The sequence below is a fragment of the Sciurus carolinensis genome, chromosome 15 (genome assembly GCF_902686445.1).
Source record: "Sciurus carolinensis chromosome 15, mSciCar1.2, whole genome shotgun sequence".
NCBI lineage: Eukaryota > Metazoa > Chordata > Mammalia > Rodentia > Sciuridae > Sciurus > Sciurus carolinensis.
Genome location: NC_062227.1, coordinates 4,627,209 through 4,762,020, shown reverse-complemented (window position 1 = coordinate 4,762,020; position 134,812 = coordinate 4,627,209). Strand labels below are relative to the sequence as shown.

At 47.0% G+C, this 134,812-nt stretch overlaps 3 protein-coding genes across 4 annotated transcripts; all 3 read left to right on the top strand.

Annotated features, from left to right (window-relative positions):
- Positions 1-29,639: 29,639 nt before the first annotated feature.
- Positions 29,640-55,422, top strand: Fbp1 (fructose-bisphosphatase 1). The gene is made up of 7 exons (XM_047526999.1): positions 29,640-29,923; positions 41,987-42,149; positions 43,932-44,024; positions 48,265-48,405; positions 52,077-52,214; positions 53,369-53,488; positions 55,032-55,422. Exons 1-7 carry the CDS (start codon positions 29,754-29,756, stop codon positions 55,221-55,223), a joined length of 1,017 nt encoding a protein of 338 aa, XP_047382955.1. The 5' UTR covers positions 29,640-29,753; the 3' UTR covers positions 55,224-55,422.
- A 7,854-nt stretch (positions 55,423-63,276) lies between these two features.
- Positions 63,277-88,660, top strand: Fbp2 (fructose-bisphosphatase 2). The gene is made up of 7 exons (XM_047526577.1): positions 63,277-63,553; positions 67,687-67,849; positions 70,708-70,800; positions 75,085-75,225; positions 79,463-79,600; positions 86,358-86,477; positions 88,263-88,660. Exons 1-7 carry the CDS (start codon positions 63,384-63,386, stop codon positions 88,455-88,457), a joined length of 1,020 nt encoding a protein of 339 aa, XP_047382533.1. The 5' UTR covers positions 63,277-63,383; the 3' UTR covers positions 88,458-88,660.
- Positions 88,661-109,405: 20,745 nt separating this feature from the next.
- LOC124965590 (procathepsin L-like) lies at positions 109,406-113,920 on the top strand. Of its 2 annotated transcripts, none has more exons than XM_047526629.1 (8): positions 109,406-109,422; positions 110,412-110,548; positions 110,810-110,932; positions 111,024-111,170; positions 111,352-111,576; positions 112,052-112,214; positions 112,945-113,062; positions 113,547-113,920. In XM_047526629.1, exons 2-8 carry the CDS (start codon positions 110,423-110,425, stop codon positions 113,647-113,649), a joined length of 1,005 nt encoding a protein of 334 aa, XP_047382585.1. In that variant the 5' UTR covers positions 109,406-109,422; positions 110,412-110,422; the 3' UTR covers positions 113,650-113,920. The 2 variants fall into 2 exon arrangements, with proteins under 2 accessions (XP_047382585.1, XP_047382586.1); XM_047526630.1 differs by having other exon boundaries at positions 109,407-109,455.
- The last annotated feature ends 20,892 nt before the right edge of the window (positions 113,921-134,812 follow it).

Below are 134,812 nucleotides of genomic sequence, written 5' to 3'. Positions count from 1 at the left end.
CCCTCTCTCCTATCTCTCCCTCTCTCTCTCCCCTCTCTCTCCTCTCCCTCTCTCCTCTCTCTCTCTCCCTCTCTCTCTCTCCTCTCTCTCTCTCTCTCTCTCTCTCTCTCTCAGCCTCTCTCTCTCCCTCTCTGCTTTCTGGCTGTCATGAGGTGAGCAGCTTTCTTCTCCTGTACCCTTGCACCATGATGTTCTACCCTCACCTTGGGCCCAGAGTTATGGAGTCAGCTAACCGTGGACGGAACTTCTGAAACTCTGAGCCTCTGATGAACATTTCCTTCTCTAAGTTTTTGTCAGGAACTTTGGTCATAGTGATGAGAAGCTGGCCTTGTCCCCACATTGCCTCCTGCTGACACTTCCACGTGTCATTCCAGGCAACGATATTTGAGACTGGCATGCCTCCTCCCCCTCTTCCTATGCTGCCATGACCTGGGGACACTTGTTGTACGTGGCTGAGCTACAGTGGGAAGAGAATCACCCAACTGCATCAGACTTGAACAAACTCTGACTTGAGGCCTGTCGTTCCACGTCACCTGGCCAAGCCTGACTTACACATGGCCCCAAGTCGACTTGTACTTGGACCCAGGCCATTTTATCCACCCATACGTTACAGTGTCTGCTTGTACAAGTGTGATAACAATGGCTCTTCCACATTCGGAGCCACTGAATTTTATGTGATGTCCACAGAGATGTTTTGTAAAGAAATTTTGTGAATAAACTTTTCTACTCTTTCTCCAGGCATCAAGTTTGTAAACTTGGGCTTGGTTTTATGAGATTCGCGGCAGCAAAGCAAGCTACCTGTTTTTAGTATAAAGTGTGGGAGTTTGAAGGGTGGCTCTGTGGTCTTGACAACCAAATTGCACAGTGCAAAGCATTCTTTTGTGCTTATTCGAGAAAAGCTCAATTGTTGAGGGTTTTTGGTGAGTGTGTGTGTGTGTGTGTGTGTGCATGTAAATAAAGCAAAAGTTTGACAGTTTCACAGAAGACAAGACACTGAGCTCTGCACCCAACTCGACTTTTCTTTTTGTTTCTTATGTGAAATAATCACGTGTTTGACCCACACAGACCTGCATTCTGTATTCACTAGAGATTTCTATCACTGCTTATGTTTGGAGGTTTTTCTAGATTATAGTTTATGTTATTATGCTCGTATTTCTCTTCATGTCTCCATGAACCATTTTTACACAATAACCAAATTTCATAAGTTGGTAAAAATAAAATAACTGTCTTAAGTCTTCAAGAAAGCAGATCCTGAGTCGAGGGTTAAAGCACTGACATTTTATTTGGGAGGTGAAAACCCAGGGCAGTGAGGGAGAAGGGGAGAACTGTGAGGCAAGAAGAGATGCAAAGCTGTGTGGCCCCACATTGCCGCACTGTCCTGGGCAGCACTAAGAGCCACCCAGGGAATCAGCAGTGCGCAGTTGGACATCCACTCCACAAGGGGGCCCCCTTCAGAAGTGCTGTGACTCCAGGCAGGAAGCCAACACCTCCTTCCTGTCCTTCCTGTTTCCTGTGTTCCAATGGTCCATGTGCCCCCCAGAGAGCCAAGTGCTCCTCACTTCTGGGTTGTGCTGTCCAGCCTCTGATTGTTTTTTAAGTCTCCTTTCTGTCCTCTGCCAAATGAGCATAATGGTATGGCCTCCCTTATGGGTGTTTTGAGGATTAAACAGGATGATGAATTGAAAACCATATCAATTGCAGGTATTCAAGTGAATGATTGCTAAAAGAAAAGGTGATTGGCCAGCGAGTTTCTCTTTATCTATGAAATAAGGAGGGATTCATGATCTCACGTAAAGGAACCGTGGGGACATCTGAGTATGATGACGGAGTTGGAACTTTGTTTATAGTTACATGCAGTTATTTCAACCATGTTCATGACAGTTGTTAGAAAACATAGGATCCAAAAATGATTCTGCAGCAATAATAATAAGCAAAATTAAATAACATTGGATAGAAAAGACTGACTCTGCAATGGCCAAATACAATAACTTATCGTGGTCTCCTCAGGAAAATATCTATTACAACAGTCTCCCAGGAATTTAGAGAATGTCTTCCAGCTTGTTTCTACCTTGGGGGCGTGGTGGTGCCAATATGTAGACCGAGAGCAAAAGTTCACATCTCCATCTGTTGTCTCAGTGGAGAAAGTTATTCCTTTAAATCTGGGAGGTAAGAAAATCACAGATCCAAGATCTGGTTCTCAACTCCCCCTCCAAGGAGTTCGTATATTTTGAATGGCACAGTTACATGTTTCACGACAGAGTGGCAACCCCACTTGCCTTTCAGCCAAGAAATTCATGCTAAAGAAAAAACATCCCAAACCATGCTGAAAACAGATCTAACGCTAACGCAGCCAAACTAAACTCCCAAGCCAAGGCATTTAAAAATATTCTCACATTGCTTGTTACTCCTTTATGGCAACTGAATACCTTAATTCTCTTGGAATCTCTTAAGGACACAAACTTTTGCTCACAAGCATTCCTTGAGGTTCGAGATGCAGACATGGACGTTAATACACCAGCATTGTGTGAGCTTCCTCTGCTCAATGACCTCACAATTTGATTGAAACTATGTGACAGTGTTAACTCATAACTGCAGTGAAAAGCCTGTTATGTGTGTGGTGCTGGGTGAATGAGTGATAAAGATAGCCACCGTCTCCAGATACAAGAAAGAGAGAAGAGGAGGCCATGAGTGGACAAACCAGAGGAGGTGGAGACCAGAGACGGAGTTTGAAAGGGACTGAGGGTGGAACTGGGAGAAAACGGGTCTAAACCCTTAGCTTAATTTGCTTCCAGTTACTTTCTTTTAGTTGGTTTTAAAAATTGCTAATTAGGGAGATCACACAGCTGAGCCTCAGAGTACTACTCTCCCTCTAGCTTTGCCACAGACGACACTCCTGACGCAAGAGTCATCAGTTACTTTTCAGGGACTTGAAGTCTGCTTTTGTTGAAACCACTGAATCTTCACTTGGGCCTGTACACGTGTTCAATGTGACCTTCTGATTTCAGGGGACCTGAAAACACCACCCTCAGCTCATGCTAATTCCGCCATTTTCTGAACATGCCTCCTGTGAAGAGCCAAGAAGTTCAATTATGCATAGGTCAACCACTGGTTGCTTATCTCCAATTGCTTTTCCCTTCACCTAAAGTCATACTGCTTCTTTATCTCATGAATACCCCTGAACCTTATCCTTGGGGAGATAGAGTTGAGACTGGTCACCTCATGAAAAAACTTCACTTTTGCAAAATTTGTCATTTTAAAGATTGGCATACCAGGTGGTAGACAAAGATGGGCCTGGTTCTGTGACAAAGGGAGCAGATATTCTAAGCCAAGGGGAATTTATGGAAAGAGAGACAGGAGAAATGAGTTTGTCAAGGGGCAGAATCGGAAATAATCACGCCAAGTGTTTATTAGGTGCCCACTGGCCATTTGGTTGTGCTAAGCCCTTCAAAATTATTGTCTCAATCCTCACATTAACCCCACAAAACAGGCATTCTTAGTATCCCAATTTACACAAGGTGGCAGCTGACCTTCGGTAGGTTGAGTAACTTGCCCAAGGTTAGAGTGTTCATTACTGGCAGGGTAAGGACTTGAACCCAGGAAGAAGTTTCAGGCCAAACTGTGAGGTGCCCTACCTGCTAGGCAGGAAGAATGGAAAGAGAAAGGAGACTCAGTCCTCAGACCCACAGCCTGGCTGGGAAGGAAGCCAGGACCGCCACACAGTGGTGGAGAACAGGATGAACTGCCACACAGCATACTGCGCTAGGCTGGGGGTAAGAGCAAAGATGGTAGTCTCCAAGGTGTGGTCCCAGGACCAGGAGCAGCAGGGTCATCTGGAACTTTCTAGAAATGTAAATTCTTGGGTTTCACCCCAGACTGACTGAGACACTCCAGGAGTCAGGGCAGCATCCATGTTTTAACAGGCCCTCCAGGTGCCACTAAGGTTGGAAAATCATCTAGTAATGGCTATGGAAATGGGAAATGCCAGCTGGTGAGATGACCTAAGAAGAATTCATGGAAGACCTGTCAGGGGTCCACCTTGATCAGCTCAGTCCTCAGCCTTGGTGGCTGGGTGTCTATGTGGGAACAGAAGAAAGGGAGGAGTCAGGACTTCCCAGTGGTTTCAGGTCTAGGGTAATGAGGACGAGGGTGGCCCCATATTCATCTGTTAGACTTGGGTTTAGGCCTGGATCTGCCGCATCCTGACTGTATTACTTCACCTCGTTGAGCTTAGTGTCCTCATCTGTAAAATGGAGATAGAAATGACAGCAGTGCCACAGAGATCTCATGGAAGAGAAAGGAGATGGTGTGAAAATGTGTCCTCAACATGAGAAGCTGTGAAAATACAAGTTGTCGCTAGTGATGGAAACAGAGGCTACTGAGAGGCCGTGGTCGTGATTTGGTTCTACAAAGTCTAGAAGGTGTGTCTGCATGTGACATGGTGGGAGAGGGCTTTGCCGAAGGCCACTGTGGGCAGTTCCAGACACCAGAGTTTGACTCCACGGTGGGGGTTAAAACACAGATTTAGGAATCACTGGCAGAGAGACGTAGACCAGGGTTGTTTTTTGTCATAAGGAGGCTGAAAAGAGTCTGTCTTGATATAAAATGCCACGCTACATGAAGTTCAGAATTGGGGGACAATTCACGTCATCTGCGATGTGCTTCTGGCAGAGTCGAGTGAACCCCAGAGATGGAGGTGGGAGAATGGTCAGCATGTGAACCGTGAGGGCGGGCATAGAGCTAAGGCCATGGAAGGAGCAACTTCAGAAACGAAGACATGCAGTAGGTGCAGAATAGGGATTTAGCCAGCCCGCTATCAAGATTAGGAATTCAAGTTTACCAGAAGTGTAATGTATTTCTTGATGTCTCTTTTGTTTTTGTGGCTTATTTACTCATCTGACATTGAGATAATTAATATTAATGCTTACTCTGAGAAAAGAATAATTGAAATGTGACTTGCATACAATAACATTTACCCTTTAAGGTATAGTTAAGTGGGGGTGCACACCTGTAATCCCTGCTTCTTGGGAGGATGAGGCAGGAGGATTGGGAGTTTGAGGTCAACCTGGTCCACGGAGTGAGACTCCACCTCAAAACAAACTAAAACAAAATGTACCGTCAGTAGTTTTTAGTGTAGTCACAAAGTTGTGCAACCATCACCGCCGTCTAATTCTTGAACATTTTCATCTTCCCAAGGAAAAACTCCGCATCCATGAGCTGTCACTCCTTCCTTTCTGTCTTGGGCCCTGGAAACTATTCATCTACTCTCTCTTCATGCCAATTTGCTTATTCTGGACGTTTTATATAAATCGGGTTGTACATCCAGCCTTGGGTCCTCCATCACTGGTGTTTGGAATAGGACTGACTTCTGTATACTGATCCTGCATCCTGCAAACCTGCTGTGCTCATTCATTGTTGTCATGGGTGTTTTTGATCTGGGTGTTTCTGAGGATTCTCTACATACAGAATCATGTCCTTTGCAAATACAGAGAATGTTCCTTCTTCCTTACCGATCTGGATACCTGTGATTTCTTTTTCTTGGCAATTGTCCTGGTGTTTCTTTATTTTTAAATCTCAAGCTCTCTTCCTGCCAAGCCACGGAATCATGATCATCAGTGACTGTGATGGTTCTGGGCTCTGCCCTGCATGTCCTGGGCTTGTGACTTGTTTTCTAGGGTCAGGGAGGGAGGGTGTGCCTGGTCCTTGATGCCACCATCACCTCGTTCTCATCTCTCTGCAGCCACTGGTACGCGCAGGTCACTGAGTGTCCTCCCTGGTCCGGCTGCGAGGCCTCTCTGAATCCCCTGTCCTCAGGGCCGTGTTGTTATGGTCCTGAGGGGACCAGTTTTCTCTGGCTGGGAGGAGCTCTGTTGAGGCTGCCTTGTGATTGGCCCAGCGCCCTGGGCACAGAGGAACCCCCAGGCACTCCCTTGGTATGAGGATCACGTGTTTCTTCTGCTTGGACCCCCAACCAACACAAAGCTTCTGTCATTTGACCCCGAAAGTCAGGGTTTGGCCCTGGGCTGGGGCGGTTTGGATCTGGAACATCCTTCCAAGATCTGTGTGTTCAAGGACTGGCCCCCAGCCCATGGTGCCATTGGGAGGTGGTAGAGCCTTTAGGAGGTGGGGCCTCTTAGGAGGTCTTTGGTAATTAGGGGTGCACCCTTGAAGGAGACTGTAGAACCTTGGTCTCTTCCTCTCTTTTCCTGGCTATGAGGTGAACAGCTTCCTTTTTCATACACTCATGCCATGAGGTGCTGCCTCACTACAGGCCCAAGAGCAAAGGGTCAAGAAACCATGGTCTGAAACCTGCCAAACTGTGAGCCAAAATAAACCTTTCCTCAACTTAAGCTGATTATCTCAGGTACTTTGTTATAGTAATGTGAAGCTGACAGACACAGGTGCTCTTATAGGTATTGTCCAGCAGCTCATGCTTTATGTTTCTCAGACTCAATTCCTCATCTGGAGCATTGTCGTGTGATTGAAATAGTTCAGACTGGTTGTGTACTCATTCTTCTAAATCCCACTGTGGCGATTTTGTCCTCCAGGGGATTTGGCATGTCAATTGGTCATTATAGCCAGGGGTTCACGCATGCTCTTGGTTATCTAGCAGGTGGAGTCCAGGGTGCTGCTAAGCACCCTACTACGTGCAGGACAGTCTCCACAACAAAGGGTTATCTGGTCTAGCAAGCTCTTGGAGTGGAGATTGGGAAATCCTGTTATTATTATCTCATTTAAGCTTGAGATCATTGTGGGTCCTGACATTTTGAAATAATAATTAAAGCAATTCAGCCTGGTCTTCCATCATCCTGCTGCCAGCCCTGGGGCGCGGAGGTGGAGGTGTATTAGTCAGGGGAGGGCAGAGAGCAGGAGGCGGCATCAGGAACGTCATTTGAAGCCCGTGTGGCAAGGAGGATGAGTGACACAGAGACGCGATAACAAATGCACAAGCGTGACTCCACACACTCCAGGGCCCAGGGCAGGCAAAGCACTTCACCAGGGCCATTGGGAGCCGGATAGAAACACTACAGAGCAAAGCAGGAACATGATGCTCAAGTGTCAAGGTAACAAGTACCTGGGGCAGGAGGAGGGGGAGAGGGTGCTCAGGAACTGAGACAGTCTATTTGTCAAACTGAATATTTCCCGTTAGTTGGTTCATTTTGGTTTTGTGAACTTCTATATATGTTTCACAATCAACATGTTTTTTAAAAAATGAGACATTCATCAACCCTAAACAGTCTCCGCCTCTCAGGACAGAAAAAGCACACAAACAAGAAACTGGTAAGTTCAAGAGTCTGGGTCTGATAGGAAGGCACCAGTGTCACCCTGGAGGCTTTGACACGTGTGCTGGGTGACACTGGGCTGCACGGGGCATGGAGCAGGGGGCACCCAGGGGCCCTTCTGACCTGCCTTTGCAACTTCTCTGTAAATCTGAAACGAGCTCAAAATAAAATGTCTATTGCAAATAAGTCTCATCCTAACACAGCTGCAAGCGCTTTCCCCTAACCTTCCACCTCCTCCTCGGTCTCTCCTCTCTTTCCTTTTATGACATGAGTAATAATGATGGCATGAGCAACAGCTGGCACTTGCAAAGCCAGCCTGGCCCCAAGACCTGTGCTCCTCACGTGTTATTCTGCAGGATTTAAAGGCACAGAAGGCAGCCACTCGGGGCAGCCCGTTTCCGCTGGGGCGTGTCCCCTTACCCGGTGTTTGTTCTGTACACATTAACTCCTTACACACCAATTTGTAGCCTGATTTCTTTTTTCACCTCTCAATTTCATGCCATAAGTATTCCTTGTGCCACTAAAAATCTAAACAAGGCATCGAAAGGCTCCAGGATATTCCACGCGTGAGATGGCCTGCTTGAATTCCCTGTGTCTAGAAGGTCGGGCCCTTAGGAGACTGGCAATTTATTTGTCATTATATATAAAACTCCCACAGCCAGTTCTACTAATGAGCAGGGTGCCATTTCAGTACAGAAACAAGCCAGCTTTTAAAATTCTCCCTGCCATCATGTCACATGCCCCACATCTCTTCCCGCTCTGGTGACAAGGGAAGCACGTGTGAACAGGACTCCCTGCAGCCCCTGAAGGGAGGGGCATCTGGGTAGAGCTGGCCATGGAGGCCGTGATGGTTACGATTATGGCCGAGGAGGCAAGTCACGGGCCCCCCTTGGTGAGGCTCCTGCAGAATCCCGCTCTTTCTCTGAGCAGTGTTGTGCACAGATGTTTCTCTCCCTGGTTTACTCATGAGGAAACAAGCCCACATCCAGAGAGCTTGTTTCAGAAGGAGTGGGTGAGGAAGTCGGGCTGGGACGGAGGGGAGAAGCCCCAGGTAGCCGTCCTGTTGGAGTCTGTCTCTCTGAGCCTCACATTGTACTTGCCAAGATTGGTCCTTACTATTTACTGGAAGCAAAACGAAACAAAGGAAGTAATCCTCTGATTCCCTTGTGGTAGGGAACCCTCAACCTAGAACATTCCAGCACAGCCATTGTGCCTAATCCACTTCACCAGGTGAAGCTGGGGCAGGACTGGGGTGTGTGTGCAGTCCAGACCTTGCTACTCCGACATGACCCAAGAGGCAGCATCAGCAGCACATGAGAGTCAGCCACACAGAATCTCAAGCCCACTGACCCTGGGCCTGCTTTTCGACAAGATCCCGAGGGGCCTGTGTGCACAATACAGCTCGAGAGCACCGCTCAAAGACTTCTTAGGAAGGAAGACTTCCCGGGTGGGCAGGAGCCCCATGTGCAGCCACAAGAGAGGCTTTCCAGCTCATTCACACCACAAAAGTGACTCAATGAGTACTGGTGGAAGTAGAGTCCGCCTGTGGCTCTTTTAGGAATTCTCTGTTACTGGGGATGAACCCAGGGGTGCTTTATCACTGAGCCACATCCCCAGACCTTTTATTTTGAGATAGGGTCTTGCTGAGTTGCCCAGGCTGGTCTTGACTTGCCATCCTCCTGCGTCAGCCTCCCAAGTCTTTGGGATTACAGGTGCACACCACTCGCTCCTGCTTCCTTAGAAGTTTCAATGGGGGACCAGAGGACATCAGGTCTTCCAGCCTTCCGACAACTCCTCAGAGAGGATATAGCCCATGCCCTTGCTTCACAGGAGAAAATGAAGAGCGTTGCCCACAACCATGCAGCTCCAAGCAAGTGGCCACCTCAAGCATCGGGTGCAGCTCTTCAGATTTAAACTCAGTGCTTCCTCACCGCACGTGGGGCCACGACAGACCGTACTCAACCTGCATTTCCAGCTCCTTCTGGTGTGCTCTTGTACCTCCTTCGGCTCCCTCGCCTCCTTCACAAGCAGAAATCTCCTTTTCCAGACTCTCCTATGCCAGTTAGGATTCTGGATGCTACTTGGGTTCCAGGCCGTTCCAGGTTAAGTGAGCAACCTTGGCTATGGAGATGGACTATGGAGGCCAAGAGTCACGGAAGCTTCTGGCATAGACCCGGGACATGAGGTGTGGTTCTGAGCATGTTGCTGAGGCAGCTGAGGTTTTCTGAGTCCTGATTTGCAGGATGATGCTCCTGAAGGAGCTGTTCCGGGCCAGCTTCTTGACCTCCCACCTCTGTGACGATGGCCAGACAGCAGCTCTCGGCGCATCTGCTCCTCTTATCCGTCCTTTGATTTTGTAATCCTGTAATTCACAGGATTAAATCCCCTTCTGCTTAAAATATCTAGGGTGCTTCTATTTTCTGTTGTTAAGCCCTGACTGGGTACATCTCACCCTCCTAAACCATCTCCCCAGACGGCTCTCCGTGAATGAGAATGTGCATTACCTGAAACACAGATGCTTTTCACAACGTGCTCTTATTTTGGTATTTATAGTTCGTCCTTATCCAAGCTTCCTGAACTGCAGATATTAGATTGGAAACACCACCATACCTCCAAACTCAAGGCCAGGACAAGGGGGAGGGGCAGCAAAGTCCCTGGCGTGCTTGGACGTTGGAGCCTAGACCTTGGCCACCGAGCGTGGAACAACTGGGGACTGTGTTTAATTTTAAATGTTGCCCAAGTATCCCAGTTGGCTACCGACGTCATGAAGGGGTCAAGGTCCCCGATCGTTTAGGACTTGCACCATGGTGTTTCGCAAGAACGACGGCGCGGACTGCTGTCTCCCAAGTGCAGACTCAGGCCCCCAGGCCGGTGGGGCTCCGCAGGCCCCGCTTTGCGCCTGAACCTTGCGCTCCCGATGCAGCGTGGTGCGTTTAGCGCAGCAGAAACGCGCAGACTCAGCCGGTGCTGGGCTCCTCCGGCCCGACCTTTCTCCTGCGATTGCTAAGCTTGCTCTTAATAAATGTTTAACTTCTTGATTAATTTCAGTGAGTGCTGAGGGTAATTTTTCACAGCTCAGATAATACGTTCTGAATGCTTGCCGAGCTGGCGGCTCCTCCAAACTGTAAACACTTGAGATTGCTTTTTGTCTCCCTAATAGGCTCCTTGATTATGTGGGAATGAAATTTAGGCTTAATTCTTTCTGCCATCTGCATAATCGTCGGCATTTAAAGATGCTCGTTTCTCTCTCATTGCCACTGGGAAAAGAATAAGGTTTGCACAGCTTTCACTAATTTAGTATTTTTCCGATTTCTTATTTCTCATTTCTCAAAGAGTGGCACCTAATGAACTCTTTGTTGTTGATGTTTTTCACTGGACTGCCTTTTCTTGGGCAAATCACCTGCTTTTCATTTTCTTCCCTCCATTCTGTTTATCCCAGGGAGGGAACTTTATTCCATTTGCTTTTTAGAAAGCTCTGTGGTTCTTTGGAAGGAGAAAATGTTATCTGCTGCTACAGAATCCGAACTGTCTCCTTTGTCATTTTGCCTGGGCTTCTTGGGTCACATTTCCCATCCTCTCTTCTTCAGTATTGAACTCCCCGGCGCCAGGTAATCCTGTAATGGAACCACACTTAAAAGCTGGACGGATTCCTCAGAGTACTATTGCTCTCAAAGAGTCCCATTACCAGCCTGTGTCGATGTGCCCCCAGACGGTGAAGCTGCTGGTAGGATATTTGCAAGACGAAGAGGAGGACAGGATGCTGTGCATCTTGGAGGAGTGTCCTCCATGTTTCTGTGTCCTCCCAAAACCAGTTTCCCTGTTTTATTTTATTTTAATTTATTTTTTTTGGGGTCTCACTCCTTCTTCCCATATTGTCATTTCTTTTTTTTTTTTTTTTTTGCAGTACGGGGGATCGAACCCAGGGCCTCGTGCTTGCAAGACAAGCACTCTACCAACTGAGCTATCTCCCCAGCCCCCATATTGTCATTTCTTAATATAGCAAGTGCATTATACTTGGCCTGTGATATGATTTACTGATCACTTAAACACTGCTTTTTAAACACAAATTGGAGAATGCTGCATATACTGCAGTACATCTTGGTTTTTGCAAGTATATCTTTAACTTCAAGATTCTTTCAATCTGTTATTTTATTTTCGCAAAACAATATGAACAGACAGACCATTACTATTTTCACTTAGCAATATAGAGTGACAGTGTTTCCTTGCTTGTAAATGATCTCCTTTGATGTGGTTTATATGAGGCCTGGTTTCTCACTGGGGGTCTGTCTTCTGTTTAGGTAACTCCCCTCAGCACCCGACCGAGTGATGTGAGTTACTAAATTCTTTAGCAACGTTTGTGGATGGGTCTTGAATTGAACTTTGTGGAAGAAAGCAAATGGTGGACCTGAACAGGCAGAGTTGGAATTTAGGCAGATGGTAGATTCTGAACATCCAAAGTCATCCAAGGTTTTCCAGATTACTTGGGTTTTATTTGTTTGTTGCTGTTAAATCTCTTTAGAAAAAAACAGAGTTAAGCTGGGCGTGAGGGCACACCTGTAATCCCAGCAACTTGGGAGGCTGAAGCAGGAGGATTGCAAGTTGGAGGCCAGCCTTGGCAACTTAGAGAGGCCCAAATCAACTTAGCAAGACTCTGCTTCAAAATAAAAATAAAAAAGGTCTGGAAATATGGCTCAATGTTAAAGCACCCCTGGGTTCAATCCTCAGTAACAACAACCACCAAAGAAAAAAAAGAAAAAGAAAAAGAAAAAGAAAAACAAGAATTATTTTCACCCCTTTCATCAGAGGAGTGATGAGTATAGCCAGAACCAGTCTCCGAGGCCTGTGCTGGCATATAATTTGGGTTTTATCTCTCTGAGATGACAGGGAGGGACCTATTTGGAAGTCTGGTGGTTAGACTAGGTGACCTCTTGAGGCCTTCAGCAATCCTGTGTTTTTTTTTTTTTAATTTAATAATTCCACAGTAAGATGCTAGAATGACCATCTCATACCTGCTGGAGAGGAAGATGGTGGAGATATGATGTGGAGATCACCCTGGTCTTACAATTTGACTTTCTTTCATAAGGGTTTCAAGTATTCCTTCAGTATCATGGTATTTTAATATCTCTGAGATTATAATTTTTGAAGTGCAATAAAATGGTACAACTCCCCGTATAACGACCTGGTACTAGCTTTCTTGCCGAGGGAATGAAATCTGAACCCCTTATTCCGGCCACAGGCTCCATAGGGCAGTGCTGGCCGTGGGAGACGGGCCCCTGCCACCCCACTGTCTGGGTTCTGTCAGTGGCTGCTCTCATGCTGTGATGGCAGCTTCTCATATTGTGACAGAGACAGTCTGCATACAAAGACAAGAGTATTTACTCTCTGACCTGAACAGGAAAAGCAGACCCGGCTTTGCACTGCAGGACCTCGGCCTTCCTGCCTCTCGCCTCTGGTGCCAACATCCGGCTGCCGTGGCTTCAAGACCCTGTTGTCCCCTCAGCTCTCGGGGAGCCAAGAGCAGTGGCTCCTCTCCTTCCTCAGCCCACGTAGGCCAGCGGTGACCCCTGGCCAGCCCTGAGGTGAGGCTGTGTTCCTGAGGCCCTCCTGTGGATCGGCCTCCTCTGGGGGCTCTTGGGGCCTCACAGGCACAGCAGCCTCACTCTACCCCGTCTGCACTCTTCAGCTCAGGTGAGATTCACGTACCCACCTGTTCTGCACATCCACGGAGCACGGGGGCGTCACACAGGGCCGTGCTCCCCGCTCTTGCGGAGACCACCTGCAGCAGCTGCTCGGCACGCCTGGGCCAGCTGCAGCCCGAGGCTGGGCTCTCAGCACCAGAACCCATGAGCTGCGGCTGGACCAGGTGGGCAGGGTCACGGGCCTCTGGGGCAGGAGGGGCTGCTGACCGTGTCATTCCTCCCGGAAGGAAGTGCAAATATGATATACCTAGAACAACACTTGGACATAATGTTTGAAAATCTGCCTCGCTAGGAAGAGAACTGAGGAACCCAGGGCCCTGAGCAGAGAAAGAAGGAAGAACGGGGATTCTTAGGAAGGGAGCTTTACAATTAAGTCACCCCAGGGCCCGGACTGCACGGCCCACAAGAATTCTCCATAACAGAAGCTTCTAGACTTTGGTATATGACCAGATATTCTGCCCAGTGGCTTAAAAACACACTACAGACTTCCTGTATTCTGATTCAATAGTTTGGAGAGAGGGTGTGTTGGCAAACTATGTTTTCAGAATATACTTCTCTGGTAGCTTTGATGCTTACCAGGATTTGAAAAAAAAAAAAAAAAAAAAACCTATAGAAATTTTCCATACGAGGAGAAATAAAGCAACAGAAAACCAAGCCTCTTAATGGTTTGAAAATGTCTTCTCAGTTGCTTATCATCTGCCCTGGCAGTAGGAAGTAAATACAGCAGGTGAGAAATTAGAACACATTTAAATGCTTAATAATGATCATAATAGTGATAGTTGCAATGGGACCACTAAACTAGTAAAAAGGCACTCAGGTGCTACGAAAGGGGTGAAGCCATGTAGGGGAAGGAAGGAGTCCTCTCATTAGGAATTTTCCAAAAGAGGTAGGACTTGGCTTCTCGCCAACAAGGGTAGATTTATCTTTCCACTTGAGACTAGCAGAAAACAAAAATAAAAACAAAAACAAGGTGGCTGAATACAAGATCAATATAAAAGCCAGTATTTCTCTGTGTTCTAGTAATGAATGAGCATGGGTTGGAATGAAATAGCACAAGAGATACGGGATGCTGGGGAGCAGACTTGACAGGAGATGAGCAAGACGGGTAGGCTCTTAAAATACGAAACATGGCTGAGAGAAATGAGGTGGGCAGGGTCACGGGCTTCCTGGGCAGGAAGTGCAGGCTCGTATTTACTCCTGGGTCAAATGTCAATCAACATTCTTGCCAGATAGTGCAGGTATTGATGAACTGACTCTAACGTTCACAAAGCAGTGCAAGAAACTGGACTAGTCCAAACACCTTCTGAAAAGAACTAATTTGGAGGACTAACATTACTTGATTTCATGACTTATTTTAAAGTCACAATAATCAAGATAGAACAGCTTTGGAAAATAGCTGGGCAGTTTCTGAAAGTTACCCTTCTCCAGACAATATGAGCAGTTACTCCACTCGGAAGTATTATCCCCAAAGAAATGAAAGCATACACCCAAAAGACTTGCACTGTTTGTAGCAGCTTTATTTGAAATAATGTCATCCAAATTTCTCAACAGCTAAATAGATAAGGAGATTGTGGTATAGCCCTATGGTAAAGGCTACTTTGCAACAAAAGGGATTAATTATTGATAAGTCACAACGACATGGATGAATCTCAAAACAATTAGGTTGTGTGAAAGAAAAAATAAAAAATACACGTTGTATGATTTGAATTTACATGAAATTCTAGAAAATGTGAACGACTCTGTCGTGATGGAAAGCGGTCCAGTGGCTGCCCTGGTGTTATGAGAGAGGGACGGTGTGGAAGGCCAGACAGGAAAGGGCGTGAGGAAATCTGGGGGGCGGAGATGCACGCGCTTCTGGTTGGGTGGTAGCTCCACCTATAGACAGGTCGAAACTTAATCAGATTGTCTCTTTTGAATGTAAGCAGTTTACTGTCTATTAATTATACTTTGATAAAACTGTTTCTTAAAAACGGAAGCCCTTGTTTGGATCCTCACGCCACCGTCCTGTGACTCTCCCACAGCCCCTGGGAGAAGGCGCCTAGGGCAGAATCTGGTGAGGAAGCAGCCCTGGGTGGCTCCATGGGCCACACACATCTCTCCCAGGAGTCCCATCACCTCCGGTGTCTGCTGAGGCAAGCCAGGGCTCCGAAGGATGGCTCTAGCTGTGTGTGGGTCATAATTAAAGCTGCAAATAACCCCACTCCACATTTAATCTAATTAGCCTCTAAGTGGGACCTCAGTCTGCGTCAGAGGCAGTCTCCCAAGTGAAGGGAACTTAAGCTGCTAAGTAATTGCAAACTGGGGGTGAGTGGGTGTCACTAGAATAATTGTTACTGTTCTTTGATTAGTTGCCCAACTGGACTCTTCTCTCATTACCACCAGAACCATTGGGACTCTAATGTAGTGTCTCTCGCAGCACATAAATATGGTGTTGTACAAGACAGATGGGCTTTGGAGGGTCCTCAAGCCAACATGGCCTGAGAGGGCTGTTGATCGTCTTGGCTCTCTGGCGTTTGGAGACTATGAAAGCATGTTCTGTAGGCAAATAAATAGTGAGTACTGCTTATTCAAGTCAGCTTGGTAACCCTCTATTTTGAGACTCAGTTTCAGTTAGCCTCAGGATGGAGGTTGTGAGCTTTGAAGTCATCCCTGCCGAACCCATCTCTAATCTTCGGCAATTCTGACCTTGAGATGAGTCCGCTGTACTTGGGCAGAGCCCTGAAGCCTGAACCTGGAGACCAAACAGCTGCATTTGAGCTGGTTTCTCATCAGTTGCGGGTGCACTGCTGGACTTCTCTGAACCACGGAGATTTGCGGGGGAAACTGTGGGCTTGCGAGACGAATCCCTCTGCTGCCAGAGCAGTTCTGTTCTGGCCCCAAGTCCTCCTCCCGGGCAGTAGTTGTTTTCCAGAATCGCTACAAGGACTGGACATAGTCACCTGTGTGCAAACCCTTCATAAGTCACATGTCATTTGTGATGCTGTTTCTTTCCCATCTGAGAAATGAGGGACTTCAGTCAGGGGATTTGCTTAGTCCCTGTGTTTCCTGTTACTGCCACAACAAAGGACTCCATGCTGGCTGGTTTAAAGGAACAGGGATTCACCTGCTCATAGACTGGAGGCCACATGGGAAGTCAGGCCTGCTCTTCCTCTGATGCTCTTGGGGCTCCTGAGTGTCCTGGGCTTGAGGCCACACAGTGACGGCTAACCTTGGTCGTCAGCTTGCCTGGATTGGGAGATGCCTGGGTCACAGGTAAAGCACGCTCTGGGTGTGTCTGTTGACCTGCGCTGAGTGTGGGCAGCACCACCCGATAGGCCAGGGCCTGGATGGAACCGGGAGCGGGGAGGGGGGCGAGGCATGCACAGGTGCACCTGTACCTTGACTCTTCGTGAGTGGGTTCATTTTTCATTTTCTTTTTGCGGTGCTGGGGATTGAACCCAGGGCCTTGTGCTTGCGAGGCAAGCACTCTACCAACTGAGCTCTATCCCCAGCCCGAGTGGGTTCATTTTTTAAAAAATTTCTTTTGCTGCTGCCGATGCCAGTGGACATCAGACTCCAGACTCCTCCGTCTTTGAACTCCCACCAGCGACCCTCCAGGGAGCTTCCAGGCCTTCCTCCTGGGTTTGGGGCTGTGTCATTGTCCTTCCTGTTCTGAGGCTCCAGCTTCTTGGACTGAGCAGCTGCTGGTTTCCCATCTGCCTGGTCTGCGCTGTTGTGCAGACCAATGTAATAAATCCCCTTTTATGATCAAATACACATTCTATCGTCTCTGTTCCTTGAAGAGTGCTGACGCCGGTCAACCGGTCTCTGCAGCCTGTCTTCCTACCGCCTCTTGCTGTGTGTGTCTCAAGTCTCCTTCCTCCTTTCTTTTAAAAGGATGCTTGTCATTGGACTTAGGGCTCACCCCATTAATCCAGGAAGGCCTCATCCACATCCTTAACTTAATGACATCTGCAAAGACCCTCTGCCCCAGGAAGCCCACACTCGCGGGTTCTGGGTGGCAGATCGTGCGTGCATGATTCAGCTGCCTACCAGCCTCCCTAGTTCCACTCTTCTAACATTTTCTGTTTAGTTCTGAATGTTACTGTTTGATGCAAACTTCACCTAGTTGGAATTATACATTGAGCGGTGTAAAAGCACTGACTAAATTTGACATTCTCATCGTGTCTGAGAATATGTTTCGTCTGCTTTTCCACCTCAAAAATACATCAAATATTTTGCTACAGTGAAAGACAGGGTCATATTTGGGATAAAATCTTATTGGTGACAAATTTTTGCAAACTACACAAAGAAAGAAAAATTTCAAGCAGCCTAAAAGTCACTAAAACAAAAGAATGTCTGTCTGGTGAGGAGTGGGATTTAGTTATTAAGAAAGCTGGGGGCTAGGGGAGTGACTATCACTACTGAGCCAATTGCTAGAATCAATGTCCCCGGTGAGTGACTTTTGGATTTCTCCTTTAGCGGCTAAGCTGCTGTCAAGGATAGAAAGAGGGATATGCTCACAATAGACTATACTAGCTCATTATGCTCCCGGGGAACCTTTCCATTGAGATCATCGTGGTGCTTTGCAGACAGGTATGGAAACCACACCAGTGTTGGGATGGCTCCATGTTCCCTCATCCCCATTTCAGAGATTGAGTCACTGAGGATATCTTAGGACATGGGGTCCTCAGGGAAAGCGTGCCCCTAGCTGAATGCTTTAGGGTCGTCAGAGACATAGCTGCCAGATCTAGTTCAGGGTGAAACGGACATTAGGTGAGATGGTCCATCTCAGATGATCTGTTTTACAGCTCAGAATTAGGCCCAAAAGCAGGATCGTGAGTGCCTGGATTTCACACCAGACTGTGGCCTAACAAGGCCAAGACAGACTCTTGTCTCTCTCTAGTGCTGGATCCTCATAGCCATGGGTGATGGGGAATCACCGTGGTGTATTCCTCTCTGTCCTTCCTGAGTTCTCTGGGCCACTACCTGCTGTTCTTGCTCCAGCAAGACAGTCTCAGGACAGGAACTCTCTGATTTATGTTCCAAGAAGGTGGAATGTGGACAGCTAGCCTGAACCCCTGGAGGGTTACAGAGGAGCAGCCTGGACCTTGCAGAGGACTCTGGTTCTCAGGACTGATCTCTGGGGACTCACGATGGGTGTCTTTAATGTGCACCTCCAGCTCCTTCTTCCATCCTTCTCCCTGCTCAAGGTCTTGGGAGGCCAGCCTGTGGGATAGCATCAAGTGTTCCCTTGCTCCCAGATGCCCATTGGGTTGGCCAATGCAAAGCCTCAGAGATATGGAGAAAAGTGAGGCTGGGCAGTGTCTCCTGGTTCCCTCAGGATCACAGGGGCTAGACACCTACTCTACTGCTCCTGACCTTAGTCCCTCCACCATGTCCTCCTTGTGGACACATTCTGGCAAACTTCTTCAGGCCTACAAATAGTGATGAGGCTCTGCCTAGCCCTACCAGCCCCGGGTGAGGTCGTCTTCCTTGAACCTACAGCTTTATCAAGGGTTCCTTTTCGCTATCTTCCTGGAGTCATTCCACCTTGAGTATGTCCTCTGTTTCCCACAGGCTCTCTGATCCATGTACTTCCTTCATTTATAAAAGTCAAAAATATAAAGCAAGTCTCATGGTCTCGAGTCTCTTCCGGATTAAATGGTGTAGCCCATGGAAAGCATTCAGCACAATGAGCACACCTAGCACAATGAGTTCCGTGCTCTATAAGTGATAGCTCAAGATGAATTTCAAAGTGGAACTGGTTGGACATTCAATTCAATTCAGTCCAATCAAATTCCACCATTGTGTGCAAAGGACAGAGCCAGCCATTTCCCAGGTGACAAGGTGCGTTAGCAAATTCAACACAATCCATTCCTTTGGAGACTCCTCGACCAGTAGCTTCATCTCCTTCCCTTTTCTCCACCTTCCATCATTATTTGATGAATGTTTCCCGAGGGCCCACAGTCCTCTGGGGGTCATGTTAATAATAGCTGGGGATAAAATAGTGAGGAAAATAGACACGCCCCTGCTGTCAGGGAGTGAAGTCTATTGGAGGAGAGAGACATCAATCATGTTGTTGCACCATAGAGTATGTTCTACAGACTGATGAAGGGCTCTGAAGGAAGAACACTTGTTTCTGTAATTTATAAAACTTGGCCTCTGCATCAGGGTCAGGAAATGCTTTGCTGAGGATATAGGGCTCGATGAAAGGATGGGTTGGGCAGAGAGCAGGTTAGAGAGGTCACGTGCAAAGGCCTGTGGAGGGAGCACCAGCTGGTGGAGTAGAGGAAGGAACAAGGGGCTGGGTGGTGGAAATATGTGACATGACGTTGGAGGGGCCGGTGGGGGCTGAATGGGGCTGAATGGCACAGGCTTCGTAGCCAGGGTTAACAGCTGGGTCTTTAAAGTAAACCAAGTCACCAGGTGGGTTAAACATGGAAGGGTAGTTCATGGCAATTTTAAGTTTTTTTTTTTTGCGGTGCTGGGGATTGAACCCAGGGCCTTGTGCTTGCGAGGCAGGCACTCTACCAACTGAGCTATCTCCTCAGCCCGATTTTAAGGTTTTGAAAGTGTCTTTGGGCTGCAATGGAGAATGGGCTAGAAGCCTTAGGATAGATGTGAGAACACCAGTTGGAAGGCCTTTGACAAATTCTGAGCCCCAAATGACAGCTTGGGTAGGAACGGTGGCAGAGGAGATGGGGGAACTGGAACAGTCCGAAAGACATTGACCCATCTCGTTCTGTCTTCCCAGATGGGAAGCACATGTAAAAACTTAAATAGAGTCTATGATACATAATGATAACACTAGTATAATTATAATATATTAATATTAACTAATGTAATAATGTATATAAGTTGTCGATTATAATTCCCAAACTATTTTAATGCACCTATATCCATTTCATTGAAATACTGGCAGAATTGAAAACTTAGGACTTAATGGGTTAATTAATGAAATGAAAAATGAAACCAGGCATGGTAGCATCTGCTTATAAGCCCAGCCACTCAGGGGACTGAGACAGGTGGATTGTAAATTTGAGGCCAGTCTCAGCAACTTAGCAAGACCCTATCTGAAAATTTAAAAAAAAAAAAAAAAAAGTCTGGGGATGTGGTTCAGTGGTAAAGTGTCCTTGGGGTCAATCCCTACTACAAAAACCAAAACAACAACAAGTAACCAAAACGACAACAACAATAAGGAAGTTGGGGTTTGTTGGACATACAGGATGCGAGGGGGGAGCAAAGAGCCCAGGGTTTTGACTGTTTGATAATAGCATCGCCCTAGAAATGAAATGCTGAAAGAAGACGGGTTTGGTGTGCAGGGTGTGGGGAGCACAATGAATTCAGTTTCGAGTTTGATGCACCTTTTGAGACTCTAGGTGGAAAAATCAAGAAGTACTTGGACTCACGGGTCTGGAACCACAAGGACAGGTCTGGGCTGGAGATTGGACTGGAACAGCCATAGGAAAGCAGATGGTAATTAAAGCCACAGGCTGGCCCTGGGAGACAGCCGACAGAGAGGGTCAATGAAGACTTCCGGAAGGGTAAAAAGCCAAGTAGAGGGTGGGGGACAAAGAGAATGTTGCAAGAAAAAGGGAGAAGTTGACCATGTGTCATGTTCCCGAGAAGTCAAGAGGAGAACTGAAAAATGTCTTTGGATTTAGCAATATGAAAGTCCTTGGTTACCCTGGCGAAAGCAATGCCAATGGGCACCTGGGGTCAAAGCCAACTTGGAGGGCCATGAGTACATGCAATGATTTATGGTCAACGAGCACCCCTTCCCCATTTTCTCAACTGATTTGACTCCGAAATGGAAAAAAGGAGTAAAGAGTCAAGGGAAGGGCTTTTATTGGTTTTTTTCTTTTAGGATGTGAAGGATTAAACATCTATAACTGTTCCTGAAACAGATCCAGCTGAAAGGTAGCTGACTTTCCAAGAAGGAGGCAGGTACACAGTGGGGTAGTTTGCTGAGAAAGCAAGCAGATGGTCTCAGCACGCAGAGGCGGCGACGGGACGAGGAGGAGGGAGACGGTGGGGCAGGGGTCCTTAGACTTCTAGCCAGGCAGCAGCAGGGGAAGAGCTCCTACCTGTGGCTTTTATTTCACCAGTGAAGTAGGAGGAGGGGCTTGGCAGTTTGGGAAGGACGAGTAGGTGAGTGGACTGGAAAAATGCCCAACAAGTTGTGGCTTCCAGAATTTGTGGTGTGTCCTGGGTGTCCAGTTGCTGTCACTCTGGGAAGCAAAGGCCCTGTGGCTCCTGTGCAGGCAGGGAGAGAGAAGAGCATTCGTTTATCCAGCTGGTGCTGGAAAGGCAGAGGGCAGGGGGTGGAGGGTGTTGTCAAGACAACCACTGAAAGACACCTTATGGGACCTATGCTGACAAGGGAAGGTAGGGCCAGAGAGGGACCAGGGATTAGGAAAAAGGGGAAGGATGACCACCAAACCTGAATTGATCCTCCCCTGAAGTCTCCCCACTGACCTTGGGAAGTGACCGCGCGTCCCTGCTGGCTCCTGAGGTATCTACATGAGAGTGTCATCCCTTACCTGATCGGAAGTTGCTTATATTTATGACACTTGATATATATTTATTGAACTTGCTGTGCACTGCCAAAGATTAGAAACAACATCATCAGAACTGTACATCAATAAATACAACAACGGTGATAATAATAATAATACTGAGTGCATTTACTTGCCAGGCAAGGGAACTTGACAGTGAAAAAACCCAAGGACATGTTTTTTGGGAGGAAAAAAACTCAAGTTATTTTTCTTTGGTTGTAGTCATTTGTTTTTCTTGTTTTAAAGAATTAGAAGAAAAAAGTTTCATGCGATGATGCTAATTAAGGATGGCAACATGCAGGTTGGGTAGGAGAGAATGAGCCTGTAAGGCTGGTTTTTAAAGATCTCATTGTTCTCAGATCACAAAGCCTACAGCAAGATCCAGCGTGGGTCTGGTATTCAGTTTTGGCGTTTCCTTGGCAAGTGCTGCTGAGTGGAAAGGCTTTCCTTTCACAATGCAGTGCTGTTCTAGGCACGGGGGACCCAAGGACTGCTCCTTGCTTCCATGAGTTTACACCCACTGAATGCAGAGAGCAAAAAGTCATGGGCAATGTGGGCAGCCAGAGCCACAGCACCGTGGCTGGCCCAGCTGGGGAACTGGGCTCCCAAGACCTGCCAGGAATCACCCAGGCCCACAGGGCGAGCACCAGGGTGTTTCAGGTAGAGAACCCAACAAGACTGGACTCTGAGATCCTGGAAGCCAGACAGGCTAAGACGAGGACTCCAGAGTCAGCATGTCTGAGTGTCTATGTCCTGTCCTTGCTTCCTGGAGAAAGTGACTGATTTCTCCAAACCACAGGTTCCTCATTTGTCAAGGGGGATTGAATGCTGACTGCCCTTAATCACAAGGGTCTGCAGCAAATGAGACGTGTTTCAAAGCATGTTAGCACCATGCTAGGCGTGGAAGAAGCACTCAGCAGTACGAGCTATCGCGTTCCCTCTGCCCGCAGAGAGAGACACGACAAACGTCTGAAGCTTTGGAAGTTTATTGTGCACAGTCTTCCTTTCTTTCCCTCTTTTCTATCCCCTTCTCTCTTTTCTTTCTCTCGCTCTCTTTCCCTCTGCTTAACTCTCGCCTGCTCCCGTCGCTCCGCTTCTCCCGCTCGGCTCACGCCTGCTTCGGCCTCTCCGCTTCTCCCACTCGGCTCTCGCCCTCGCCCTCGCTCGCACTCTTCTTCCTCGCTTCTACTCCCCCTCCCAGGAAGTTACCAAGCCTATATACACTTCAACCAATCAAGGGAGAGTACACGAGGTAAACGGCGAACAGCTGTAGGTATAGAATAGGCACACGAGAAAGGCATGCACTAATCACATTGTTAACTAGCTAATACTGTATAGCCAACCGCTTTTGGCTCAGCGCCAGGCGCCATCTTGACCGTGCCCAAGGCTAGGAGTCCCGGGTACCCCGACAACGAGCTATTATTATTACCCCAAATAGTAAGACAAGGAAGGAACTTTTTCCCCCTTCTTGTTTTATAGATGAGGAAACTTGACCAAAAAAGATTGATTGATTGATTGATTGATTGATTGTTCTTTTTAGATTTACATGACAGTATATTGGCATTTTATATTTTCCTGGAGTATGACTTATTCTAATTAGGATCTCATTCTTGTGGTTGTACATGATGTGGGACTTCACTGGTGATGTATTCACATATGAACATAGGAAACTAAAGAAATGTAAGTGACATCTCCCTGGCTATCTGGTTTTCAGCAAAGCTGGTCCTGGAATCCGGGTGTTCCCTTTCTCAGTCTCCTCTGATGACAGAGAGCAATGCACTTAGTGCCTAGAAGCAGGTTTTGGAGTCAGAGAGTCCTGAGTTCACCCCGACTCTGCCTCTTCCTACCATATGACATTGTGCACAAGAGGAAACCTGGTTAAGCTTTGGTTTCCTCTGCTGTGAATGCAGCTGAGACCCTCCTCAGTAGGCTGTTACAGAGATGACATTGAATGAAAGCCAATGAGGATAGGCAGGTGCAAGAAACCCTGCACAGGGAAGCTTTATGCTGCCCTTTCCTTAAATTTCCTGTCATTTTCTAAGACAGAATCTCAAAATGAAGCATCACACAGAAGCAAGGCCACAGGAAAACACTCAGACCTTTAGCAAAATGGTCAGGATTTCCCTGCATGGCCTTTGGTTCATGGCAACTGTTATGTTTAGATGTGAGGTGTTTCCCAAATGCTCATGCGTGAGAAGATGCAAGAAAATTTAGAGGTGAAGTGACTGGGTTATGAGAGCCTTAACCTAATCAGTGCATTGAATGGATTAACAGGTGAGATGTGGCTGGAGCACGTGGGTTGCTGGGGTGTGCTGTTGGAGCTTATATTCTGTCCTGGTTGAGGGAACTCTTCTTCTGCTCCCTGGTGGCCATGTTCTGAGTTGCTTCCCTCTACCACGCCCTTCCGCCATGATGTTCTGCCTCACCTTGGGCCCAGAGCAATGGAATTGGCTATCTATGAACTGAGACCTTTGAAACCATAAGCCCCAAATAAACCTTTCCTCCCCTAAAATTGTTCTTGTCAAACCAGGTCTTTTGGTCATGGCAGTGAAAAAGTTCACTAACATAGAAATAGAGAGCTCCATTCACCAAGAACACAAAAAGCTGACTAAAACAGCCGTAGAACTTGGAGAATTCGTCCAACTCAACAGGTACAAATTTATAGTCACAGAATGAGCTGTGGCAGAAGGCAGAGAAAAGTGCAGGGGATGTGAATCTGGAACGCTGGGCAGGGCAGTGGATGCACAGGTCAGAGAAGTGGGAGTTCAGCCTGAGACGTGGGGAGGGCCCACGTTCCCAGCAGCTGAGCTGATGGAACAGGTTCTAGAAGTGCCTGTGGCCATGCAAGGCACCCTAAGGGAGAGGGTCTGACAGTGAGGACACACAGAGGAAAGGGAAGCCAAGAGACGCAGAGACAGGCCCCAGCCTCCCTCCACAGTCCTGTCTTCCTCCTGATGTCAGTGGATGCTGTGAGATGCCACCCAGTTCCTCACAGAGGACAAAGAATTTCTCCCCCAGCTTTGGGGACTGCTGCTGGTAGGCAGTCCTGTTGCCAGCCCTCTCTGGGGTTGCCTCTATGAAGAGTGCCACCTCTCCCATGTCATGCCCAGGAGTTGGTGACAGGTTAACCTGGAGGTGTGGCATCCCGGCTTTCTTATCCCCACTCAGGACAGCTCTGTAATGTCACTGTAGCCTCAGAGCTCCCCACAAGACTGTCTGAGGTCTTCATTGCAAAGACTCAATGCCCCTCTTTGTCCCATCTTGCTGCTGCAATAATCAGGGGTAAGAAAATATTTGCAGAGGCAAGAAAATAAAAGCTAATTTCTTAGGAGAATGACCACTGGGCAACGGGTGGAGCAGAAGGGTAAAGAAGAGGAATCAGAGCAACAGCGTGGTGTTGGAGGTCAGTGGGTCCAGAGCAGCGGGTAAGAGCTTCAAACTCACGCCATGTGAGGGACAACTGAGGGAACTGAAAAGTGGGGTGAAGAAGTCGAGATTCACGCAGGTGCTGTGGTGGAAGGCCTGAACTTCAGTGCCTCGGAGGTCGAGACAGGAGGATTGTGAGTTTGAGGCCAGCCTCAGCAACTTAGCCAGGCCCTAAGCAACTTAGGTCTCAACCCTGTCTCAAAATAAAAATAAAAAGGGCTGGGGGGGCTGGGGATGTGGCTCAGTGGTGAAGTGCCCCTGGGTTCAATCCCCAGTCCAAAAAAAAAAAAAAAAAAGAAAGAAAGAAAAGTACAGATTTACAAGGAATGTTCCAGCAGCATTCGCCTATTTGAAAGGCAATTGAGCAAAGTTTGGGGGAAACTCGTCCTGCTGGGTCACCTGGCTTCTGCTCCTGACCGTCTACAATCCAATCCATCCTCATGCCATTTAGATCAAGCCATGTCACCCTCCAGTTCTGAATCCTCCCGCAGCTTCTCACAGCACTGGGGATGGAACAGAAGCATCTCGCTGTACCTGCCAGGGCTCCTGTCTGTGAGCCTTTCCTGGTTTTACTTCCTGGGGCTGTTCCCCGGCCCCGCCTTCTGGCCGCACCGCCTCCTTGCTGCTCCTTGAATACAGCGGCCCGTTGGTGGCCCCCGCACCTGCTGCCCTTTGCTCAGATTCTGCTGCCAGCTCTTCATTTGCTCCATTGCTCTGCGTTGTTCAGTGCTGGAACAAAGGTCATTTCTATCTCATCACCCTGTTTTATGATCTTCACAGCACCTTGGCTCCCCAAAATGATTTTGTAACTTTGTTGATTAGATGATCGTGTTTCCTATCTTCCCCACAAAGAGTACAAGCCTTTAATAGATGGACTTGTGTTGTCCTGTTACTACGGTAACCCCAGCATGTTCTCCAGGTGTGGCTTAGGGCAGGTGCCCGATACCTATGCGCCACCCAGTGAAAGAAGGATTGCAGAGGGGCCCAAGAAGTAGGTCTGGAACTCATGGAAAGTGGAGAGCAAGGTTTCAAAGCTACAGTAGGTGAGCCCTGCAGTCCCTGGAGGTGCACCTTAGGGGCATGACCGCAGGGCACCTGCAGTTCAATGGGAATGTGTGGTTTGAATTCGGACAAGGCAGCATTTGAATCTTGGTTCTGCCACTTCCTGGCTGACCACAGGCCTTGGACAAGTTGTTTGACCTTGAAAAGCCCAGTTTCCTCATCTGTAAGTACAGGTGCGATTTGAAGCCACTCTATAGAGGTGCTGGGCTGATTAAATGTTGCCTTTGAAGCTCTAAGTGTGGGGCACTTAGCCAGTGCTAAGTGGTGTTACTTGTATGGTGTGACTGTTTAGTTCCTGTTTCTCAGGAGATTACAGGTCCTATTTCTATCACCTGCTTGAGGCCCCTGAGGCCACAGGAGCTGGGGACTTACTTGAGGAGAGAGAGGCCTTGCTGCCAAAGTGCCACTCTCATGAGCAACCCTTGGTTTCTATTTCCCCTGAGACAAACCTACTGCTCTCCCAGGGGGCAAAGTAAGCAGCAGTATTCAGGGTTCCCAGGTGGGGGTGGGGTGGTGAGCTGCCTTCCAGACTCTTCCTTCTTAACTCCTTGTCTCTGACTTAAACCAGAGCTGAGCCAGGGTGTGGGAGCCAGATGAGGAGGCGGGGGGGATGCTGTTTCCTCACTGGATTGAGAGTGGTTACAAACTTGTTGACATTCCCCGCACCCTCCAATCTACAGCTCTGAGAGAAGTCGGGTGCTCCGTAAGAGGCGGGGAGCTGGGGAGCCGTCACTGCAGTGGCAAGACGCAGCGCACAAGGGGGCAGGTGGAGGCTCCTTCCCCTGGCTCCGCCAACACCCAGTCCATGGGTTTATGCGTCTGGACCCAGAGAAGAGCTAGGCCCCGTCACCAACATGGCGGAGGGGGCCTAAGGGCACATCAGGCAAATACCAGCTGGGTTGCCAGGCCCCCCGCGTCCCTTAAGCCCCTTTGGATGGCTTTCTCCCTTCCGTTCAGGTGACAGCAAGTTCACACCCTCCATACAACGAAGCAAATGTCACCTTGGGGGCTGTCCTCAAAGAGCTTCATCACCTGTGTAACCCTATGAAGTGGCCACAGCCATGACCTCGATTTAGAGAGGGGCAAACGTTTGCTGGGCGAGGCTCAGCGCTGGTGAGCAGGTGCCAAGGCCTGAGGTGGGAGGGCGGGCGGCAGCCCAGCCTGTTGGAGCCGAAGCAGCGTGGGAGGGGAGGGAGAAGAGGGCTCCGAGGTAAGGACCTGCTAGTGCCATCTCGTGGGTCCTCGTGGCACTCCCGCCAGAGAGAACGATTGCTCCACATGGTAGGAGAAGAAACTGGGCTTAGCTTAGGAATCGGCCCGAGTTCTCCGGCTGGGAGCTGAGAGTCAGACAGGCCTGCCCAGCTGAACCTCGAACTCTTCACCTGGTGTTGGAAGGGATGGAACTTCCTGAGGGCGCGCTGGATTCAAGGAATTTAGTGGTCCTGGCCTGGTCCTGGCTGAAAGTCTGATGGGAAAAGATGGAACTCTTAACCAGAGTAACCAGTATTCACTGCTAGGTGTCACATTTTGGGCTTTATCATTTAGGATGTGTCTCTCTTCTCCTACTTTATTTTTTCTCTCTTTTAACACACTGCCATGTTCTTCCTGGAAAGCTGCCTGAGGAGCAAAGTCAAGTTCAGACAGTGCCTGCCTCTTCTGCGGCATCCACACCCCCGTCCCCAGCACCAAGGAGACGGTCCCCATCTTCCCTGGGGACTGTCACCTTTCCACACCCAGAGCTCCCCCAACTACCAAAGCTGGGCGCCCGACTCACCATGCCAGTCCCACGATGGAACCCCATCATCCGTTGGAGACCTCATCTTGCCTGCCCATCTGCAGCCTGTGGCACGCAGTCGATCATGTGCGTGTGGACGCTGGAGGTCACACGTGTTGGCGTTCAGCTGACTCCATTCATGGCGACCTCTTCCATTCTCAGCTGGAAAGGCCATTCTTCAGCGAGGTTCAGTTTACCTATGCGTCCAACACCATCCTGTCCTCTCAAGCAGACGATCTTCTGGATGTTCCCTTGGTGTCCAGTGGGATGTCCTGCAGCCTGTCCTGTGATTAACCCCTTCTCATCACTCCTGTCTCAATGGACTCCTCTCTGGTCCTCCCCAGTGCAGTGCAGGGCAACCCTAGCCCCCCAGGTGTCTTAACCCTCAAGCCTTGGAATCACTCTAAACTCCTGTCTCATGCATCTTATCCATATGTGGAGCCTCCAAATACGTCCTGGCCCGGCAGCTCCTCTCCACCTCCATGGCTGCCACTCTGGCTGGCCACTCTCAGTGACCTGTCCTCTTTCTCCGGTCTCATCCTTAGACGGCAGCCAGAGGGTGAAAGCTGAGGGCAGGCGGCATGCCTCTCCTTAGACCCTGTGGTGGCTTCCCCCGTCAGAGTCAGGCCACCGGGCCTCCAGGCTGCACAGCCGAGCCCCGTCCCTTCCCTCCTGGGCCTTAGATCCTGGCTCGGTCCTTGCTGTCTTTCAGCTCCACCTGGCTGGACTGCCACAAGCCCTCAACATACGGCCTTCCACAGCCTCCTCTCCACCAGTTCCTCCCTCACATCCTTCAGCTCTTTGCACAAATATCATTTTCTCAGCAAAGTTTTCTTTAACTCCTCTGCTTGCTGCCCCTCCCAGTTCCCAGGAGGAGGGGGGCAACATTCTCTGTTTGTTTTTTCTATTTCATTTTTCTCTATAGCACGTATGGCTTATGTCATGAATGGATCTAGTCTTTATATTTTAATCATCTGTCTGTTAAAATGTAAGCTCGAGGAAGGCAGGGGTTTTGTGGTTTTTTGTTTTTTTTTTTTTTTTTTTTCAGATTTTATTTCCAGAGTGGAGGATGGGGGCTGGCACACAGTGGGTGCTCAATAAATGTCGTTCCATAAATCAGCACGTGAAATAGCAATGTTGTGGCCACAGATGGGTCAGGATGAGGACCATGGAGCCTTCAGGCCCCAGGAGACTTTTCCTTGGGAGGCAACTATTTCCTCTGCAAAACACACCTGTTGGAAACCAAGGCCTCCCCAGTGCCCGAGACTCAGGATCAAGACCCCGGTCGCCAGACAGACAGGTGGGGGGTAGGGGAATCCACTTCTCTCCAGGTAGGTCAGAAGAGTCAGGTGACAGGGTGGGCAGAAGACCACAAGCAGGGGACAGGCAATGACCACAGCGAGGGAACCCCAGTACTGAAAGCAGGCCAGCGTGGGCAGGAGCGTGGGTTCTGCTGACTGTTCAGACTTGAGCAAGTTGCTTGACCTCTCTGGACTAGTTTTCTCTCGGAGGGGCGGGGTTGAATCTTGCCTTCTTCCCTGGCGGGCTTGTTGGGGGACTGCAGGAGATAGTGCACGTCGCCTAGAGTAATGCCCCACGAAACAGGTGGCATCTTCAGCGGCTTGGAGGCGTGGCGGGGGACAGTGGAGAAGTCGAGGTGGGGGCGCGGTGTGGTGCGTGGGGATGGCGAGCGGGGTAGGCCGGGAGACTGTACGGAGGTGCGGGACTTCGGCGACGTTCCCGCGGGCGGAGGCGCGCGCGGAGGTGTTCCCGGGGCGGGGCGGGGCGGGGCGGGCGCCGATAGGCTCCCCAGGGACCCGCGGGCGGACCCTGTCTGGGCTGCTAACGCAGCCAGCTCTGCGGACGCTTCCCAGTCGATCGGTGCATCGCTGCGTCCTCCCGCTGCGTGCCACCGCCCTCACTGCCGGGCGCGCACCTGTCACCTGCACCTGCCGCCCAGCGAGAAGCAAGCATGGCCGACCGGGCGCCCTTCGACACGGACATCAGCACCCTGACCCGCTTCGTCATGGAGGAGGGCAGGAAGGCTCGCGGCACGGGCGAGCTGACCCAGCTGCTCAACTCGCTCTGCACCGCCGTCAAAGCCATCTCCTCCGCGGTGCGCAAGGCGGGCATCGCGCAGCTGTGAGTTGGGCTTCAGGCCTGGGGCCACGTCCTGTCTGTCTGTCCGCCTGGGGATCTGTCTGGCCCTCCTGCGGTTCCGCCAGTCTGACGCCCGAGCATCTCTCTCCCTCTCCAGTTGCACACAGCCCTCCCGTTTCTGTTGACCTTCGAGGTGCCCACCTGGGGCCTCTTTCCCAGGTGCACACCTGGCTGCATCCTGCATCTCCTCCTCTGGCGGGAGCAGCCTGCCTCAGCGCTCCTCTCGACCTCCCTGCGAAACTGGAGGGACTCAGGAGAGCACTAGCTCAGGCCTTCCTTCCCTTCTCTTCCTGCGCTCCTTGGCTCCTTTGGAATTGGGGTTCCAGTCCAGTGTCTCCTAGACCCAAGCAAGTCCTGGCAGGAGCAAGAGCACCCCCAGGCAGGCTGGGAGGAAGCTGTCTGTCCAGGTCCTAAGAGCAGCAGTGTCCGAGTGCACTGTGCTCCACGGGCCGACCCCTGCCTAGGGAATTGCCACCCTGTCCCATAAACAGAGAAAATTCACCCCGTGAGCTTCAAAATCTCCACCCATTTGTAATAATGATGTGTAAGGCCCTTTCTGGGTTAGTGAATAGTTTCAAAACGTGTGCAAGTGGAACCGTTTTGAATGTGTTAGGAAGTGCCTTTCAGGCTTCAGAGTGCATGGGAGTCATTGGGGATCTTGTTAAGAGGTGGCCCCTCCTTCAGTAGGTCTGGGGTGGGTCCTGGGATTCTGCACTTCCAAGCAGTCCTCCCGTGTTGAGGGGTGCTGGTCACATCGGAGTAGTGAGGAGTCAGGGGTCGTGGGGACTCAAGGGGTGCCTTATTGCAACTGTTTTTGTATGCCACGCAACAGTCTTTGATTTGTTCTGGTGTGCGCAGCATTTAAAATCTAATTTATTCTCACTTCACCTGAAGGATACCTGGGTTTTCAGATTGTCCATATGCTTTTGTAACATTTCCCACACCTCTGAACGCTCCAAAATGACACCTGATGCTCAGCTCGATGCTTGTAGCTGATCCTGCTACTTTGAATTGAATTCCTAGATCTGTTAAAGCTCCCAGCAGAGTAACCTGGCTTCCTTTTCCTGGAAAGTTCTGGTCCCACAGAATGGGTTTCTTGACTCTTAAGAAAGAAGCATATGCTCACCTTTATTTTCAGATGTCAAGCAGGAGAGAAACAGGGACAGGTATGTTAAGGAAGGTGATATGACTCTTATTATTTTACTCTTAGTCCCTCTTAATAATATGTCTCTAAGGATTCTTTGCTTTAGCAAACACACTCAGGTAACATCTTACTTCAGACTTAATTTACTGGGAGTATAGTTGTCCTCCTGGCTTTAATTTTCTTTGAGGACCAGGGAGCTTTGTAAGAAATAGCAGTTGCCATTTCTTTATCTTCCTTTAAAAACTTGTCAGTACCTCTTACAACTCTAGAGAGACTCAGGAGCACAAGATTGGCTTGTTTTGAGGTGTCCCTCCTTTTAAGCAACCTTGGATAGCAGGACCTGGGAAAAGGGGTGCTAATTATGGCTACATAAGATGTTTATTTTTGGACTAGGTAGTTGTGAACACCAGTTTTTAAAAATCATTGCTGTTGTTATAAACTACTTAGTAAGTTGCACTAATTTATGTAAAAAAATCAAACCATTTAAAAGAACACATAGGAAAAAGTGAAACCCACCCCATATCCACTTCCTGGGGAATCTACTACTGATGGTTTCCCTCCCATTTCCCAGATACTTCTTTATACTCACATAAATTTATGCAGGAGCTTGTATTTACATAATTCTATATGCAAATAGCACACATAACAGGATCACATCAACATACCTGTCCAGTGTGCTTTAACATTCGACACATACAGTGAATGTCCTTCATTGGTAGGGCACGCGGATCTACCTTCTTTTTACCTGTTGCGTGGTGATCCACTGCACAGCTGTATCAGGAGCTATGGAACTGTCCCCATCTGGGGCACTTAGGTTTTCACTACCCTTCACTCTCACAGTGTCAGCACAGGTGTCAGTGCCTGTTTGTGTGGGTCGTTGATGGGAAGGACTGGAAGCTGGACATTTAATGACATTTGTGGGAAAATAAGTTTGACAGTGCTCAGGATGACAAGTCGTCGGACCGGTAGCTATAAGATAAGATCTCCAACCAGACCTCCAAATTACATTCATTGGAGGCTTTGACATGTTGGGTGGAAGGCCAGCATGCCCTTGAAGAGCTTATTAGTGCTGAAGAGTTGCCCTAGAAGGTCATGTGAGGTGGTGGTGGGGGGACGGGGATGCACGCACCGGGACAGTTCATGGACTCACTCCGGATAACCCATCAGGGAACCATCAGGAGTGTAAGCTTGGAGCCCGATGGTCACAGGCTCTTCCTCTGCGTCAACCTAAGTTTGCCAGTGAAGTCACTTTCATTGTTCCCAGTTTTGAACTGAAGGAGACTCAGAAGCTACCTGGTCCAGTTCCCTTTGGTACAGATGAGGACCCCAAGGCCAGGGAGATGAGTTGGCTTGGCTTGTGGCCTGGGGCTCCAGAACCCCAGTGTGGGGCTCTTTTTCTCATACCACACATCTCTTCCTTCCTGTATTTATTTATTTTAGGAAACCATTAAAGATTGACTGGGGTATAGCTCAGTGTTGGAGCCCTTGCCTAGCATGCACAATCCCCAGCACCACCAAATAAAAGGCAGAAGAAAAGTTAAAAAGTTAAAGCTCACCCAATTCTAAATCTCATTCATGAATCCCACTTTTGATGTGAATTAAGAATGACATCCCAAGGAGCCACTGTCCTTTGGCAAGCATGCCCTTGGAGCCCTATCTAAACCCTTGGGCTCCTCTCCACCCGCTCTCAGGAGAGAGGGCATGCAGATCTCAGCAAGAGGTGGCCAGCCTTCTGCTCTTCATGAGACGCCCGTAAGAAGAGCTGGTGAATTCATGGCTCAAGTGACAAAGTCACTGTTGCCCCACTTCCTTGTTTTCACTCCCTGGGGGAAGGTGGTCCTCCACTGCCTTAAGTTTTATGACTTGGTGACATGATGTTGTTGGTTTCCCTTTGAACACGTTTCCCAATCACCATCTGAGGAGCTCATGGGTTCCATTCCATTTAGCAAGCTGCTAATGGACAAAGCTCTAGAAGAGACGAGAGATGGAACAACACAGAGCCTACCCTTAGGAGAACAAGCCAAGCCAAGAATTTGTTGTAGAACACAAGAAGACTTCTGAGAGATGCCGTCACAGAGAGGCCAGGATCAGGATTCAGGCAATAGGGACCGGGGAGCATCAAGGTGGGTGTTAGTGAGGGGCGGTAGGGGCAGCCACAGGCCTAATGGCTGTGGAGCAGTTCCGATGGGCGGTCAGGTGAGGAATGGTCCAGAGTAGGGAAAGTGTTTCTGGAAAAGTTGCTCATTCAGTTTGAGCAAGGCCTGGCGTATACCTGCTGGGGCATTTGTGGTGTGAAATTAGGGGCTCAATGGAGGAGCATCCAATGGCAAAGGTGACCTCTTTACATGTTTGGGTGATTATGGAAAGGCAGAGGGTAGAGATTTTTAAGTTGGGTGGTGGCATTATTAAAGATTAATCTGGGGATGATAGGGTAAGGATGGAGCTGGAAGGTGAGATGTTTGGAAAACCGGTGGGAAAGGGAGTTAAGGCAAGAGGCCACCAGACTGTAGCATTGGAGGGGGAGGGGAGAACCTGGATGAAGGTGAGGTCTGAGCACGGATTAGATGAGAAGGGCAGTGAGAGGGGGTCTCGAGGAGCTGGTCCTGGCCATTGAGAGCAGAGTCCCAGCATCAAAAAACAGCAATACAGACAACAAGACCCAACTATATGAAAACAGAAGCTCCTCCAAGGAGGAGCTGGCTTTAGAGGCTGGGGAAAGGTGAAAAGATGGTTTTGATATTTGGAAATGTCCAACTTGAGGTACTGGAGAGCTGTGCCATTGGAGATATCCAGCCCACAGCCAGACATGCCAATCTGGCAAGAAATGCCCACTAAAGATTTGGCCACTGGATTTTGGCACCATTGCTCTGAGGCAGAGAAGAGAAAGAAACCAGGACTAGAGTTAGCACAATAGGAACATGACTTAAGGGCACATTTTTCAAATTCCTGGTCTGCCACTTGATTTCTCTGAGAATACAGGCCTGGGTGTAGCATCCCTGAGCCTCGGTTTTCCCACGGACAGTTGTGTTTTCCAACTCGGGGGGCTGTGTGAGCATGAACTGATCTTATAATCAGATACCAAGGTCATAACTGCTTTCCTGAGACTATTATTTTTCGGGGGTAAACTGTTCTCTGTATTTTGTTTTTCATTTCTTAGCAGTGGCCCTATGCATATCAGCAGGGATACGGACTAGAATATCACATGGTGAAACAAATTGGCAATAGGAAACCTTCTCCTGTCATGTCTTTGTTGGGTCCACAAAAGTTACACATGCATATGGGGTCTTCTTGAGTTGATAGAAGAAATTGCTAAAGAAATTCCATTTTAATTTTGGAATTACAGGTCAGCTTATACATGTTTAAGCTTACCTTCAAGTTTGCAGAGTTTATGACATTAAACTAGTGGAGACGTTATCAGATTTATTTTCCACTTCTTGGCTGACCTTCTCTGTATGACCAGACAGTGAACTAAGACTTCATTTTTATGAAAGTATAGTCAGCCCTGTGTCATCCTATTTGTCCATTTTCAGCCTGCGTGAACACAAGTGGAGGTTGTTTTGATGACCTTGAAAGCTGCTTTGTTGGCGCCTCTTTAATGTATTTCTGAACTAACCCTTGGATGTTCCCAACTGGGTGAGTGGTTGGTCATTTACCAAGGAAGCAATCAATAATAAGCCAGTGTTACGTTGGACTTTAGTGATAAGGATTAAATAATAATCTGCCTCCCCTTTTCCTGAATGAGCTGAAGATGAGCTTGGTTCTTTTGCTCATTGTCTAAGCTGCTGCTGCTTATGCTTGTCCTGTTGACATCAGGAAGAAAAGGTCCTGAGTCAGTGTGTCAATCAAGGAAGTCCTGGAGAGCTTGTCCCGGGGTGAGGCAGGCCCTGGCTCCAGTTCACATGTTTAGTACTGTCTTCAGGGATGCCATGAAAGGCAGCTTTCCTTGGTTATCAGAAACCAACACGTGAAGCATCACAGATTTCATGGCCAAGAAATAGCTCATCCTGTTGTAGAAACTATAGGCAACAATCAATGCTAATATTTAATCCAAAAGTCCAAAGATTTCAAAATACTGGGCAAATTAGTCTATGCTTCAAGGAATTCCCTATTCTATGAATTTTAGTGATTTATAGTGGTTTTTTTTTCAAGTATTTTTGGTGAGGTTTACAGAAAAAGTAGATGAGATATTAAGGACTGCTTCTCAAATTGAATTTTGGTTCCCAAATTCCAGGAAGAGATTTTTGTGTGTGTGTGTGTGTCTAAGAGTTTGAAAGAGAAAGGTCATGGCACGGAAGTCTGACTTCTGACAGGGGACTTCCCCTCTTAACTAGTTGGGCTGCAGTGCCAACTAATTTGAATAAAATGGAAGTGTCACAAACATCTCAAATGAAATAATATCTCCAGTGAAAGCTTGTCAAATATAAACTGTGTACACTTGTTTTTTTTTTTTTTAAATCAATTACCTGTGACAACAGCTCTGTGCTGACTGTTGTCTCAGAAGTTGCCTGGAAACTGGTTCAGGGGATGTTCAGGGGGTGTTCCTTTTCACTCCCTCACCCAACACTTCCTCAGCAGAGGCCTGGGTGGGTCTCTAAAGACCCACTTTAGAGATGGGTGCTTCTCTGCACCAGGTGCATCCCAGGCATTACCCATCATGTTTACAGACCTGGCTAGAAGCCGTCAGTCGGGTAGTTTAGACACTTGGTGGAGGTCCCGTAATCAGGAAGAGGGAAAGGCAGAATTTGAACACAGGTCTTTTGGGTGCTGCGATCTTGCCAGGATCCCACCTTGCTCCTCAGCGTGGATGTGTTGATGCTGAGGGATGCGTTGATGCGTGGCAATGGAACAGCAGTATTTCCTTCACACTTGCCTAAGCTTTGACTCCTCCTCTCTAAAAGCATGAAGCAGATGCACCATATTCCCATGTTACAGGTGAAGCACCAAAGGTCAGAGGCGCAAAGTGATTTGAACCCCCACCTTCTAGAGTCCCAGCCTATATGTGGCCTTGACTACCACGCCCTGCAGCCTCCTGGTGCACTGACTGGGGGGAAGGGCCGCTTCCATTGTCTTGACGCTTGGCAAGCGCACTTCTATCAGGAGGTGTGTTCATCTGCAGTGGATCTTGGATGGTAGGTTGTGAAGGGAGGTTTTTACGATGCCATTGCATTGAGTGAAATTCATAGCCTTCGATGTCCTTGGATCCTATATTATTCTCTAAATTACTTTCATTAATTCCAAAAGTGTTTATCGAGCACTTAACATGTGTGGGCATCGTTCCAGGTTCTAAGGACACACAGTGAGCAAAACAGTCTCTTCTCCAGGCTCAAGAACTGGAAGGCCTTTCTTCTCCCGGAGGTCCCTTCGAACGTGCCATTCACGTGGGAGAGTTTCGGTCCTCTCAGAGATCACCCTCGGCATTTACCTCGTGCCCTGGGCTTCAGTTTTAGGCCTCACCAGAAAACAAACCAAGCAAGTGACAGAAGTAATCCCAGGCTGCCGGTAGTCTGCACTGCACGTCCCAGCAGAGGACCCTGAGGGGAGAATCGTCTGCAGAGTGGTCCAGTGGCCTTTTCCTCTTGGCGTTCTTGCCTGATGCAGGTTGGCCACATTCTCTACCATCACGTTTGGAGGGCGCTTCCAGGACAGGCAGCCACTTGTGCCCTTGCTCCCGGGGGCGCCCATAAAGAGGGGGTCCTCCCCAGGCCATGAGAACCATGCACCGTGGTAGACATGCCTTCCTGCTGTGGCCTCTCTTGGTCCTCTCTGACTGGGGTGGGAGGAGAGGCCCTCTCCCCTAACATGCTTGGGGGTCATGTGCTCGCACTGGTGCTGGTGTCCCATTCCTGGGAATGTCACCAGGCTCCTGGCATCGGGGAGATGCTGCTGGAGCTGGATGTCCCCGGTATTGGTCTGGGATCCTCAAGTTGTTGTCCATCTTCACCTCTCTGGTGACCACCCATATACAGGCACAGGTTTCCCTTTTCAAGGCCAAGACCTGAGAGGCAGATTACTCCCTCCCTGCCGCTTCCAGAAGTTTCCCCAATCCAACGGTTGCACCCATTAACTTACCACATGCACATCAGGAGCAAGAATAGGTCCCTCGTTAATCAGCTCTTCTTTTTCTATTTTCAAAAACCCTTTAATTACCCAAAAGATTGTGTGTAACTATGTATTCATTTTATAAACTTCAATCAAAACCTGACATAGAGAGTTTTCAAAATATATCAATCACTACATGATCAATGTTGTCCATTCCTCTCTTCTCCACTAACTGACTAGGATACATGGAAAGCAAGTATCCTGGGACTTCTGGAACATACGGTTTAAATGTCTGCCCCAGATGCTTCAAGTTTTTGAAGCTCTGAGACACATGTGTCTGAACAACTGAACTTTGCCTGATTTGTGCCCTGATTCAGGGCCCTGGGTTCCCAGCTGGCAGGCAGCCTGGTTCTTTGTGCTGTGGTGTGTAGGACATTTAATTCCGTTGCCTGCATTAGTGGCCAGTGGCCCTCAGGCCTTGGCTGCTACCCCTTTCTCTTGCTTTCTTCTCACTACATCTTGGGGGAAGCCACAAGTCTTTTTCCTCCTTCTTTCCCTCAAGTGCTGACATTTCTGCTTTGAGGTCCAAGGAAGAGAAGCTCACGATGTGGTCTTTCCCTGCTGCAATAACTCCCATCTAGGACAAGCTTCTGTGGCAGATGCCACTGTCCTGCGTGGTCAACTGCTACAGACCCCTCTTCTGGGTGGGGGCTGGAGAGGTCGCTAATCCCAGAGGGGCATGATGTGCTGAGGTCAATCTCTTCCTTCACCCTCACAGCTTCTTTCTCTTTCTCCATTGATTGTGAAGGCACGGTTGGCCCCAGGAAAGCTTGTTTGGTCAGGGCTCCCCATATCCCTGCAGCCTGGAAGAGAACCAGGTGGTGCGTGGAGGGCTTTGTCTCATCCGGGGTACATGACTGGCATGGAAGTTCCTTCCAAACCAAGACAGGGCTCAGGGCCCACAGTGGGCTCCCCTGGAGTCTGCCAAGAACTTCCATTTGGAGGACATGGCTGCTGTGTCCACTAAGCCCTGGCTCCGTGGGTCAGGCAGAGCCCTGGAGGTTCTCACGAGGTGTGAGCCTTGGCCCGAATCTGCTATTGATTCTGTAGGCCCGTTATCTGGCTCTCTCCAAGTGGTCATCAGAATGTAGAGAGGAGGCCCTTGCAAATCTACCCTTCAGGACCCTCAAGGAATGACGACCGATCAACCTGCAGAATCTGATTATTTCCAAGGGGGTTTCTGAAAACTCATGAAGAAAATAAATTCCACATGCCCTTCAGTTCGTTAGTTCCTGGAGGATATTTCTAAGGGCTTTCCCCCTCTGTTAAAGTCACAAAAGCCTCACCTGCTTCAGCTTTCCATTCATGAGGACAAGTGTGACCTTGGAGACTTTGTGCAACCCCTTTGAGGGTCCCACTGAGATGCTGGGGTGAGCATTTGCCCAGCCACAGTTGCCCTCGTGGCTGTGGCTCCCTGGCCAGAGAGCGGAGCTCAGCAAGGGAAGCAAGAAGTTCGGCTCACTGCAGCACCTCGCGTGCTGAGATGCGAGTCAAAGAATGTCCAAAAATTGTGACACAACCCAGATCTCATTCCTACCAACACGGCAGCATTATTGGCTGGCAGTCTGGCGACTCATTCTCCTGAGCCCTGCTCCTGCCTTCACGTCGCTTTCCTGTGCCCTCTTAGAGGGTTTCTTAATGTCAGGGCTCTCTGGGCAGGCCCTTCAGTCACACGTCCTAGGAAAGTCACGCAGCCAATGAAGTGACTTCTGAGCTTGAGTCGGGGCTCAGAATAACCTATCTCCAGAAGGTCTCTCCTACGAGAACAGGGGCGAGACACTTACTGGGGGCAGAGAGTTCTGAAGAAACTGGAGGAACTGGCCTGTCACATTGGCCACATTAACACTACCACCCAGGGCTGTCGTGGAAACCCTAAGAAGGACCCGAAGAAGCAGCTGGCTGTCTACCATGCTGGCTGCACCAAGAGTCATTTCCATGCATATGCGGTGAGGGTTCCTTGGGTCGCTGGTGCCTGTGGCGTTTTGCGGCTCACATGACTCCTAACATGGACAGGCTGTGCCACCCTCCGGGACCTCGGCTTCCGTGTGTGTTGGTTCCTCTGTGGCCTCTCTCGGAGGGTGGGAGCGCTCTCAGAATTCTTGGAGCAGCAGTGAGCAAACCCAGCTCGTGACCTTGGTTTGGTGAGTCACCTTCCTACATGAGCATGACATTCTGTAACTGGGGGCGACATGCAGGGCCACAGCCCTTGCTTCTCCTCTCATTTCGATTTGGCTGAATATTGAGGCTGCAAGCTGAGGAAACGAGGTGCATCAGAAACTCTCATTTTTATTTAACCCCACAAAACAAATGGTGGTAACCGGGACTGGAACACCATTGCTGGGTGACTTGTCTCTTCTGGGCGGGCAGGGCTGACCCAGGAGCATTGCAAGCCAGAGCTGGCCATGTGCGAGAAGAACCTTATAAATGCGCTTTCTCTCGCTCTCCCCCCACCCCCCATCTCCTCTTCCTGAATTTAGATGCTCCCTGAATCCAGGAGTCAGAGGAAAAAGACCTCAAGTTTTAAATAGTTACTTATATAAATGTGCATGTCATACCTACCCACTTCCATTTGGAAACATGTGAAAAACACATTGAGGTTTTCTTTGGACGAATTACTTACATGCAGTCATTACTGTGTGGCGTCTTTAGAGATTTTCATATCTTCTCGTTCTTATGAAAAATATTCAAAACACCATTCTGCTCGAAAGACTCCGGCACAGTGAGACCTTACTTGGCCGTCCAAATTAACTGCTCGCCCTGCCACCTGTCACCTTGCCTTACTTTATGATGGCGTACGCTTGTCCCTCTCCGACACGGTCTCGTTCATTCCAAGGCATTCTTGTTGGTTTCACCTCACTGGAATAGAAGCCCCACCAAGCCAGGGATGGCCTCTCTTTTGGTCAGCACAACAGGGCCTCTGTAGATACTTGTGGAATAAACACACCCTCAGTCAGGCCTCTAGGAAACTTCTAAGGAGAGGGATTACGGGATCGGAGCAGGTAGAACCTGGGACAGAGTGTGAAATAGGTCTTTCCTTCCCAAGTGCTGGAGGTGGGATGTGGTGAGTGCGTCCCCCAGGGGTTCATGTGCTGGGGGGCTGGTCCAGGGTGGTGCTGTTGAGAGGGGTGGGGACCTCTAAGAGGCGGGGCCTAGGGACAAGAGGCAAGCCAGCACCTCCCTCACCCTGGCTTCCCATCTCACCTGTGCTCTCCTCCTCCCTTGCTCTGTGTCAGGGAGCAGCCAAGGGGAGCACTCCCCGGATCTGGAGCTACGCTCTTGAGACTTCCAGCCTCCCGACTGTGATCTAGACAGACTTCTTTATAAATTCCTGAGCTTCGTGTAGCTCCGTACAGTAATGCAGAACAGACCTGTCTTGAGTGCCAAGGACCCTCTGGCCTGGCCCCGTGGAGCTGTCCCTTCCTTCATCCATTAAGCCCTTCCTTACATTATCTCATGTGATCCTCTGACAGCCCCTCGGGCAGATATCGCTCCCCTCTTTGGGCACATGCGGAAACAGAGGGAGGCTCAGAGAGGGCGAGGAGCCTGCAGAGCTCAGGGCTGGACCAGCTCTCCGCCTTCAGACCCACGTTCTTGTCCCTTGGCACCATTTGCCCTTCTGAACCAGTGGTGACTTTATGGTGGAAATCCTGGCTGGGCAGGAGTGGGAGTTGTCAGTGGTGGGGCAGCGAGGGAGATGTATTTGGGCTGGTGGCACCTGCCTACCCCTCTGGTCAACCCAGACTTGGGCTGCCCTCCCCCACCATCGTTGGCTTCACAATTACGTTCAGAAAGAAATAATGGAAAGAAGACCAAAGGTCAGAGACAGGCTACAGCAGCGAATCAGATGGATCACTTGGCCTGTTGTTCCTGATGTGAGTGACAGGTGAAGAGAGGAGGCCAGGAGGGGGTCCCCAGGGATGGGACGCTGCTTCCAGCTGGAAGGAAAAGGATGCTGAAAATGGTGGACACTGACAAGGGGGCTCGAAGAGACCCCTGGAGACAGTCAGGCCGGGCTGGGCATTTGGGTTTGGGTTTGTATGGTTTTTAGGGTGGGCTCCCTCATGCCTAGTACTCCCTCTCAGGCCACAGGGCCACCAAGGGCACCCAGGCTGGAAGCCAGAGGTAGGGACCCCCCTCTCCTCTGCCTGTGTGATCTGGAGGGACCCTCATCTGCCTTAGAGTCTGTTTGGTGCTCTATGAAATGAGGTGGTGAAATCAGTCGATGTCCATTTTCTTCAAGGATCTTTTTGTTGTGACACCAAGGAACTGACATTTCAGGTCAGGTTAGCTGACATCTCAGGTCACTCCAAGTCAGACTTCCTGCTGGCTCCATCTCTCCACTGATTCATTTAACCTGTGCATGTGGGGATAAAGATTGGATCTTGGACAAAACAAAAATATAAAAATCTCCAGCTTTCACTATTAGAATACACAGAGTAATAAATCGATATACACTCCGTATTATTAAAATTAGCATTTCATGGGGAGTATGGTCAGGAAAAAATGTTTTAAAAAGCTCCTTATGGGCAACATGATGAGGAAAAAAAGAGAAGATTGAGGAATGTAGATCTGACCACAAGGTGTGCGGGGTGGGTGACGGGGAGCTGGCTTTGAGAGAGTGATGGTCCTTTATCCCCAGGAGTCCATCTGGGGCACCCACCTGGCTGGTTTGGTTCTTCTGCACCACGTGTCTTCTTTCCTTTCTTCAAAATCCTACTAAACGCTCACTTTCAGTGCGTCTGTGGATACATCTGTGCATTCTGGTGGCTGTGGTTTATTTTTCCTGGTTTTCTTTCCTCTAGCTACGGCATTGCTGGCTCTACCAACGTGACAGGCGACCAAGTTAAGAAGCTGGATGTCCTCTCCAATGACCTGGTTATGAACATGCTAAAGTCTTCCTTTTCCACCTGTGTTCTCGTGTCTGAAGAAGACAAACACGCCATAATAGTAGAACAGGAGAAAAGGGTGGGTCTGGAAGCCCCTGCCCAGGGTTTGAATGGAGCCACTTTTCTTTTTAGCTGCATAAATGACTTCGCTTGTTTATTCAGACTGGCCTCCTTTCTGTCATCTTTCCACCAATTCCACCTACTGGCATCTCTGGAGTCTGCCCTCCCTCCCCCACGGCCACCCTGGCCCTGGGTCCCGCTGTGTCTGCCTCTCCCTGGGACTCGTCCTTGCTCCTCACTCCTTGAGGGCATGTTCACGCTCTTCAAACCTGGCTTCTGTTCACTGCCTCTTCCGCTGAATCTCCATCCGACAAATTCCCAGCCTTCTCTGCTGACCTTGCTGCCAATGCTGCCTGCTCTGAATTCTGTCACTGATCTGTGCACTGGAATCCACGGGATGCCCAGTGGCAGGACGGCTCCCCTAGGACAGGGGACAAATCATCTTCTTCGCTGTATCCCAGCGTCTACCACGATGCCCGCACGATGCCCGCCACCCCGTAGGGGGTCCGAACCAGGTGACTGTCAGAGAAGATTGTGGAGTGAAGGAGTAAACCAGCCCTTATCAAACAACAGTGATTCTGATGAAGACTGCTGAGACCCCAAGTGCGGTTGCATGGGCTCGTTACCTGGTCCTGGTCACCATGACTGGGGACGTGGAGAAGGATTAGAAAAGGAAATCAGAAGATAAAGAGGCTGCTGTCCTTCTAATGAGGGTAGAGGACACGGCATATTAACTGGCTTTACATCTTTCCTAGAACAGCACTGCATGTCCGATTCACAGTTCACGGTTTTCTCCGCTGGACTTTCATGGCCTTTGGCAGTTTGGGGACACATGGGTTGAATTCATTTTTGAACATTCTCTACCAGACCAAGCTATTCTGACTGTCATGGTAGACCATTTCCATTTTCCAGTTTCTCCTGCTAGCACAGGGTGATTTGTTAAGAACAAGAGGCCAGGAAATGATCTTAATCGAGTGCAGAACATTTAAAAGGAGGGTAATTTGAAGAAGGCAAATTCCCAGTGATGTGCTGGTAAGCTGGCTCTCAAAAAACAAACAAACAAACAAAAAACAAAAACAAACTCTGATTTGTAGTATTTACCAAAGTCAATGGTGTAAATACACTAACCATAGACTGACTTTAAGCTACATCATGACATCTTTGAAAGCAGAATCAGGTGGGCACCATTGGCTTTTGAGAGCCCATATCAGCCAGCCTCAGCATACCACAGAAAATTCCATTCTAGGAATGAATCTTTGGTGGCCCCACTACAGCAGAGGATCGTCTCCTCTGGGAGTTACAGTAGGGGTATTGTTGGGAACTTCAACCTCCTGTTGCATCTTGAGACCTGCATGGAAAGTTTCTTATAAGTCCGAATGTTGGGGGAGTCTTTGTTTCACCTGAGAACTTGTTTCTTCCCTTACAAATGAGGAGAAGTAATTACTCATCTCGCTTCTCTTTTTCTGTGGCTGCCTGGACTCTCAAAAACCAAAATTGTAATTAAATTCTATCAGTGGTGTAGGACATTATGACTTCTTTATCTGTGTTCTACCGCCTCCATGTGTACTTCCTATTCTAAATGGCATTTTCTCTGATTAATCATCTTTTGCAATCTCTTTCTGTCTCCTCTCGTATCTTCCCTCACAGTATAAATGAATGACTCACATTTCTTAAGCTGTGCTCTAGAGTCCCATTTTGACCACTTGGTGTAAACTCCCTGTCTTGTTGCCATGTTTAAAAATTGTATTTCTTTGTATTATTAATATTATTTTAAAATTGTGCTTCTTTTTTCTTTGCTCAGGGTAAATACGTGGTCTGTTTTGATCCCCTGGATGGCTCTTCCAATATTGACTGCCTTGTGTCCATTGGAACCATTTTTGGCATCTACAGAAAGGTAAAATGTGATCTATCAAGTACCTGGTTTTGGATCAAAAGAAAAGTTAAGGTGGAGAATCCCATCCTGTTTCACCAGGGGCAGCATCTAAAATGTACAGGACGAAACTCTGAGGCCTGAATTGATTTGCATGTCACCTTCTGACTTTTCAACATTAATTGCCTAATAAAATCCATGAAGCTGTTAGGAGAAAATATAGTAGTAAAATGTGAGGGGAAACAAAAAGATAGTTCACTCTTTTAGCTCTATCTTACTTTCTTTTATGTTGGAAAATTAGATTTTTTAAAAAAGTTTAGTGATGATACTATGGAATTGAGAGAGTAAGAAGTAACTGAGATTATTTATATAAACATTGTCCTTTAAGTCCTACAAATCAGGGGTCTTCAAACTATGACCCTCCCATGCAGTCTGCTGCTGAAACTGGGTGGCCTATGAGCAAAGAATAACCATTTTACATTTTTACATGGTTGATGGGAAATCCAAAGAATGTCTTTTATTGGTCCCTGAAATTCACGTGATACTCACTTTTCACCGCTCATGAGGTTTCGCTGACACAGGATCAGGCATGTTTATGTACATAGCGCCTTTGGCTGATTTTTGGCCACACTGTCAGGGGCTTGACAGCCTACAAGAGCCTGAGATATTTACTCTGTCTGTCTGTCTGTAGATCCTACTGTTGGTCCTAGAAAGCACACTGGTGCAGGACAGGGCGGGTCCCTCTGCTGAGGCCTGGAACTTCGTGATTTGGGCAGTCACTCCATCCCCAAGAGCCTCTTTCCTTCGTTGTCTTAAGAGTGTGTGTGTGTGTGTGTGTGTGTGTGTGTGTGTGAGAGAGAGAGAGAGAGAGAAAAGTGCAAAGGAGAACGAGTGTCCCTACAGCCACCCTAAGCTGTGCCATCTGCAGCGTGCTCTTGGCTTTGGCTCTCCTTGATTTTGTTTCAGGATTCTGCAGCGCTGGAACAGGACTCAGGGCCACTGCACGCTAGGCCAGCGCTCCACGCTGAGCTGAGCCCCCAGCCCAGCCTCACCTACTTAGAAATAACCGCTCACAGGTGACAGCGCCCCATCCTGTCCCTTCATCTTCATGGAGGAAGTGGCTCATCCCACTGAGCCGTATCCTGGTGCTAAAGGCTGGAGCTTAGTTGTGAGACCCAGAGTCCCCTCTGCTTCTGAAAGTGACTTCCTCTCTACCGCTGTTGCTGGGACTCAGCTCCTTGGTGAGCATGGTCAGTGGAGAGCTGGGATCAGACCTTGTCCACCTGATGCCGGGAAATAGGCTCAAAAGGGACCTGGACGGGTGTGTGGCCCAGTGTTCCAGCTGTTCTTGCCACAGCTCACCCTACTTCTGGCTGGAGACACACGCACAGGGCAGATTCCCTCGAGGCGCTGGGTCACACCATGGCTAGAACGTCCAAATGCTGAGTTGACAGCTGTCTTGTTCTGCTCGATTGGCTTTTCAGAGCATCCCACAGATTCTTTTATGTGTTTGGGAACAGCTTCCCTAACCCCCCTTTTTTTCTTCTTTGAGTTAAATACCTCTCATCTTTCCATCTGAGATGATTTTTGGCCTCCCTGTAGCCTGTACCCTCTCCTGGACACACAAATTGGCAACATATTTGAAATTATTCAGTCCCCACAACTAAAAGCAGAGCTTCCAAGGGAGGGTTAGTGGCCTCTATGAGGAAAGACCTTTGGAGACATGACAGTCCTCTCCCTCCCCTTTCTGCCCTCTCCTTCGCCACCCCAAGCCTTCAGACTTCATGGCCCCATCCCCTGTACTCTTTTTTATTTACTTTTGGTACCAGGGATTGAACCCTAAGGCGCTTAACCACTGAGCCACACCCCCAGTCCTTTTTTGTGTTTTAATTAGAGACAGAGTCTTGCTGACTTGCTTTGGGCCTTGCTAAATTGCTGAGGCTGGTTTTGAACTGAAGATCCTCCTGCCTCAGCCTCCCGAGCTGCTGGGATTCCCCTGTACTCTTCATGGGGGATATGGAATAAAACAGAAGCCAATACCTACAGCAGATGGTAACCTCGGGTAGAAACCTTCTAATTTTGCCAAGTGCTTTATGCCCATTACCTGCCTTCCCCAGGCATCTGCAAAAGGATGGATTAGACAGCCTGGGAAGAAAGACATGCATTGCTTGGGGTTTGGAGGAGGAAATTCATGCACCGGAATGGTGGTGGGCTGGAAAAGAACTCCTCCCAATCTCTGATTCCATGTGTTTCTTTTACTTCTTTTGAGACTGTGGTGTCATAGAGAAGGGGTGTCTTCCTCCAGTGGGAGAGCGTTCGGTGACAGTGTTTCAGGGAGTAGTGGTTTACATTTGCATCTTTGCTACAGGTAGGCATGGATGGTTCTGGGCCGGGTGACTCTGGAGGACTCGAATCCTGAATAGAAGGGGAGGATGGCTAGAGGCCCAGGTCTTCCCACCGTGTCCCGGATTCAAGGGAAGCAGCTAATTGTTAACATGACCTCTGACAGGTGGTCCATATTGACCAAACCATTAATTTCCCCCTTTCAAGGGGGTACATTGGCAACATTTGCCATTTAGGGAAAACAACTCAAATTTTTGATCCTGGTTGAGTCCATACTGTACTATCTGGTGAATACAAACCAAACTAAATCAAGTAACTGGACCACTTAACCAACCAACCACCCAGCCGAAAACCACGAGGAGGAGAGATGGCGGGCGGAGCGGAGAGGATGGCTTTCATTTTTCCTTGTACATGAGTAGTTGGTACAAAGTCACCTATGGCGCCTGATAAAATGCGGATTCCGGACCATCCTGGACAGGTGGGTGAGTGTGGGCTAGAGCCACAGAGTACTTGTTTTTCATAAGTATCTCAGGAGATTCTGATACAAATGGTCTATGGGCCACATTTTAAAAAACTCGAGGAAGAAATGACCTGGATTGTTTCTGCTGGGAAGCTAGCTCTTCAGCTCCTTGTCAGAGACACTCTCAGCTTCTGAAATCCCTGGCTGCTCAGGAAGTAAAGGAAATTGGAGGAAATTGGAAGAAACTGGCCATTTTAAATTTCTGTTTAAATTCAGGCAGAGAGCGTCAAACTTTGGGGTTTGAGAGCTGAAGAAGCCAATCAAGTGTTAATAAAGAACATAATTATCAATAGGAAATCACTGATTAAGAGCCACTTTTTAAGCTATTCCCCTCCTTTTTATTAGACAAACTGGGTCACATGACTCAGTGGGCTATGTTTTGAAAAAAATATAGTGTATGTCACATTCTAAGTGTAGGTATTGTTGGTTGAATTTGTATGTGTGTGTGTGTGTGTGTGTACATAAGCATGTGGGTTGCACTGGTTCCTGATGTGTTTCTTTTCTCTTAAACTGACCACGATTACTTATGGGGTCCCACGTGATGCTTGCTCCATGCACACATGGTGTGATGTTCAAATTGGGGCAAGCCTATCTTTTTCCTCATTTCTCATTTCTTTGGGTGAGAACATTCACAATCTTTTCTTCTGGCTTTTCTGGAATACCCGGTCCATTATCATGATCGGCAGTCACCCTTCCATTCGGGAGAACAGGGGAGCTTGCCTCTCCTGTCTAAGTGGTCACTGCCTAACCTGCCTGGTCCTCCTTGACCGTCCTTGCCAGCCTCTGCTAACCACCATGTACTCTCAACCTCTATGAGATCAACTTTAAAATGTGTTTCTTACTGAGGGTCATGGTCAAAAGCTGGAGAGCACCTGCCCTTCCCTGCAGTGACTCTGGGGAGATAGTGCAAATTCTGGGCATTTCTTGGACATGAGACAATGTGACCCCACTGAACATGTGCTGTGATTGGCAAGAGCTTGTGAAATTGATTTCCTCCCCAGACTCACTGCCCTGCAGCCTGGTGTTAATTTGTTTAAATAAAGATAGAGTAGGCAGGTGCAAGACATTGATGCCCATAATCAGATTAAATTAGAGGGAGCTGGCAAGAAGCATGCTGTTTTTTGGGAAGTGATAATGGAGAGATGAAGGATTATCAAATTAGGAGAGTGGGAGGAGGACCCTGATTGGAAAGAAGCATCCAGATGCAGGAAATTCAGGGTCTGGTGGGAAGGCTGCCGTGGTAATGTAATAAGGATGTGACTGATGTGGAGGAAAATCCCCCCGGGAAGGTACCTGCTTCGTTAGGAGAACACCTGGACAGTGCATCCTGCTAATGGTTGACGTGGAGGAAAGAAGCACAGAACAAAACAAACATATGGTTTGTTTTCTTTCTTGCTCTAGCAATCCACTGGCGAGCCTTCGGAGAAGGATGCTCTGCAGCCAGGCCGGAACCTGGTGGCGGCTGGCTACGCCCTCTACGGCAGTGCCACCATGTTGGTCCTGGCCACCGAGAGCGGGGTCAACTGCTTCATGCTGGACCCGGTGAGATGGCGTGAGAGGCTGGGTGCGTGAGAGGCTGTGAGTCAGTGTCCGCCATGTGTGTACGCAGAGGTGGGCCACGAGGGGCGGGGGTGGGGTGGGAAGCGGAAGGGAGATGGACACAGAGGGTTGGGGAGGTGAGAGACCATGTCTGTCCAGAGCACAAGAGGGGTCTTTGCTCCAGGGTGAATTCTTTCAAATGGCCATTCCTCCAATGACTCAAATGCCCACAGTGCCCAGGCAGGTCAGATGAATCAGTGAAATGTGCTGGGGAAGGCGGACCAGGGGCACTGGTAGGGACTGGGGTGAATGGTGAGGTCCAGCCATCGTTACTCCTTCGGAATAGAGGCCCCCTGTCTTGCCAAATTGTACAAAGTTTCAAGAAACATTGGATTAAAAAAATTGTAATGTTTCTAGATGTGTAAACACTCCAACAGCCAACTCAATCACTGTGTGGACAGGTGGGGCCTGAGAGGGTCTGCTGGCCACCCACCATGGCCATGGCTAGCGTTTCCACCTCATTCACCAAGACGGGAATTCATGAGGGGAAAGGGGAGCCCAGAGGAAACTGTGGAGTACCCCTTCTTCAAAATAGCTGTCGGGAAGGATCACAAGTTCAGGGCCAGCCTGGGCAACTTAGTGAGACCCTGTCTCAAAATAAAAAACAAAAATGGCTGGGAATATAGCGTAGCTCAGGGGTAAAGTGTTTGTCTAGCAGGTGTGAGGCCTTGGGTTTGATCCCCGTCCTGTAAAAAGAAAAAAATAAGCAGCCCCCAAATTAAGTTGGTTTTATATGGAGGTGCACAAAGTTCTCAGTTCGCCCTTACAGTTTTGATAAGACTCTGATGAACTCAAAGGAAATGAAAATAAAGAGAATGAAGATTATTCCTTAGCGTACCATATAGAGAAGAGTCACATTGCAGAGAGACCCAGGCTGCCTCTCTGAAAAATGTTCATTAACAGTTTATTAAAGAAATATTTTGTTTTAGTTGTAGGTGGACACAATACCTTTATTTTATTTATATGCGGTGCTGAGGATCGAACCCAGGGCCTTACACATGCTAGGTGAGCGCGCTACCACTGAGCCACAGCCTCAGCCCGTCAATAATGGTTTTAATTTATGGATAGTTTCTTCTACATGTCCATGAACTTGCCCATTTTTTTATTTATTCAAGTAGATGATACTTCTAACAGAACTGGTAAAATTAGGGAAAGAAATCTCTTTAAGTACTTGGTGTAACTAAGCCCACCTCTGAAACGACTCAAAAGACTACTCGCCTTGACACAGTCATGATGCACTTGGTCCAGGGCGCTGGGGACATAATTGGATTTATAAATTCCTTTTAATTTTAAAGAAGTGTCTTCATATGACATTAAGGACATGCTCTGTATGTGTTTAGAGCTGACGCTAAGCAGCAGTCTTGCTTAGTTGCTTAGGGCCTCACTAAGTTGCAAAGACTGGCTTTGAACTGACGCTCTAAACACAAGGCACGGGCTGCACACTGGGATCCTCCATAAAGGGCAGGTTGCCGACGGGCGGCGGGGTGGTGTGTGGGGGCAGGCGTGTTAACCAGGGCAGGGCCACCTTTGACCCACGCACTCCCAACGGAGCTGGACTTTCACCTCCTCAGAAGCACGGAACTTAATAAGTCAACAAGGGCAGGGTAACAGCCCCCGTTAACAAACGAGGCGACCTGGTGGAAACTGTGGGGGAACCAGAGCAGAGTTCAGTCTGAGCCGGGACCCCGCTTCTGGAGTCAGTGAGGTGTGCTCACACCTGGCCTGGCAGGCACCGCTTCCCCACGCGACCTTCTGGTGCTCTCGCTGTTACCTGTGGGTTGTGGACATGGAGGGAGATCAAACCTCTTCTTGTCTCCAGTGTGCAGACTGGGTCTCCAGGAGCAGGCGTCTGTGTATTTGATGGTCTTTTCCCGCTTCAGGCCTAAAGGTTTGCCAGAACAAGGCGGTTGCCAGGGTTGTGCACTGCTGGCTGCCCCACTGCTGCCTGAGCATCTGTGCGGGGCAAGCCTCCCAGCAGGGAGATGCTGAGGGCTTCCTCCTCTTGGTGTAGATACGCTGCCAGGAGGGGCAGACGGTGTCTGCTAAAATCACTGCCGTGGCTATCCCAGCATTCCTAGCAGGCTTTGACTTTCGAGGAGCTTTTATGTCTCTGGTCTCTCTACCTGGGAGTCTCCCCTCCTAGCACCCTGTTCCTCAGCCCTGTCTAGGACGGGGGACTGGGAGCCGGCACCTATTGCCTTCATGATTCCTTTTCCAGATGATTTTTTAAAAAAATATTTATTTACTTATTTTGTCTTATTGATTATAAAAGAATGTTCTTATCTATTTATGGTCAAAAATTTTGGAAGTAGAAAAATAAAAAAGCAAAAAAGTAAAAAGGAAGAATCCTTTGCAGGGATACCTTCGGTGACCGCCGGATCGTTCTCCCTCCCTGCCTTCTAGCTTGAACACCCGCCTCACCTTCAGGAACGATCTTTGTCTTCTTAATGGTCACCTCAGTAGAGCCCCAGAGCCCAGTCATCTTCTGCCACACAGGCATCCATAACAAAAGAGCAGCAGGAGTTATGGGCACTGTCCCTCCTAGTTCAAGTCTCCTTTGAAGGACCAAAGCCCCAGAGGCCTCTGCTCAGCGCTGGGCTGTGTGGGAGGAGGTGTCTGTAATCGAGTTTGCACATCAGTGAGCAAAGGTGCCTGAAGTGACATACGCAGGGACTCCAAACTTGGGGCTCCGCTTTGTTCTACAGAAACACACAAATGGGCCAAGATAGAATGAAATGCAGCTCGGAGACTGTGGTTCTGCAGTTGCGTGTCTTCCCTGCAACGCCTGTGCCCTCTGAGACGACACCAGTGTGTGGACAGCCATACAAGAGAATTGCTCTGGACTCACGATTCTTACTCTCTCTGAAACCTGCTGCTGTTTTGTACATTTCCGCTTGCTCTTTATCTGTATGGCTTCTTCATTTACTGAAATCATTTGCAAAGAGTCAGAAGTCCCTTTATCACCCTGTTGACTTTTGCAGTAACCTCTTGCCCTCTCTCTCTCATTTTATTTTAGTTTATTTTTTGGTACCAGGGATTGAACACGGGGACACTTAACCACTGAGCCACATCCCCAGTCCTTTTTATATTTTATTTTGAGACAGTCTTGCAAGACAGTCTTGCTTAGTTGCTCAGGGCCTCACTAAGTTGCAAAGACTGGTTTTGAACTCAAGATCCTCCTGCCTCAGCCTCCTGAGCGCTGGGATTACAAGTGTCCACCACCGCACGTGGATTTTATTTTATTTTTTGCAGTACTGGGGACTGAATCCACAGTGCTCTACTGATGAAGTACATCCTTAGCCCTTTTAATTTTACCTTTAATTTCAAGACAGGGTCTGACTCCTCTGCCCAGGCTGGCCTTGAGCTTGCAACCTTCCTGCCTCAGCCTCCCCTGTTGCTGGGACTGCATCTCCTTCCCACTTATTCTCACCGCTCTCTCTTATCTCACCTGCCCACGGTTCTTGGGGCATTTGGCAGGAATCACTGGATCCCTGGGGTGAGGTATGACCATAGGCCACGGGCCTCCCCGTTCAGCCCCTCCTGGCCATTGCACACCTTGACCTGCCGGGGGAGGCTGATCAAAGCCTCTCTGTCTTTCCTTTCTTGTTTCAAAGGCCATTGGAGAGTTCATTTTGGTGGACAGGAATGTGAAGATCAAAAAGAAAGGTAACATCTACAGCCTCAATGAAGGCTACGCCAAGGACTTCGACCCTGCCGTCACTGAGTATGTCCAGAGGAAAAAGTTCCCCCCTGTAAGTGAGGGGCAGGGTGGGACTGGCACGGGGCTGGGGCCTTCGGCACCAGGGGCAACTCTAGGGGGAGGGTTGTCCCCTGAGAGGGAAAGGACCTCTGGGATTGAGAAGGGCCCTGGACCTCATTTGGGAGCCTTGAGTCATGTGGAAAGCTACTGATTCATGATTTAGCCTCCTTTCTGCAAAAGGAGGCAGGGACGGATCTCAGTCTGGGCGGAGCTGGGATTCGGCTTTCACCGGGGTGCTGGGAACTGCGGTTCTTGCCCTGAGATGTCAAGCTTAGAGTGTTATTTCAGCCTTTGTCACTTGCTCTTTGAAGAAGATCAGGAGAATAACGATGTCAATCAGATGAATGAGTTCAGGACATAAGCACTCCTGCCTCTGGGGTCCACGGTCCCAAGGGTGCAGAATGTGCTGCTCGCACACAGACACCTGCCAGGTGGTGGGTCCCTCCAGCCCATGTCTGAGGTGGGTCTCTACCTGTTGTCCCAAGACAGAGCGTGTGCTTCCTGGCATCTCTCTAAAGAGCTAACAGTTGGTGACGAGGAAGAAAAGAGGGGCTGGCCATGCCATGGGCTGTATGTGGGCACAGCTCATCTTGTGGTACTCTTGCTTGGAAGTCACTGGTGATGGCCATTTTCTCAGGATGAGGCCCAAATGTTGTAGACGCCAAGCTGTGTAATACGCTGACACCCAGGGTCTCCAGAGCAGCCCCAGGCTCTCTCCCCTTTCACTCTGTCACTCCATCCCCTCTGGTGCCCAGCCCGCTCGCACACCCCACCAGGTGGGCCCTGCGTGGACAATTTTTGTCGAGAGCCGTGCAGATTCTTCTGCCATGAAACCTATGGCGCCGCTCTGCCCAGCTCCTTAGGCTGCCCAAATCCCCCCGACCTTCACGGGGCTGCCAAATGGCCCAGTTTTTGAGACACCTGCTCCAGCCTCTTGGTCAGAAGCAACTGCACTCACTTGGGGTGGGAGGCTTCTTCCTGTAATTTGACCTATTGGGAGTTGGATGGGAGGCCGCTTCCATGATTCCATTTTCTGCTCCTTGGACACGGGCTTTCATCGCGTTTCTTAGCGCAGCTCTGCGGCTGCTCCATGAACAACTGGGATCTAGTGTGCAGCCTTTATCCCTGCTCTTCTTCTCTTTGTAGGACAACTCAGCGCCCTATGGTGCCCGCTACGTGGGCTCCATGGTGGCTGATGTTCACCGCACGCTGGTCTATGGAGGGATCTTTCTGTACCCTGCCAACAAGAAAAGCCCCAATGGAAAGGTGAGAAAATTCCCTGAACAGTGACCAAGAAGCAGTGGATTTCATTTTTAGCTGGGGGGATTCGACTTCACGTGAAAGAAAGATTAAGACAGATTTATGTTCTCCGGTTGCGGCTGAAGATATCCGTGGCATGTTCTTTACTAGATTCAAGGTAAAGCCAGACGACATCAACTACACATAAAAACCTCTTGAGAGCCCTGCTAGTGCTACAGCAAAGAGGATTGATGGCGTTTCAGTCAGGAGGGGACTAGAAGGGCTTGGAACTTCCAGGGGGTACGTGGTTTGGCTTGGACAAAATGAGTTTCATTCATAAAGTGAAGCAAAACGGTCCAGTCTCATTACCAAGGCAGCAAATCAAATATATGTCACAAGTAGAGGTCTTTGATCATTTTTAAGGCATAAAGTAGAAATAACCAGTGAGCCTGACATTTGCTGCCTTAAAAATGATACCTTTTAAAGAAGGATTGACTCTCTGGAGAACCTAGAGCTTTTCCCAGGGCTGCACGGTGCTATGGAGACATGGGGTGGGCCAGGTCTTCTTATGCTGACCGAGGACCACCCCATTCTCTACACAAAGTGACAATGGGTTTCCTTCCCCAGTATTATGTCCTCTTTATTTTTCCAGTGGACACATTGCTTTTTTTTTGAATATGCAAGAATGAATAGCAACCATAATCTCCTTAGGACAGTGAGCAATTGATATGTCTGCATCCCTGTGTGTGGCACATGGTGGCCAGTGACACAAAGGCATTCTTCTTTACCTAAAACCCCAGGCTTCACTGCCACAGGTATACTCCAGCCGGTATGATTAACCTGCTTTCTTTCTAGCACTTTGTCTAATGCCTAAAAAATTGCTCCTTAACACAAATCTAGAAGCTCCTCCCCTTTTTCCATTTTCCAAGCTTGGAGCTGACACCTATGTGGGAATGAAGTCAGGAAACATCTGCATAGAGCTGTCTGCTCAGGAGGCAGACTGCAAGAAAATGCATATGAGAGAAAAGTTTATATTTAAAAGTAAATGCCAAGATGTGTAACACACTAAACCCCAGCCCCGGAGCCATGGGAGAATTGTAAAAGAGGCACAGAATCTCGAACAATGTCACACTGTCTGGAGGCCCCGTCTGCTCTCCAGATGTCTGCAGCCAGACACTACTGTGGATTTTTAGACATGCTTTTAGAATCGGCACAGCTCCATCCAAAACATGCACAGAATCCGTTGTTAAGTCCAGTTTCTGTGCTGTAAAGAGGAGGGGCCACCGGTGGTGCCAAAATGTCATTTTGTCCTAAATCCAGGGGGTCGGCCTCATGTTGGCATCAGGGCCTCTCTTGCTGGCTGGGTGAATGACTCTATTTAACCAAACGGGTAACCATTTTGTCCCGAATGCAGCCTGGGGTGGGGAGGGGACTTTTGCAACCTGGAAGAAAAGAGGTGGGTTACCTTGGGAACTGCGACCAACTCTACCCTGCTGGGCTATGGAACAAGTCCCCTCTCTTCTCAATACCTTCTGGTGTGAGGACGCCAGTGTCCGGTCTTGTTTTCCAGCTGAGACTGCTCTATGAATGCAACCCCATGGCTTTTGTCATGGAGAAGGCAGGGGGACTGGCCACCACCGGGAAGGAAGCGGTGTTAGACATCGTTCCCACCGACATCCACCAGAGGGCGCCGGTCATCTTGGGGTCCCCAGACGACGTGGCTGAGTTCCTGGAGATATACAAGAAGCACTCTGCCAAGTGAGGAGTCGCCTTGCCTCACGGCAAGGAATCGCCTCTCACCTCACGCACTGACCACTGTGCATTTCCAGAGGGCAGACAGAAGGCACGGTGGGCACCTTCACCCACTGAATGCGTCTCAATAATGCCACCTGTGGGCGAGATGTATTCTGAGTGGAAGGAGGAGAAATAAACTTGTTCTTCCTGTAAAAAAAAAATTTCATCGCTTTGTGTCAAATGATGATGATCGTGCGTGCACAGAACCTTAGGTCACTCCGTGAATCTTCACGCTGATGTATGCATAAACACTGTGAGTGACTGAGTGACCCATTTTACAGGGGATGATGGAGAACTAAGAGTTGAAATCCGCCCAAGGTCTCCAGTGAGTGGAGACTGATCCGTCACTCAGTCAAGGAGTGACAGAACTGGGATATGAACCCAGACTCAGGGTTCAAGGGTATTGTTTCTCCTACGTGTTGTCCCATAAAGCCAGAACCGACCTGAACAAGAAGAGGAAGTCTTATTCAGTAGCTATGTTTGGGGGTAGCTGTGTGAGGCTTGGTGTCCCCCCCCCCCCCCCCCCGTGGCTGTAACTACCTGAGTCATCAAAGAAGGTGTGGCTGCTATTCAGTGGTGATCTTCCATAAGAGTGTTTTATAAACAGTTATTAATATTAATAAAAATTAACCTATTAATAAGTTAATAGTGCCCAATAATTCCAACGGTCTAGTTACCATGAGGAAAAGGACTCATCATAAGATCCATATTTAGGGAAATACAAGTTAGGGCAAGCAAGAGTGTACCTCACTCAGCTCCCTCTACAAACAGTCCACCCCTTAGCTAAGCTTGGGTCTTTCTGGACCAGAAGTTCAAGATCACGGCCTGTTATATCACATATTAAGTAACACCAGTGGCCTTCCTTGAGCTCTAGATTTAAGTGAGTGTGTGTGTGTGTGTGTGTGTGTGTGCATGCACATATGAAAATATGTAGTTTTTCACTTGGGAACTTAAAATAGGGGTCTGTGTGAATCCTGCTTCTTGCCCTCCAAACGCTCCCATTCATTCCACGGTTCTCGGACAGGAAATTGACTTCAATCCTGAGGGTTGGATCTGGTTTTGTCCATTGCCTGGACCCAAAACCCAGCATTCCCCTGGCTCCAGCTGTGACTGACCCGCTCAGGAAAGTCTTCCGACTCACAAAGCACCTGTTGAGTTTCGACCTTGTAGCTCAGTCGGTGCCTGGTTCTCAAAGCTCTGGAGGGGATTTTAGCAGTCTGGGGGCTTCTTCCTCTGCTTGGGACTGCTGTATGGGTAGCAACTCTCCACCACCCGGGTGCCTGAGGAAACCGAGCAAAGTAACTAGAGGACCCATTTCCCTGCTTGTGGTTGTCATGTTCTGAGTGCTGGCTTTGGTGGAGGCCTGGGTTCCGTTAGGGGAATATTTTCAGTTGAGACTTATTTGCATTCTACTGTGGGTATGCCCACGTCTTTCTGTGTCCTGCCCTGAGAAAGCTGGACACGGAGCCAGCAGTGCAAATGGCGATTCTCCTCCGGTGATCCTTAGAATCTCAGCGTGGGATATGACCTGGGAGAGTCTTGGATGCTGCCCTTGGACAGAGGTTGGGAAGGATTCACACTCACTGAAAGTCACACAGAGATGTGCAGAACCCCGGGCCCCACAGTGTCACACTGCCCCTAAAATGGGAGACTTTGCACTTCTAACCAAACACACGTGCCCCCGTGAAGGAAGCACACAGCTGGCTGCTACGTCTCTTGACCTTCTCAGTGTTGGCACTGGTGGGATTCGTGGAGGGGCCCCTTCTTCCCCTTCCCGACTTCCAGGTCTGATCTTTGCTGGTGGTTCCACATCCGGCAAGTCACCTTCCCAGGTCAGACTTGGCCTGCAGCCTACATTCTGAGTATTTTAACACAAATCAGCAGAAGGGTTTCTCCACAAGAGCGTCCTTGCTGCTTGTGTCTTTTGCCAAAAGTTCAGAGAAGGTCTTTCCGGTGTGACTTGAAGTCATACATGCCCTGGGTTTGTCACGGGGGGCAGGTTAGACATGGCTTACGCCACAGGGCATTTGATGGAACACACCGGGCAGGGACGGAGGCGGAAGTGCCACTTGAGCACCATTGGCTCCCAAGTGCCAGAGTGACTGTGACCTGGTCCCACCTCAGAGGTGGGGCTCATTTCAAGATGGCTGTGGTGGCTGAAAGACGTCCCCCACAAAGACACGCCCCTGCTCAGATCTCTGGGTCCCCGAATGTGAACTCTTCTGGCAAAAGGGTCTTTGCAGATGTAATTAAATAAGTGATTTTGAGAAGAGCTCATTCTAGATTGCCTGGGTGGGTCCTAAATCCAGCAAGGGTTCTTCCAAGAGACACCTGGAGGAGGAGGCAATGTGAAGATTGAGACAGAGGTTGGAGTGAAGGGCCAAAAGCCGAGGCCACCGAGGAAACCCCCAGAAGCTGGAAGAGGCATGGAAGGACCCTAACTCCAGAGGGAAGGTGGCTTTGTCATGGCCTTAATTTCAGGCTTCTGGATTGAAGCCATCTGCTCTGTGGTAGTCCTAGAAAACACTCCTATTCATGTTCCCCAGGGGGTATAACTCGGGGTCCCTCCTGCAACAAAGCTCAGGGCATACTCCTCCTTCATGTGGCCCTGGGCACACAGTCTGTTAGGACACCATTCTGCGAATTTGAAGGATTAAGCTCAAAGTGGCCTCACTCCTTCATTGAGATGCTATTTCTGGTTTCCTTGAAGCACCGAGCTGCAGGAATTCCCTGAGACTCCACAGACAAGGTGGCGAGGGTGGAGATGGTGGTGAATTGGGACTCTGTTGGGGGTCCTGGCAAGCTGCAGGGAAGACAGCGTGGCCACAGGGATGACGGAGATCCTTTATGCTGGGGTCAGGGTGAAGTGGGTTCAGTCTTGCGTCTCTCCTTACCTGCTGTGTGAGCCAAAGAAGAACCCCCAAGAAGACTACATTTCCCAGCCTCCCTTGCATTTAGGCGTGGGCCATGTGACAGGGTTCTAGCCAGTGGCACGGGGTGGAGATGACAGACAGCTTCTGGGCTGACCGGCAGTGCACACCTGTTCAAGCCTCTCTCTCTTTCCTTCCTTGCCACCTCTGAAGCTGTGCGTTTTAAAGATGGTGGTACAACATGGCAGCAGTCTGGATGTCTGAGCCGCAGTCTATTTCAGATGGAGACGATGGAGAAACGGACCTTTCTTTCTGTCATGCTACAGGGCCATGTCCTAGGCCATACGGACTAAGTGGAGCTTGGTGATGCTTTTTAACCTCTTTGAGCCTCAGTCTCTTCCTTTGCAAATGTTAGTTGTAATAACATGTTGGATTAATCTATTGTTGTAGTTAAGGCCATTTTCACTGTAAGTAATAGCCACTCGTCAGGGCTAAATTAGAAAGGGAATTTGATGGAGAATCTCAGAGGGATCTTGTGAAACCCAGAATCCATTGCTTTCCTACCTGCAAGGACACATTTCTCTTAGTTCCAGTATCATTATCCAATTCACTGATGTCTCTGTGTCCCACCCTAAGTTCCTAGGAGAAAAAATCTGATTGGCTCAGCATGTGTCCAGTGTCTACCCCTGGTCCAATCAGCTGTGACTGGAGATTAGAATCACTTAAGATAAATGTGACCATGAATAGGGCGTCCCTTCCTCTCAGTCTGGAATCATAGACTGAGCAGGTACCCCAAAGTTGTCTATCATGTTCTAGGCAGGACTGCTGAGTTTTATGAAGGAGCGCGTGTTGGACTTACTCCAGAGGGGGCACCCAAAGCTTCTCAGCAGAGTTTTGCCAGCAAAGAATGATCTTCCAGTTAAAACTCCGCAGGCACATTTCTGAACTTCGGGAGGATCTCTGAATGCTCCCCATGAGCAAGACTGCCTTAACTGCTCAGAGGGTTTGAATGTCCTGATGCACTTAGACTTGGGCTGGCGAGCATCTTTCACCAAGCACGGCAGGTCATAAATAGCTTTGTGGTCACCCACGGATCAGTGGCACTGAAATCACTGTGAGGGAATGTGGCCCTCCCTGCACCCTTCCGGCTTTCAGCAAAGCCGCTCTGTCTCCCCTCTGTTCTGTGTGCCCGCTCTGGAAGAACTTTGGCATTTGCAGAAAGGTCAGCAGCTGCAATTTCAGGTCATGTGGGTAACTTGAACTTCTAACATTTAAATGTAGCTGCAAAGGGTATGACTGTCAGGCCTGGTGTCAGCCTGGGCTGGAGGGGGGGTGAAATAGCAGGCCTTCCTTGCTCTTTGCAGGCGGTAGTTGACTGCTTATAAATGGCACAAGTCAATGTTTCTCCCCCCGAGTCCCGATTACCCAAACTTTTCATTCCTGACACCTGCAGAGTGCCCAGTGGCCTGTGTCTCTGCAGCGATCTGTGTTGAAATGCTGGCTTGGTTTGTCTGTCTCATTGCTGATTTGTTGTGAATTGTTACATTTATAAAACATAATAAAAAGAATTACTGGAATGGCCAACAGTCCTATGAAAAGATGCTCAGTATTGCAAATCATGGGGGAAATGCCATTCTAAGCCACAATGAGACACCACTGTATACCTGTTAGAATGGCTGTTATAGGAAAAGGGAAGTAGGGAGTGCAGGTGAAAATGTGGAGGCACTGGAGCCTTGTTCATGGCTGGTGGGAATGTGCAATGGTGCGGCCCCAGCAGAAATGGAACGGCAGCTTCCCAAGAAATTAGATGACATTATGTGCTCTAGCAATTCTTCCTCCTAATATATGCCCCCAGAGAACTAAAATCGGAGACTTGAACAGATGATTGCTCATAGCAGCGTCATTCACAACAGCCCCAATGTGGAGCCATCCAGGTCCATTGACAGATGAATGGATCAACAAAATGTGATATATACATGCAATGGAATGTTCTTCAGCCTTAAACAGGAGAAAAATTCTGACACAGGTTACATTGTGGATGATTCTGGGAATACTACGCTAAGTGAAATAAGGCAGTCACAAAAGAACAGACATTGCAGGGTTGCATTTACCTGTAAGGTACCTAGAGTAGTCAAGTTCATAGACACAGGAAGTGTAACAGTGGCTGCCAGGGCCTGGGGTGGGGCGAGGTGGGGGTTCATATTTAATGGGGATGGAGTTTCAGCATGGGAAGCTGAAGAAGTTCTGCAGGTGGATGGTGGGGCTGGTTGTCCAGGGATGTGAAGGTGCAAATGCTACTGAATTGTGCACTTACAAGTTGATAATGTTGAGGCCCTGGGTTCCATCCCCAGCACTCCCTCACCCGGCCCCCCAAGATTAAAGTGGTAAAAAGAATTACTGAAAAATGACATGAAAAAGAAATATATACAAAATAATGTTAGATGGTAACTTTGCTTAAATTTAAATGATGCTCCTTGTTAAATTTAGAAAAATTGCTATAGACATTTCTAATTTTTCTACTGACTGCCTAAGCAGACCAATAGGGTTTGCAGACCATGATCTACTTTGTATTTTGACAGTAAAACAGACTTCTGAAAAAAAATGCAGAGTTCTATCTATGAATTTAACCTGAAATGCAGATTAAAGCAAATGTCTTCGTAATCAGGGCTCAGAACAATTTGGTCATGCAGGACTCTCCCTTGGCTGATGTCCTCCCTGGACCCTCCCCCTTGGCAACCTTGGCAACCATTGCTGTCCCGTTGTCCTTTTGGGAACATCACACACATGGAATCACGCATACACAGTCCTTGGAGACGGCTTCTTTCACTCAGCACAATGCCATTGAGATCCACGACAACAGTTTCTTCTCTGTATTGTGGAGCAGTATTCCATTTCGAGGACCTACCAGTTCCTTTACCCATCCCCTGTTGCGGAGCATTTGAGTGTTTATAGTTCCTGACAGTTAAAAATAGAGCTGACAGAAACATTCACACATGGGGTTTTTGGTGAATACTCATTTCCATTTTTCTAGGGTGGACGCAACGGTTCCCTCGATGGGTGTTGTTGTGCACCATCTCCTGGGAAACCCTCTTCACCAGAGGACAATGGCAGATTGTGAAGGAAACTTGAAAACCATTCAAAGGCTGCTCTCTTCATCTTTCAGTCATCTACTGGCCCAGAACTCCAAAAATCCAGCCGCTACTTTTTCTATAATCATGTCAAAATTGTCACTGGTCTCCCCACGTGAAACATAGTTCTTTGTTACTGGGGAAATGACATGTAAGGATCAGAGAAGCTTCCAGGAGCCTGGTGATGTTGAGATTGAAACCTTCTGACCCAGCAGCTCCTCCTCCAGGTCTGTATCTTACTGAAGCACTTGCAGCAAATACTCTTCTGAAATTATCCAGATGTCTGCACACGGGAACGCAGTAAGTCTCTGTGACTGACTCAGATACGTTCTGCTGTGGCAGACGCTTTGGATTGGTTGATCTAATACCAGTGCCCAACCCTTATGTCACAGGGTCCATATATGACAGGAATCTGGCTGATGCTTGGTTAAGTGGATATCTACTGGGGGTGGGTGGATGGGTTGGGGGAGATTTTCTTTCCTAATGAAAGGGCACTAATATTTCCTTTTTATTTTCCACCTTTTTGAGTCTTCAATGTGGGTGAGGTGGTCAGAGCTGTGGAGGCCACTTTGTGACCACAAGATGACAAACAGGCGGACACATGCCAGCAGACCTGGGGTGACAAAGGGGCAGAGGAGGGTCCCCAACAGGACCTCTGAAGAGCTGAAAGAAGGCTGAAGCCACTGCCCAGCAAGTGCACTGTCTGCGAGAAACAAAACCAAAGCAACACGCATGCGTACAAAGTGCTCTGTGTTTATTTTCTATTACTCGCCGCTAAAGACATTGTAGGTGAGCATCAAGGGGAAAAGACCAAACTGAAGAGCAGGTGTAAATTCTTAGCTAGTCTGTATACATATTGTTACAGGCACACTGAAAAACTGCGAGTGAAGATTGCTAATGAAGTATTGAGCACATCTGGTCTTTTTTTTTTTTTTTTTTTTTTTGGTGGGGGAGGGTACCGGGGATTGAACTCAGGAGCACTGGGCCCCTGAGTCACATTCCCAACCCTATTTTGTATTTTATTTACAGAAAGGGTCTCACTGAATTTCTCAGGGCCTCGCTAAGTTTCTGAGGCTGGCTTTGAACTCTGATCCTCTTGACTCAGCCTCCCGAGCTACTGGGATCAGAGGCCAGCACTGCCACACCCAGCTCGCCTCCTCATTTTTAATCCTCCATCTTGCAGGTGAGTGCTTTGCTGCTCCCACATTCATGAGTCAGGAAACTGGGGTTCTGAGGAGTTTAGTAACATTTCAAATTGTATAACTAGCAGAAAAGGAGCTTTGGACTCAGAGCCAAGTCTGTCCCTAGACAAAGCTCTGGCCAGCATCTGCAATGTCCAGGGTGCCTTTCAGCCACACTGAAACCCGCGGCTCCCAGCACAGTTATTTCTAGGGGGTGGGATGAGGGGCCAGGTTGGTGGTGGGGAGTTACTTTTTCTTTATACACTTCTTTAGCAAGTATAATTTTTAATAAGTATTATTTTTGTTCTCAAAACACAAATCCAGAAAAATTGGTAGAAAGAGACTGGTGCTGGCCACTATGCTAGGGATATATTTTCCCCCTCTGGATTTGGATATGGACCCTGGGCCTCCATTCAGTCCGATCATATGTGGGTTCTGGAGGCTCATTTATTTGAAAGAACCTGGCTAGCAGATCCCGAGGCTGGCATCATGTTAGTATGTGACCCATGCCCCAGATTCCATCTCTGCCAATCCGCCTCCGGTAACCGTGGGAGATTCGGGTTCCGCGGGAGACCCACCGGAGGAACCCCTTCGTGTCCTTGAATAAGAGGCTTCTAGGGGCCACTTTTTATGGGCTGGCTCCCGCTCACTCCGGTTACTACAAGGTTGCTTCTTGGGATCCTGGAAGAGGGGCTCTCGGGCAGGGAAGCGGCCTGGGTTTCCGGGCAGCCCAGTTCTATTTACGGCTTGGTCACGGCGCGTTGGCAGCTGTCGCGGTCAGGGAGGCCAGGAGGTTTCCTGGAGGGCTCGCCCAGTTATTTCTGTCACGCGGGTCGGGGCCCTTTGCCTTAAAGGGCAGGTTTCCATCAGCTTCCACTTTGCAGAGCCGCAGCCCCTCGGGATCAGGCAGGGACCGCAGGGAGGAAGGTCTGAAGCATCGCCGGCCACCATGACGGACAGGAGCCCCTTCGAAACCGACATGCTCACCCTGACCCGCTACGTTATGGAAAAGGGGCGGCAGGCCAAAGGCACCGGGGAGCTCACCCAGCTGCTGAACTCCATGCTCACGGCCATCAAGGCCATCTCCTCCGCCGTGCGCAAGGCCGGCCTGGCCCACCTGTGAGTCGGGGCGCATGCGCGGAGCGGGCGCAGGGCTGGGCCACTGGGTGCTGTCCTGCGGGTGCCGGGGCGGGAAACCCGGTCCAAAGCGTGTTTGCTTCGTGTGCCCCCAAGGAAGCTGTGTATCTAACTGCATGCTTTGATCAAGGAGCCCCTAAAATGTTTCGGAAAGGAACAAACTACTCTGAGGCGCCACAGAGAAAAATAGATCAAATGTCCCCAGTTACTACTTATAATGATACTGTGGCAGTGACTTGTTGCAAAACATTGGATTCTCCTGACTTGTATCTGCATAGAGGGATTCTCACAGGCAGCCTGAAATTTCTCTCCTCGTCCTTTGCAGATCTGAGTGTTTGTCGTGACCTTCGTCAATAGCCAGGAGCTAGAAATCATTGACAAAACAGAAAACTCCACAGTCACCCATCCTTCACCTCCCCTCACCATGGAAACGTTTTTGCAGGCGACCTTTTAAAATTTCTTCTCTGTGACTCTCTGTCTCCACCTGGTGTGCAGGAAGCTGGGGGTGCTCGGCCTGGGAGGGGCGTGAGGAGGGCCCTTCCCTTGGTTCTTACTAAGGCTTTTGCCAAGTGCAGAATGAGGCCAAGTTCATGCTAATGCTGCTGAGGGTCACCGCCAAACGTCCAATTCGAATCTTTCTTCCAGCTTCCACTTTTTTGGTAGTAATTCCAGGGGAGGGCCTCTTAGAAATTGAGGGACCCACATTTTGGGGGTGAGAGGAAAGGCCAAACGAAAAACTAACAAAGTTCAATTATTTCAATTATTTCTTCTTAACAATGTAGCACTTTTAATATGAAAAAAATGTGACTTTCTATCACAAGATGTAATCACAACAAGATCATAACAGACTTTCTTTATGTAAGGATTTGGGACCTAGTAAGGGGATCCAGGTTAAATAAACATTAGGCTCCGCTTGTTTCCCCTGTGACTCGTTATAACTGTATTATCTCATTTGACAATAATGGCCAAGCTCTGCCTTTAAAGGCCTTCCCAAATGTGAGGGAGACCCTGTCTTGCTGCTGCCAGGCGGTGGGCCCTCCTGAATGACACTAGATAGCACCTTTGTCTCCCCTTACACAGGTCCTGCTATACTCAGGGCGACGCCCTCAGTGACACCCCAGAACTATTTGTCTACACAAGCGGGGTTCCTCCTCATTGCAGGACTCTGCTGGCCTGAGGCCGCCTGGCTGAGTCCTTATTTAGGTACTTTGTGGTAGTTTAGCGTCAAGACAAAGTGGTCTTAGGAACTGGAGAATCAGGATGCTTATCTAACTTGGCTTTTCCTACCGAGTGATCACGGCAATGGTTTTCTCTTGCTGGACCTCAGTTTCCCCATTTGTAAAATGGAGAGGCTACTGATTGCCCCTAACTCGTAGGGTCATGGAAAGGGTTGGAAAGTTCATGTGCTGACGATTTCTACAGTGCCAGCCCCATAATAAATGCCCTGTAAACGCTCAGGTTGTTACTACCAGGCGGAGAGCGCAGACCTAGAGAAATCTGCCATCCAGCCTATGCAGCCAGTTGACCACTAGGTGGCAGGCACAGCTCTAGAGACAGGTCAAGATCCCATTATTTTTTGCAGCGTGGTTGTGGCTGGGGGCTTGGCTCCCTAGAATCGGATCTCAGAGGACCAAGGGCAGAAACCCTGGCCCCTGTTACAAGAGCAGCCTCACTAATGCCTGTAGGACTAGGACACGTTCCTTCCGCTGTCCCATTCTGGACCTCAAACCCCTCATTCCTTTGCTCCCCCTTTGGGATGACATTTCCAGGCAGAGCCTCCAGCCATGCTGTTCAAGTTATCAGAGGTTCTTGTTTTCCCCGTGTTCTCTCTTACTAAGGAAAGAAGGGTGCTGGAGTGCTATCCTGGAAAGTTGTCCTTGACTTTTTCATGCCCGCACGGTAGAACTTTCCATTTAGAAGTTGTCAGTGAGCTTCAGAGCTAGTTAAAATGCTAAAAGATCCTGCCCTTGGTTGGAAAGTACTTTTCCTGTGTGGTCTTGCTTGCAAAGGGACTGGCTGTGAACTCCGACTCTTTCTGGAGGGAGAGGTGTTGCCCAGGACAGGGAGGGAGGGCACAGGGTAAGCTTGCAAAGCACAGGACAGGCAGAGCCCGCATCCCACCTCTGCCCACACGGGTCTGGGACGCTCCAGCTGTTCATTCCACAGCAGGAGCTGCCTCAGTAGTCCATTTTAAACAAGAGGATTGGGCTTGTGATCTCTTTAAATGCCCAGGCAAAAATCACCTCTTTTGATTGTTGCTGTTATTTATTTTGCTTGCTTTTGTCTTGAGCCAGGAAGTCAGTGTTTCCGGTCAGGCTGCCAGCTGGCCTATCACAGTAAACACCAAATGATGAGTGGTGGGGTGGGAGTGGAAGGGAGGGGAGGCTGTCATTCCGGCAGGAGGGGGTGACGCATTTGTCCCTGGCTTAGGGTAGATCAGTGGTTCTCAACTCTGGCTACCACCTGAGGCTTTCTTTGACGGATAAATGGAATTAAAATAAGCATGAGAAGAAACCTTACTTTCTTCCATTCTTTCTTCAGAATTCAGGGAACATTACTTGAGCATTGACTGTGTACTAGGCCCTGTGGAAAACCAGGCAGCAAGACTCAGTTCTTGTCTTCCGGAAGCAGCTAATCCAGCAGGAACGGTGTCCCAGGAACAGACTGTGTGCTGCGGTGGGAGGGATGACGGGTGTGCGGGTGTGTGGCGGGGACTTGCTGGAGGTCAGGAGGCCTCTCTGAGGTCAGGAGACAGGCAACGGGTGTTGCTGTGTGGTGGGCACCAGGAGCAGAGGTGAATGGGGAGGAGTGGCTTGCTGGGGACAGAGGCCACAGGACTTTTGAGGCTGGTGGAAGACCAGTAGTCCAGGCAGGACGTGACTCACTGAGGAGGTGGGAGGTGGCCAGACTAAGGTTACAGCTGCCACCCAAATAGAGAAAAAAGATCCCTTCTAAATCAATCTAACCAATGCGAGATGGTGGTCAGGGCTAAGGAGAAAAATGAATCAAAATGATGTGGGGGTGGGGAGTTGCTGGTTTAGGCAGGTGGTCAGGGAAAGGAGCCCTGGTCAAGGCTGGAGTGGGTGGTGGCCATGCGTCTCTGGGAGGGATGTGCTCAGGTGTATGCGGGGGAAGCTGAGCCAGTTGTCAGTGGGCAGAGGAAGCTGCATGCCTGGTGGGTTCTGGAGGAGGCGAGGAGGCGGAGACTGACTGAAAGAGAACAAGAGGGCCAGGAGGCCATGCCAAGTGTGGGAACAGATCTGTGGCTCTCAACTCTCACGGTGGGCTCCTGGCTTTGCCTCTGGGTGAGATGAGTGATGTGTCTGCCACTTTAGAAAGACCTCTTCTGCTGAGATGCGAGAGGGTAGGAGTGGGGAGGCCTTTGCCTTTTAATGCTGTAAAACACAAGATAAACTTTCTTTGGTGGTGCTTGCCTCCTCCGTGCTAGGCAAGTCTCCTACCCCTGAGCTACCCCACCCAGCTCCTAGACTGAATTTTTTTTTTTTTTTTTTGTGGTACTGGGGATGGAACTCAGGGCCTTGTGCTTACAAGGCAAGCACTCTACTGACTGAGCTATCTCCCCAGCCCTAGACTGAATTTTTATAGCTCTGATCTTGTAGTCTTGGGATAGTAGTGAAGAAGCAAATGAAATGAGTGAAGTCTGTCCCCAGATTCCCTTCTTAGTTCCAGTAGTGAGTGCCAAGTTACCACAGGGCAATTCAAATCCAACCCAGTGGGACACTATGTGAGGATCCCCCGAGGTTTGGGGTTTCCGTGCTGGAAGCCAAGCCCCTTACTTCCTGGAGGCCTGAAATATGGTGAGGTGCCTGCCTCTGGGGTCTCCCGCCCTCTCTGCCTCCCAGTGCTGAGCACAGGTTTGTATTTTCGTGAGATCGAATTCTGGTTAACCTCCTGGGAGACCAAGGGAATGTGACCACGTCCCCAAGGTGTAAAGGAGGCAGGGCTGAGAGTCGCTGCCAGGAGGCTGGTGTACTTCAGTGTGTTCACGCCCGAGGCCGCAGAGATGCGAGGAAGGGCGGGCGCGCTGCTCCGCTGGGGTGTCCTTTGCTGCGTCGCGCCTCCCGGTGACCTAAGTCAGCCTCTTGTCCTCTTAGGTACGGCATCGCAGGGAGCGTGAACGTGACTGGAGACGAGGTGAAGAAACTGGACGTGTTGTCCAACGCGCTGGTGATCAACATGCTTCAGTCCTCCTATAGCACGTGCGTCCTGGTCTCCGAGGAGAATAAGGACGCCATCATCACCGCCAAGGAGAGGCGGGTGCGTCCAGGCTGGTGGCTGGGCCCTGCTGACCAGTAGAGGGCGCTGCTGGGCCGGAGACGGGGCCTCTCCCCCTCTTCAGCTGCAGGAATTTTCTTCTGTTTCTTAGAAACTAAGATTGCACTTTGTTGTTGTCGGTTTTTTTTTTTTTTTTTCTTCTTTTCTCTTTCTTTTGTGGTCCTGGGAATCGAACCCAGGACCTTATGCGTGCCAGGCAAGTGCTCTACCTCTGAGCACTATCCCCAGCCCTTGCTTAGTGACATAAGCCTCAATAGCAGGGCAGTAAGATAAATCGGAGGGATTTCCTGACGTGCCTTCGTGGAGGGTGCCATTGAAAAATACCAGTGACAGGGACGGTGACCTTGGAGACTTGAACTTGTGGGGTCCTGTAAAAAGCAGAGGTTACTTTGGGGCAAGTTTTCTTCCTTCTGGGAAGAGCTGTACAGAGCAGCCTCTGGTTCTTCCCGTCCTTGCTTCTCATCTCTGCCCTCCACCCCACCTTGCCTCATGGGGGTGATGGGTTCAGCACAGATGTTTCCGTGCCTGAAAAACTATTAGAATATCCCAGAAAATAAATCATATAGACCCTGTGCTCTCACCTTAGTGTGATGGTAAAGTTGGTTAGTGCAGGGTGTGACTGGAGAGGGACTGTATTCACTTAGTTCACAGGTTATCAGAGAGAAAGGTTTGCTGGTAGCCAAAAGTTTCAACCAGTGCTCTGCTTCAGCACAGTAATAGAAAATAGATGCTGGGACTATCGGCTCTGGTTTTATACAGTTGGCCCTGGTAATGAGGGCCTATTTCTTTATGATTACAGGAAGGACCAAAAAGACAGAAAAGATAAGGAAAACCAAATTTATTAAATACCTACAGCATGCCAGGTATTGTACAATTATGTGAAACTTTTGCTTTTGTCTCACATAATTTAAGCTCACACCTATTATTTTTAATATTCAATATCAATGAAAATAACCCTTGTTTTACTCTCCAATCTAATCTACCTTTGTCTTTCCCAGTTGACTTGAGCTACCCAGATCTGCATGCTAGTTCTGGAAAGTTCTCCATCCCTGCTGTCCATGCCAGGAGCACTTGCTAATCTCTGTCTTCAATGTGCCTTTATTCCTTCATTGAACATTCCTCATGGAATGTCCCCACTCTGTAACCCTGACCCTGCTTAGATTTTCTTTAGAACACTTACCAGGCCTGTTAGTCAACTTTTTGTCACCATGACCAAAATACCTGACAAGAACAACTTAGAGGAGGAGAAGTTTATTTTGGTTCACAGTTTCAGAGGTTCAGTCCATGGTCAGCTGAATCCTGAGTTGGTCAGTTGCTCTGAGCCTGAGATGAGGCAGAATATTAATGGCGGAAGCGCACGGTGAAGGGAAACTGCTCAGTTGATGGTGGCTAGGAAGCAGAAAGACAGAGAGTAGATGGGGGACAGAGGGACCAGAGGACAAGAGAGAATCCTCAAGGGCACATCCCTGGTTACCTCTAGCCACACCCTACCTGCCTACAGTTACCACCCAGTAGTTCATTCAAATTATTAATCCATCAAATGGATTAATCCACTTATGAGGCTATGACTCTCATAATCAAATCATTTCACCTCTGAACATTCCTGCATTCACACACAATATTTCCAAGGGACACCTCGTATCCAAGCTGTAACACCCCCATGAGTGTGCCTAGACCTCATATCCAAGCTGTAACACCCCCATGAGTGTGCCTAGACCTCGTATCCAAGCTGTAACACCCCCATGAGTGTTCACCTACATGAACTGGTGCCTGCTGCTGTTCCTGCCTGGAAACCCACCCCCATGAATGTTTTCAGCAAAAATCTCTTGAACGTGAGACTAAATGGGTGAAGCAGATCACTCACAGGGTGGCCCAGGAAGTTCCAGGCTTATGAATCGTCCCTTGTTTCCTCTCCCTTTGGCTGAGCAAGAAAAGAAAAAGAAAGAATGCTGAAGTGAAGCTGGGACACTTCATTAGAAACACTACTCATTAGAAACTCAGGGAAAACTCATCCGATTGGAGGGAGAAATGACTCCGATTCTACTTGATGTTTCGTGACTGATGTTTGATTAGTCAGAGACCCAATCCCACCTCCGAGGGTTTTGGGCACTGGGCACCTGGGAGGCTGTGCAAATTATCGGGCTTTCCTTCCATGGAACATTGACAGGGGCTACTGTGTCAGTGGAGGGGGGGACCCAGACCTCTCAGGACCCCACTCGCTCTGCCTTCTGGTCTATACGTGGGACAGATGAATTGGGGTCTTTTTATTCTCCCAATGTATTTAGGCACACCGACTATCTTAGTAAGACAGACCCAGAGGCCCTGGGAATGTTGTTTTTAGATTTTCTGAAATCTTTTGTCAAAATTGGTGCCAGATGAACAATCAAAACAGAAAGAGAGACCCCGGGGGTGTGAACCCCTAACTGCCCTTTCTGTGGCCAGGGCAGGGCCCACCCTGGGAGACCATGCAAGTGGGCTATCTTCACCTTCCTCCTCTTCTCTGCAAGGCGGCAGTTCCAGGCGTGGGCTCCTGTCACGTCACAGGCAGGCTTCACCCTGGTGGGCCCAGGTGGGAGGGGAGGGCAAGCCCGGAGCAAGCAGGAAGAGAGCCATTTGGGGCAGGCAGGTGGGCCCTCCAGTGCCCTGTGCCCCCTTGTAGGGCCGCGTTGGCCGGAGCTGCTGTCCTCTCTGCCCTGTGCAGGTGATGACATCTTTGATGAGGATACACCTGTGGCTCTCAATCCCTTTTTGGTGTGGACTTGTCTGCCACGCCCAGCCCTGACCTAGAGCCCTGGTGTGGTGGGACGTGCTGATGGGTGGCTCTTCCCTCTGTGACCTAGGGGAAGTACGTGGTCTGCTTTGACCCCCTGGATGGATCTTCCAACATCGACTGCCTGGCCTCCATCGGGACCATCTTTGCCATCTACAGAAAGGTGAGTGGACGGCTGACTTTTCACGCCTCCCCGCTGTGGGGGTTTCCGGAATATTCCTCGGCTGAGAGCTTTGAGTCTGGAGTCTTAGCTTTTGTCTTCCCGCTAGCTGGACACAGCCACTGAAGGCAGTCCGGGAGCCTCTCTCTGCCTTGGACTCCTCATTGGTGGTTTTTCCTCTGCCTCCTTCCTGGCATTCCTGGGAGGGACCTTGCTCTGAAGGTCTGACTGGAACACAAATGTCAGATGTGGTTCATGTGAGGACTTGGTGTCCAAATGCCTTGGACCAGAAATGTTTCAAATTTCAGATTTGTTTTCGTTCAGATTCTGGAACGAAATATCTGCATGTGAATAATGAGATATTTTGGGGATAAGACCCAGATCTGAACAGGAAGTTTGTTCATGCTACATGTGCACCCTGTGTACATGGCCTCAGTGTGATTATACACAGTGTAACTAGTGTGCTTGTTTGACTGAGACCTGTCACAGGAGTTCAGGTGTGGGACTTTCCACACATGACATCTTGTTGGCCCTCAAAATGTTTCACATTTGGAGGATTTTAGATTTTGGGTTTTTGGATAAGAGATGCTCACAGTGTTAGGGTCTGGGTGCACCCTCTCTTTCTTTGTGCACCCCAACCTCACCGTATTAGTTTTCTGTTGCCGCCCTGAGAATTTTCCACATATTTAGAGACTTAAGACTACTCCCATTAATTATCCCGAGCTCTGTAGATCAGAAGTCAAGCAGACTCGGCTAGGTTCTTTGCTTAGGATCTCGGAAATCCAAGGTCAAGGTGACAGCCAGTCTGACCTTTTACCACGAGGCTGGGGATGGGGGGATGGGGAGAATTTGCCTCCAGATTCCATTAGGCTGTCGATGGAATTTGGTTCCATTCTGTAGGATGGAGGTTCCAGGTTCTCCTTCCTCTGCTGGCTGGTGGCTGGGGGTCTTTTTGAGCTCCCAAAGGCTGCCTGTATTCTTTGGCTGGTGACCTCTTAGTTTTCAAAGCCAGCAAAGGCTGGCTAAGGCCTTATTGTTCTCAAAAACCCTCTCCCCACCTTCTCCTAGCGAAAGCACCCAGAAACCACTCCGGACATGGGAACTCACGCAAGAGATTTTATTAAGCAGACAGGTAGAGTGTCTGCCTGCAGGGTGAGAGAGAGAGAGAGAAAAAATGAGAGAGAGGAAGAGAGGGGGAAAATAGAGGGAGAGAGCGAGAGAGAGAGAAAGTAAGAGACAGTGAGAGAGTGCACGCAAGAGCGAGAGAGAGGGAGAGAGAGAGAGAGAGAGAGAGAGAGAGAGAGAATGAATGGTGGTGGAGCTATTCTTATGTGGTCGACTTCTGCAGGCTAATAATAATGGACCAGTGACTGCCTAGGATGTTCACAGACTGACAATCTGGGTTGTAAAATGGTGTTGGGGGCCAGAATACTGGCAGCAACTGATGCCAATCCCTAGTCCCCCCTGCCTCTAGCCACAGGAAGTTAAGTGCTTTCAGGGGACCATTTGATTGAATCTGGACAACCCAGGAAGGTTTCCCTATTTTAAACTCATCTTGCTTCTGCAAAGTCCTTTTAGCTGTGTAGGGCGACATGTCTGAAGGTTCTGGGGATTAGGATATCTTCAGGGCCTCTCTGCCTACCCCACAAACGTAGCAACAGAGGGGATCTTGTAGGTTGGTTTGTGACCATCTGGCATGACCAGAAACTTCGTGACCACATAATCCAGACTGACTGCTTGGTGGAGCCTTCCCGTGGTGACCCCAAGTTCTTGCTGCAGCCTTGAAGGTCGGGCCTCATCCCTGGGGCTCTCAGGCAGAAGGAGATCACAGGTGTTTGGGAGTCTCATGGGCGGCTCAGTCGGTGACCTGCCCTGGAACTGGTTCTAGAGACTTATCTCTCTGGCTCTAAACACTGGTTTTCCACTTAACTATTCATGATCACACAAGTGGAGACACCTCTGATTTTCTGTACTACTCACTTGGCACTGGGTCTCCAGACTCATCTCCCCTCATCCTCCGGGGACATGTTCCAGGATGCCCGGGGATGCCTGCACCCAGGGGTAGTACCAAACCCTCCCTGCACATTCTGTTTTTTTCCATACATACCTATGGTAAAGTTTATGAGCTAGGTACAGTAAGATATCAACAACAATAATTAATGCAAAAATGGACCAATTATAACAATGTAGGAATCATGTCGACGTACCTCCTCTTGGGTTGTCTAACGACCTGCTGTGCTCATCCTTCTTGTGGTGATGTGAGATGACCCCAGGCTCCTGTGACAAGAAGTGAGGTGAACGGTGTAGGTGTTCTGATGTAGGGTCAGGTTACCAGTGACCTTCCATGATACACCTGGAGAAGGATTATCTGCTTAGAGCGAGCCTGGATCACGGAGCCATGGTGACACTTTCAGACCACAACTGACTGTGGATGACTGAAACCAAGGATAAGGGGAGGCTATTGTCAGGAGCTTCCCATGAGTGTCCCTTCCAGCTTGCCAGCCCAGCAGAGGGTTAGCTGTGACCCAGGCCATTGGCCCCATGAGTGGTCTCCAGATACCCACATTAGGGACCTATGTGAGGTCTGCTGAAGTTCATCCAAGGTGGGGGCAGGCTAGACTTTGCTTTTAGGGAGAACCTGTCAAAAGCTTAGCAGACAATACTCTTGAGCAGAATATGTGAATCAGCCTCGACTTTTCTGCCTGGGAAGAATACCATGGAAGTAGGAGTGTGTCATTCACTCCGGGCTTGAGGGGTGGAATAGAGGCCCTCCCACCTGCACAGGACAAAACTGTAGGGGATTTTCTTTCCCTGTTGGTCTCTCTCTCTCTCTCTTCACAGGGAGAGGGAGAAGGGAAGTTGTTCTGAGGGATCAGGAGAGAATGACACAAGGTACTTTGATGTCCAAGAAAGTTTGAGGATTAAGCCAAACTGAAGTGAGGAAAGATTTGTTTCTAAATATCTAGAAACAGTGTCACATGCATGCAGTTCTGAAGAAAGATGCTCAGTTGTATCTTTGGGTAGCTTTGGACCTCAGTGTCCTTCTTGGCTGATTCCAGGCCCAGACTGGCTCACTGCTGGCCCCTCACCCCTGGGCTGGTCCTCACCTCTGCCCCAGGAGGTGGGTGCAGATACCATTGCTTTTTGACTGATGAGAAGTAGGATCACAGAGAAGGTAATTGGTTTGGCTAAACTCACACCAAATGACAGACCAGGGATTGGAGCAGGCCCTCTCACTCCCCGATTGCAACTTGCGATCTCTTCTAAGGTCAAGTGGTTTGCAAACAAAGAGGAATGTTATCTTCACAGTACAGGTTACCAACCCCTGCATTTAGGTGAACTTGAACAGAGATTTCTGCCTTCAAATTTAAATAAAGCACAGGCTTTACAGGCAAGACCAATAACTAGGGATTCCCTCTGATGATATTTCTGAAGACGAGTCAGATGTCAAACACATTTACGAAAATACGCTGGCATTTTCTGAGAACCAGCCCCGAATGTTTATGTCACCAAGAGCCCAGAACAACAAGCCATGGGGTCATAAGGCTCAGGATTGGACATTCTAGTTTCCAAGGCTTCTAAGTTCAGCTCCACCAGAATAGTCTAGCTCTGTGGGCTTCATGATGTTGGATGAGTTGTCCGACTGCTCAGGCTTCCCGTTCTTCACCTGCTTAGTGGAGGCGGCAGTGCGGTCTGCCTCAGAGGGCTGGTGAGTTCGTGGTGAGATGCGGCACAGAGCCAGAGCTCAGCGATCTTGGTTGTCATTATGCGTTAGAAGCATGGCTCCTGGCTGTGCAGAGAGGTGTGACCTTAGCATCCTGAAGGGCTATCCTTGGCGGGATGTGGACACATATGCTTGGAAGACAGGACGAAGGCCATCTGAGAATGCCCTGGCTAGATGACCTGGGTATCTCTTAATAGGAAGGCTCGGTGAGAACTGTGCCTTCACCTGGCGACTCATTTCCTCTGGACACACTTGCTGGAAATTACTTCTCATCTAGGTCCATTTTTCCGCCACACACAAGATAAAGTTTGTTCGTGGGATGACTGAGTGTGTGGAGAAGGAGGGCAAGCCTCGAATCTGCCTCTGGGGACGGGGCTTGGGGCTGTCCCTGGGCTGAGGCCCGGGGACAGCCACTGGAGGTGAAGCAGATTCAGTCTGCAGGGATGGCTCAGGTTGCCCCGTGAGAACCGGCTTCTGCGGTTGCTCCCGGAGATCAGAAGCCCAGGCAGCTGGCGGAGGGTGCCCTCGGGTGACAAGATAGCACGTTTCTTCTCTCTCCGCAGACCACCGAGGAGGAGCCTTCAGAAAAGGACGCCCTGCAGCCTGGCCGCAACATTGTGGCCGCGGGCTACGCGCTCTACGGCAGCGCCACCTTGGTGGCTCTTTCCACGGGGCAAGGTGTGGACCTCTTCATGCTGGACCCCGTGAGTACCAGACATGGCGGCGTCTGTGCGTGGGGCTATCATGGGCTTCTGTGTTTGAATTTCCACCCCCTGGTCTTTCCTGACCCTTGCTTTTGGAGCCAGGGAGCTTGGTTTGGGGACCCGATGGCGCCATGAAAAGCAGTCAGGACCCCTGTCCACCCAGGCACCGGTGGGGGTTCTGTGAATAGGTGAGGAGCTTCCTTCCTTCTCTTTTTTTATTAATCACCTTATTTTAAGCTGATGCATAAAAACATGCAAATTGTACATACTTACGGGGTACCGTGTGACACCTGGTGTCATGTTGAAGTCTGAGGGAACACGGTCATCTCCGCAAGCATGGATATTTCTTTATGGTGAAGACATTCAAGATCCTTTTGTCTGACTTTTCAAAAGGAGTGTATTTTCCAAGTGCGTTTGCCCTCCGGTTCTGGGAACACCATCCCGAGGAGTCCCAGTGCTGCCGGTTTCAGACCGGATCGTCCATTTTTGAGAGCAGCACCGTCCAACAGAATGCTCTGGTGATGGGTGGGCTCTGTCACCTGAGCTGCCCAGGACAGCTGCCACCAGCCCCTGTGACTGCTGAACCCTGGAGGTGTGGCCAGGTGACTGGGAAGTGGGACTTTACATTTTGTTTCATTTCTGTTAATGTCAATAGCCAGCGGTGACCAGTGGCCACCGCAGCGGGCAGCACAGGCTTGGAGGATCTCTGCTGGTGTGCACCTGCTTCCAGTGGTGGGAGACTGCTCTGTCAGGTTCTAGTCCTCTCCGCGCTTTGGAAAGTGTGGGAGAGGGCAACCTCTGAGAAGATGAACAGTGTCACAGAGCATCCTGAGGGAAGAAGTTGCTGGATACAGGAGGAGCACTTAGGAAACAAGGTTCAGCCTTCACAGCACATGTGCATTAAAACGTTAGGGAGACATTTTGCAAAGATATTTCTAAATCGTAAAACTTTTCCCTTAAATTCTGGATGCTTTGTCTATCATGTATGAAGCGCTTTGCCAGATGCCATCAGGTCTTGTGGAAAACAGCAGATTTGCCTAAAGGCCATTTCAAAGTCTCCAGCATTCACTCAGTGGAAAGTGGAAAGTTCAGTGCTTCAATTTGGTTCAGGCTTACAAGTGCTTATTGAGCATCTACTATGTCCCAAGTACTGTTCTAGGCAGCAGCGATACAGCACCGATCACACAAACACTCCAGCCCTGGTGGAGTTCACGTGTTGGTGCATTTGTGTGGAAGGAGGAAGCTGTCACATTTCAAAACAGAATAGAGCTAACTAATAGCACAGAGTTTACAGTGTGGAAGCCCAGTAACTCACATAAACACCTTACACCAAGACCCCTTGCTGTGTCAATTTACCAATGCCCAAATTTCCCTTCATTTTCAAAGAAGCAGGCAGAACCTGAGAAATCCTGTGGGATACAAACATGCCTGTCATACAATTAAGTTGCCTCTGGAGTAACAGCTGACAGGTAGTGCCCGTGAAATGTGGGCAGGTACCTGCTGAACCCTTCACGCCCCTGGTGAACCCTTCACGCCTCACAGCTGCCCTACAAGGGGCCTCTGCTCCTATTACTCACTCCCACTTCCCAGTGAGGCCCAGGGAGTGAGTGACTGCAGGTGACTTGCCCGGTCATGCTGGCGACCCATGCCTGGAGCAGTGCTGAGCCAGATGGAATCGCGAACAGGCCGCCTGCAGGCAGAGCATTCCGAGTACTCTGAAGAGGTTCTGGAGGCCGCCGGAGATGCCTGGGCCTCAGGACCTGACTGGAGGCCTCATGGGCACTGACAGAGCCTCTGCTCTCTGCCTCCAGTCACAACAGAAGGCACCAGCGTGGACAGGGCCCCTCTGTCTAGGAAGCTTGTCTACGTGTCAGAAGGAGAGACAAACAACACGGTCATCGTTCCTGATCTCTCTTTAATAGCCTGAAACCTTTTGGGTCACATTATCCTGCTGAAAGTGACACTCAGAGAGGTTTTTCTTCTTGCATTGCAGTCATGTGTGATCATGGAGCTCATTTGGACATAATCATATGTGCATGGAATATAATATGCTCCACTTTAGTCCCCAGCACCTTCTTTCCATCTCCCCTTCCCTCTCTGTCCCCCTTCCTCTCCTCCACTGCTCTTCCTTCTATTTATTTATTGTTTTTAAACTGGTGCTGCATAGATGCACCCAAAGGCGGGGTTCCCTGTAGAACATTCATGTATGCACACAGCGCCATTGGTGGATTTCATCCCCCGGTCCCCCTTTTCCCATCCCCCTTCTCCGCCCCTCAGTCCCCGTCCTCTCCTCTGCTGATCTCTCTTCTGTTTTCACGGGACACCCCTCACCCACTCTCCCCCCTTATTTTGCTTTCATTTTTGTATATGAGAGAAAACATTCAACCTCTGACTTTCTGAGCCTGGCTTCTTTCACTTGGCATGATCTTCTCCAGTTCCATCCATTTACCAGCAAAGGCCATAATCTCATTCCTCTTTATGGCTGGGTAGGACTTCACTGTGTATTTACACCACATTTTCTTTATCCCTTCATCTGTTGACGGGCACCTGGGCTGTTTCCATAACTTGGCTACTGTAATGGCACTACTGTAAATGTTGATGTGCCTGTATCTCCATAGTATGCTGACTTTAGTTCTCTAAAAGTGACCTTTAAGCAAAGACCTGGAAGTTTGGGGACTGTTAGGGTGTGGACCTGAAGCTGAAGGAGCTGTCTAGCGTGTCAGCAGTGACTGAGGTAGGACGTGGAGGGACAGAATTCCCTGGCGGGTCAGTCAGAGCCTGTTGGATGGTAGGTTTGCAGGGCTGGCAATTTAATCGCGTAGGAGCACACAGGTTGCTCAGACACAGAGGGACAACCTCATTTTAACCAGACTCTCAATTGTGGGGTCAACCTGCACGTCAGGGCCATTCATTTAAAAATGAGCGCTCCTGGGGCTGGGGACGTAGCTCAGTTGGTAGAGTGCCTGCCTCGCAAGCACAAGGCCCTGGGTTCAATCCCCAGCACTGCCAAAAAAAAAAAAAAAAAAAAAAGAGAGCTCCTGTTTCAGGATGACAAGGACATGGTGCCCCACCATCAGGGACTCTGGTATCACAGGGCCTCTAAAGCCATGTGGGTAATGGTTGTGGTGAGGGTTCATAGCCACATCTGCCCCCCAGGCAGGACCAACACTGAGAGGCCCGGGCCCAGGCCTGGGAGGACCGACAAGGTCACCTCCCTGTAGCATGTACTCTGCTCGTGTCCCCGCTCAGGAACATCATCCTCTCAAGGAGACTTCGTGTGTCTGCTGAACTCTCTGCAGATAAGCAAGACAGAAAGCAAGCCGGCTCATCAGGCGGCTCAGTGTGGCCTTGTCTCTGTCCATAAAACCAATGTTCCTTGGACATACCTGGTCCAGCAGCAGCTGTGAGCTACAGCTCAGCCTCGAGATCTGCCCACAGGGCTGGTTTCCAGGCCCTGGTTTTCCTCCCAGCGCCTCAGATGTCACCTTCGAGATGGTATCTCCATCTATCCCATCTCATTCCCTGGGGACCCATGGGGACCGATAGGAGCAGAACCCGATGGAGCTGCCTGAGGCAGGGCCTGCAGATCCTGAGCCCAGTGGTGTAGAGGGCTCCATGGGGCCCCGGGCACAATCTTATGTTTACTGAGGAGTCTTTGAGTTTTGTGTTCACCTGCTTCCTTATGCTGAGTGGACACAGTATCTAACTGGAGGAATGCCCTCTTCAGACAGAAGTGTTCGGGTTACTAGGAGCCTTTAATGGTTTCCAAGAGAGGCTCATGAAGATTAGCAGAATCACTAGACCACAGCTTAGCATCAAGCGACACCCCTCCTTGTCCCTGTAACTTCTTCCTCTCATTGTTGATGGCTCAGATCTTCCTGCAAACGTCAAAACAGGCATGAGATCTTAGGGGGTAAATACAACAAGATTCCTTGAAAATTAGCTGATGTTGGAGGGCACAAAGGTAAAGAGAGAAGACCGGGGCCATGATTCCTTTGACTTATTTGACCTCTTAGTCTATTGCTGCTTGAGCTTCCTGGGTAGGCTCAGCATTATGACTGTTCTCTGTAGCACTCATGTGAGCACCACAGGCCAGCTCTACTATGACCACAGCCGACCCCTGCGTCCTCCCAGCAGGCCCGCACCCTCTCATGCCCCCTGATGGTTGTGAGATGCACTGTTGTCTTCCTTTTCCTGGTATCTCTCTTCTTCCTGATGTCTCTCCTCTTCTCTCTAGGCTCTCGGTGAATTTGTGCTGGTGGAAAAGGATGTCAAGATTAAGAAGAAAGGAAAGATTTTCAGCCTCAATGAGGGCTATGCCAAGTATTTTGACGCTGCCACCACGGAGTATGTGCAGAAGAAGAAATTCCCTGAGGTGAGTGAGGGAAGCTGAGGCCAGGAGCAGGGAGCAGCTGTCTCAACCGGGTCCTGTTTGGATGGGGCTTTGGGAGCCTTGGCGAGAGAGGGTGGCGCCACTGTTTGTCACTCTGATCTGAATGAGTCTGGTGGACTCTACCTTCTTCCCAAGCAATCAGTCTCCTTTGTAGATGAAATTCACCCATTAAAGGAATGCGCCTCAACGGACTCTCTCCAGGGAAGTTGTTTATAAAGAAAGCGGGACCTTATTTGCATAATTTACAGGTTCAGGCCAGAACCTCTTTCTAGTCATCCATTTGCTAAGCTTCCACCTGTGAGCTCTGTGGCTCAGCTGTATTTGCTTTCGGATGGAATGAGCATACTTGGAAGTCCTATCCGCAGGCTGTGTGGTCAAAGCCTTACCTTGAACCCAGGTGTCAGGCAGCGCCTGTCCTCTCAGCCTGTCTCTGAGTTCTGGATGTCACATGACCACCACCAGCCCAACAGTCCATCAGGGACATCTATTGTACAGCTGTGTGCTGGAATCAAGGAACGCCCAGGCCGGGCGTGTGAGGCGGAACCCAGGAGCCCAGGTTGGAAGTGGAGTGAAGCTTGTCTGTGGGGTGGGTCCTTCCTTATCAACTCTGGGGGGCGAGACCAGAGAAGCTCTTTTGCTGGAAAAGCAGTGGTGTGATGTGCAGGCCTGGGCGTCCCAGGAGGTGGATGGAATCTAGGAGGAAGAGCCCAGACTTCATGGTAGCAGGTGGCTCTCACTCAAGGGTGCCTGTGAGCCTCCAGTGGAAGCTCCCTTGTTCTTTCTTCTAAGGAAGTGAGCATGATTCTCGTAGGGCAGCTCCTGCTCTGCTCCTTTGTAGGATGTTATTGTCCCCTCACCCATACCTGACAGAAGCCTTGCAGCAAAAGGAACAAGGTTGGTGATGTCACCACACTTCCAAGTAGAGCCCAAGTTTGAAGATGGCTTCTCAGTGGTTCCACTCGTCGGCCAAAAACTGCCCTCTCTGGAACACATGGAGGAAAAAATCGATTTCACCACTAAACGAAGGCAACTTCTGTACAAAATGAATGTTTAGGAGGACAAGTTGCAAGCTGGACTTGCAACTTGTGGACGTTAGTGGACGTTAGTGGACGTCACTAACTGCTCGTGTGACCGCTGCTGGGTGCATGACCTTGCTACACGGTGACGCCTTATAACTCAGTGGGACAAGGATGAGCCCCAGTCAGGAACCCAGGCAATGGTCACGTAAGTCGTGGAGGAAGCACACATGACCGTCAGCATGGAAGGATGCTGGTGAAGAAAGAAATGCTAATTAAGACAGCCCTGCTGTGTCACATCCACACGTGAGATTGGCAAAGATCGGAAAGCTGAACTGCGCTCGGTGGTGTGAGCAAAAACAGCCCTCTCAGAGATGGTTAGAGAAGGCAGGAAGGGTACAGGATTTCAAGGGGCGGTCTGGAATATGGTTTCAAGTATTTAAGATTCTTATCTTCTGACTCCACGATTTATCCTACATTCCCTTTTATCCAAGGAACTAATCAGTCAAATAAATAAAAAAGATAAATGTGCAAGAATATGCCATTGAAATGACAGTGAAAGGAACAATTGAAATGTCCTTTGATACGTTCTGGTTAAGGTATTATGGGATGTCCACACAGTGAAACATGCTACACACCTAGTCATTCATTAAAAAGGTAAGTCCAGGGCCAGGGATGGAGCTCCGTGGTAGAGCGCATGCTTAACTGCACAGGTGCTGAATTCCACCCCCATTACTAGACAGCTTCAGCCACAAAGGCAGGTCCACCTCCATGTATCGATAGTGGAACGTGCCTACAAAATATTAAAGGACATATATGGGTTATAGAACTAAATATGATCTCACCCAGTAAATATGTATGTTTACGAATTTATATACACGTCTGTGTGTATGTGTGTGTGTGTGAGAGAGAGCGAGCAAGAAAGAGAGAGAGTGTGTCCACAGTCTTCAGAGATGTGCAAACTTGTTACTAGTGGTTTCTGGATGTAGAGATAGTAGGGTTGTTTACTTTCTTTGTATGGTCTGACTGGGTGGCTATGAGCAGTGACCATGTGTTATTTTGGATCATTCTGTTTTGCCAAAGAAGTCTCCTTTCTTTTTTTCTCTTGTCCTTGTCTCCAGTTTCCCTAACACACTAACTTGCATGGGCTTGGGAATAGGAGTGGATTCTCCTGGCTCAGTATTTCCCAGGGGGATTCTTCCCGTTCTGCACACAGCCCAACAGCCCCGCAGAAAGAGTCATGGGTGATTTGGGTTCTAGCCTTTTCTGGAATCGAGTTGTGCAACTCATTTAACTCTACTGTAAAGTTGGAGTCCCTAGGAGATATGAAGATAATTAAACTTTCGACTCTTTCAATGTTTTTTCTCTTATTTCCTTTCTCACAGCCCAGCCTAAATATGTTGAGAAGGCTAGACGGACCCTAAAGTTCTAAAATGAAGTTGCTCTCTGCAGCTTTATAAAGCAGAGCAAGTGCCTTAAGCAGATTTGCATCTGCAGTTTTCTAAGGGATGCCAAGGAATAAGCAGGGTCTATTAGGCCAGCGTTTCCCAAACTGTCAACATGACCACTCATAAGGAATGTATTTTCATCTAATCTGGAACATGTACACACACATGCGCACACACACACACACACACAAACACACACACAACTGAATCAAGTTAAACTGCCTGTTTCTCTACAACACTCAAATATCTATTTTGTTCTTTTCCTTTATTGCATTTATTCTATTTCTCTTCTTCTGTTCCATTTCAACCCCTTCCGTTCGTTTAGGTTCCCTTTCATCAGTGGGTTTCCACCCACAGTGTGAGCAAGTGCTGCCTCCGTGTCCTAGATGTTCCACCAGAGCTTAAAATTAATCTACATATTCTGAGCGGAGACGGTAAAATAAAGACGATGGGCCGTGTATTCCTCAGGTGCAGGAGAGGTTAGCTTGAACAGACCATGTGGCTGACGTGGCATGCAATCAGTACACTGACTAGGGGGCACTTGTGCAGTGGCAATCTAGAAAGCAGTTGTTTCAGTCTCCTTTTCATTCTTAAAAATCTACCCATGTGGAGAAGCTCCAGGTTGCCCACAGAGCCCCTGGACTCTTTGGTCCCTCTGAGAAAATAGGAAGTCTGATCATCACTTAGGTTGGAAAACATTAGCTTATAAGCCCAATAGATGAATTAATATGTCAGTATTAATTTAAGAATCTTGCCTGTCTTATTAAAAATAGAAATTCTGAACAACAAAGCAAGTTACCTAATTCCCTAACATAAATTAAGGCTCTGAAATTTTCTGGTTGTCATTCATCTGGTTGTAGGTTTAATATAAATCTGTCCCTAATAAAATAATTGTTTTGTCTGTAGATTATGGTTTTGCTTGTTTTAAAGGTTCCACAAATCCATGCCCACAGATGAGTTGGATCTGACACCAAAGGACCAGGCAAGCTAGCGTCAGGAAACTCGTATGAATGCTCGATAATTCCCACAGGCAACACCTGAGCATCCTGGGAGAGGTTTTTCTTATGGATGCAAAAACAATTTTGACTGAAGCCTGGAAACCTTGTGGGGGCCCGATTCTGATTCTGATAAGACACAGAGATTTAATGGAAGCCCAGAAACACATTGTTGGATCTCAGAAGCTCCGTCTGTAGATCCAAGAAGAAATTTGGCGTTAGATAAACAGGCGATGCTTTTGACATAGTGCTGGGATCCTCAAGGTCTGTGGTTGGGGGAGGGCAGTTAGGAAAGAGGGCTCTCCACCCAGGAAGGCCTGTTTGGGACTGCAGCTGGTGGCCAGAAGACAGGATCTGAAGGGAACAGAAGTCAGGTGTGTGGGCTCTGGAGGCAGAGCGTGTGGCTTCAGATCCCGACTCTGATCCTTAAGCGCTCTAAACTCATAACTGACATCATGCTGTCCAAAGCACCTTTCTGCAATGAGGGAAGCATCCTATATCCCTGGTATCCAGTGTGATGGCCACTGGACACACGTGGGCTTGGAACGTGGTTCACCTGACTAAAGAACCAAATTTTTAATCTTTCTTAATTTTAATTAGTTAAATTTCAAAATCAGGCTGAGTGCAGTGGTGCATGCCTCTAATCCCAGCGGCTTAAGAAGTTGAGGCAGGAGGATCCCCAAGTTCAAAACCAGCCTCAGGAACTTGGTGAGGCCCTAAGCAACTTAGCAAGACTGTGTCTCAAAACAAAAAATTAAAAGGGCTGGGGATGTGGCTCAGTGGTTAAGCACCCCTGAGTTCAATCCCTGGTACCAAAATAGAAAAAAGAAAAAAGAAAAAAATCAAATGTCCACATGAGGCCTGTGTCTACTGTCCTGGATGGTGTAAATCTAGAAGGCAGCATATGGAAATATGGACATCTGGTCCAGCCTGGTCTAGTTGCTGATCTGGAGGCCGTCATGTTGCTTAGACCCTTTCTTCCTAATGAAGAACAGGGAGTAACTGAGTGTCCAGACCAAGGGGTCCAGGGACCAGGGACCCTGGTGGGGGTCGGGGGAAGCAACGAGTCACACAGTGTAAGTACTGTAATTATATTTGAGCTGTGCTCAAAAATGGGAAGAGGCTTGAGAGAACAGCGTGGTCTAGTGGCCATGTTTACTGTGAAAGTGAGAGGCCACCTTATTTGCAGAAAAAGAATGATGGAAATCACTTTGGGAAAGAGACAAGGGTGCAGAGGCCAAGAGTGTGGGCCTCCTTTCAAATGTGACTGCTGTCCCTGAGCTTCGGCCAGTATCTCCGTTGCCTGTGCTCCGGTCACCAGGAGCCTATTAAGTGATCATGGCAGCTCCTAGCTTAAAGGATTAATATAGGCCTTTAGTGTAAAAAATCCACAGGAATTTCCTGGCTCCATGCTTGATGCATCTCAGCTCTCAGTATCTCCACCGAGGATGGTCTTTCAGAAAGATGATGTACTTGGGCAGAGAAGCGGACGTGAAGTGATTTCCTAAGTTCAACGTCTTCTCCTTGAGTTATGGCCATGGAATAGGGTCTAGAGTTAACGGTCAGTTCATTTAATTTCCTTCTCTGGAAATTAAGGCTGGGGTGAATTGGACAAAGGAAGGTCTCCGATCTCAAGATGGAGCAGATTGATCAAGATGGAATCTCTCTTCTGAGAATACTTAGTGTGGTGGTCAGCGTGGGCTGGTTCCTCAGCCCGAGGAGATGTTAATATGGGGCTCCAGGCTAGGCTCGCCCGGCTACGTGCCCTCTGGATAAAGCTGGTCTGCAGAAAGAGAAAGGTTGGGAGAAAGTGGGGTGGGAGTGGGGGAGGTGGGGAGAGAACAGACCAGAATAATGAGTAGTTTGTGGTTCCTGTCCTTGATTTCCCTTTCAATATCTATATTGGTTTGTTTTTAATTATGAAGTAGGGTGAGTCAATGTAGTTTTAAAAGATGGTTTTTGAAAGGGGAGAGGTGGAGACAGTGTGTAAAAACTCCCTCCAAGAGGACCTGGCTGTGGAGTCCAAGAGAGGAAGGGATTGGCAACCAGGTGACAGGAGGAAGGGGGGACAGAGATTCCTTTCTGCTTTCTAATACAGCCTTGATCCAGGACTCACTCTGGCTGGTGTTCACATTTTGAAGTCTGTGCGTCTTTTGACAAGTCCTATTTTGAAAGGCGCTTGGCATCACTCATCCTTTCTACCATGCTGAGCTAATCCCAAGCTTTGCTGGAATGCAGAACGTGGTGTGGCCACCCTGCGGAATTTGCTGCCTCCTGTTATGATGCCAGAGAATCATTAGGTTGGACAAAGAAATTGTAGGAGGTCACTGGATAGGGAGAAATAAATCCACCTGGAGGAAAGATTTGATCATAGGTCCCAGCTTTGCCTGTGACATCCTTCTTTGAGAAAAATCAGCATGACCTTTGACGTACTTCTCTTTGAATAAACGTTCCTTCCATTACAAGTCAGTAATGCAATCGAGGTTCACAAATACATCATTAGATGATATCTTTGAGTGGTTTTTAGAGGTGTTTAAGATTTGTCCAGTGCATAAAGACTGCTTGCAGGAAGTACAAAAGTTGTCATTGCCATTGATCAAGGAGATTCAATTCTTGGAAAACTAGAAGTACTGTGAACTCCAGCGAGTCAGTAGGAGCTTCCACACAGCTGTTGCTGGAAATCCAGTCATCCTTCAGTATCTGTGGGGTTTGATTCCGGAACCCCCTTCAGGTACCAAAACCCTTGGATGCTCAAGTACTAAACAGCCTGGTATTTGCATATATCCTATGCACATCCTCCATATAGTTTACATGATCTCTAGATTACTTAAAACAGCTAATAAAATGTGAATGCTATGTAAATAGTTGCTGTGCTGTATTGTTTAGGGAATAATGACAATAAAAAAGTCTGTATATGTTCAGTACAGATGCAATTAAAAATGGATTTGATCTGAAGTTGGTGGACTGTTCATGGGGACTGGCGGATAAATAGGGCTGATGAACTTCTTCCCTTTGGGGGCAGGTGAGCAGTCCTGCTGAGATTGCTCAGGATACTGTGACTTTAAGTCGTCCTACATTTAATGGGTTCAATCACTGCTGAGGTTTGCAGGGCTATTCGTGACTGAAGTGCTCAGTTGCCCTAATTCCTTGGTTCCTAAGCTGAGGGAAGGATGACCAAGGGCCAGGGATGCAGAGCTGCACCAACTGGGCTCGGGGCCGGGCGGGTGGAGGGGAGGCTAGTTGGCAAACCCTCTGGATCTTGTCTCTTCCTGCCTTCCAGGATGGCAGTGCTCCCTATGGGGCCAGGTATGTGGGCTCCATGGTGGCCGATGTGCACCGGACCCTGGTTTATGGAGGGATCTTCTTGTACCCAGCCAACCAGAAGAGCCCCAAGGGCAAGGTAATTCTCCTGTGTGCAGTGGTGACCTGGTCAGCGAGCTGCATGGCATTCTTTCTTCTCAAGCTTGCTTCTCACGCTTCGGTGCATCCTTGGCATTGGTGTCTGTGAGCGGGCAGGGGAGGGCAGCAGGCTCTGCTTCCCGTGGTGAGTTTGAGTGTGGTAGAGGTTTGGAGGAGGGGCGGCTGGTGTGACGTGCCTGGCCCTCACCTCCGCCAGCTTCATGCAGCGTTTGCTGTGGGTCACTGTGTTCATCTCCTGCTTTCTGCAGGCCAGGTCTCACATTAGCGGCAGCACCAGCTGACTTGGCGATCACTGATCACTAAGAGAATCTAGTGAACTCCACCAACCTGCTTCCCAGAAAAGGTCTACATAATCAGGCACTCACATTCATTTTTGGAGGGTTTGCAGAGACCCTAAAGTCCTCCCAAGAAGCCCCTAGAGAGTTCCCAAGCTCCCGAATAAAAGTCCAGCTCCAATCTCTCGGTATTTCTGGGAAGGGAGCTTCTGGAAGGTCTAATTGCAACTTTATGGCACAATCTTGAAAATGCTCATATTCCCAAGCAAGAATCATGTCTTATGATCCAAGTTTATTGATAATAGAGGCTCCCATGGACATGTTTCTGAAGTTTAGCCAATCATAGAAATCACCGGGAATTGGTTCATCACCTAAAGACTCACATTTCCCTCTGTCATACAAACAGTTAGCCACACACATGTGTGTTGTTTCAACTGGTCATTGAGGTTCAAATTAGTGGAATGCCAGATTCAAAGCCATCATAAGAAATCCAACGTAGCGCATGGGCCTGAGAGATTTTGATGCTTGGGTCAGGTGCTGGGCGTCTTTCCTGATGAGAGTGTTTAGTGGTAAGCTGAACTAAGAAGCACAGAGAAGCCTGCACGGGAGGGCTGAAGGACAGAGAGCAGCGGAGAGTAAGCGAGGTCCAGCAGAAGACGGGGAGATTCTTCAGTGGAACCATCCTGCCCATTTATAGATCCGGGAGGGAAAGCGTGAGGCTTATTACTGTGATTACTAAAATGATTCTGCATGAGTCAGGAAACACCCAATAGAATCACACTCCAGTGTCCTGTGGCCACGAGCAGTCCCATGTGCTCATTATCCCTGACCACTGCCCGTGCTGAAGGCACCATCGGTTCTCTTCATATGGACACAGTAACTTTATTTATTTATGTGGTGCTGAGGATGGAACCCAGTGCCTCACCCGTGCTAGGTGAGTGCTCTACCACTCAGCCCCAGCCCCAGCCCACCGACGGTTCTCGATCTCCACATTTCAGCTTTCACGGTCTCTGAGACCACGTCCATGTGTGTGCACATGCATGCACATGTGTCTCATGTGTGCATGTCTCTGTATAGCCATGTAGATTTCAATTGCTAAAAATGAGTAGATTGTGTGGCCTGCAGGTCAACGTACTGTTGAAGTCCTGGGCATTGTTTGCTCTTAAGATGAGTCAACTACAGGAGCATCTGAGGACAGGGCAAAATTAACTTGGCCCCCAAACAAGAGCATTCATTACCTGCCAATGCTGAGCTTTCACTTTTCTGTTTAAGTATGTGACTCAACAGGCTAACTGGCTACAGTCTGAGACTTTATTGTCTGACACCCCAAATTTCCCCTGTCCTCAAGTTCCCAGGGCAAAGGAAAGGGGGAGGAATAAGCCAAGCTCTGGAAGCCACCACTGTTTGAATCCTTCCTCAAGATTTAGGGGCATGACTTGGGCTGTCCGTCTGCTCACAAAAGCTGGTCTGCTGGCTCTGTTTCTCCGCAGCTGCGGCTCCTGTACGAGTGCAATCCCGTGGCCTACATCATTGAGCAGGCAGGAGGTCTGGCAACCACAGGCACCCAGCCAGTACTGGATGTGAAGCCGGAGAGTATTCACCAACGAGTCCCCCTCATCTTGGGATCCCCAGATGATGTGCAGGAATATCTCACCTGTGTACAGAAAAACCAGGCAGGCAGGTAGTGAACCTGGCCTCACGAGCCCTCTTTTGCTTGTCTTTACCTTGCACTGAGGACCCTATGAGTGATACGTGGGGACAGTGGTGATGAGAAAGAGGCACACCCACCAGTCACATTTGGAAGAGTCACAGCCAGCTGCTGAAGGCGGGGTCAGGTGTCCCAGGGGATTCTGTGGTTCATAGGAAGGGCTAAAAATAAAAACTGACTTGTGAAAAGAATGACTGTGGATTTGTCTTCTGTCATGAATAACAACAGACAGGGTTGCAATTTAAAGTCCATCAATGCAAGTAGTCAGCCACCATCTACCAGAGGGTAAAAACTACACGGAGGAGGTAAGAATTTGTCCTGGGCTGGGTGTAGCTCAGTGGTGGAGCGTGTTCTCAGCACGTGGAAGGCTCTGGGTTCAATCCCTAGCACCATCCCTCACACGCACATCAGAATTGGTGGGGATTGGCTTGAAACTTGAAGCTCGTGTCTTGTCCTGTAGTGATTGGGATGCTCATTCCATTCTCAGAGGCTACATATAAAACACATGAAGATGTTGCTGAAAAGCTGCCTCTGCACCCTGTGTCTCTGGGACACCACAAGGGCCTTTGAGGGATAGTTAACTCCCAATCTACGGCAGCCTTTAAAAATTAAGTGTGTTGGGGATTATGGTCGGATGTGAGGTCCCAAAGCTCCTGTTAATGCAGGCATATTCAGAGGTGAATCATTGGGTTGTGAGAGCTGGAACCTAACCAGCCCATCCTATCTGAACGGGCTCTCTGGGTGGTAGTTGTGGGCAGGTGCAGCATGGCTGGAGGAGGTGGGTCTGGAGGTGGCCCTGGAAGGGTCATCTTCCATACAGTCCCTGCCCCTTGGTCTCTCTGCTCCCTGAACCTGCCATGAGCTGAGCAGCGTTCCTCTGTGGTGCCCTTCCGCCATATTTTGCCTCACTTGGGTCTAAAGTGATGGTGTTGGCCAACTGTGGACTGAGACCTCTGAAACTGAGAAAAATAAAAATTTTCTCTTCCAAGTTGTTCTCGTCAGGTATTTTGGTAACAGCAATGAAAAGCTGATTAATACAGTTGGTACTAGCAAAAAAGATCAGAATAATTTAAATGTCCACCAGGAGGGAGAGAGTTGATATTTGGAAAACCATGTAGCAGTTTGAATAAATTGGAACTTATAAACCCACTCTAGTCTCTTATGAATATGGAAATACCGTCTGTATTTTTATACAAAGGTGTTCCTTTTTTTTTTTTTCTAATTTGGATGAAATTTTACTTGTGTCAATTTGATCAAAGCAGAAAGAAAGCAAATATTCACATTGGTATTATCATTTACATAACCTCTACTCTTGAAATTTGGTGGGATATTTAATTTTCAATCAAGCATGTTCTATACAAAGGCATTCTTTTTTTAATATGTATATTTATTTATTTATTTATTTTTTTAAATTATAAGTTGTTATTTATTTATTTTTTTAATTGTAAACAAATGGGATACATGTTGTTTCTCTGTCTGTACATGGCGTAAAGGCATACCATTTGTGTAATCATAAATTTACATAGGGTAATGTTGTTTGGTTCAATTCTGTTATTTTTTCCCTTCCCCCCATCCCTCCCACCCCTCTTTTCCCTCTATACAGTCCTTCCTTCCTTCATTCTTGCCCCCTTCCCTAACCCTAACTCTAACCCTATCACTAACCCCTCCCACCCCCCATTATGTGTCATCATCCACTTATTAGCGATATCATTTGTCCTTTGGTTTTTTGAGATTGGCTTATCTCACTTAGCATGATATTCTCCAATTTCATCCATTTGCCTGCAAATGCCATAATTTTATCATTCTTTATGGCGGAGTAATATTCCATTGTATATATATACCACAGTTTCTTTATCCATTCATCAACTGAGGGACATCTAGGTTGGTTCCACAATCTGGCTATTGTGAACTGAGCAGCTATGAACATTGATGTGGCTGTATCTCTGTAATATGCTGATTTTAAGTCCTTTGGGTATAGACCAAGGAGTGGGATAGCTGGGTCAAATGGTGGTTCCATTACAAAGGCATTCTTGACATCAAAATATATAAACACAGAAAGAAAGAAAAATACTGGCTGGTTCCTTAAGGCCTTTGACTCCCTTCTAATCTGATGACAGTCAAAACATTCTTTCCCCTCTGGCTTCTTTTCATCTAATGACATCTAATCAGTTCTTATTTTCTGCAAGGAAGAGAGAAAACATGAGGAAGTTATGAAGGAAAAATGGGAGACAGTGGGTGAGTCTGGATGGTGGATCTGAAGGTGGATCTCTGTGTGTCTGTCAGTGTTCTTCAGAGAAATGAATGGGGTGGGTGGGGGACTCAGGCAGGACTTCCAGGCTACGCTCTTCAGGCAGAAATCCTTCTTCCCTGGGAAACCCCAGTTGTATTCTTAAGGTCTCCAACTGATTGGATGGAGCCTGCTCACATTACCAAGAATAATGTCCTTGCTTCAAGTTAATCACATCGACAGAGTAACCTCATGGCAATCTCTAGACTGGTATTTTGCCAAAGATTTGGGCACCATAACCTGGCTAAGTTGACACAAAAATTAATCATCACAGTCTGTAAATACAAAGATGGCAAGATGGCCAAGTGTGGTAGGTAAGAAAAACATTCTGCAAATGGGCACGACATGGTACCACTCTGTACAATCAAAGAGCACACGAAATAAAAATAAAGAGCGAGGTTGTGGAGGAGCAGAGCAGGAAGGGTCTTCAAGGGTTGTCCCCTGAACTGAATGTACTGGGGTCTAGTGACACTAACTGGTGCTGGAGACAGACACGTGTTTCCAGGTGAGGCTCTGGGAGGGAAGGCCTGTCAGTATTTTGGGTGTTCAGCTCCTGAGTGCTTGTCACATGTTGTAGACATTCTGGTGTGTGCTGAAAGGGGCTTTGAGCATCTGGAGGGTCCCCCTGGGGCTTGGGGAGGCTTCTTGCTGCTGGCCCATGAGAAATCAGAAGCCATCTGTAGGAAGCAAACTAACACATACGACCAACCATTGAGCAAGTTATCTTGGAAGCCCAGCCTCTTCAGACCTACAGATGTTGCCAGCATGAATAGAGACACGAAGATGATCTTGTTCTTCCTTTGCTGATTACTGAACATAAATCTGCAGATGACTTCTATATCTGCCCTCAGAACAATGACCTTCCATGGAACCACAAAATCAGAGAAAGAAAACAGAGAACTTTGGGGTCAGGTAAGTTTCAGAATTAAGACAGCTTTCAGAATTCAGAAATGTAATGGTCCAAATACCATCTTATACCCCCAGCATGTGCAAAGATTGATGCATCCTAATTGTACATATTTATGCAGTACATTGTGATATCTCAATACATGCTTACAACATGTAATGCTCAGATCAGGGTTATTAGCATTTCTATCACCTCAAACAATTGGTATTTCTTTTTGTTGGGGACAGTCACAGTCCTCTCCTACTGTACTTTTGAAATATACGGTAGTTGTTGACTAGTGCAACAGAACAGTAGAACGTATCCCGCCTATCTTTTACCTGTTAGTTATCTGCTCATTATTCCACCCTCCGCCCCCTTTCCAGTCTCTGCTGACCTCTGTTCCATTCTTCTATGAAATCAGCTTTTCCTACTTCCACATGTAAGTGAGGGCATGTGGTCATTGTCTTTCTTTGCCTGCCTATTTCACTTAACACCGTGTTCTCCACCTCCATTCGTATTGCTGTGAGGGACAGGATTTCATGCTTTTTCATGGCTAACTTCCACTGCATAGATGTATCACATTTTCTTTATCCATTCTTCTGTTGATGGACACCTAGGTTGATTCCATGTCTTGGCTATTATGCAACAAACGCGGGAATGCAGATCTCTCTTCAACACACCGATTTTCTTTCCTTTGGGAATATTCCCAGTAGTGAGATTGCTGGATCACATGGTAGCTCTATTTTTAGTTGTTTTGAAAAACCTCCATATTGTTTTGCATCATGTTAACAATTTACGTTCCCACCGGTGATGCAAGAGTTCCCCTTTCTCTGCATCCTTTTTAACAGATTTGAAATTCAGGGGCAAGATGATAGCTCACTGTGGTTTGGATTTTCATTTCCACAGTGGTTTTGAACCTTTTATTTTATACTCAACCTTTTCTTCTTTGGAGGAAATGTCTGTTCAGTTAATTTGCCCATTTAAAAATTGCATTATTAATATTATTATTTTTGCTGTTGAGTTGTTTTCAGTTCTTTATGTTTTCTGTGTATTAGTCCCTTGATTTGATTAACAGTTTGCAAATATTTTTTTTTAATTCTGCACTCGGTTTCTTCACTCTGTTGATTGTTTCCTTTGCTGTGTGGAAGCTTTTAAATTTGGTGTAATCCCATTTGTCCATTTTGGCTTTTGTTGCCTGTGCTCTTGGGTTCCTATCAAAAAATCTTTGCTCAGACCAATGTCCTACGTATTACTCCTATTTTTTCTTTATAGTAATTTCATAGTTTCAGGTCTTGCATTTAAGTCTTTAGTCCATTTTGAGTTGATTTTTGTATATGATGAGAAATAAAGGTCTAGTTTCATTCTTAAGTATGGATTTCCAGTTTCTTTTTCTCGTTCCATGTCTTAGAGGAAATACTTTCAACTTTTCCCCATTTGGTATGATTTCAGTTGTGGGTTTGTCATGTGTAACTTTTATTGTGTTGAGGTACAATCCTTCCAATTTGCTGAGAGTTTTGATCATGAAAGGATGTTGAATTTTATCAAATACTATATTCTGAATATTGAGATAATCATGATTTTTGTTCTTTGTTCAGTTAATACAATATATCACATTTATTGATTTGTGTATATTGAACCATTCTTATATCCCTGGTGGAAGTCCCTTTTGATCATGGTATATAATCTTTTTGTTGTATTGTTGAATTTGGCTTAGTAGTATTTTTTTTTTTTGAGAATTTTATTTGTCTATAGTTTGTGTGTGTGTGTGTGTGTGTGTGTGTGTGTGTGTGTTCTTATATGGTTTTGGTATCAGGCTAATGCTGGCCTCTTAAATGAGTTTGGCAGAGTTTCTTCTCCTTTACTTTTCTGAAATAGTGAAAGGAGAGTCAATGTCGTTTCTTCCCTAAAGGTTTGGTAGAATTCAACAAAACATCAGGTCCAGGGCATTGGTTTGCTGGAAGACTTTTTACTACTGATACAATCTCCTAACTCACTATCTGTCTATTTAGGTTTTCTGTTTCTTCATGGTTCCATCTTAGTAGGTTGTATATGTCCAGGAATTTATCCATTTCTTCTAGGTTTTCCAATTTTTTGGTGTTTATTTGTTTATTAGCTCTAATGACCATTTGTATTTCTGTGCTATCTATTGTAATTTCTTCCTTTTCATCTCTGATTTTATTTATTTATTTTCTCTTTTTTTCTTAGGTTGGATAAAATTTGTAGATTTGATTTTTTTTTTTGTTAAACCTGACTTTTCTTTTGTTGATATTTTGGCTTTTTTTTTTAGTCTCAATTTCATTTCTTTCCCTTCTAATTTTTGTTCTTTTTTTCCTTCTAATAATTTTAAGTTTGGTTTGTTCCTGCTTTTCTAGTTCCTTGAGGTGCATCACTAGGACATTATTTGAAATGTTTTTGGTTTTTTGATGTAGGCATTTATTGCTATAAATTTTGCTCACGATATTGATTCTGCTGTATCAAATAGGTTTGGTATATTGTGTTTCCATTTTCATTTGTTTCAAGAAAATTTTCAACTTTTAATTTTTTTCCATTGGTTGTTAAGGAGCCTGTTGTTTAATTTACATGGATTTGGACAGTTTCTTGAGTTTTAATTGCTGATTTCCAGTTTTATTCCATTGTGTTCAGAGAAGACAAATGATTTCAAGTTTTGTTGAGAGGTTTTTTTTTTTTTTTGAGCTCTAACATATGGTGTGGCCTGAAGACTGTTCTGTGCAAGTAAGAAGAATTTATTTTCTTTTGCTGTTGGATAAAATGTTCTGTCAATGTCTGTTAGGTCAATTTGATCTATAGCTTAAATATCATTTTTTTCCTGGTTGGCTCATCTCTCTATTGTTAAAAATGGATTATTGAAGTTGCCAATTATTATTGTTTTGGAGAGTCTCTCTCTCTGTCTTTAAATATAATAATGTTTGCTTTGTAAGTTATATATAGTTATATACATAGCCTCTGTATGATTGTTATATGGTCCTCTTGCTGAATCGATCCCCTTATGATGACCTTGGCTCTCTCTGTGGTTTTTGAGTTCACATCCACTTTACGTGATGTCAGCACACCCACTTCTGCTCAGTTTTGGTTTCCACCGGCGTGGACCATCTCTTTCCTCCCTCATTTTTGGTCTGTGTGAGTTTCTACTGGTGATGTGATTTTCTTATAGACAACATAGTTGGGTCTTCTTTTTTTGTGTCCAGTCAGTCTATGACTTTAGCTTAGGGACTTTAATCCATTTAAATTCCAGTTTATTATTGGCAGGTGAGAACTTGCACTTGTCATTTTGATATTTTCTCATTGTTTGAATGTCCACTGTTTCTTCCTTTATCATTGCTTATCTTTGTGATTGGTAGTTTTCTGCAGCGATTAGGTTTTATTTCTCCTTCCCATTGTGCATCTCCTCTGCTACTAGTTTTATACTTCCCTGTGTTTTCATGGTGGTAGTTGTTGTCCTTTTGCTCTTAGACGTAAAAATCCCTTAAGAATTTCTTGTAAGGTTGGTCTAGTGATGATGAATTCCTTCAGGTTTTGCTCGTCTGGGAAAGACTATTTCTTCTTCACTTGTGGAGAGGAGCTTTGCTGGGTATAGTATTCTTGACTCACAGGTTTTTTTTCTTCCAGAACTTGGAATATATCATCCTATTCTCTCCTGGTTTCCAAGGTTTCTGCTGAGAAATCTGTTGTTAATCTAATGGTGATTCCTTTATGTATGGCTTGATGTGGTCTCTTTGTGCTTTTAGAATTCTTTCTTTGACTTTTGACAGCTTCATTACAAGGTGCCTTGGAAAGGACCCTTTTGATTTTAATTCCATTAAGTTTTTTGAGCTTCATGGATCTGGGTGTTCATATCTCTCCCAAGATGCTATCCTTTGGATATGGTTTGAATGTTTCCCAAGGCCTCCTCTGCTGTAATTCAAGCCACACTGTGAGGAATGAAAGAGATGTAAACTTAATCAGCCTATGGTGTTTAGAAACAGCAACTTTGGAAAGGATTATATGGTCATTAGGGTTAAGCCCCCATGTTTAAATCCCAGTGCCTTCCTAAGAACAGGGCGAGAGCCCAGACACACATACGCATATACACTCCCCGTGTCTTGCCATGTGATGCCCTGTACGGCCTTGTGATTCACCAGCACAAAGTCCAACACCAGATGCAGTTCTTTGATCTTGCCCTTTTTGATCTGTGAGCCAAAATAAATCTTTTCTTTATAAATTAGCTAGTCCTTGTGTTATCAGCAGGAGAAAATGAACTAATACACAAAATTGGGAAGTTTTCAGCTATTATTTTGTTGAATAGGTATTCTATAATTTTTCAAAATTTTTTCCCTTTTTAATGAGAATATTTGTTTACTTAGTGGTGTCCCATAGATCTTAGAGGTTTTCTTTGTTGAATTTGTCATTCAGATTATGAAATGTTCTCCTGATTTCATTGAATTTTCTATGTATCTTCTCTTGTATCTTGATGAGTTCTCTTAATATCATTCTGAACTCCTTTTCAAGCATTTCATATATTTCCTTTTCTTTGGGTCTGTTAATGAAGAATTAATGTATTTCCTTAGAGGTGTCATTTTATGTTCCTTTTTCATGCTTCTTGCGTCCCTAGGTTGATATTTGCACATCTGGTGGAGCAGTTTTCTCTACTAACTTTACAGGGTGGTGTTTGTACTTGAAGACTTCCTGCTGGAGATGCGACCTAGGACATGGAATAGGTATTCCTCATTTGGGTGTGTTACTCCAGTCTATTTGCTGAGTGACCTGAAAGGTGCTGGTTTTGAGTGGACCAGAATAAGAGAAGGTTCTGCGATAGGTCCAGGTTGCTGTATCAGCTGCTTTGCCCCTTGGGTCACATGGTCCAGCAGACACAGTGGTGCTTGAAATGTCAATGTCAATTACAGATGCTATCTGGGACATTTGGCAGGTCCCTGTAGGTGAATCACATTGTAGATCCTTAGAATAAGTCCCTTATTGGAATAAGTCCTTGCCATCCTCTGTGGATAACTTCTCTCTCTCTCTCTCTCTCTCTCAGTAAATAGTTCTTGGCCCACTACTCATCCTAACCACTTACCCATGGGTTGTAAGCTGTCATGCAACCTGAGCTGCCCACCATGAACTGAGTTTATCTGATTTACCATCCCTGCAGCTGGGTGTACAGAGGGACTCCATCATCCAATCAAAGTGGTATGTGTGATTAGACTGAGCAGTCCCTGAAGGAACGAGTTATAGGAAGAAGTGGCCCCAAAGTCTGTGATTCCCCACTTCTGCTACATCACCTTCTCTTTCCCAATTTGCACTTTAGGTTTCATGGAGAGGTCTCTGTAATTCATTGGCAGAGCAAGAGAAGACTCAGAACTGGTTTACAGGTGGTTCTACTAATAAACAGGTACTAAAATTGTTCAAAATCTGAACCATGTCACTGGAATGTCATTGAAGGGCATTAATGAAGGAAACTTTGCCCAGTAGGAAGAACCTTGAGCAGTGCACCTTTGCTTGAAAGGAGAAAAGTTTGGATGTACAATTATACACTGATCCATGGGCTGCAGCCAATGATTTGGCAATGGTTCGGATGTGAGGTGTCCCCTCAAGACTCCCCGTGTTAATGCAAGAATATTCAGAGGTGAAGATTTTGAGAGCTGGGACCTAATCAGTTCATCTCAGTTTGAATGAACTAACGGGGTCGTCACTGTAGAGATGGGGTGGGGCTTGACTGGAAGAGGTGGGTCACTGGAAACATGCCCCAGAAGGGTTCATCTTCCTGGTGGCCCTTCCCTTCTTTCTCTGCTTCCTGGCCAACATCAACAGAGTAGTGCTCCTCCACCATGCCCTTCTGCCATGATGTTCTGCTTTACCTTGGGCCAGAGCAATAGCATCAGCCCACCATGGTGTAACCCTCTGAAACTGTGAACTTTTCTTCCTCTAAGTTGTCCTTGTCGGGTATTTTGGTTATAGTGACAAAAAACTAACACAGGCAGTATGGTGAAGATGTGGAAGGAACATAAGTGGAAAATTGATGACAAGGAAATTTAGGGAAAGGGCATGTGAATAAAACTTTCTGAATGGCCAAAACACATGAAGATATTTTCATCCCATGTAAGTGTTCCCCCAAGATGACCTCAACTGTGGAAGACTTTAATAAACAAATGAATGGAATGACTCATTCTGTGGCTGTAGTCAATCTCTTTCTCCATTCACCCTGCCATCATCCAAAGGGTTCATGAACAAAGTGACCTTGGCGGCAGGGATGGAGGTCATGCATGGGCTCAGCAACATGGGCTTCCACTCACCAAGACTGTCTGGCCATGGCCATTGCTGTGTGCCCAGTCAGGTAAAAGGAGAGATGAATGGCAAGTACCATGGTGCCATGCTGCAGGGTGATCAGCCAGCTACCTGGTGGCAGGGGATCACATTGGAACACCTCCTAGAAGGGGCAGTGTTTTGTTCTTGTTGGATTCTCTGGATTCAGATTTGACTTTCCTGTATGCAATGCTTTTTTCTACCAAAAAGCTTTGGTGGACTTACCCACCATCATGACATTCCACAGAGCAGTACTTCTGATTGGGGACTCCCTTCACAGCAAAAGGCGTGGCAGTGAGCCCAGGGTCATTGCTTTCATTGGTTTTACCCTGTTCCTCACCATCCAGAAGCTGTTGGATTGAAAGACTGGTGGAACAGCCTTCTGAAGACTCAGTGACAGCACTTGCAGGTGGCAGGACTATTTTGCTTCCTCTTCCCTCAATCTTATGGTCTTAGTCCCTGAGCCAGGAATGCTTCTACCAGGAGACACAACCATGACCCCACTGAATGGGGAGTTGAGATTGCATCCCATTGCTTTGGGCTTCTCCTGCCTCTGAGTCAACAGGTAAGGACGTTCTGGTGCTGGCGTGGGTGACTGATCCAGATTACCAAGGGGAAATGGGACTGCTGCTCCACTCTGAAGGTAGGGAGGAGTCTGTTGACTAGCGGGGGCTCCTTCGGGCATCTCAGTATTACCATGCCCCACGAGTGAGGTCAATGGGAACATATAACAGCCCAGTGTAGGCAGAACCCTTCAGGAAAGAAGCTTTATGTCAACCAAATGGGTGAAGAACCACGACCAGCTGAGATGCCTGATGAAGGCCAAGGGAATAGAGACTGAGTAGAGGGAAGAGGCAGTTAGAAATGCCAGGCGCAAACACAGGACCAGTTACTGGTCACGAGTATGTCACCCACCTTTGGTCATGAATACTTTTGTGTTTACTTATGATTGATAGATGTCTGTATGCTTAGGTACTTATGTGCATATATATGTACATACATAGACACATTGACCAGGGGTGGATTTATGATGATTAATATAATGTGACCACTTGCTTGATTAGGTCGCAGGACATGCAAATATTTGTAAAACCTTTATTCTAGGTTTATCTGTGAGGGTGTTTTTGGATGGGATTAACATTCGAGTTGGTAGAGTGAGTAACGCCATCTGCCTTACATGGGTGACCCTCATCCATTCAGCTGAAGTGAGGAAATAAGTGAGGGTTGCCTGTGTGTCAAATCCTCGAGGAAATATTTTCTTAACTAACCGAGACCTCTGGAAGGATTTTGCCTTCAACCCCCACAGTAAAGCAGTGTTAAATTAGCCCTGCTATAATTTTTATCCCCATGTCCTAAATGAGGAGACTGAGGGTCAGGGAGTTGCATGACCTGAGTGACTGCTGGCCGCCCACTCTGTCCTGGGCTCTGCTTTCTGGGTGCAGAGCAGTGCCGGAGGGTGGAGAGGAGAGAACCCCAGATGGTTTCACGGAGGAATTTCAGGGTGAGAAGTCAGTGAGTGTCTCGAGGGTGGGAGTTATGTTTCTACATGGAGCACAAATAGTGTCCAGAGGGCCAATCTGTCACCTACCGAGACAAACATCTTTGCTCCATTGACTGTGTTTGCCCCAGTTTTGAAACCCTGCACCGCTTCCCGCTTACAGTTATCCCGCCTGGCCAGCTTCGTGAGAGAGGAAGGACCTGCTGCGGTGGCCTTCCTCCCAACCAAGGCTACACGTTTCTCATTGTTTTTAATTTCAAAGGAATATTTATCATCATGAAATGTGTTTTTTCAAACAATAAAAAAGTGTAGACTATATTGTTGAATGGAGGAAATAAAGTGTGAGGCAGGAATATAAGGTGTTACCTTTTGTGGAAAAGGAAAGAATGGGGATCTGTCCTGTGTTTGTTCTTAGAATCAGTCTCGAAAGATTTGGAAGGGAACTTCCCAGAATCCTTTCCTAATGCCCTTGACCAGTGAGTGATGGCCAAGTCTGTAAAGATTTGGAGAATTTTCAGATTTCAGGGCAGATGCTGTAGGTTGAGATGGAAAACCCTAGAACAAAAACATACTGGAATTACCACAGGAAGACAATTGTGCAACTAGTTCCACTCATTTCATCTCCTGATTTTAGGTGGCAATGCAGTTGAATCTGACCATTTTCTTTTTTTTTTATTTTTTATTTTAGTGCATTATAGTTAGTTATACATATTAGTTGGATTCATTTTGTCATAATTATACAAACACGGAATATAATTTGCTCCAATTCAATCCCCAGTAATTCTGCTTTCTCTTCCCTCTTCCTTCCCCATTTCCCTTCCTCTACCTTACTGGTCTTTGTTCCTTTTATTTATAGTTTTTAAAATTATGGATTTACATACAGGTAAAATTCACTGTGGTATATTCAGATGAGTATGTCGGATAATCTGGTTAGTTCCATTCTACCCTTCCTCCTTTTTCCTGTTCTTCTTCCCTCCATCTCAATCCCCTTCCTCTACTCCACTGACCTCTCTTCCATTCTGATGAATTCTCCCTGCCATTTTTCTTCCTTATTTCACTCTAGCTTCCACATGAGAGAAAACACCAGACCCTTGGCTTTCTAGGTCTGGCTTATTTCACTTGGCATGATGTTCTCCAGCTCCATTTATTTACCAACAAATGCCATGATTTCATTCTTCTTTATATCTGAGTAGAACTCACTGTGTATATATACACCATATTTTCTTTTTCTTTTTGTGGTGCTGGGGATTGAACCCAGGGCCTTGTGTATGTGAGGCAAGCACTCTACCCACCATATCCCAGCCCACCATATTTTCTTTATCCATTCATCTGTTGATGGGAATCTGGGCTTGTTCCATAATTTGGTTATTATGAATTGTGCTGCTATAAACATAAAGGTGGCTGTATCCCTATAGTGTGCTGATTTTATTTTATTTTTTAAATTTTTATTTATTTATTTATTTATTTGGTGCTGGGGATCGAACCCAGGGCCTCGTGCTTACAAGGCAAGCACTCTACCAACTGAGCTATCTCCCCAGCCTCTAGTGTGCTGATTTTAGTTCTTTTGGATAAATATTAAGGAGTGGGATAGCTGGGTCACATGGTAGTTCCAGTCCTAATTTTTGAGGAATCTCCATACAGTTTTCCAGGGTGGTGGTACTAATTTATAGTCCCACAACAATGTGTATGTGTACCTTTCCCCCCACAGCCTAGCCAATATTTATTATCTGATTTCTTGATCACTGCTGTTTGACTGGAATGAGGTGAAATCTGCATATAGTTTTCATTTTCATTTCCCTGATTACTAGAAATGTAAAATTTTATATATTTGTTGGTCATTGTATTTCTTCTTTTAAGAAATGTCTCTTTAGTTCTTTTATTAATTGGGTTTTCTTTTGGTATTAAGTTTTTTGAGTTATTTATATATCTTGACATTAATCCCCTGAGGACTAGGTGACAAAAATTTTCTTCCACTGTGTAGGCTCTCTCTTCATGTTCTTGTTTCCTTTGCTGTGCAGAAGCCTTTAAATATGATGCTATCCCACTTACTGATTCTTGATTTTATTTCATGAGCTTACTTAGGAATCTTACTAAGGAAGTTGGTACCTCTGCCAATATGTTTGCGTGTTGAGCCCGACATTTTCTTCTGGCAGTTGCAGAGTTTCTAATTCCTATGTCTTTGATCCATTTTTGTGCAAGATGAGAGATATGGATCTAGTTTCATTCTTCTATATATGCATATCCAATTTTCCAAGCACCATTTGTTTAAAAGGCTGTCTTTTCTCCAACATATGTTTTGGACACCTTTGTCAGGCGTCAGATGGCTGTGAGTGCGTGGGTTTGTCTCTGTGTCTTCTATTCCATTGGTCTTTGTGTCTGCTTTGGTGCCTTCAGGACCATGCTGTTTGCATTCGTGTAGCTCTGACGTATAATTTGGTGTTGTGATGCCTCCAGCATTGCTCTTCTTGCTCAGGATTGCTTTGGCCATTCTGAGTCTCTTATGCTTCCAAATTAATTCTAGAACTATGTTTTCTAGTTCTGTGAAGAATGCCATTGGAATTTTGATGGGGATTGCACTGAATATGTATAATGCTTTGGTTGCATGTCCATTTTGATAATACCAGTGCTGCCTATCCAAGAACACGGAAGGTTCGTCCATCTTCTTGCGTCTTCTTCAGTTTCTCTCCTCTGTGTTCCACAGTGTTCACGGTAGAGGTTCTTCACCTCCTTGAACCAAGACCATCCTTCCATTGTCACCCTCTGATTTCAAATTGCTCCTGCTGCTTTCTCTCCGCTTAAATTCCTTCAGATAAAAATAGAAATAATAAACAACAGGTCAACGCCTGTCTGAGAGGCACGTCCATGCATCCTGTGGCAACAGTCATCCCAGAGGGGCCAGTTGCTGGATGTTCTCCAGAGACCACGCACTTGGACCTGTGTCTTCTGGTTTCCTTCTCTCCCGACACGCTTCCCGGTGCATTTCCACTGTGTGCATATTATGTCTCTAAAAACAACCCAGAGGCACCATCAGATGCCCGAGGGCCACAGAGTCCTTCAGTATTTGACACATTTCATGTAATAGATAGGTAAGATCTCATTGACATTTTTCTATTGGAAAATCATGAGCAGAATTTTCAAATTGCTTACCAAAAGGCACAGAAATAACTTGTATTGTTTTTCAATCATACAACGGCTTCATTACTCTTCCTTCATGTGGTAATTTTGAGAAGTAAATGAAGTTACATTGAAGTAAATGCCTGACCCACAGGCTGTCAATCAGGGTAACTCGTGTTAACATCAGTGTTTTATGATAATGTCCATGATGATGATAAACACGATGGTGAAAATAATAATGCCTTGAATTTGCAATAATAATAGTTTTGAAATTAGAATGTTTCCCAAAGAGATATTAAAGCAACAAATTTTGCCTATAAATGTGTTAGTTTATAAATTGTGAGAAAATGGACATCCTCATTCACTACAGGGTGTATCTTTTTTCTTCCAGCAGACGGTTCCATTTCCATCCAATGAATAGAATACTAACCACTGAGTATAAACCACTGAAATGTTCACTTTGAGATGATGAATCTTTTGCCACATGAGGTTTCGCTCAATAAGAGTAACGCTATATATATGTAAAAAGAAACACCAGTAAGCAAAAATCACTGCCTGGGTCATGATGGTCAGGGGCAAAGACAGATCTCTTTTACCTGGAGATCCAGGAACCTATATGCCCGCCTTGGGGGCCATTCCAGAGGAGTGGGGCTGCCGTCTGTGAGCACCTGGCACTCTTGGAAATGAAAGCATTATTAGAAACTGTCCCTGTCGTGGTATGACGATTGCGATGGCAAGTAACACTTGGTGACAAGCCTCTTCTGAGCCATCTGTTTATTTATTTATGTGTTTATTTTGCTGTTCGGGGTTGCTCAGCCACTGAGCCGCATCCCCACTCCTTTTTATTTTTAATTTTGAGACAGGGCCTGGCTGAGTGACTGAGGTTGGCCTCAAACACCGGCTCCTCCTGCCTCGGCCTCCCGAGTCCCCGGGAGTGGGCGCCAGCCCACAAGCTCGCCTATTCTGGGCGTTTTACTCGTGCTGCTCACGTCGTGAGGGGTTCTCAGGCTTCAGCATGCATCAGCCACGCCAGCAAAAGGTTTCTGAGCACCCGTCCCCGACACACCAGGTTCTGACTCCATGGGTCTGGGACAGGCTGCCCGCCTTCGCTTTTCTAGGAATTCCCAAAGCTGCTGCTGCTGCTGCTGGTCAGGGGCCCACTTTAGGAACCACTGCTCAGGAGACGAGCGCTCAGTTGGCTCGTTTTACCTGGCAGTGCGGGATGCAGAATCAGGGTGGTGCCAGGCGCCTCCTGAGTGTGAAGAAGCAGCTGAAGCCAAACCAGGCCGGCAGGGCTCAGAAGAGGACACCCAGCTTCGGGGCCTTGGCCCTCAGCCCTCCGCCCAGCCCGCACCACTTGATGGACTACCTGCCCTGAGAGCCCCAGGGCACCAGGACTAAGTGGAATGTGAGTCCTGAGACCTGGCTCAGAGGAGAAGTCCCCAGGCTCCTCGGGCCTTGTCTCCATTATCACGCAAGTGCCTCTCACCTGGTGTCCTGCTGGAAGGTGAAGAGATAGGCGAGCCATCAGGTCAGAAGAAATGAAGGCCTTGGATAAGCTGGTCAGTGGTGGGACACTTGCTCAGCACACCCGAGACCCTCCCTGGGTTCCAACCTCAGCACCAAAGAGAGAACTACTTAATTACATTGGTTAAAGCCCAGCTAGGAACACTTGTTCAGGACCACTGAAGTAGGTACAGGGACCGCTGCAGGGAGGGGAGAGATTGGCCTCAACTCCAAAGACACGGCCAAGTGGGAATTTATAGCAAGGAGTAGGGTGGGGGTCAGGAGATGGAAAACTATAAAGAAGAAGCATCAGGGGGAAAGGGCCTCTGGCTAAATTGACCTAACATGCCGGCGAGGTGGCGCACACCTGTAATCCCAGCAACTTGGGAAGCTGAGTCAGGAGGGTCACAAGTTCCAGGCCAGCCTGGGCAATTTAGCAAGACCCTGTCTCAAAACAAAACGAAAAGGTCTGGAAGGCAGTGCAGTGGTAGAGGGCTTGGCTAGCGTGTGCCGGCCCCAGCACGGGGTTGGTGGGGAACAGACTTAACAGGATTCTTGCTGAGGACAGACCAGGGTGACCTGACATCACCTGGGGATGGCCGAGAAGGGGAACCTGATCATATATGGCGGACACAGAGATTTCAAGGGTGGGAATTCTTGCTAAACTGACTTTGCAGGGTCCTTTGCTAAAACTAGGTTTTATGGGAAAGTGCACAGATAGGCAGAGAATTCGGAAGCCTGCCTGAGGGTGGCCTGGGTGGGGTCCCACCTCTTCCTTCTCTACCATCACCCCGTGAGGGCTTTGCTTGGTGCCTTTTATCCACGTCCCCCTTGATCATTTCTAGTAGACAAAGGTCCTGCGCTTTCCTGAGGAACAATTCATTGATAGATTTTTAAGCATCAGTGAGGTGAAAATGCTTTTAAATTCTCAGATAGTGAAAAATACAATGAGATTGTTTGGTCATCAATTCTTCTTTCCTTTTGTTTTGATACTGGGGTTTGAACTCCAAGGGTGCTTTACCACTGAGCTACAGCCTCAGTTGTTTTTATTTTTATTTTGAGACAGGTCTTGCGAAATTGCTGAGGCTGGCCTTGAACTTGCGATCCTCCTTCTTCAGCCTCCCAAGTGGAGTTGTTGGGATTACAGACAGTGCACCATCGCACCTGGCAACAATTGCTTTTAAGATGCATTTTATATCACAGGGTCCTTTGCTTGGATGGTGTTTTCCTTTTGTAGGAAGAATTGGATGGTGGTTCAGGAGCATAGATCAGGAGGGACTCTGGCCTCCAGAGGTGAGTTGCTGAACCACAGACGTGGGAGTGAGGACAAGGGATGTGGGAATTAGTCCCAGGAGGTCGGCCCTGGTTACCTCCTACACCAGGATGCTTGGCCATAATCTCACTTAAATCCACCTGACATTTTGTGTGCCCATTTGCTATAAAAGCAAGATTATTATAGTTAATCTCAGATTCACCTTGGAAAGGCTGAGCCTCAGAGAAGCTTTTAGGAAAAGTACATGCAGATGGTTTCTAAGGAAAAGCCCAAACTCTCCCAAGAAAAGGACAAGGAGCATAAAATGAGAGTCCCATCAACTCCTGGTGACTGATTCATCTCTCTCCTCAGTGGACTGGCTCTGGTTTACCCCTTCGGGAAAAGCAAGGTACAGAAACTTGGAAAATTAAGTCACTTAACGAGTGGTTTCATAGGTACATCAATTCATCAACAAACTGCTTTGCATGCAGTTATAAAGGCAACAAACCCCTTTTCAGGTGAAGCTTTGCACTTCTCTCTCTCCCTTTCTCTCTCTCTCTCTTTTTTTTTTTTTTTCTCTTTTTGCAGTGCTGGGGATTGAACTGAGGGCCTTACACATGTGAGGCAAGCACTCTATCAGCTGAGCTATGTCCCCAGCCCTAGGTAATGCTTTCTAAAGAGTAACTCTTGGCTCAGTGAATTTAAACAGATTGGCGGGATTGTGGGGTATGGTGGTGCAGGCCTGTAATCCAAGCAGTTTGGGAGGCTAAGGCAGGAGGATCACAAGTTCAAAGCCTGCCTCAGCAACTTAGTGAGGCCCTAAACAACTGAGTGAGATTGTGTCTCTTTAAATAAACTATAAGAAAGGGCTGGGGCTGGGGCTCAGTGGTTGAGTGCCCCTGGATTCAATCCCCAGTACAAAAGCAAAAAGTAAGTGATCAGCAATACCACCTCTTTCTGTTGCATTCTTTAACTGGTTTTGTGTAAAGAGGTGCGTCAGTGATTTCGAGCAATAATATCAACCATTCTCTTGCTTAAGTATCCTCTTCCCCTACTTCTGAATTCAGATATTCTTTGGTTTAATTTTTTTATTTTGGTCGTGCTGGGTTCTGTAAAGGCAGACAGGTAGCATCTCTTTCCTTCCCCATAATAAGAGTCTTTGTTGACACTTCTGTAACAAAAGCCAGGTTAATAAAAGAAAAATATAACTAATTATTCACTCAAAGTTTTATGTGACTTGAGACTTCAGAGATGAGGATCCAGAGACCCGAGGCAAACTGTCTATTTTTATGCTTAGGTTGGATAAGGAAGGGTCATCTGTGTAGAATGCGATTTCACAAAAGATAGTCTAATGGTGAAGCCCGCAAGTCTGTCTGTGCAGATTCCTGTGGGCTCTGTGCAGCTGTCTTTCCTTCCAGGCATGGGGTGGACCCCTCTGGAATGAGGGCCCTACAGCCCATTATCAGACAGGCCCGGTGAGAGAATTCCTGTATGGCCAGACTCAGACAACAAGGGGGAGGCTGGGGGAGTATTTCTAGGATTTATGACTTGCTTTGCAAGAGAGGGTATTTTGTTCCATGAACACGAGGGGTTCTTTCTTCTCCTAGGAGAAAACACAGGGGAAATGCTTTGTGACATGGCATATTTTGTCATGATTTGGTGATGTAATGTAAAAAAGAACACAAAAGAAAAAGTAGGTAAGTCACATTTCATCAAAATTAAAATTTTTATTAAATAACACTAAACAGTGTAAAAGCCATCTACAGATTGGAGAAAATATTTGCAAGTCATTTATCTGATAAGGAATTAATACCAGAATATATAAAGGATTCCTAAAATTCAACAACAACAAAACAAACTCCATTATGTAACATTACCTAATGGGCAAAGGACAAGAGTAGATATTTCTTCAAAGAAGAGATACAAATGACCAATAAGCAGAAGAAAAGACGCTTGATAACACTAATCATTAGATAAATACAAGTCAGAACCATGAGATTCCACTTCATGCACATTAAGATGGCTATTTTCAGAGAGAGAGAGTGAGAAAGAGAGAGAGAGAGAGAGAGAGAGAGAGAGAGAGAGAGGGAATATAACAAGTTTTTATGAGGTTCTAGAAATCAGAGTCCCTGTGCACTGCTGGCCATTTAAGTGCAATGATGAACAACTGGAAAAAAATGAAATGGAATTATATATCCAGCAACATCCACTTCTGAATATATACCCCAAGGAAGCAGAGATTGGAAGATGTATTTGCACACCTCAGATGACAGCAGCATTACTGAGAAGAGTGAAATGTGGAAGCAACCCAAGCCCATCAAGGGATGAGCGGATGCGCTTCAATGCGACACCTACGTACAACAGAACGTTCTCCAACCTTACAAAACCAAGGAGGCCTGACACGTGCTGTATTGGGGGCTCCTCATCTCTTAATGGCCCTCCCTCTTCAGACTGTTAGAACGGCAAAGAAATGTCAGAGCGAGCGAGGGACGAGACAGACATTCAGTCAAGAGCAGCCGTCAAACTCATTCACACAGAGAAGAGGATGGGGGTTCTAGGTCTGGGGGAGCAGGAATGAGAACAGCTGTCTCATGTGTACAGAGGTCCAGTTTAGGAAGAAGAAAACGTTCTGGAGATCTCTGGTGGCAATGGTTGCCCAGAAATGGGGATGTCCCTAATGTCACTGCCATTCACACATAGCAATGGTTAACACAGTAATTTTTATGTTGTGTATATTTTACCACAGTGAAAGAATTGTGGGTTTGATTATGCTGCTTTTAGGTGAGTTGCTAATTTAATGTTAAGTAGAAATAAGCTTACAAATATAGCAATGTCCTGTTTTACCAAAGAAGTCAAAATAGGCTTCGAAAACAGTTATTGGGGGATTATTGGGGGGAAGGACAATAAATAATATCTTCCCCATGAATGTTTCTTCTCCTCTTCCTCCTCCTCCCCCTCCTCCTCTTCCCCATAATCATCATTCTTTTTCTTCCCCTCCTCCCCCTCCCCCTCCTCCCCCTCCCCCCCTTCTTTTTTTTTTTACATTGCTGGGTTTTGAACCCAGAGCCTCACACATGCTAGGCCAGCACTCCGCCACTCAGCTACATCCCCAGCCCTACAATGAATTTTTTAAATAATAAAAAAATGACAAAGGTTTAGAACATTTTTGGGTTGGGTTCCTTAATTATAAAAGAGCTAATATCTAAATATTACACACACGCACACACATACACACACGCGCCCCACGTGTTTTCCCTACTCTATCATCTTAAATTCTAACATTAAATGCCGTTAAAGTAAATTTCTTAAATTAAATCTCAATATGTAGACTGAAGGAAACTGCAAAACACGGAAAGAAGGAAATCAAAGCAGTTTCTGAAGTTCTCAGTTGCTTACCCATATTTGTTAACTTTTTACTAACCAATTTTTATTAACCATTTTTTACTTCTGGCAAGTAACTCATTTCTGTTGGTTTTGCTGAAAATGCGGGGGAAGGAAGAATCCCTGAAAGGGGGAGAGAGGCTAGGATGCATAACCGAGGGCCCCCCAGCCGCAGGGGATCCCCCACCCAAGATTTGAGCTTTGACAATCTCATCGCTGTTTGGGGGGATTGTCAGGTTCTTCTCAAACCCAGCTACATCTCATCCTGAAGTGGGGGGCGAGGAGTCCAGGGCGTCTGTGTTTTCCACTGGCCCCACCTTAGTTGTAGGTTCAACAGGAACGACCAGGCTGGAAGACACTGGCTTTCAGCACTGCGGAAGATTTTAACCAAAACCTCGAGGACTACAGGAAAAGCAGGGTTAGGCTGAAAACCCACAGAGGGCTGCGTCTTCCACTGAGCCATCCACCCAGCGTCACCCAGCACTCCCTTCCTTCCTGGGGTGGGGTGTCCTGCTCAGCGGCTCCTAGTCCAGCCAGGCCGGGCCCCGCCCAGGGAGACTGGGCCCACGCTCAGCAGAGCCTGAGTCCCCGCCCAGAGGTGGGCCCAGCCAATCGCAGAGAAAGCAGGTGATAGGGGCGGGGCGTGTAAGGCCACAGACTGGGGTTTTAAAGCCCAGATCCCGTACAGCTGGGCCAGAGGGTCCCACTTCTGCCACTTCTGGTGAGTTGCATCTGTGGGGTGTGGCCACTGCAGGTGAGCGCCCTTGCCTTACCTAGGCCTATTGGGAACAGATTGGAGGAGGGGACTCTTGCTGGAGCACAGTCCAGAAGGCAGGCAGGACTCCAACCTCTGCTGGCTTTGGGGTGGGGAAGTGGGGAAAGTGGTTGGGGAACCCCAGGAGTGGCCCAGACCACGCAGGAATCCCAGGTTGCGCCTCAGTCACCTTCAGTCCTGGCCAGAAGGGAGAGGTCAAATGGGCCCCCGGCATACCCAGCCGCCGCAGGGTTCATTGCTTCTGTGCCAACAGGGAGCGTCCCCTCGCCCGTCATTTCCAGGTAAAATCCTCTGGTCTCAGTGTGTGCAGAGGGTAGGAGCAGGTGGTATGCTGGGCCAGATGTGGACTCTGTTGGCTCTGGCGTCCAGTGCCTTAGCACATGACCCAGTTTCCTGGTTGGGGTAGTGAGTAGGGATGTTGGAGGCACAGTTCTAAGCGTGGGAAAGAGTCTTGAGGTGGTCTTCCTAGTCTCCCTAGGAAGAACATTCCAGAAAGATTACATGCAAGAAAGGAAAATTCCAAGACATCTCATTTCCTGCTGTATATCATCCAAGAAGGTGTCAGGTGGCCCCCCAAATCTTGGGGACCACTTTTTCTGTACTTAATATCAGATGCCTCAGTGAAGTTTTGCTTAGGTGACCTCAGTAGCATTGGTACAAAACCTAGACCAACTCTCTCCTGATTTCCTAGTTGTTGTTTTAAGCTTCTAAACCATAAGGTACCTTCACTCCATTCTCATAACCTAAATTCTCACTGCACACATGGTCTCAATTCCTAGGGCTCTGGGCAGGCTGCTTTTCACAGGGGCTTGATCAACTACCTCCACGTGGGTGTCTTAATCCAGCTACATCCTTAGCCTCTTCCTCTGTCCTTGGCTAAATTCTTGGGAGAATAATTTAAATACTTAATTCCCTCCTTTCTTTTTCTTTTCCAGGTTTTGGAAACATGAATCCTTCTCTCTTCCTGGTCTTCCTTTGCATGCGGACGGTCTCCGCTGCTCTGGCACTTGATCATAGTTTACATGCACAGTGGCACGAGTGGAAAGCAAAACACGGGAAAACATACAGCAAGGTTGGTAATGTGGACACTGTCCAGGGGCACCCTTGCTGTTTATGGCCTGAGAGAGGCTTCTAGAGGCCAACTCTTACCAGGCAGAACCCAAGGGCCCTGTTGTGCACACAGTGGTGTCTGGGCTTGGAGACCAGCTCACAGGAGTGGAAAGCCCTCCCTGGCCGTGGCTTCTCTTCCATATGAGCCAGCAGATGTGTCCCTGTGGTGAGCATGGGTTGGATTTTAAATAAGATAGTAACCACCCGGTGCGCTCGCTTCCAGAATGAAGAAGGATGGAGGCGAGCGGTGTGGGAGAAGAACCTGAGAATGATCGAGCAGCACAACGGAGAGTACAGCCAAGGGAAGCACGGCTTCACCATGGCCATGAACGCCTTTGGGGACATGGTGCGTGGGTTGGGAGGGGGCACTTCCTCTCCTCAGCTCTTCACAAATTCATCTCCTGACCTTTCAATGTTTCATTTACCTTTCCTTGAAGACTAACGAAGAATTCGGGCAGGTGAGGAATAGCTTTCAATACCAGAAGCTCCGGGAGGGGCAGTTGTTCCAGGAACCTCCGTTTGGTGATGTGCCCGACTCTGTGGACTGGAGAGAGGAAGGCTACGTGACCCCTGTGAAGGATCAGGTAGGGGCAGCGGTGGATTTAGACCTGGCGTTTCCCACGGGAGAGCCAAGGACTCCGCGTCCCCGCTGGGCAGACTGTGGAGGGCACACAGTTCACTAGTTTGTAGAGTCTGGCTGTGTGAACTGTTGTCCAAGACTTGCTGTGCTTTTCATGGATGACAGTCTTTTTATTCCTTTTTCAGGGTCATTGTGGTTCCTGTTGGGCTTTTAGTGCAACCGGGGCCCTGGAAGGACAGATGTTCCGGAAAACTGGCAAACTTATCTCGCTGAGTGAGCAGAACCTCCTGGACTGTTCCAGGGTCCAAGGCAATCAGGGCTGCCACGGTGGCCTGATGGATTCTGCCTTCCGGTACATCAAGGACAACGGAGGACTGGACTCAGAGGACTCCTATCCCTACGAAGCACAGGTAACAGAGCTTCTCATGCTGTCGACGTCCCTTATCTGCTTGGGGAAAAGTGGCACAGTTTCAGAGTTCAGACAGCTCTGTCAGAATTCGCATGTTAAAGGACAGAGTCTCTGCACTCTGTAAACTGCCCGTGTGGTCACACAGATGACCGGCTTTGCAGTTCTTTCACGAGATACTTTCATACATCTGTTGTCGCCTCCGTGGAACATGGAGAACATGCCAACCATTTGACGTTTAACACAGATTTCTCCATTGGGGGAAATTCTTACGGATGGGAAGACCTAGAGGGACTCGTTGAAGCTACGTGAGCTGATTTTCAGTTTCAAATCAAGTTACAGTGTTGTACTCCCTGGGATGGTTCATGACAGCATTGACTTAGAAACCTGAAGCTGCAAATTGCCGAGGGATTGCTGGTATTCTGACACATGTCCCCCTACAGGTCGAATCAACTCTCTTCCCCCTTTTCCTTTGAAAGGTTGGATCGTGTAGGTACAACCCTGAGAATTCTGCCGCTAACGACACAGGTGTGATGTACATTCCAAAGCACGAGGCGGCCCTTAAGAAGGCAGTAGCGACCGTGGGACCCATCTCCGTTTCTATTGATGCAAGCCTGCAGTCCTTCCAGTTCTATGAAAAAGGTAAGCGTCTTTCTTCCTCGATTCCGATGCAGAAAAATGGTAATGCCGCCGTGACATCAGCTCCGTGGACTCTTCAGTATGTAAATATTGGGTGAATCTTTGGGTGCTGGATTTCGCCTTTCGTTCATGTAATGTATATACATGATGTTTCCACTTGACCTTGCTTCAAGCTAATCCCATGAATGTAAGTACTGCATAATTTTTTTTTTTTAAAAAAGCTGCATTATTCATTGTGTAGCTTAATTCACTCTTATTTTTTCCAATTGTTAAGATTTACTGAGATTTTTATTTCTGCAATGAAATCTTAAAGGAGGCTTGGGATTCAAGTGATTTTGTGTTCTGTGCTGTTTTCTTAGATGGGCGTCCTTTAAGTAGAATGATAGCATTTCAAAGAGTGGGCTTTTATGAATCTAGGCAAGTTTTTTTTTTTTTTTTGCGGTGCTGGGGATGGAACCCAGGGTCTTGTGCTTACAAGGCAGGCACTCTACCAACTGAGCTATCTCCCCAGCCCAAGTTTTTTTTTTTTTTTTTAACAGAGGATTTATGCTAATTTGTATTCTGCTAGTTTTACACCAACGCTTGAATGCTAGATTACAATAGATCTTGATTGTAAGCTTCACTAGAGTTTATGTCACCTCAGTGAATTTAGAGATGCCTCCTTATTGTTGGTGACGGGGGGTCACTGTCACTTCTCTGGAGATTTCACCCCAACTTTAATTTTCTTCTGCAGGCATTTATTATGATCCAGAATGCAAAAGCGGTGAACCTAATCACGCTGTTCTGGTGGTTGGCTACGGCTTCGAAGGAACAGACCCGGAGAGCAATAAATACTGGCTGGTCAAGAACAGGTGTGCATTGCCCACAGTGTGCATGTGTGACAATCAAGAGGGAATTCTTGTTTGAGTCAGTATTTATTTACAGGTCCTAAAAATCTTTATCCCTCTTAGGTTGAATATGGAAATAGTAATGTATGATTATAACATTAACATATTATTACAGGCTCCTTGGGGGTATTAAAATATGGTATGTCTGCTGTTGCTTTTCTAAATTCCAAAAATTTTATACTTCTGAAACGCAGCAGACTGCAAAGACATCTGTTCTTTTTCTGTCTCCAATTTTGCAGTCCTGTGTAAGGTAATTGTTTGGACTCAGAGGTGGAAGTGAAGTGCCAATTTAGACTCAACGATTTATAGAGAATGAACAAGAATAGCTGCCTCCCTTGATTCTGTTAAGTCTGTAGCTTCTGGCACAGTGTTTAAATTAGGTGCTATTGTTAATGAAGTCAGTGTGCTTTGTATTTTCTATGAAATGGAAAACTTGCTCTTTTTTCAGTTGGAGTTCAGGATGGGGCATAGATGGCTACATAAAGATGGCCCGAGACCAGAACAACCTCTGTGGAATCGCTTCAGCAGCCTGCTATCCTACTGTGAGTTGACGGGCGGTGCTAAGGAAGGACTCGATGGGCAACAGCATCAGCAGCCCAGGGAGCTGAACTGCCCCCACTGCGTGGGATCCCAGTACTTGTGTCCTTGATGATTCATCTTATAATGTGAATTGTGATATTTTTATTCTAGTGGAATATCACGACTACCTTAATTACTGCCATCCAGCTTTGTATTATTGACTCTCCTGACGACCTTCTGCATTTTCGTTTCTTTCTGAAAGTATGAATAAAGTTGTATCTTTTAAAATAAAACTTAATTTCAAATGTAGTGGAGAGCTTCTTTCTTTTTTCAGTGCCCTGACTTCTTGGGTCAAACGTGTCATTTGACTCTGAAGGTCTCGAGGAGTGTGGCACAGGTACTCGGGGAGAAAGTGTGGAGCCGGGTTTCCACCCCTGTGCGTGCTTTCGCTCTCCAGGATTTTAGTTATCTGATGTCAACTGTGGTCTGGAAATAGTAGACGGGAATTTCCAGAAATTCCCTATTGTACTTCTCTTCAATTCCCTCATTTTACATTGAGTGCCATTCTGTGGTGTGATGAAATCCACGGAGCCTGGACGTCCTGCTTGTCAGACCACCTGCCTCCCGCCACTCGGAAGCCACCTAGGTCACCAACTGCAGCCTTGCTGTGCCGCAGTGCCTGCGGTCAAGCAGCTCATTCATGCTGCTGCAAACAACGGAATTCAGTTCTTTAGTTTTGGGCTAAGCAATACTTGTGTGCGCATGTGTGTGTCCACTTCCCCACCCACTCATCTGTCAGTGGGCATCTTGGTTTGCCTCCTTATCTTGGCTGTTGTGAGTCCTGCTGCCATAAACAGGTGTGCAGGTATCTCTTTGGTATAAGGATTCTGTGACCTTTGCTTTATGCCTGTGATGGCAAAACCAGACCTGGTTGTGAAATGGAATTACGAGAACGTTCTGGGGAGAGTCGGGTGCCTGGGGAGGGGTCATTCCCGCCCCCGCTCTCTGCAGGAAGCCTGATTAACCAGGCCCTACCTCCTGCAGTGTCCACGGCTGCCCTGGGGTCTGACTCCCCCTCCTGTGAACAGAGCCGCTGCTTCTCTGTTCTGTGAGCAGCTCTGTGTTAGAGCCCCTGCGCAGCCCTTCAGCGCAGGGATTAGGAATTTTTATAATAAAGAGGAAGAAGCCCAATGATAGGATGGGTCTAAGATGACGTGCAATAACCTGTAAATATCGTGAGGAACTGTGGGTCAGGGCTCAGAGTTTTGGAGGGCTAATCTCCTCTGGGCTGGCGTAAGATAAAGCTTGGTTTCTCCCACCTTCCGAGTGCCGTCTTGTCGTTCTCACAACACGCCTAGGAGGGGGATTGTTCCCCTTTCAGCGTTTGAGGGGACTGCACACTGTTCCCTAATGCCTGCGTCGCACTCCCGCCCAGTGCGGAGGTTTCTCTGGTCCTCCTCAGCGTGCGCTCCCTTCCATCTTTTTGGTAATAGCCATCTAACCCGGTTGGAATGCGATAGCATTGCGATTTTGGCTCCATTTCCCTTGTGATGAGTGAGGTTCCACTTTTCTTTTCTTTTTTTTTTTTTTTTTTTGTAAATCTGTTGCCCATTTGTCTATCTTCTTTCAAGAAATGTCTATTGAGATTTTTTTTATGGTGGTATTGTGAATGGGATTGAATTTTTATTTCTTTTCAGCCAGTATATCATCGGTGTGCAAAAATGAACTTTTTTGGTATGTTAATTTTATATCTTGCCACTTTACTGAATTTATTAATTGTAACAGCTTTTGGGTGTTGTCTTTTAGGATTTTCTGCACATAAGTTCATGTCATCTTCACACAGGGATAATTTGACTTCCTCCTTTCCATTTTGTATGCTTGTTTTCAAATCAGATTTTTTTGTTGTCGTTGAGGTTTTGAGCTCATTGATCCTGGATATGAACCCTCTGCCAGATAAGTGGCGGGCAGATGTGTTCTCCCACCCGGGGCAGTCTCTCCACTTCCACGACTGTTTCTGTTGCCCTGCAGAAGCTTTTAGTCCCCTTTGCCCATGCTTGTGTGGCTGGTGATCTTACGGTCATGGCCACACTCTCTTGCCCAGATGGAGGTCCGGAAGCATTGGCCCTGTGTCCCTGTGTTTTCTTTTGGTAGCCTCATAATTCTCAGCCTTAACTTTCGGTCTTGGTAGATTTTGAGATAGATGGTTTTGGGGTGCTGGGTGAGAGGTAGGGCTCTCGTTCATTGGTATGCATACGTCCCAGCATAGTTTGCTGAAGTGACTGTCTGTCCTCTGTCCAGCATGTGTTCACGGTGGCTTGTTGAAAACCAGTCGTCTGTGATTGCATGGATCCATTTCCGGGCGGGTGACTGGACTCATTCTGTTTCTTTGGTCTGGGGGTGTGTGGATGCCAACGCAGCGCTGTTTGGATCACGACAGCTTTGCACTGTCTTGTGGTCAGCTGCTGTCGGGCTTCCAGCTTTGTTCTTTTTGTTCAAGATGGCCTTGGCTCTTCTGGGTGTTCTGTGGTGCCACATGAATTTTGTGAATGTGCCTTCTGGTTCTGTGAAGGATCTCATTGGTATTTCAATGGGAATCTATAGATCCTTCTAGGCACTATGGGCATTTAAGCAATATTAGTCTTTCCAATCCATGAACATGGGATGTTGTTCCATTTTTTTGTGTGTCCTCTGTATTTCTTTCATCAGTATAATTTTCATTGGAATTCCTTCACATTCTTGGTTAAGTTTATTTCTAGATTTTTTTTATGGTGGAATTGTGAATGGGATTGAATTTTTATTTCTTTTCAGCCAGTATATCATTGGTGTGCAAAAATGAATTTTTTTGGTATGTTAATTTTATATCTTGCCACTTTACTGAATTTATTAATTGTAACAGCTTTTGGGTGTTGTCTTTAGGATTTTCTGCACATAAGTTCATGTCATCTTCACACAGGGATAATTTGACTTCCTCCTTTCCATTTTGTATGCCCTTTATTTCTTTTTCTTGCCTAAAGGCTCCAGCTAAAATGTTCAGTACTATGTTGAATGGGAACAATGAAGGTGGAAATCTTCATTTTGTTTCATATCTTAAAGGAGGCTTTAAATGTATTTTCCCATTTAGCATGATGTTGGCTGTGGGTTTGTCATATAGTATGCTTTTTTTGGTGATGAGGTACATTCCTTCTATACCTAGTTTTCTGAGGGTCTTTATTATGAAGGACTATTGAACTTCATTAAATGCTTTTCCTGCATCTGTAGAGATGTTGAATGTTGTTGCAACAGAATGATGGTAATGTATTGTTTATTGATTTGCCTACATTGAATCATCCTTGCATCCCTGGAATAATCCACTTAATGATGGTATATAATCTTTTTAAAAAACCCATTTTAGTGCATTATAGTTGTACAATAATAATGGGGTTCATTTTGGCATATTCCTAAATGCATATAACATAATTTACTCTATTTCAACCCCCAATTCATCTTCTTCCCTCCCTTCTTCTCTTCCTCATCCCCTTTCTCTACTTCATTGGTCTTCCTTATTACTTATTTTTAATTTTTCTTCCTTTATTTTTTAATCGGTGCATTATAACTATATGTAAAATTGGAATGAATTGTGATAGATTCACAAAAAGATTGTATAATCATTTTGATGTGCTATTGGATTTGCTTTACTAGTATTTTGTTGAGAATTTTTGCACCTATTGTCCGCTAGGGTTATTGACTGTAGTTTTCATTTTTGTTGTTGTTATGGCCTTGTCTGGTTTACGTATCAGGCTAAAGCTGGCCTTGTAGGATGAGTTTGACAGAATTCCCTCCTTTTTGATTTTTTGGAATAATTTGAGAATTGGTAGTAGTTCTTTAAAAGTTTTGCAAAATTGAGTAGTAAAGTCATTAGGTCCAGGAATTATCTTTGTTGGGACATTTTTTATTACTGATTCAACTCATAGCTCATTATTGATCTGCTTAGATTTACCATGTCTTTGTGATTGAGGTTTAGTAGGTTATATGTGTTCAGATATTGATTCATTTCACCAGGCACAGTGGTGCACGCCTGTAATCCCAGTGGCTGGGGAGGCTGAGGCAGGAGGATGGCAAGTTCAAAGCCAGCCTCAGCAAAAGCAAGGTGCTAAGCAATTCAGTGAGACCCTGTCTCTAAGTAAAATACAAAATAGGACTGGAGATGTGGCTTAGTGGTCAAGTGTCCCTGGGTTCAATCTCTAACACCCTCCAAACAAAAAGAAATTTATTCATTTCTTCTAGGTTTTCCAATTTGTGGGCATATGCAGTTATTTCTAATGTCCCTAATGCCATTTCTGTGGCATTAGTTTTGAAGTTTTCTTTTACGTCTCTGATTTGATTCATTTGGGTCTTCTCTCTTCTTGTTTAGCCCGGCTAAAAGTTTGTCAGTTTTGTTCATGTTTTCAGAAACCAACTCCTCGTTTCATTGATCCTATGCATTTTTTGATCTCCGTTTCATCTATTTCTGCTGGATCGCCATTCTTTCTTCCTGACTGATTTTGGGACTTGTTTTGCTTTTCCGGCTCCCGGGGCCGCACTGCGCTGCTGTTTGTTTGAGACGGCTCCCCTTCTGAGATGCAGGTCCTACTGCCATGCACCCCCCTCGGTGCTGCCCATGCCGTCCTGTCCCGGCTCCGCGGCATGTTGCGTTTCCATTTTTCACCTGCACCAAGAAATTTGAAAATTTCCTTTCTGATTTCTTCATTGAGCTAGAGGTAATCCAAGAACACATGATCTTGTTCCCATGTATTTGTACAATTTAAAAGTTCCTCTCGTTGCTGATTTCTGGTCTTATTCCATTGTGGTCACGCTAGCATTACTGCTGGTTTTCATTTGATGAGTCTTGATTTGTGGCTTAACATGTGGTTTACCATGGAGAATGTTCCTGTGTTGATAAAAAGAGTGTGAATCCTTCAGCTGTTGAACAGAATGTTCTGGAAGTTCCCTTTAGCCTAGAGGAGAGCTTAAACCCAGTATGTCTTTGTTCATGTTTTTGCGTAGATGATCTTTTAGTTGATGAAAGTGAGGTATGAGTGTCCTTAGCTAATATTGTATCAGAGTCTCTCTCTCCCTGGGATCTAACAATGTTTGCTTTATATAAATGGGCCTTTTGGTGTTGGGTGCATATATATTTACAGTTATTATTTCCTTTAGTCTATTTGATCCCTTTTATTTTTACATTGTATCCTTCTTTTTCTCTTTTTACAGATTTTTACATATAGTCTATTTTATCTGATTAAGTAAGCTATTCCTGGACATTTTGGGTTTCCATTTACATAGAATATCTTTCAGGAAAGATGCTACACTTAATTTAGTCTACATGTGTCTTTACAGGTGGAGTGAGTTTCCTATGGGCAGCATATCCTTTGGTCTTATTTTTAATCTATCCAATCACTCTATATATTTTGATTAGGAATTTAATCTATTTATATTCAAGGTTGTTATTGATAAATAAGAATTTACTCCTGGTATTTTGTTAATTGTGTTCTCATTATTTTCCTATATTTTTTGTTCCTTTCTTCTCCTCCTTTTCATGTGTGTGATTTGGTGGTTTTCTTTAGTGATAGATTTTGATTCTTTTCTCTTTTCACTTGTATAATTTGCTCTGTGGGTTTTATTTTTTCTTGTGTTTTCAAGACGGTAGTTACTGTCCTTTCTTTCACTTCTAGATGTAGGACTCCTTTATGCACGTCTTAGAGGGCTAGTCTAGTGATGAATTCCTTGAGTTTCTGCTTGTCTTGGAAGGTTTTTATTTCTCCTTAATTTGTGGAGGATAGTTGTGCTGTGTCTAATATTCTTGATTGGCAACTTCTTTCTAACTGAACTTCTAGTATGTCATTTTGGTCCCTTCTGGCCTGTAAAGTTGGCTGTTAGTTTAAAAGGGACTCCCTTAAATGTGACGTGGCATTTTTCTTTTGCCAGTTTTAGAATTCTCTTCGTTTTGAACTTTTGACAGTGTTACTGTAAAATGACATGGGGAAAACCTTTTCTAGTCAAATCTACTTGGGGTCCCTCTGGGACTCCAGCACCTGGATGTCCACCTTTATATCTTCCCCAAGATTGAGGAAATTTTCAGCTACGCTTTCATTTAGTAGTGTTTCTATTCCTTTTCCCTTTGCCTAGGTACTCAGGACATTCAAATAATTGTTGTTTGATTATGTTACATAAGTCTTAGATGCTTTCTGTGTTCCTTTTCCTTTTTTCTGTCTTTTTATCTTTTTTTTTTTTTCTGACTTGTCTTTGAGTTCAGAAATTCTTCTCCCTGGTCTAGTATGTTGTTTTTGTTTTATTTTACTTATTGAGTTCTTCAGTTCCAATATGTCTGTTGGCTTCTTTTTCACAATCTCTATCTCTTTGGTGAATTTCTCGTTCATATCATGAATCGTTTTCCTAATTTCATTGAATTTTTTTTTCATCTATATTCTCTTGTATCTCATTGAGTTTCCTGAGAATCCTTCTTTTGAATCCTTCCTCAGGTGTGTCTTCATCATTTCCCCATTTTTTGGATCCATTGCTAGAGGGTTATTGTGTTCTTTTGAAGACTTAACTTTACCTTGATTTTTTTAATTAATTTTTTTATTTGTTCTAATTGGTTATACTTGACAGTAGAATGCATTTTAATACATTGTACACAAATGGAGGATAACTGTTCATTCCTCTGGCTGTACGTGGTGCTGAGTCACACCAGCAGTGTAATCATACATATATATAGCATAATAACGTCTGTCTCATTCTACTGTCCTTCCCATCCTCACCACCCCACCCCCTCCCCTTACTATCCTCTGCACAACTCATAGTTCCTTCATTCTTTCCTACCCACCCCCACTATGGATCAGCATCTACTTATCAGAGAAAACATTTGGCCTTTGTGTTTTTGGGTTTGGCTTCTTTCACTTAACATGATAATCTCCAGTTCCATCCATTTACTGGCAAATGCCATAATTTCGTTCTTCTTTATGGCTAAGTAATATTCCACTGTGTATATGTACCACATTTTCTTTATCCATTCATCTGTTGAAGGGCATCTAGTTCAGCTATTGTAAATTGAGCTGCTATAAACATTGATGTGACTGCGTCACCATAGAATGCTGATTTTAAGTCCTTTGGGTATAAACCAAGGAGTGAGATAGCTGGATCAAATGGTGGTTCCAATCCAAGTATTCTGAGGAATCTCCATACTGCTTTCCAGAGTGGTTGCACCAATTTGCATTTCCATCAACAATGTATGAGTGCACCTTTTCCCCCACATCCTCACTAACATTTATTATTGCTTGTATTCATGATAATTGCCATTCTGACTAAAGTGAGATGAAATCTTAGAGTAGTTTTGATTTGCATTTCTCTAATTCCAGAGATGATGAACATCTTTTCATATGTTTGTTGATTGATTGTATTTCTTCTGTGAAGGGTCTGTTCAGTTCCTTTGTCCATTTATTGATTGACTTATTTGTTTTTTTGTTGGTGTGTGTTAAATTTTTTGAGTTCTGGTACATCCTGGAGATTAGTGCTCTAAGGTATGTATGGTAAAGATTTTCTTCCGTAGGCTCTCTCTTCATGTTCATGTTCTTGATTGTTTCCTGTGCTGAGAAGAAGCTTTTTAGTTTGAATCAATTCCTTTTATTGATTCTTGATTTAACCTCTTGTGCTTTAAGAGTCTTGTTAAGGAAATCAGGTCTTAAGCTGACATGATGAAGATTTGGGCCTATTTTTCTTCTATTAGGTACAGTGTCTATGTTCTAGTGCTTAAGTCTTTGATCCACTTTGAGTTGACTTGTGCAGGGTGAGAGATAGAGGTTTAATTTCATTTTGTAATATTTGGATTTCCAGTTTTCCCAGTACCGTTTGTTGAATAGGCTATCTTTTCTCCAATGCATGTTTTTAGCACCTTTGTCTAGTATAAGATACCTGTGTTTATGTGGGTTTGTCTCTGTGTCTTCTATTCTGTACCATTGGTCTACATGTCTGTTTTGGTGCCAATACCATGCTTTTTTTTTTTTTTTTTGCGGTGCTGGGGATCGAACCCAGGGCCTTGTGCTTGCAAGGCAAGCACTCTACCGACTGAGCTATCTCCTCAGCCCACCATGCTGTTTTTATTACTATAGCTCTGTAGTAGAATTTGAGGTCTGGTATTGTGATGCCTCCTACTTCACTTTTCTTGCTAAGGATTGCTTTGGCTATTCTGGGTCTCTTATTTTTCCAAATGAATTCTAGTTCTATGAAGATTGTCATTGGGATATTATAGAAATAACATTAAATCTATATAATGCTTTTGACCATTTTGAAAATATTAATTCTGCCTATTGAAGAGCAAGGGAGATCTTTCCATCCTCTAAGATCTTCTTTAATTTCTTTCTTTAGTGGTATGTAGTTTTCATTTTAAAGGTCTTTCACCTCTTTTGTTAGATTGATTCCCAAGTATTTTATTTTTATTTTTTGAGGCACTTGTGAATGAGGTAGTTTTCCTAATTTCTCTTACAGAGGATTCATTGCTTATGTATAGAAATGCTTTGGTTTATGGGTATTGATTTTCTATCATGCTACTTTGCTGAATTCATTTGAGTTCTGGAAGTTTTCTGGTGGAATTTTTTGGATCTTCTAAATATAGAATCATGTCTCAACAAATAGTGATTGAGTTCTTCTTTTCCTATTCATATCCCTTTAATTTCTTTCTTCTGTCCAATTGCCCTGGCTAGAGTTTCAAGGACAATGTTGAATTAAAGTGATAAAAGAGGGCTTCCCTGCCTTGTTTCAGTTTTTAGAGGGAATGCTTTCAATTTTTTCCATTAAGAATGATATTGGCCTTGGACTTAGCAATGTTGAGGTATGTTCCTACTATCCCTAGTTTTTCTAGTGTTTGGAACATGAAGAGGTGCTGCATTTTGTCAAATGCTTTTTCTGCATCAACTGAAACAATCATAATTCTTGCCTTTAAGTCTATTGATGTGATGAATTACATTTATTGATTTCCTGATGTTGAACCAAACTTGCATCCCTGGAATGAACCTCACTTGATCATGGGGGACTATATTTTTAATATGTTTTTGTATGCGATTTGCCAGAATTTTGTTAGGAATTTTTGTTTATGTGTTCATCAAGAATATTGGTCTGAAGTTTTCTTTCCATGATGTGCCTTGTCTGGTTTTTGTATGAGTTTGAAAGGCTTTCCTCCTTTTCTATTTCATGGAATAATTTGGGGAGTATTGGTGTTAATTCTTCTTTGAAGGTCTTGTAGAACTCAGCTGAGAATCTTTCTGGTCTTGGGTTTTTCTTAATTGGAAGACTTTCAATGGCCTTTTCGATTTCATTACTTGAAATTGATCTGTTTAAATTGTGTAAGTTCTCCTGCTTCAGTTTGGGTAGACCATATGTCTCTAGAAATTTGTCAATGTCTTCAAGATTTTATATTTTATTTGAATATAAATTTTCAAAATAGTTTCTAATTATCTTCTGTAGTTCAGTAGTGTCCATCATGATATGTTTTTCATCATGAATTTTAGTAATTTGGGTTTTCTCCCTTCGTTAGCATAGCTAAGGGTTTATCAATTTTATTTATTTTTTCAAAGAACCAACTTTTTGTTTTGTCAATTTTTTCAATTTTTTCTTTTGTTTCAATTTTGTTGATTTCAGCTCTGATTTTAATTATTTCCCATCTTCTACTGTTTTTTGGTGTTGATTTGTTCTTCTTTTTCTAGGGCTTTGAGATGCAATGTTAGGTCATTTATTTGTTGACTTTTATTCTTTTAATGTATGAGCTCAATGCAATGAACTTTCCTCAGTACTACTTTCACAGTGTCCCAAAGATTTTGGTATGTTGTATTGGTGTTCTCATTCACCTCTAAGTATTTTTTTATTTCCTCCCTGATTTCTTCTGCTATCCATTTGTCATTCAGTAGCATGCTATTTAGTCTCCAGGTGTTGAACTAGCTTCTATTTTGTTGTTGATTTCTAGTTTAATTCTGTTATGATCTGATAGAATGCAGTGTAGTATTTCTGTTTTTTTGTATTTGCTGAGAGTTGCTTTGTGGCATAAGATATCTATTTTAGAGAAGGATCCATGTTCTGCTAAGAAGAAAGTATATTTGCTCAATGATAGATGACATACTCTCTCTGTATATATTATTTAGTTCTGTAGTTTCTTTGTGTATTTTTTGTTTGGAAGATCTATCCAGTGGTGAGAGAGGTGTATTAAAGTCACCCGGTATTATTGTGTTGTGATCTATTTGATTCTTGAAATTGAGAAGGGTTTGTTTAAAGTATGTACTTGCTCCATTGTTTGGGGCACATATATTTACAATTGTTATTTCTTGTTGGAGTTTGATTCCTTTAAGCAGTATGAAATGTTTCCTCTTTGTCCTTTCTGACTAACTTTGGTTTGAAGCCCACTTTGTCTGATATGAGGATGGAAACCCCTGCTTGTTTACGCAGTCCATGTGAGTGATGTTTTTTCCCAACCTTTCACCTTCAGTCTGGGGATGTCTTTTCCTAGGAGGTGAGTCTCTTGAAGATAGCATACTGTTGGATCTTTTTTAAAAATCCAATCTGTCAGTCTATGTCTTTTGATTGATGACTTTAGGTCATTAACTTTCAGGGTTATTATTGAGATATGATTTGTATTCCTGGTCATTTTGGTTTATTTTTGGTTTTTAACTTGACTTAGTTTCTTGTTTGATTGTCCTTTCCTTTAGTGTAGTTCCTCCCTTTGCTGGTTTTCATTTTTTTTTTTTTCATTTCCTCTTCATGGAATATTTTGCTGAGAATGTTCTATAGAGTAGGCTTTCTAGTTGTGAAATTTTTTAACTTTTGTTTACATGGAAGGCTTTTATTTCATCTTCAAATCTGAAGCTTAATTTTGCTGGATATAAAATTTTCGGTTGGCATCCATTTTTGTTCACAACTTGATATATGTTATTCCAGAACCTCTGGGAAATGAGGGTCTGGGATGAGAAATAAGCTGAAATTTGAATTGGTTTCCCCCTATATGTAATTTGATTTTTTTCTCTCAGAACCTTTAAAATTCTATCCTTATTCTGTATGTTAGTCAAACTCATATAGTGTGCCTTCATGTGAGTCTGCTCTAGTTTTGTGCATTTGGAGTCCTATAAGCCTCTTGTAGTTGATTTTCCATTTCATTCTTTAGATTTGGGAAGTTTTCTGATATTATGTCATTGAAAAAATTGTGCATTCCTTTGATTTATATCTCCACGCCTTCATCTATTCCGATAATTCTTAAAGTTGGTCTTTTCACGTTGTCCCATATTTCTTGGAAGTTCTGGTCATGGTTTCTTACCATCTTCTCTGTTCAGTCAACTTTATTTTCAAGAGTATATATTTTTGTCTTCATTGTCTGAGGTTCTGTCTTCCAAGAGGCCTATTCTGTTGGTGATACTTTACATTGAATTTTTAATTTGGTTTATTGTTTCCTTCATTTTGAGGATTTCTGTTTGTTCTTTTTATACTCTCTGCTTCTTTATTGAAGTGATCTTTCATTTCCTATATTTTTTCTTCGATACCATTCTTTATTTCAAAGATCAATCTGTGTATTTTCTAAACTCCTTCTCTGACATTTCTCCTGTGTTGTCTGTGGATTCGGTTTCTGTAAGGTGCTTTGTCCCCTTGTTTATTCATGTTGTTTGTGTGTCTTCCCATCTAGCAGTATGGAGCTGAGGCAGTGCAGATTCTACCCTGTAGTCTTTTAGTGTCCCTGAAGGCTTCCAGTACCCCACCTTTAAGGGGGAGACCAATATTAACAGCACCTAATGCAAACGCTAGACCACCTTAAACCAAATGGCGCCTATGAAGGTGTTTACAGTTTTGTCACAGTATACAGAAATGAAGTGTTCAATTACTACCTATGAACAACAAGTTTGCTAAAAGGGTTTACTATTTCAAGTGACGGACAATGAGGAACAGAAGTAGTGTAAAACGTTTATGAGGAAAGAGAGAAGAGAGAGGTAAAAATTTACAGTAAGAGTGAGGGAGAATTAATAGAGGTTGGCTGTTAGTATGAGAGAAATGAGAAAGGGGATCCAGGGAGACAGATGAGAGAAAAAATATATGCATAATTTTTTTAAAAAGTAAAAATATAAGAATATACAACAAAACTGTCATATACTATTCAGACATCCCATTCCTCAATAAATTGATGCATGAAAAATATTTGGATTCAAAGATGGTAGAGATGTCAGAGAGAGGGGGAGAAAAAAAAAAGAAGGAAAGTCTCAATGGAAAATTCATTGCTTCCATTGGCTTTCAAAAATTTTCTCAACTTCCCTTCTCCACCAATAGGTGGGGTTGTCTGAGGTTTGATCTTAGCTCCCGTCCAGTGGGTGCCAGATTGGTTGGATGGGCTAGCCCATAGCAAGATGCCTTCACACCCTTTTCCAGTCTTCTCACCCACTGTAGCCGGCCCCTTCTGTCCCTGTGCACTTCAGGACTCACTGAGATGCAGAGAGCCCAGTTTTCTCCAGTTTCTCCAACCTGTGCTCCCCCAGGGAACTGCCCCTAGTCTCTGGCTTTCCACAGGCCTTCCAGGCCTTTCCATGGTGACCATGGCTTTCCATGGACTGGCCCACACAAACCCAGCTGCAATCTGATGGACTTGGGCTTCAGCTTCCCCAGGCCCTGCCTTGCTGCAGCCCCAAGATCTCAATGCCCTTTCAACTTGCAGAGAGACCACCAGGGATGCTCTCACACAAAGGAGTGACCCTGCAAAAAGGCAGCCAGATGGCAGCCTCTAGCATACTAAGCAGAAAGACCTCAGGTGCAACCAGACCTGCAGGTGCCCCAGTGTATCTCCAGGTTCTGGTAGGTGTGCCCAGACTGAGATGGCCATGCCCCAAGATGGCAGCAGTTGTGGTAGCAAACCTGCAGGCCCTGGCCAGTGCAGCCAAACCCGCGGGTACTGTGACAATGGACTTCCAGGCAGCAGCGGGCAGCAGGCAGCAGACAATCCATTGGTGGCCTGCGGGCAGTCTGCAGGCTAAGCGCAGGTGATTGGTGCGGGTGATGGGTAGGTGAAAGGTGGTGATGGGCAGGAGAAAGTCAGGCAAACCAGCAAATGGCAGATGAGAGGCGGTAGTCAGAGAGCAATCTGCGCTCAAAAGGTGGGTGATCATGGACAAATGAGGGGCACACAGCAGGGAATCCGTGGGCAGCGATGACTGCCTTGCAGAGAAACAGTATTTCCTCTGCCTGAATCCCAAGTCATGGAGCGACAAGGAATGCTGCCTCCCTCTAGTTCGCCATCTCGGATCTCTCCTACCTTGATTTGCTGTACTTCATGAGTCCCTGTGTTGATATTTGCAAATCCAGAAAATCAGTTGTCCCTAACGATTTTATAGGGCAGCGTTAGTCGTGAAAGACTCTCCTGAAGAGGTCTGAGTGTGTTATTTGGTAGGCTGTGTGGACTTTCATTCCGTGTGGCTGTTCTAATGTAGTCTGCACACAGTGATCTGTGACTGCGGTGCAGTGACCATGGCGCAGGGTAAGAAGGCCCTCCCTCTGCAAGGGCTGTGCAGGGGTAGAGGACATTCTGGAAGCCTAGACAGGTGTGTGCACGCAGCAGTGGCACTGGGCACCCAGGGCGTGGACACTCCAGCTATGTTAGTGGTGACAGGAGCATGGAACATGGTGGATGCTTTTCAGGTCCTCCTGGTGAAAAGTCCACTATCAGTGGCGCCTCTGGCAGTGGCACTGGTGGGGCTGGAGCTGGAACACAGGGGACACATCCCTTGGCTCTGTTGAGTTGGGCATCCTCACAGCATGGCCTATGGTGACTGCAGGGGACGTCTGGGGAGAGAACGTGGTGAGTGAATCCTCGGGTCCCATAGGGCCAGCACTTGCAGTGGGGCCTGTGAGGGCCCCGCAGGGGTGTGTGCGGTGGTGGTAGAGGGGACGGGTGGTGTGGTGGACGCTGTCGCTGCTTGACTTCTGCAGTTCCAGTGGCCCATTCCACAGGCCTGGGCCTGGGGTGGGGTCCTGGGACAGAGAGGGAGAAAGGGCAGTGGTCAATGACTGGTGCTGGAAAGCTGCTTAGCCCACATGGAAGACCGAAACTGGCTGCCTACCACTCAGCAGTGACAATCTATCAAGGTGGACTAAAGACTTTAACGTAAGACCTGCCACTGTTGGAAGAACACGGGGGAGAGATGCTTCAGGACATTGGAATGGGGAAGGACTTTTTGGACATGACCCCCAAAGCACAGGAAACCAAAAGCAAAAATAAACAAATGGGGTTCCACTAAACTTGAAAACAAATCTTCTGCATAGCAATGGAAACAGCCATCAGAGTGAAGAGACAATCCACAGAATGGAAGAAAAAACTTTGAAAACTGTACATCTGACAAGGGCTTAATGTTTAGAATGTAAAGGGAGCTCCAAAGCTCAATTTTATATATAAAAAAAAAAATCCTGGTTAATGTGCAGCAGAACTGAATAGGCATTTCTCAAAGGAGCACACATAAATGGCCATTAGGTGTATGAAAAAGTGCACATCACTACTCATCAGGGAAATGCAAATCCAAACCACAATTCAGACGGTCACCTTGGTCCAGGAAGAACGGCTGTCACCTAGAAGACCAAAGATAGTGAGTGAGGTGAGGATGCAGGGAAGCGGGCTTTGTCCACTGTTGCTAGGAAGGTACCTTAGTACAGCCATTACGGAGACCATCACTGGGGTTCCTCCAAAAATTGCAATGGCACCACAGATCTCCAAAGGAAATGGTGTCTGTGTGCCTGAGAGACAGCTGCACCCCATGTTTATTGCAGGGTATTCACAATAGCCAAGAACTGGAAATCACCTAAGAGTCTGAAGACTTATGAGTGGATAAAGAAAATGGGGTTCATATACACAATGGAATACTGTTGTCCATAAAGCAAATGGAATGCTGTCATTTGTGACACCGAGGATGGACCTGGAGATCATCATTAAGCGACATAAGCTGGGCATGGATAGACACGTACCACCTGGTCCTGCTCACGTGTGGAGTACAAAACTGTTGATCTCAAAGAAGTTGAGAGGAGGCTGCTGGTTGTCAGAGGTGGGAGCGTGGGGATGGTGGGGCGGGCAGTCCATCAGCGGCCCTGAGATAGGGCTAGGTGGAGCAGGAAGTCCTGGGTGCTGTTGCCCAGGAAGTGGCTACAGGGGTCTTCGTGAACTCTCTATGTCAGAAAGCTAGGAGAAACTATTTTGCGTGTTTCTACTATAAATAAATGGTAGACGTTTGAGAAGGTGGATATGTTTAACCAGTTCCAGCACCACCCATGTCTACACATGGGAAATCACGTGGTACCCTCCTGATATGCACAATTTCATGTTGTTAATCTATCAAGTTAAAAAAGGAGCCATTTGGCAGTCACAGCGAGTTGGAATGGAGAGTCTGACCTTCCAGAGCTGGATGGTCTAGGTGGGCCCAGTGGGGTCCTGGCCTAGGGAGCAGAGGGGAACGTGGAGTGGAGGAGAGGCCCAGTCCCTCAACCGTGCCAGCCTCTTCCTGGAGTTGGAACCAGCCACCAAGTGTCTTGTAACTTATTCAGTAAGTCAGCTCTTTTGGGAATAAATAACAACAATAAAAAAGTAGTTTGCTTCTCCCAAGCCTAAACCCAGGAAGGGAAGAGCCTGGGAGTATTCTGGAAACTTGCACAATGCTGGCAGTTGCTCAGAATTAAATGTTTGCTCTGTGGAAACTGCCTTTGCATAACCAGGAGGTGCCATCCCCTGCCATCTGGGGTACGGGCGTCCCTCACGGGGGGAGTCGCTCCACCTAGCAGTGCTCTGTCTGCGGTTGTGGATGGTCTCCCTGCCGGCCTGCAGACATCTTTTCTGGGCTAAATTGCCCAAAGGAAAAGGGTGCTGGAAGAAAGGACACTGGGAACCAGGTTCCCCAGAGCGTGAAGCGCAGGGCAGCTAGCCTGTAACACCTGCGTGTGTGCATTTAAAAAAGGTCCGCGACTGCTGTGGGCCTGGGGCTTCTGAGCACTGTAGAGGTCGCAGGGGGCAGAAGGAACGAGGACCAGCCAGGGAACAGCTAAGAGAGGCACCGGTCAGTGTGAGGCAGGCCAGGCTCGGCAAACAGCGGTCTACAGCCAAAGCCAGCCCAATACCCAGTTTTATAAATAAAACTTAGGGGGACACAGCCACACCCCTTCGTGTGGCACACCAGGTGGAGGTGAGCAGGTGCCGCCGGGACCCTTACAGGAAGGTTTGCTGCCCCTGGTGAACTGGGTTTGCAGGGGATTAAAATTGATGGAGTCCTGGGAGATGCCACTTTCACCTGGCTGATCAGGAAGCCTCTGTTGTGCCCCAACAGGTAAGGGGCAAAGAGGAGGAACCAGACAGGAGAAGGACTGGGGGAAGGCAGAGGCAACAGTGGGTGCAAAGGGCCTGAGGCAGTAAAGAGTTGAGCTTGCTCAAGGGAACAGGCAGGAAAGGAGGCCAGAGCCTGGGCACAGGGTGCTGGCAGTGAGTGGTGGCCCATGTGACTGAAGAGACAGCCTAGAGGCCAGGGTGAGGAGACTGGTTGGGGCCAGGCTGATGAAGCAGGCAGGTTTGAGACCCTCCTTAGTTTAGGAATCCCTCTGGCTGCTCCGACTGTGGGCTCAGGTCAGGAGGGGAAGCAGGTGAGCCGTGCAGCTGCTTGGCCTGGGTGGTCCAGGCTCAGTGACTCTGTGAGCACTGGGCATAAATTCAGGTGGAGGACACACTCCTGTGCAGATGCTGAAACAGCTGAAGTTAGCGATCACACGTCCTGAAAGCCTGCCTTCATGACCAGCCAGAAGGTCCCACCTCAGAATCTGCACTTCTCCTCCCAGCCTGGTCCCAGCCTGCACCGTGGAGAGCTCACCCTCACTCTCGGATGGCACCCGCCTCCTGTGTGCCTTCCAGGTACAAAGGCCCAGGGGACTCACAGCGTGGACTATTTCTAGGCATGAGCCCAAACTTAGGCAGCCACTGGGGGTATGTGGTGTATAAACCCCCGCCTGGCCCAGCCAGGGAGGGTCTGACCAGGCCAGGCTTTGGTTTCAGGGTGGCCTCTTCATTCTGTTAAAAACGGAGTGTGGATGGACTTTCAGGCTCCCTCAGAACAGATTGATATGTCTCCCCTTGTAGAACCGGACCCTTCTGGATTGGAGAGCACAGATCCCGGGTTTGAAAGCCACCTTCCCCTCTAGTGGGAGAAGGGAAGCTCATCCAGCCCCACCTGCAGGGGAGAGATGTCAGAAACTTGGGTCGGGTGATTACCTTGCTCATTCAGGTTCTCCAGGGCTCTGGGTGAGCAGGAGCAGGGTCATCTTCTGGATGAGGCTGGATCTCCTCTGGACTAAGAGGACGCGAGGGCGTTTTGCTTTTCTTCACCTTCGAAATTGTGGCGCTTTCTGCTCATACCAAAGAGCAGTTTCCTGGCTGACCTTCCCCAAACCGTGGTGAAGGGTGAGTGGGTCATCGTGGCCCAGGCCAGCTGCTCCTGGTAGAAAGGGAGGGGACCCTGGACACAGGGCCAGGAGGGAGGGTGGCAGGGGCCCCTTTCCCCCTCCTTTGGCCTTTGAAGGTCTTTCTGCTTGCTGTCCCCAGGTCTCCATGCACAAAGTAAGAATGTGTTTTTGATTGAATGATCAGCTGGAACTGAGGATTCACAGAAACTGAGTTTATCTCTGAGGTCAAATATGATTTTTTTGAGGACAGTTATTATTTGGCAAACAACATGTGTGTGAGCTTGTGACTTATTCTGAGATGGTGCAGTGCCTCCGGATCAAGGCTCATTGTTTGAAAAAGAGCATTTCTGAGAAAAGAATTGAAGCCCCTGCAGCTCCAGAAGATTCAGGAGACTGTACTCACACTACAACCAGCAAGTAAAAAAATTAAAAAAAATTTTTTTGGTACTGGAGATTTAACCTGGGGGATGTTTTACCACTGAGTCACATCCCCGGCCCTTTTTATGTTTTATTTTGAGACAGGGTCTCACTAAGTTGCTGAGGCTGGCCTGGAACTTGCAATCCTCCTGCTTCAGCCTCCAGAGCCACCGGGTTTACAGGCGTGCGTCACCACATCCAGCAAAGGAACAAATTTGGCTGTAAAACAAAATTCAAGAGAGGTGCTCAAAGTTCCCCCTCTCATTTCACCTGCATTTTAAGATTGTATTTAAAACCAGGAGACCCTGCAGCCGAAAGGTGCTGGAGATGGTGCACTAATTGGGAAGCTCTGCAGGCAGCATTCTCGCACCCCCAGCACCGGAGCTGAGACTCTGCCTTCCGTTTGCACACTGTTATTTGTCCCTTCTCCCTGTTTCCCAGGCATCTGCCACCTCCGTTCAGTGGCTGGCAGTGGTGCGAAGGAGATCTGGTGTTGAGTTCTAATCTGTTGTCTTAGGCAAGGGCTTTGGCCTGTCTGAGCCTCCCTTCCTCATCTGAAAGGGATGATGATGTCATTATGTGCAAAGTTTCCGGCAGGCTGCAAGCATGCAAGTGAAGCCCAACAGGAACTGAGGATGTCATGTGCATGGCAGTACCTACAGCAGGACGTGCATTGGTCTCCGTGCCTCCTGGCCACCTCTTCTGTCCTCCTCCTGGATTGGCCCAGGAAACAGGCACCAGAATCGGCAGCAGCTGCTGTCCCCACTGCCCTGCATGGACCTGGAAATAGCAAGCTGCACTCTCAGCCGCAGACATAACCTGCCGTCAGCCCACAAGTCACCTGGCAGGTTGACAGTGGCTTCTAGAAGACAGGCTGGGGTAGCAGCGTGCAGACTACTGAGATTCAAGCCTTCTGGGGACTGCGTCAGGATGAAGAGCTGCCCCGTTCCTTGAGACAAGGTGGACGTGTTTGCAATCACGTGTCAAGGTCCATAGGTACAGCACAAGCACAAGTGATCTGTAAACAGAATCACGCAGCTTCTTTACCCAAAGGAGCTCCCGGGGTCCAGGATGGATGTAGGCCAGAAGCCGGGTTCTGCGTTCAGCTCTGTCTCAGGGGAGGCGGGCACCGCTGGTGCGAGGAGACACTGCAACTCTTGTGTGAGTGGGCTGTGGTCTGCGCCAGGTGAGAGTGTCCCCCTCTGCCCACCGCGCGGCTCAGGAGGAGGGTGGTTGCTGTGGGCAGTGACTGCGGCTCAGGCGACTCACGGGGAGGAGGTCTGGACAGGCTGCAGGCTCCAGAGAGAAGCGATGAGAGTGGCCCAAAGGCTGAACAGAGGGAGGAAGGCAGGGCTTCCTCACTGGGTCGGTGGGTCCCAGGTCCCTCGGGCTGGTCTGCAGTGGTGGGACCCTGCGGAGAGCCCAGCCCCGTTTCCTCCTGCCCCTTGGGTGGCCCTCACAGTGAGCACCTCTTTCAGAGTAGAACCTAATCAACCTTTGTGCTGACTTGGGTGACAAGCCAGGGGAATTTCTGGCAAGACACCTGACACTTGCTTTCCTCTGTGGCACCTTGTAGGAGGACCTGTTGAGATTCAGGTTTACAAAAACAAACCAGAATATTCTACAGATTACTGTCCAAAGCCAAAGTTCCCACCCTAACTGCCCCAGCATTTTATAACTTACCTTTTATAATATCCTGTCTACTTTCCTGAAATAAAACCCATAGATTCAAACATCCCTACACAGATTACTTTTATTTATTTATTTATTTTCAATTGTTTTGTATATATAATACATATAATATATATGCATCTATATTTTATATATATATATATATATATATATATATATATTTAGTTGTAGGTGGGCACAATGCCTTTCTTTATTTTTATGTGGTGCTGAGGATCGAACCCAGGGCCTCGTGCATGCTAGGTGAGCACTCTACCACTGAGCCACAACCCCAGCCCCCAGATTATGTTTAAAAAGCAACAGGAAGTTCTAACAAATATACCAAAGACATTAAAGGAGGATGTTTATACTAAAAAGTAATGTGTTTCAATATGCAGATTCTGGGACAATAAATAGACAATTCTGTGAATTTGAGAAACAGGATGATGATAAGACACAAAACTCTATGAAATGCCGAACCTATAGAAGAGGGAGATCTTCACTGCTTGGTTATTTTAGGGAGCTTGTTAGAGGAGGAATCCTTTAATCTGGATCTGAAGGGAGTAGGGGTGTGGTTTTCCTGGAAGATTAGCAGAATTGCTAGGTATTATGTTCTTGGTTGGTAGATTTCTTCCTGAATATATCATTCTTCTCCCTTCTGGGTTACAGATTTCTACTAAGAAATCTTCTGATAGTCTTAAGGAGATTCCTTTGTATGTGATTTTACCTTGCTCTTTCAACTTGCTCTCCCCGTCTTTAAATTTTGGCACTTTGATGATGATGTGTCTGGGCGTGGGTCTCTTTGGATTCTTCTTATCTGGTGTCCTTAGGGCTTCCTGCACAGGAGCCCTGAGTTACCTTTAGAAGATATGGTATAAGACTCCCAGTGGATATTTAAAATCATTGATAATACAAAACTCTTTACATACTATGTTTTTTTCCTTATCAAGTCAAAAATTTTCACTTAAAGGAAGCACTTTATGACTTCTCTTTGGTGTATCTGAATTTAAAGCATCATTGCTGTTTTACTTGGGAGCCATTAGTAAGTATAATAAGGGTTACAGGAATTTTCCATTTAATGTTTTCAGGCTGCCCTTGACAGTATCTAACTGAAACTGTAGAAAGCAACACCATGGTAAGAGTGTCTGTTGTATCTGACTTTCTGTTTCTTTCCTCCAGCTTGTAAAGATTTCTACCATTAGTTCCCCGAACACATGTTCTGTCCCTTTCTCTTTCTTCTCCTTCTGTCCTACTGAAAATACCAAATGTTCCACTTGATGGAGTCCCATAAGTCTCTTAAGCTATCTTCAGTCCTTTTCATTCTTATTTCTTTTTGCTTCTCAGATGGGATGATTTACAGTGACCTACCTCTGAGATCACTAGTTCTCCTTCTGCTTGATGAACTTTTCTGATGAACCTTTCCATTAAACTTTCCAGTTCAGTTAGAGCATTCTTCAGACTGGTGGTTTCTATTTGGTACATTTTGGTGTTTTCTCCTTGTTGAAAATCTCAGTTTGCTTTTTACATTGCTCCCTTAACCTCACTGAGCATCTTTATGATGATTTTTAAAAATTCCCCATTGATTAAGTCCCATGTCTCCACCTTGCTTGGATCCTTTTATGGAAATTTTTTTTTCTTTTACTTGGAATTTATCCCCTT

Excerpts from the sequence above, each read along its gene's own strand:
- Fbp1 (XM_047526999.1), top strand. The coding sequence starts at position 29,754 with ATGGCCGACCGGGCGCCCTTCGACACGGACATCAGCACCCTGACCCGC. Across the intron at positions 29,924-41,986 it reads AAGGCGGGCATCGCGCAGCT|CTACGGCATTGCTGGCTCTA; the intron begins GTGAGTTGGGCT and ends TCTTTCCTCTAG. Across the intron at positions 42,150-43,931 it reads TAGTAGAACAGGAGAAAAGG|GGTAAATACGTGGTCTGTTT; the intron begins GTGGGTCTGGAA and ends TTCTTTGCTCAG.
- Fbp2 (XM_047526577.1), top strand. The coding sequence starts at position 63,384 with ATGACGGACAGGAGCCCCTTCGAAACCGACATGCTCACCCTGACCCGC. Across the intron at positions 79,601-86,357 it reads AGAAGAAGAAATTCCCTGAG|GATGGCAGTGCTCCCTATGG; the intron begins GTGAGTGAGGGA and ends CCTGCCTTCCAG. Across the intron at positions 86,478-88,262 it reads AGAAGAGCCCCAAGGGCAAG|CTGCGGCTCCTGTACGAGTG; the intron begins GTAATTCTCCTG and ends GTTTCTCCGCAG.
- LOC124965590 (XM_047526629.1), top strand. The coding sequence starts at position 110,423 with ATGAATCCTTCTCTCTTCCTGGTCTTCCTTTGCATGCGGACGGTCTCC. Across the intron at positions 111,171-111,351 it reads TGACCCCTGTGAAGGATCAG|GGTCATTGTGGTTCCTGTTG; the intron begins GTAGGGGCAGCG and ends TTCCTTTTTCAG. Across the intron at positions 111,577-112,051 it reads CCTATCCCTACGAAGCACAG|GTTGGATCGTGTAGGTACAA; the intron begins GTAACAGAGCTT and ends TTCCTTTGAAAG.